Source organism: Copadichromis virginalis, linkage group LG3 (genome assembly GCF_057382275.1).
Source record: "Copadichromis virginalis isolate Kocher_CV1m ecotype Utaka linkage group LG3, C_Virginalis_male_GT1.1, whole genome shotgun sequence".
In the NCBI taxonomy this organism is placed as follows: Eukaryota; Metazoa; Chordata; class Actinopteri; order Cichliformes; family Cichlidae; genus Copadichromis; species Copadichromis virginalis.
Window position 1 is genome coordinate 21,091,532 of NC_140620.1, and position 143,237 is coordinate 21,234,768.

Consider the following 143,237-nt stretch of genomic DNA (forward strand, 5'->3'; position numbering starts at 1 on the left):
GGTTGGAGTGTTAATTGTCACATGTCCTGCCTTCGGGCGGCCACGGCGCCCATTCCGCTTCTGCCCTCTGGTTCGCCGTCCGACCCCCCAGATCTTTCGGCGGTTCCGCGGGTCTATCATGACTTGCGTGGCGTGTTCTGCAAGGATCGGGCACGGTCCCTTCCCCCCCACCGCCCGTATGACTGCGCTATCGATCTCCTTCCGGGGGCTCCGTTGCCATCTAGCCGCCTGTACAGCCTCTCCCAGCCGGAGCGGGTCGCTATGGAGCGTTACATCTCTGAGTCGCTCGCTACGGGCTTGATCCGTCCCTCCTCCTCCCCGGTTGCGGCTGGGTTCTTCTTCGTGGACAAGAAGGACGGTTCGTTGCGCCCGTGTATCGACTTTCGTGGCCTTAACCTGATCACTGTCAAGAACAAGTATCCTTTGCCGCTGCTTTTCTCTGCTTTTGAGCTGCTCCAGGGCATGACTGTTTTTACTAAGCTGGACCTGCGCAACGCCTACCACCTGGTTCGCATCCGGGAGGGGGATGAGTGGAAGACGGCCTTCAATACTCACCAGGGGCACTTTGAGTACCTTGTTATGCCCTTCGGCCTCACCAACGCTCCCGCTGTTTTTCAGACCATGGTGAACGAGGTGCTTCGTGACTTTGTTAATCGCTGTGTCTTTGTGTACTTGGATGATATTCTCATTTTTTCTAAGTCACTCGCGGAGCATCAGGTGCATGTGAGACAGGTCCTGCAACGCCTCTTGGAGAACCGGCTGTTTGTGAAGGGGGAGAAGTGTGTGTTCCACGCGCCTGCGGTGGCTTTCCTGGGCTATATAGTTGAGAACGGAAATCTACGTACCGACCCTGGGAAGGTGCGTGCGGTGGTTGAATGGCCAGTCCCTCCTAATCGCCGCCAACTGCAACGTTTTCTGGGATTCGCTAATTTCTACAGGAGATTCATTCGCGATTTCAGTAAGATCTCTCTCCCTCTCACTAGACTCACCTCTCCGAAGGTTCCTTTTCTGTGGGACCCTGCCGCTCAGCGAGCCTTCGTCCAGCTCAAGGAGAGGTTTTCCTCAGCGCCCATCCTCCGGCAGCCGGACCTCACAAGGCAGTTCGTGGTGGAGGTCGACGCTTCTGACTCCGGGGTGGGGGCGGTTCTCTCACAACAGGAGGACGGTAAGCTTCACCCATGTGCTTTCTTCTCTCGCCGTCTCTCACCTGCAGAAAGCAATTACAACGTCGGGGATCGGGAACTCTTGGCCATAAAACTCGCCTTGGAGGAATGGAGACATTGGCTGGAGGGGGCTGCTCACCCATTCATTGTTTGGACGGATCACAAGAACCTGGAGTACATCCGTTCGGCCAGACGCCTCAGTTCTCGGCAAGCCAGGTGGGCATTGTTCTTCGCTCGCTTTGATTTCACCATCACCTACAGGCCCGGATCTCGCAACGTGAAACCGGATGCCCTGTCCCGGCAGTTTTCCACCACGGAGGAGGAGTCGGTACCCGAACCAGTTCTGCCGGCGGCCTGGGTGGTTGGAGCCGTTTCCTGGGAGATTGAATCCCTCATTCAGGAGGCACAAGAGACTGAACCGGATCCTGGGACCGGCCCAACGGGCCGCCTCTTCGTCCCCTCGGCGGTCCGCTCCCAGGTACTCCAGTGGGCTCACACTGCCCGTTTCTCATGCCACCCCGGGGTCTTCCGTACCCTGTCCTTCCTTCGACGCTACTTCTGGTGGCCCACCATGGCGAGGGACGCCAGGGAGTTTGTGACCGCCTGCCCCGCCTGCGCCCAGAACAAGCGGTCAAACCAACCTCCGTCGGGCCATCTTCTACCTCTCCCTACGCCGGCTCGACCATGGTCACACATCGCGCTGGACTTCATCACTGGACTGCCTCCTTCTGCAGGTTACACCGCCATACTAACTATCATCGACCGTTTCTCTAAGGCCGCACACTTTGTCGCCCTTCCTAAACTCCCTACGGCTCTGGAGACGGCTCGGCTCCTCGCCTCACATGTGTTCAGGCTCCACGGGATCCCCGAGGACATCGTCTCGGACAGGGGACCACAGTTCACTTCCCGAGTATGGAAGGAGTTTTGCACCGCATTGGGGGCCAAGGTCAGCCTCTCTTCCGGTTTCCACCCACAGAGCAACGGACAGTCCGAACGGGCTAACCAGGAGTTGGAAGCTGCCCTCCGGTGTGTTGCCTCCCACAATCAATCGACCTGGAGTGAACAGCTGCCATGGATCGAGTACGCCCACAACAGCCACGCCTCCACCGCCACGGGCAGGTCACCCTTTGAGGCATCCCTGGGCTACCAACCACCCCTGCTCCCAGCTGTCGAAGGTGCGCACTCTGTCCCCTCTGTTCAGGCTCACCTCCGCAGGTGCCGCCGGGCCTGGCGTGCTACTCTGGCCGCTCTACTCCGCACTAAGGAGCGCAACAAAGCCCTCGCTGACCGTCACCGGACACCGGCCCCTGAATACTCCATCGGTCAACAGGTATGGCTGTCTACCCGTTTTGTGCCGTTGCGGACGGAGTCTAAGAAGCTGTCACCTCAGTTCATTGGCCCCTTTCCCATAGACTCCATTGTCAACCCTGTGTCCGTTCGCCTCAAGCTGCCTCGTACCATGCGGATTCACAATGTTTTCCATGTGTCCCAGGTCAAGCCGGTGCTCTCCAGCCCGCTGTGTCCTCCTGCCAGGCCCCCGCCGCCCCCCCCCCGGCTTGTGGGTGGTCAGCTGGTCTATGACATCTCCCGCATCATGGACTCCCGGCACCGCGGCAGGGGTTTTCAGTACCTGGTGGATTGGGAGGGCTACGGGCTATAGGAACGTTCCTGGGTGCCTCGGGCGGCTATTCTGGACAGGAATATGCTTCGGGACTTCCATCGCAGGCATCCAGGTAAGCCTGGTGGGTCGCCGGGAGGCTCCCGTTGAGGGGGGGGTACTGTCATGGTCCCCGTGCCTGCCCAGCCGGCCTCACAAGGCTACACTTGTGTTTTTTTTCTCTTTCTCCCCCTATCTCTCTGCCTGGGCGGAGCTCACAGCTGGCTCCCGCCCTTGGCTCTCACAGCTGTTGGCGATCAGCTGATTATCCGTCTTCTATTTGAGGCTGGGTCACAGATCCTCTCATCGCGGGATGATTGCGCTACTGACGTTAGTCTACCTTTCCAGCTCCCGTGGTCTTACACCTTTATGCCTTCGTGATTTGTGAGTGATGTCTCCCTTTCCCTGTTCCAGCTTATCTTCCCGGACCTGTGACCTCCCCGCGGTACGAACGTGTGTGAGGACGTGAGCGAGCGTGAGAGAGAGAGAGCCTTCCCCTAATCCCCTGGAACCCTGAATTTCCCGTCACTGTATATATTATTGCACGGGTGTGTAAATAAATCGTGTTCTGAGACATCAACCTGCTCTGCGCTTGAGTCCCTGCTTTCAGCTCGTGACACAGAATCAGAATCAGAATCAGAATACTTTATTGATCCCTGGGGGAAATTATTTTTTGTTACAGTGCTCCATTTTAAACCAACATTAAGACAAGACAGACAATACGCTAACTAAGAATAGTACAATATATACATATATATACATACATACATACATAAGTCACTTATAAATAAATAGTTGGAAAAGAAACATGTGTAGCTGTAGCAGTAAACAGTGTGTTAAGTGGATGCGTTGTACAGGGAGATGGCCACAGGCAGGAATGATTTCCTGTGTCGTTCAGTGGTGCTTTTCGGTAATCTCAGTCTCTCACTGAACGAGCTCCTGTGACTGACCAACATGTCATGGAGTGGGTGGGAGGTGTTATCCAACATTGTCTTTATCTTGGACAGCATCCGCCTCTCCGACACCACCTTGAGGGAGTCCAGCTCCATCCCCACAACATTGCTGGCCTTACGGATCAGTTTATTAAGTCTGTTGGCATCTGCGACCCCTTTCAGACCCCTTAGCTAAAAAAAAAGACGTGAAAGCGCATATCACTTTTACTCTCAACAAGCAGCGGGTGCTGTAACGCACACCTAGCGATGTTATTTCTCTCTCCAACAACTTAGGTTACAATGAGATTAGCATGACCAATTATGCAAATTAGGCGATGACGTCATTTAGCGACTTCTAGCGACTTTTAGGACAACCAATAGCGATTTTCCTTACTGAGGAGTTGGCGACACTGGTTGCTGCTCCGTCCATGCGCAGACTCAGGTCAGGAAAAGTCGGGAGAAAGCGCCAGAGTCCAATTTGGGATTACTTTGAATATGACTGTGTTTTGGATAAAGGGACATTTCTAAAGGGAAAAAACTCCCACAAATCTTAAAGTGCACTTGAAAAGCTCACACCAGAAGGCTAACCTAGCTTACCTTGAGAAGGTAAGGGAGCACACTCAACCCTCTTCCCCAGAAAACAGAAGCTAACCCCAGGCAAGGCAGCGTGATGCATCCCGAGACAACAGGACGGGGACATCTACATAACTGTGTGAGTCAATTGCCTTCAAAAAGTTTATCAATTCACTTGAACCAAAATTACGAACACCGGTGCTGCAAGAGTTAATAGTCTCAATACCCAAGGATAAGCAGAAGAGCATGACTGATATGATGGAATGGGGATTTCATTTCACTTAGTTTTTGCAAACACAACTAAAGCTATAACTGAAACTAATCAAAACTAAACTGAAACTAAGGATTTTCAGAGAAAAAATAGAAACTAAACTAAACTAGCAAACAATTGGTAAAAACTAATTACAACTGACAGGAAATTGAAAATCTGAAGTCGAAACTAAATAAAAATAAAACTAATGAAAATTGCAAAACTATTAAAACCCTGGTCCAGACTAAGATGGCCTTGGACATCTTCAGGGCGGAAAAGTGTTGGTGTGACCAAGGTGTGGTTTGGCTTGTTGCATATATGTTTCAAGATGATACAGCTCTGGATGAACCAGTCATGTTTAAGCACTCTAATTAACAGATTGAAAATAGTGACATTAAAGGAAGAGTATGCAGCGCCACCCTGTCAGACGCCAGTGACGGTGGGGCTCAGTGATTAATCAGGTGAGCTCCATTCATGGCTGAATCAAAACATAGATTCCCCTGCTGTGGTCAGTGAGGGGAAAACAGGGGGAAGTGAAATTAAAAGAGGCATGGATAAACGTTTATGTGTGAAGGTTATAAACAGGATAAAAGGGGGTGTTTTACTGTTATTTTAGCATCAGCATTATTATTACATAAGAATCATATAACAAGCATTGCATTAAACATTTATTGAAGCTATTGACATTACATTAACATTTGTTTTACAGTGATTGTTATAACCTCAGGTTAATCTTCTATTTACAGGTGTTAGAATAATCATATAATCTTTCATTGCAGGTGTAACCATGATCATTTTTATACATATTGCAGTTTGTTGCTCATTATAGAGTTGTGCTCAAGTTAATAAGGGTTAAAAGCTACAGTCAACGCGATGTTTGGCTGATCTATGGACTGGAGTGACTTCGAGCATAGAAGGCCGCACGCGCTTACATAACACTGATATCATGCTTTTCTTTGTGCTCTTTTATTCAGTTATATCTTTTGCTAAGTTTTAAGTAGTGGCAGTTGATTAAACAACATTCATTTAATATTACATACCTGATTCCGAGCATTACACACAGATCAACTTAACAATCTGCAAAACCTTGTGGCTGCATTGTTGTGTCTCCATAAGGGACAGTTGGCTCCAGGAGATAAGTGGGAGTCAGTGCCTGTCCTCGAGGAGGAGAGAATCTTCCTTTGCTGTCTCAGAAATAGTCAACAGGTTCATATTGAAGTGAAGTTCATATTATTACAGGTTTTGTTTCTTGGCAATTCTGCGGACGCAGGCTCTGGGCAGAGCCAGGAGTTGAACAGATCTAACATGACAATTAAAATGATTTCATTCTCTAACACAGGATGACAGGACTGGAGCAACGACACTGGATAGGAGAAAGTCTCATACTTTCTAAGATACGAGGTCACTAACCTTTTCTTTTAATTTTCTAGCTCTGTTGATTTGACACATGGGAATGTGTCAAAAAAGGGGGGGAAGTTGAGTTTTAACATCAAACAAGGATTATATGAACATTTTTATGACTTCATTTGTGTTTTAATGACGTAGGTATGGTAAAGCTTAAGCTAATAGAGGTTTCCGGACTTTTTTATAGAATCAGTGAGAAGCATAAATCATTATTTCCATGTTTAAGCGTTAATCATTGAAATGAACTGAATAGCGTTTAGATGATAAAATGCCTGTGTTCATGAGAAGCTGAGTACCACACTGGAGAGGAAACCGTGGGACAGTAGGCGGAAGCAAACACATGAAAACGGGGGGCAAATGTTAGAAATAAAAATGGCTAATTTGTTTTTGATGTCTTTTGTTAAAATGAGTGGTTTTAATAATTTTCAGACACGCCTTGCAAATGTGCTTATAATGAGTTGGCACTTGGTCTTTTGAAGGTCATAAGCTTCGTTCGGCGTGATGGTCCGGACTGATATATTGCAGGTATTGACTTTGAGTGCAGAGGGCTAAATGCAAACACGCTTACACACACATAGGATATGATTAGAATAAGTCCCTGGGACATTCTGAATATTCTAAACCAATTCTGAATCGCCAGAAGATCAGTAGATAACAACATTAGATTATTAGGGCTAGGCAGAGAGGTGTTTTGGTTTTCTGTCTCTTACAGAGAAAGGAACAGACACCAGACGAGGTCACAGATATACGAGGATCCTTCGCAGCAGAGACAGACACAGTGACTGCCGAGACACCAACTGGGTTCAAGTGTCATGGCGCTTGGGCTCCGATTAGTCACCTCAAAAAGATGGATCCCATAAACACAGCAATAACCATGAAGGGGTTGGCGGAAATCCAGGAACACCAGACCAGCGAGGTTCGAGAGGCTCTTGGTCAAAAGGGGGACACGTTCCTGTTCCTTTTTCTGGAGGATACACAGGACCGGAGGATACACAGATTGTTGTTTGAAATCGGGGCAGAATAATCCCCTGATCTGTGCAACGACTGAAGGGTTGTCTAACCCCTGAGGTTGAAGAAAGACGAGCAGATGATCACCCAACTGGACGACACTGGTAGCTGCAGCAATAAAATAGAGGCTAAAAGCTCCTCGGACAGGGGTTCTAGTCTGAATACGTCTGGAGGGTATAGGTAGCACCAAAATAAAGCTGTGGCAGAACTGGGGAGTGTCATCTGTACCTGCTACTGTTGTAATAATAGTTTTTCTTGCATCTGAACTGCGCAAACACAGAGGCCATCTCACATATGGTTCACCCAACAGGGGGACAAAGGACCTGAGCGGTAAGAAGAAATGAACCCGGCCACACTGGAATGCAGGGTGTAGGTGAGCTCTTTATTCTAAAGAGCTCAACAGGGGGAGTGTGGGATTATAATATTATTGTATGCCATGTTAGACCCCTAATTAAAGATTGTGAATTATTATGTAGTTTTGGTTTGCATTATTCTCCTGAATTAGAAGAAGGTGATAACTATTGCATTTGTTAAACTGATTTGCATTGCATTAGACTGCTGATTTATTGTGAATGAATGATATTGTTTTATGATGCATTATACTGCTGAGTTATAAGAAATACTGTTCGCAGAAAGTCATCGCCTTATTTGTCTGATTAGAAGAGAACAGAACATACTGGAGTTTTCTGCCCCATCTCAGCAGGAGCAGATAAACAGGGAGCCAAGGCCGTAGCTTAGGCGCTGTGTGAGAGAAAGAATGTGAATGTTTAGGCTTTTATAATTAGGTGGGGGCCATAAGAGTTTGATCAATGCTCCACCATTTTGAGATCTGATGCTGTCTGCGTACAGTGTCCATCTCCCACGCGTGTGACCATTAAAATCATTGTTTGACTTAACCCGGCCGGACCAGTGTTGTTCTTTTGGCTTTTCCTCTTGTATCCATCCCCAATATTTGAATCCGTAACAGTTGTTTTCACAGGTGTGCTCTATATCTCAACAATGGCTCATATTAAGACGACAGTCTTTCACACAGGTCAAGTGCCTCTATGCACTTCATTAGTTTAAATATTTGCCTATTTTACTTCATCTCATATGTCATTGTACTGAATTTGAGCAACCCTAAGCTTAATGCAGATTACTTTTAACAACTATCCACCTCAATTAAATCTATGGTCTGGAGCACAGGCTGTTGTCGAACAAGCTAAAGAATAAACATTTTGTGTCAGCAAGGGGTGGGGGAAAGCCATTCACCAGAGCATATCTTAAGTGCTGCTGATGTGGGCTGGCCTTCTCCACACGCTCTTCAAGGCTGATGTGTTTTCTGAAAACTTCTAACATTTGAATCTCTTCCATTTATAAGCCTGCGATTAACCGCACGGCTCAGGTCCGCGTGAAACCCGCACAGCCATGGAGCCGTTGCTCTCTTTTATTTTTATTTAAATACTTTGTGCTGCCAGGAGCAAAGTCCAGCATAAACGTCTGTCACCCTCCGACACACTCTTGGTTGCTTAGGAATTCATGATAACAACAACAGCTGCTGACGTCACAGACCACGTGTTCTGCTCCGCACACACTCACACAACAACAACACAAAAAAGGGCTATTGTCCAGCACAATCTGGACCCCGCGGAACTTCTCAATACCCCACAAAGCGGCGGACCCCACAAAGCGGTCTACATTTCTCCCCACTAAGACGGCGAACCAAAAAAGTTCGAACTGCGCAACTCTGCGACTTAATGCTTCTGTACAAAAAAACCCCACTGAGCGGCTTTGTACATCGCCCCACTAAGACGGCGAATTTATCCCCACTAAGCGGCCACGGACAACGCCCCTTTTATGTATATATATATATATATATATATATAATATAATATAATATATGGCCAAGCTTGGCCAAGCTATGGCCAAGCTTGAAACCTGGATCCCCCGTAGCCGGTTACCAAGATTACGTGAAGTACCCTCAGAAGGTCTGCTAGATGATGTTAATGCAGCACTACGGGCAATACCTACAGTGGGGCAAAAAAGTATTTAGTCAGCCACCGATTGTGCAAGTTCCCCCACTTAAAATGATGACAGAGGTCAGTAATTTGCACCAGAGGTACACTTCAACTGTGAGAGACAGAATGTGAAAAAAAATCCATGAATTCACATAGTAGGATTTGTAAAGAATTTATTCGTAAATTAGGGTGGAAAATAAGTATTTGGTCACCTCAAACAAGGAAAATCTCTGGCTCTCACAGACCTGTAACGTCTTCTGTAAGAAGCTTTTCTGTCCCCCACTCGTTACCTGTATGAATGGCACCTGTTTGAACTCATCATCTGTATAAAAGACACCTGTCCACAGCCTCAAACAGTCAGACTCCAAACTCCGCCATGGCCAAGACCAAAGAGCTTTCGAAGGACACCAGGAAAAGTATTGTAGACCTGCACCAGACTGGGAAGAGTGAATCTACAATAGGCAAGCAGCTTGGTGTGAAAAAATCAACTGTGGGAGCAATCATCAGAAAATGGAAGACATACAAGACCACTGATAATCTCCCTCGATCTGGGGCTCCACGCAAGATCTCATCCCGTGGGGTCAAAATGATCATGAGAACGGTGAGCAAAGATCCCAGAACCACACGGGGGGACCTGGTGAATGACCTGCAGAGAGCTGGGACCAAAGTAACAAAGGTCACCATCAGTAACACACTACAACGGCAGGGAATCAAATCCCGCAGTGCCAGACGTGTTCCGCTGCTGAAGCCAGTGCATGTCCAGGCCCGTCTGAAGTTTGCCAGAGAGCACATGGATGATACAGCAGAGGATTGGGAGAATGTCATGTGGTCAGATGAAACCAAAGTAGAACTTTTTGGTATAAACTCAACTCGTCGTGTTTGGAGGAAGAAGAATACTGAGTTGCATCCCAAGAACACCATACCTACTGTGAAGCATGGGGGTGGAAACATCATGCTATGGGGCTGTTTTTCTGCCAAGGGGACAGGTCGACTGATCCGTGTTAAGGACAGAATGAATGGGGCCATGTATCGTGAGATTTTGAGCCAAAACCTCCTTCCATCAGTGAGAACTTTGAAGATGAAACGAGGCTGGGTCTTCCAACATGACAATGATCCAAAACACACCGCCCGGGCAACAAAGGAGTGGCTCCGTAAGAAGCATTTGAAAGTCCTGGAGTGGCCTAGCCAGTCTCCAGACCTCAACCCCATAGAAAATCTGTGGCGGGAGTTGAAAGTCCGTGTTGCTCGGCGACAGCCCCAAAACATCACTGCTCTCGAGAAGATCTGCATGGAGGAATGGGCCAAAATACCAGCTACTGTGTGTGCAAACCTGGTAAAGACCTATAGTAAACGCTTGACCTCTGTTATTGCCAACAAAGGTTATGTTACAAAGTATTGAGTTGTATTTTTGTTATTGACCAAATACTTATTTTCCACCCTGATTTACGAATAAATTCTTTACAAATCCTACCATGTGGGTTCATGGATTTTTTTTTCACATTCTGTCTCTCACAGTTGAAGTGTACCTCTGGTGCAAGTTACTGACCTCTGTCATCATTTTAGGTGGGGGAACTTGCACAATCGGTGGCTGACCAAATACGTTTTTGCCCCACTGTACAACCACGATTACCGACACTAACAAGCTGATTTACAATACGGCAGCAGTGATCAGTGAGATGCTTGGCTACAAGTTGAACAGCCACAAGGGGCAGTACCCTCCATGGAGAAGGAGGCTAGAGGGCAAGATCAAAGTAGCACGGAGGGAGGTTAGCCAACTAACGGAGTTGCAGAAAGGTGCGACAAATAAGGTGCCTAAGAAATACAGCAAGCTGTCCATACCTGAGGCCTTGGAAACTGCCAAGCAAAGACTGACAGCCTTGGCCAGCCGCTTGAGGAGGTACACCAGAGAGATAGAAGGCAGGAGAATAAACCAGCTGTTCTCCACAGAACCAGCAAAGGTGTACTCTCAGTGGCAAGGGAACAATAAGAGAACAGCACCACCAAGGCTGGAGACGGAACAATACTGGAAGAGCATATGGGAGAAGGATGCAACCCATAACGGCAATGCTCAGTGGCTAGAGGATCTGAGGGCAGACCACAGCGACCTCCCTGAACAGGGTCCAGTAACCATCACAGTGGCAGATATCCAAGAAAGGGTCTCCAGTATGAAGAGTTGGACAGCACCAGGGCCCGACATGGTTCACGCCTACTGGCTGAAGAAGCTGACTGCACTCCACGAGCGTCTGGCAGCACAAATGAACCAGCTGCTAGTTAACGAGAGACACCCGGAATGGCTAACTGAAGGCCGGACGGTCCTGATCCCCAAGGACCCCAAGAAGGGACCGGTCCCCTCCAACTACCGACCAATAACCTGCCTCAGTACTACATGGAAGCTCCTGTCAGGCATCATATCGGCTAAGATGAACAGGCACATGGGTCAATACATGAGCGGGACACAGAAAGGAATTGGCAAGAATACCAGAGGCGCAAAACACCAGCTACTGGTAGACAGAACAATCAGCCGAGACTGCAAGACCAGACTGACCAACCTGTGCACTGCCTGGATTGATTACAAGAAGGCCTATGACTCAATGCCCCACAGCTGGATACTGGAATGCCTAGTAGAGCAGGGCGATATGGCCAAAAACATTTATCACGATATATATTTGAAAATTTGCGATAACGATATAACTGACGATATAATTGATGCGAGACAAAATACAACTCCACAACATTACTAGCGCAAAAAGACAACCTTCCATTTATTTTCACTTAAATAAGAAGCTGGTTTTTATGTACATTAAAGCTTTATAAAAATGTAACAGTGCAAATGCTAATTCCTTGCTGAAAGTTTAACCAAAAGGCATTTCCAGTAGAAATGGGCTGACATATCCTGAGCATAACCATATATAATATCCACTGAAGTTAAAAAGAGGTGCTTTGCAACATTAAACTGCAGTGTGCAGTACGTATTTTTTGGACCATAAGGTGCACGGGATTATAAGGCACATTAAGCGAAACAAAGCAGTCAGATAAATCAAACTTTATTAAACTCCTTCTTCTTGCTTCCTCCACTTCTGTACCATTGGTTCATTAATGTTGAATTCTCTAGCAGCTGCTCTATTCCCATGTTGTTGCAGTATATTAATGACTAACCTCGTATTGTGGATGGATTATCTCAGTTGTTCTCCGGACCGAAGTTTGGTCCGTTTACAGCATCCTGCCATGCAATTGCATTTGTCTCTAACCATGAGGAACCTTCACGTTAACTTTTATAAGTGGAAAAGTGTTAGTGTTCGTCCTCCAGCTTCACTGTTTATGTTATGCTAACATAGCTGTGTCGCTAGCGATTACGTAGCACATCATTATATACCAGCTAGCCCAACTTCAGTAACCCTACAAACATCACTGCTGTTTAGTTTCCTGTCTTCATTTATGTTGGAAGTGATAGCAGAGCTGTACGTTTGAATTTTTTCAGAAATCTCTCAGTCAGAACATGCTATATCATGCTTAGGTAACTAGCGAAACTAGCGAGCTAACTTCCGCTAGCTTCCTGCTAACTTCTAACTCCGTTAAATGTAATAAATTTTGTTTTAATGGATGCCTGGAAGTTAAACTTCATAGTTACCCCTGGTAAAGCAGCAATGCTGATCGTTTTATTAAAGATGAAAGAATTTAGACAGTTTTTAACGCTCAGTGATGCTGCAGTGTTCGTTTGACCTGAAGTATACGGAGTTTAGGACCCAGATTACTCCCAGATTTAAGAGCATCTTAGTCCGACAAATACGACAATAACGACGGCCGCTTGCATGTTCTGCAAAAAAATGTGCTTTGTCGTGTATCTGACGGACAAACACCAAAATAGTTCCACATCACTGAAGTTGCACCATTTTTACAAACCAATTCTGGTTCATCTGTTTCACTCAACAATCGGCCATGTGCGTATGAAAACAAAGGCACTGCGCATGCGCGTTTTACTCATATTCTATCGCGATATTTCATTTTCCTATCGTTGCCTAACATTATACCGGTATTACCGTGAACGGTATAATATGGCCCAGCCCTAATGCCTAGAATTGTACAAGATCAATGGGACCCTAAGAGCCTTCATCAGGAACTCAATGGGGATGTGGCGTACAACACTAGAGGCCAACTCCAAGCCCATAGCACAAGTCACCATCAAGTGCGGGATCTACCAAGGAGATGCTCTGTCCCCACTGCTGTTCTGCATAGGCCTGAACCCCCTCAGTGAGATCATTAACAAGACTGGCTACGGATACCGACTACGGAACGGAGCAGTTGTCAGCCACCTCCTGTACATGGATGACATCAAGCTGTATGCCAAGAGTGAACGAGACATCGATTCACTGATCCACACTACCAGGCTATACAGCAATGACATTGGAATGTCGTTCGGACTGGAGAAGTGTAGTCGGATGGTAACAAAGAGAGGGAAGGTAGTCAGAACTGAGGGGATTGAACTACCAGAAGGCAACATTGCAGACATAGAGGACAGTTACAAGTACTTGGGGATCCCGCAGGCGAATGGGAACCATGAAGAGGCCGCTAGAAAAGCTGCAACCACCAAGTACCTGCAGAGGGTCAGGCAAGTCCTGAGGAGTCAGCTGAATGGTAAGAACAAGATCCGGGCCATCAACACGTACGCCCTGCCCGTGATCAGGTACCCTGCTGGGGTAATAGGCTGGCCAAAGGAGGAGATAGAAGCCACTGACATAAAGACAAGAAAGCTCCTTACCATGGATGGAGGGTTTCACCCCAAGTCCAGCACCCTGAGGCTGTACGCTAAGCGGAAGGAAGGGGGCCGGGGACTGGTGAGTGTCAGCACCACAGTCCAGGATGAGACAACGAACATCCAAGAATACATTGGGAAGATGGCCCCAACTGACCGAGTGCTCAGTGAATACCTCAGGCAGCAGAAACCCAAGAAAGAGGAGGGAGACGAGGAACCACCATGGAAGGACAGGCCCCTGCACGGTATGTACCACCGGCAGATAGAGGAGGTGGCTGATATCCAGAAATCCTACCAGTGGCTGGACAAAGCTGGACTGAAAGACAGCACAGAGGCACTAATCATGGCAGCACAAGAACAAGCTCTGAGCACAAGATCCATAGAGGCTGGGGTCTATCACACCAGGCAAGACCCCAGGTGCAGGCTGTGTAAAGATGCCCCAGAGACAATCCAGCACATAACAGCAGGGTGCAAGATGCTAGCAGGCAAGGCATACATGGAACGCCATAACCAAGTGGCCGGCATAGTGTACAGGAACATCTGTGCCGAGTATAACCTGGAAGTCCCGAGGTCAAAATGGGAGATGCCCCCAAGGGTGGTGGAGAATGACCGAGCTAAGATCCTGTGGGACTTCCAGATACAGACGGACAAAATGGTGGTGGCTAACCAACCGGACATAGTGGTGGTAGACAAACAGAAGAAGACGGCCGTAGTGATCGATGTAGCGGTTCCGAATGACAGCAATATCAGGAAGAAGGAACACGAGAAGCTGGAGAAATACCAAGGGCTCAGAGAAGAGCTCGAGAGGATGTGGAGGGTGAAGGTAACGGTGGTCCCCGTGGTAATCGGAGCACTAGGTGCGGTGACTCCCAAGCTAGGCGAGTGGCTCCAGCAGATCCCGGGAACAACATCGGAGATCTCTGTCCAGAAGAGCGCAGTCCTGGGAACAGCTAAGATACTGCGCAGGACCCTCAAGCTCCCAGGCCTCTGGTAGAGGACCCGAGCTTGAAGGATAAAACCGCCCGCAGGGGCGTGCTGGGTGTTATATAAAAACACCCAGCACGCCCCTGCGGGCCTGTCCTTCCATGATGGTTCCTCGTCTCCCTCCTCTTTCTTGGGTTTCTGCTGCCTGAGGTATTTACTGAGCACTCGGTCAGTTGGGGCCATCTTCCCAATGTATTCTTGGATGTTCGTTGTCTCATCCTGGACTATGGTGCTGACACTCACCAGTCCCCGGCCCCCTTCCTTCCGCTTAGCGTACAGCCTCAGGGTGCTGGACTTGGGGTGAAACCCTCCATGCATGGTAAGGAGCTTTCTTGTCTTTATGTCAGTGGCTTCTATCTCCTCCTTTGGCCAGCCTATTACCCCAGCAGGGTACCTGATCACGGGCAGGGCGTACATGTTGATGGCCCGGATCTTGTTCTTACCGTTCAGCTGACTCCTCAGGACTTGCCTGACCCTCTGCAGGTACTTGGTGGTTGCAGCTTTTCTAGCGGCCTCTTCATGGTTCCCATTCGCCTGCGGGATCCCCAGGTACTTGTAACTGTCCTCTATGTCTGCAATGTTGCCTTCTGGTAGTTCAATCCCCTCAGTTCTGACTACCTTCCCTCTCTTTGTTACCATCCGACTGCACTTCTCCAGTCCGAACGACATTCCAATGTCATTGCTGTATAGCCTGGTAGTGTGGATCAGTGAATCGATGTCTCGTTCACTCTTGGCATACAGCTTGATGTCATCCATGTACAGGAGGTGGCTGACAACTGCTCCGTTCCGTAGTCGGTATCCGTAGCCAGTCTTGTTAATGATCTCACTGAGGGGGTTCAGGCCTATGCAGAACAGCAGTGGGGACAGAGCATCTCCTTGGTAGATCCCGCACTTGATGGTGACTTGTGCTATGGGCTTGGAGTTGGCCTCTAGTGTTGTGTGCCACATCCCCATTGAGTTCCTGATGAAAGCTCTTAGGGTCCCATTGATCTTGTACAATTCTAGGCATTCCAGTATCCAGCTGTGGAGCATTGAGTCATAGGCCTTCTTGTAATCAATCCAGGCAGTGCACAGGTTGGTCAGTCTGGTCTTGCAGTCTCGGCTGACTGTTCTGTCTACCAGTAGCTGGTGTTTTGCGCCTCTGGTATTCTTGCCAATTCCTTTCTGTGTCCTGCTCATGTATTGACCCATGTACCTGTTCATCTTAGCCGATATAATGCCTGACAGGAGCTACCATGTGGTACTAAGGCAGGTTATTGGTCGGTAGTTGGAGGGGACCAGTCCCTTCTTGGGGTCCTTGGGGATCAGGACCGTCCGACCTTCGGTTAGCCATTCCGGGTGTCTCTCGTTAACTAGCAGCTGGTTCATTTGTGCTGTGTGACAAAGTGGAGAAGCAGTTGTAATGCTCTCCATTTGTCCCATATGTGTTTACCTTTTTTTTGCACATTGTACACATTATTCTATTTCTATGTATTTGCTATGATTTGCTATTTGTCAAGTAACATTGCTTCACTCACTATCCCGGGTTTGTTTGTGTAAGCGTTTTGTTGCCGGCAAATCAAACATTCTGCAAATTAAGACCAATACTAAGTTATGTTCAGTGTTGGGGAGTAACGGAATACATGTACCGCCATTACGTATTTAAAATACAAAATATGAGTAACTGTATTCCGTTACAGTTACCATTTAAAAAGGTGGTATTCAGAATAAATGGATTACACGGCGGTACTTTCCTGTTTCATTTTGTCGCGGGTCAGGACTGTTTGGGTTTTGTTTGACAGCTACGTTCTATTGTTCCAGGCGGCAGCGTTATGGTTGTCATGGTTACAGGGCGACGCTCTCTCTCTCTGCGACTGTGTGTTTCCTGGGTGAGAGAGCGCCTTTTCGTTGTTGTTGTGCTAAGCTAACAAGCAGAATGCTACAAGCATAGCTCTAAAGAATGTAGCTTCATGGGCAGTGTAGTCCGTGTTGCAGGGAGAATGGACCGCCATACACGTTATGTGTCTGTGAGCGCAAGGAGGGAGAAAAAGGGGAGTGGAAAGGTACGAGTTGTCATCGAGCAAAAACGGGAGCTGGAAGCATGTAAATATAATAATAACCACTTCAGCCAAGAAGAGAGCCTGACGAGCCCAGCTGTAAGTAAGCTGTTAAGACTCGACTGTACACCGTGTTCGTGTTTTCCTCCGAAAACAATAAGTTCCGTTGGAGCAGCCTTTCAGCGCCTCTCTCGGTCTCTCGCAAGAAAAGTTGACCCAGACAACAAAGTAAAGCTAGTTTTCGGCTACGAGCCGACAGGGACCCCGCCGTATTAGTCAGAGGTCCCTTTACTACAGTTCGGAGTCGCGAACCTTCAGTAACAGTAATAAATCACACAGCAATAGTACATTCACGTTGTTGTAAAAAGCATGATAATATATTAAGTAATCCAAAGTATTCAGAATACGTTACTGTCATTGAGTAACGTAACGGAATACGTTACAGAATACATTTTGGGGCATGTATTCTGTAATCTGTAATGGAATACATTTTAAAAGTAACCTTCCCAACACTGGTTATGTTTCTTTATACTTTATTATGTTACAGATTAAGTCATTTGTTCATAAGTCATTTGTTCATACTTACTTTATCTATATACATATACATATATGTGTGTGTGTGTGTGTGTGTGTGTGTGTGTGTGTATATATATATATATATATATAGTGGGGCAAAAAAGTATTTAGTCAGCTACCGATTGTGCAAGTTCCCCCACTTAAAATGATGAGAGAGGTCAGTAATTTGCACCAGAGGTACACTTCAACTGTGAGAGACAGAATGTGAAAAAAAAAAATCCATGAATTCACATGGTAGGATTTGTAAAGAATTTATTCGTAAATCAGGTTGGCAAATAAGTATTTGGCCACCTCAAACATGGAAAATCTCTGGCTCTCACAGACCTGTAACGTCTTCTGTAAGACGCTTTTCTGTCCCCCACTCGTTACCTGTTTGAATGGCACCTGTTTGAACTCATCATCTGTATAAAAGACACCTGTCCACAGCCTCAAACAGTCAGACTCCAAACTCCGCCATGGCCAAGACCAAAGAGCTCTCGAAGGACACCAGGAAATGTATTGTAGACCTGCACCAGACTGGGAAGAGTGAATCTACAATAGGCAAGCAGCTTGGTGTGAAAAAATCAACTGTGGGAGCAATCATCAGAAAATGGAAGACATACAAGACCACTGATAATCTCCCTCGATCTGGGGCTCCACGCAAGATCTCATCCCGTGGGGTCAAAATGATCATGAGAACGGTGAGCAAAGATCCCAGAACCACACGGGGGGACCTGGTGAATGACCTGCAGAGAGCTGGGACCAAAGTAACAAAGGTCACCATCAGTAACACACTACAACGGCAGGGAATCAAATCCCGCAGTGCCAGACGTGTTCCGCTGCTGAAGCCAGTGCATGTCCAGGCCCGTCTGAAGTTTGCCAGAGAGCACATGGATGATACAGCAGAGGATTGGGAGAATGTCATGTGGTCAGATGAAACCAAAGTAGAACTTTTTGGTATAAACTCAACTCGTCGTGTTTGGAGGAAGAAGAATACTGAGTTGCATCCCAAGAACACCATACCTACTGTGAAGCATGGGGGTGGAAACATCATGCTATGGGGCTGTTTTTCTGCCAAGGGGACAGGACGACTGATCCGTGTTAAGGACAGAATGAATGGGGCCATGTATCGTGAGATTTTGAGCCAAAACCTCCTTCCATCAGTGAGAACTTTGAAGATGAAACGAGGCTGGGTCTTCCAACATGACAATGATCCAAAACACACCGCCCGGGCAACAAAGGAGTGGCTCCGTAAGAAGCATTTGAAAGTCCTGGAGTGGCCTAGCCAGTCTCCAGACCTCAACCCCATAGAAAGTCTGTGGCGGGAGTTGAAAGTCCGTGTTGCTCGGCGACAGCCCCAAAACATCACTGCTCTCGAGAAGATCTGCATGGAGGAATGGGCCAAAATACCAGCTACTGTGTGTGCAAACCTGGTAAAGACCTATAGTAAACGTTTGACCTCTGTTATTGCCAACAAAGGTTATGTTACAAAGTATTGAGTTGTATTTTTGTTATTGACCAAATACTTATTTGCCACCCTGATTTACGAATAAATTCTTTACAAATCCTACAATGTGAATTCATGGATTTTTTTTCACATTCTGTCTCTCACAGTTGAAGTGTACCTCTGGTGCAAATTACTGACCTCTGTCATCATTTTAGGTGGGGGAACTTGCACAATCGGTGGCTGACTAAATTCCTTTTTTGCCCCACTGTATATATAGGTGTGTTTGTGTGTATATATTGTGTTATTCTTAGTTAGTGTAGTGTATGTCTTGTTAATGTTAGTTTATAATGGAGCACTGTAACAAAAAATAATTTCCCCTAGGGATCAATAAAGTATTCTGATTCTGATTCTGATTTTCAGTCAGATTAGGGTTATATGTTTGTTTGGGTCTTGACAACGCTTGAGATGGGTTTTTCTTTTTAGTTTTATGTGGATGGGGGTATTTTATTTAAAGAAACTTGGGGGAGCTGTTTTAAAAATTAACCGTGTACATGTGGATGAAGACAAAGGCAACTGCGACCCAAGAGGTGAGCTCTTTTTTTTTTTCAGCATCTAGTCATTGATCTAAAGGATACTTTAGGACACATCACTTATCCTATTTAGCCTATTAACTTTACAACACAGCTGAATCTATAATGCTGACAGAAAGAGGGGATAATTGTAAAATGCCAACATGTTCAGTTGTTACATGTTACCAAGCCAAGAAGAAGGAGACAAAGGAGACACTGATAATTGATACAGACACATAGTATAATATAGTAAACACCAGTATGAAATGTAAAATTTGGTTCTAAATTTCTTTGTCTAATGTGTATAATGACACAAAATCACCAGGCAAAATAGGTACACTCGAATAAGAGGATAACTCTTATTTAACTACATTCAAGTACTGCATAAATAATTTTAAATAGGGCCTAAATTGTAGGTATTTTACAGGAAAGGAGAAACAAATTATACTGTAGGTTACTGTGTCTGATGTGGGCGTGTCTGATCATTACTGCGTTTTCTTTGAAAGTAAAATCTCAGCCCACATAAATATATCAACAACAGTGATCACAAAACGGTGTATAACTGAACACAGTAGTGCAATTTTTAACCAGGTCTTCCCATTAACACCTGACCTGTCCAGAGGGTCAGTCAATGAGCTCGTCAATAGCTTCAATGCTAACATGTTAAATGTAATGGACACTATTGCTCCCATTAAGGTGAAGGTTATCTCTGGAAGGAAAAAGTCTCCATGGAGAAACTCCACACTGGTGAAAAATGAAAAAAGAGAGTGTAGGAAAGCTGAGCGCAGATGGAGAATAACAAACCTCCAGGTTCACTATGACATCTATAAAGAGAAACTTCACAATTATAATTTACAACTGAGGAGCGCAAGGAGGTCCTACTTCTCTGACATCATCACTAAAAACAGCCATAATGCTCGGGTCTTATTTTCTACAGTTGACAGGCTAACAAACCCTCCTGTGTCAGTGGCAGCCGAACTTCATTCGACCATGGCCTGCAATGACTTTGCCAAATTCTTCACTGAAAAAATCCAAAAAATCAGACAAACAATTGGTACATCAACAGCAGATCCAGGATATGTACTGTGTCCACCAAAAAACTGTTTAAACACCATGAAACAGTTTCACCCGATTAACAGCAAAGACCTGGAGGACATCTTAGGTAAACTGAACTCCTCCTCCTGCTGTTTAGATGTCCTGCCAACAAGTTTTTTCAAAAAGGTCTCAAAGACGTTAGAGTCAGACCTGTTACAGATCGTCAACTTTTCTTTATTATCAGGTGTGTTTCCAGAATCACTAAAAACTGCTGTAATAAAACCTATACTAAAAAAGGACAATCTTGACAAGACACAAATGAACAACTACAGGCCGATCTCAAATCTCCCATTTTTAAGTAAGATCATTGAAAAAGCAGTTTCTCAACAGCTCAATTACTTCTTAAAACAGAATAACTGCTATGATGCCTTCCAGTCAGGTTTTAGACAGAACCACAGAACTGAAACCGCTCTGACCAAAGTGTTTAATGACATATGTCTGAATACAGACAGTGGAAAAATGTCAGTCTTAGTTTTACTGGATCTCAGTGCAGCATTTGATACAGTTGACCACAACATATTACTCAAACGACTGGAGAACTGGACAGGTCTTTCAGGAAATGCACTAAACTGGTTCAAGACATACTTAGAAAACAGGAAATACTTTGTATCAATAGGTAACTTCACATCTGAGCAGACAAGTATCACATGTGGAGTTCCCCAAGGTTCCATCTTGGGACCCCTTCTGTTTAACATTTACATGCTCCCACTGGCACAGGTTATAAAGAACAACAAAATAAACTATCATAGCTATGCAGATGACACACAAATATATATCACAATGTCACCAGGAGACCAAGGTCCTGTACAGGCTCTTGGTAAATGCATTGAGGAAATTAATGACTGGTTATGCCACAATTTTCTCCAGCTAAACAAAAACAAAACTGAGGTAATAGTCTTTGGCGCTAAAGAAAAACGATTACAGGTCACCAGAGAACTTCAATCTATACATCTAAAAACCACAAACCAGGCGAGAAATTTGGGTGTAGTGATGGATGCAGACCTAAACTTAGAAAAACACATTAAGACAATAACCAAGTCAGCTTACTATCACCTCAAGAATATTTCAAGGATAAAAGATCTGATGTCTCAACAGGACCTGGAAAAACTAGTCCATGCATTCATCTTTAGTAGGCTTGATTACTGTAACAGCATCTTTACAGGTCTACCTAAAAAATCAGTCAGACAACTACAGCTCATTCAGAACTCTGCTGCTCGAGTCCTCACTAAGACCAAAAAAGTGGACCACATCAGTCCAGCTCTGAGGTCTTTACACTGGCTGCCTGTCCGTCAGAGGATAGACTTTAAAGTTCTGATGCTGGCCTATAAAGCTCTGAATGGTTTAGGACCAAAATACATCAGTGACCTCCTGACCCAGTATGAACCTTCCAGATCCCTCAGGTCATCTGGATCAGGTCTTTTATCAGTTCCCAGAGTCAGAACCAGACACGGAGAAGCTACATTCAGCTTTTGTGCTCCTTATATCTGGAACAAACTCCCAGAAAGCCTCAGATCAGCTGAAACACTCAGTTTATTTAAATCCAGGTTGAAGACTCACCTATTCTCAGCTGCATTTGAATAAAGCACCAAATCCACACTTTTAAGCTTAAATTTCAAAACTTACGTTAACTACTGATTTTATCTACTGTTCTGATTTTATCTGTTTTGATTTTATATACTGTTTTGTTTGTTTGTTTGTTTGTTTGTTTGTTAATTAGTTAGTTTGTTTGTTTGCTTGTTTTAATCAATTTTAAATCATGCTTTTTATTTGTTTTTGTTTCTGTCTCTGTAAAGCACTTTGACTGTTCTGATTTTATCTGTTTAGATTTTATATACTGTTTTGTTTGTTTGTTTGTAGAGCTCTGGGTAGCTCCCCAGCTGGGTCTAGACTGGGGGCCCGTTCTTCGTACCTCGCTAAGTAGGTTAGCTGGATTAGATTGTTGACGATTTCGCGTGATCTTGGATCGTTCGGTTCCCCGAAGCTCATCCGGGACTTGCTGTCATAGCAACAGAGCCGTAAGCGTAAACCTGCTCGGGAGCAGGTTTACTTTATGTAAACAGGATTAGATCGCGGCCACGCAGGTATGTCCGCTTCATTTATACGAAAGCAACAGCGATATTCCACCACTGTTTCACCATAAATAAATAACATCAATGTAACTAAAGATAATGCAGCACTTGATCCTTGTATTGATGTCACACAGATACATACAGGTCATTCCCCAAAAAAGGGAAATGTACTATTAACATTCTATTACATGTATGTGATTATTACAGATGTTATCCATATTTCAGAGTAGTAATTGTAAATTACTTCGTGTAATCAAGATGAGAGACCACGGCTATAAAAGCGAAGGTGGATTTGGGAAGTCTGTCGCAGCCATGTCCTGTCCGTATACGCGACCAACCCATTGCGGAAGGTGCAAGATTGATAAGGAGAGTCTTCAGAATCCAGCGTATATTGCGGGATAGACAGGATCCTTTAGCTCAGCGCGACAGTGTGGTCATTGAGAGATATCGATATTCCCGTGAGGGTATTATTTACTTAACCAACTTGTTGACGAGGGGGTGCAGGACCACCACCTGTCTTTTTTTTGCTCTGCCCTTTTCTTGGTTGCTGTTATGAACAAACAAACAGATTATTTCAGGGTCTCTTTCCAAGAGACTAAAAGCAATATAAGTGATAAATATTACCATTCTGTAGAATATTCTCATACTTCACTTTTACTTGTTCCCATGTTCTAGTGGGTCCTGTTGTGGCTCTAATGTGAAAGAGGATATAATGTAACATAATATAATATAATGTAATATAATATTGGATAATATAGTGTAATATAATACATCTACCCTACCGCCTACTGGTGTTGGCCAGAGGGGCCGATGGCACAATATGGCAGCCTGGCTTCTGTCAGTCTGCCCCAGGGCAGCTGTGGCTACAACCGTAGCTGCCTCCACCAGTGTGTGAATGTGAGAGTGACTGAATAGTGGCATTGTAAAGCGCTTTGGGTGACTTGAAAAGCGCTATATCAATCCACTCCATTATTATTGTTATTATTAGATTACTTACGAGTTTAATTTGTCAGCAACTTTCTGCCAGCCCTCTCTCCTTGCTTTTGCAGCCTTTGCAGTGTTCCCTTGCGTTCTGATTAAACTCTGAAACTCCTGAAATCCCTCACTCAAGAGTTCTTGCTCTGCTGCCGAAAAATACCGAGCGCGCTCCTTCGACATTTTCGCCGACCAATCAGAGGGTTGCCGATCACTGTTTCTGCTATCGATACGTATCCCCTTTTATGACACCCAGTGATCGCACATTACTTCAGCCAGCTGTACTAATCGTCAACAGCAGGTGTGTTCGGGGAACCGGATTAGCGAGCTCACGGTTAGCGCGATGGTTTGGTCTTGGATGTGTCATTTGATCTTGGATGTAGTGAGCGACGTACGAAGAACGGGCCCCGGGTCTAGTGAGTATTTTAAATTCAGGGAATTTAAAATAGAAAGTAGCTCGTCCGCAGAAGGACTGGTAGCTCCCCTTTTGTGGGTTTAGAGCTCTGGGTAGCTCCCCAGCTGGGTCTAGACTGGGTCTAGAGAGTATTTTAAATCCAGGGAATTTAAAATAGAAAGTAGCTCGTCCGCAGAGGGACTGGTAGCTCCCCTTACGATAAGGGTTCGGATCGCGCGAACAGGTGTGAACAACACAACCTGTGCCAGAAACACGACGCTGATGAGCCTCAACTGTCGCTCCAACAACAGTATGCGACACAGGAGCATGCAAAACAGTTTTGAGGCAGCCACCTAAGAACTTCTGGTGGCAGTTTGTTTGTTAATTAGTTAGTTTGTTTGCTTGCTTGTTTTAATCAATTTTAAATCATGCCTTTTATCTGTTTTTGTTTCTAATGTCTCTGTAAAGCACTTTGAATCACCTTGTTGTTGAATTGTGCTATACAAATAAATTTGCCTTGCCTTGCCTGTAATTAATTTTTCAATACAGTGGTCCCTCACTATAACACGTTTCACCTTTCGCTGCCTTGCTGTTTCGCATGAAATTTTGCATGCTTTGTTTTTTTACTGAGCCCCGCAGGGGACATGGGAGAAAAGAAATGAAGATGAACTTTTGCGAGATCTCGCAAAACTTCAAACTGGTGGGTAACAGACATCTCCAAAAACGTTGGAGCACCTTTGCAAATATGTGATGTCTTAATAAAACAAGCAGATATTTGAAGTGTACACAGCTACATTCTCGCCTGAAAAGGCTGGCCCACAAAGGACACATTTGGAGCAGCCTTTGAATTGGGCCAGCCTTCGTCACCTGGGTCGTCAGCTTCAAGCTGGCAGCCTCTGAAGGATGCAGCCTATTTTGCGAGATCTCGCAAAACGTTTGCGAGATCCCGAGTTACTTTTGCGAAATCTCGCAAAAGTTCATCTTCATTTTTGTTCTCCCATGTCCCTTGCAGGGCTCCGTAGTTTTTTCTTTTTCTTCTTCTTTTTTTTTTCAGCACATTGTGTTCTGCATCCTGATTGGCTGTAGACCAGATAAGAGAGAGATAAGATAAGATAAGACTTTATTAATCACTCGGGTGGGTTCCTCTGGGAAATTCGGTTTCCAAAAGCACAGAACCGACAGAAGTTACAGAGCGTGAGCAGAATATTATATATACACATACACACACACACATATATAAATACAGAGACATATATAAATAAAATATATGAAGGGGATAAATAGAATAAATAGGAATACAAATAAAAATACAAGTGAATTGCACATTTAAAGTATGGAGTCTATTGCACCGTTGACTATTAACAAGAGTATTGCACTAAAAGTATTGCACAGTGAAGTGAAGAGGCACTACAGCTTAGTTCTTCCCCCCTCCTTTGTCCTCCTGTTTCCCCTCCCTCTCCCCTCCAGAGAGGAGTTAAACAGTCTGATGGCGTGTGGGACAAAGGAGTTTTTAAGTCTGTTAGTTCTTGTCTTTGGGAGAAGCAACCTGTCACTGAACAGACTCCTCTGGTTGTTTATGGCCGTGTGCAGAGGATGCCCAGCATTGTCCATAATGTCCAGCAGTTTTTTTAGTGTCCTTTTCTCTGCCACTGTCACCAGAGTGTCCAGCTTCATGCCGACCACAGAGCTAGCCTTCCTGATCAGTTTCTCCAGCCTTGATGAGTCCTTCTTTGCTGTGCTGCTCCCCCAGCACACCACAGCATAGAAAAGTACTCCAGCAACCACCGACTGGTAAAACATCCTCAGGAGCTTCCTGCAGATGTTAAAAGACCTCAGCCTCCTGAGGAAGTACAGTCGGCTTTGGGCTTTTTTATACAGGTGCTCTGTGTTGCATGACCAGTCCAGTTTGTTGTCCACCCACAGCCCGAGGTACTTGTACTTGTTGACCACCTCCACCTCCTCCCCCTCTATCTGAACCGGCAGGGAACCTTCTCTGGACCTCCCGAAGTCCACAACCAGTTCCTTAGTCTTTGAGGTGTTGAGTTGCAGGTGGTTTGTGTGACTCCATGCGACAAAGACTTCTGTACTCCTCTTCCTGATCATCCCAGATACGCCCCATGATGGCTGTGTCATCTGCAAACTTCTGAATGTGGCATAATTCAGAGTTGTAGCAGAAGTCAGAGGTGTACAGGGTGACCATTGTCAATCAATCTCGTGCCGTGTCTCCTGTACATTACAGAATGTGTCCAGCTTGTCAAGTTTAAATAAATCTTTGATCGCTACCAGTGTGGCTTTGAAGTGCTGTACTGTGTGTTTGTAAGTTTTCTCGCCAACAAACACAACAATGGCGATGAAACATTTTGCACCGTCAAAGTTACCTGCGGGTGTCTTTGGTTTCATTCTATAATACTGGACTTATTTTTCTACAAAGGTTTGAACTTTGAGAGTGTTTAAACAAGAGAGAAAAGTGTGTAAATGTTCATGCCTGTCTGAGAAAAGTGTATAAAGTGTGTAGTGACGGGTTTTTACAGCCTTAAAACATCTATAATAATTGTATAAAAATAAAGTTGGCTACTTCACAGATTTCACCTATTGCGGGTTAATTTTAGAACATAACTACAAGATAAGTTTGCTTTACTTTATGGGGTGCAGCCCATATTATTGAGTCATTTAACCTGGACTGAATTCATGGTATTTTACCAGACAGGAGACACTCCTTTCCTGTACAGCTCTTTTGGTAGTTCTGTTTAAACAGTGATTGCGAAAGAAAAAAAAAATCCATCCATCAATTCGCTTCCGCTTATCCTTTTCAGGGTCGTGGGGGGCGCTGGAGCCTATCCCAGCTGTCATAGGGCGCAAGGCGGGGTACACCCTGGACAGGTTGCCAGTCTGTCGCAGGGCCAACACACAGGGACAGACAACCATTCACACTCACATTCACTCGCACATTCACACCTAGTGGTAATTTCAAATCAAATCAAATCAAATCAAATCACTTTTATTGTCACATCACATGTGCAGGCACACTGGCACAGCACATGCGAGTGAAATTCTTGTGTGCGAGCCCCACAAGCAACGGAGATGTGCAAACACAACAACACAAACGAGCAAAATACAAGAATGGCCAACCTGAAACTAATAAATATATGTACAATATATAATAGTGTATGCATTTCTGGATGTGTATACTAAATATTTTCCTACGTGTGTGTGTGTGTGTGTGTGTGTGTGTGTGTGTGTGTATACACATTTTTACAAATTAAATAGTAAAAAAAAAAAAAAAAAAAAAATAAATAAATAATAATAATAATAATAATAATAATAAAATATATAAAATATACAGAGTTGAATATGTGCAGAACAAGTGGCATTTATATACAGTGTGGAGTGCATAATGTTGAAGTTCCAGTAGTGAAGCTGAGGTGTCTATGACGTGTTCAGCAGTCTGATGGCCTGATGGAAGAAGCTGTCTCTCAGTCTGCTGGTACGGGACCGGATGCTGCAGAACCTCCTTCCTGATGGAAGCAGTCTGAACAGTTTATGGCTGGGGTGACTGGAGTCCTTGATGATCCTCCCCGCTTTCCTCAGGCAGCGCTTCCTGTAGATGTCTTGGAGGGAGGGAAGCTCACCTCCAATTATCCGTTCAGAGCACCGCACTACTCGCTGGAGAGCTTTGCAGTTGTAGGCGGTGCTGTTGCCATACCAGGTGGTGATGCATCCAGTGAGGATGCTCTCAATGGCACAGCGATAGAAGGTCCTGAGGATGCGGGGGCTCATGCCGAATCTTTTCAGTCTCCTGAGAAAGAAGAGGCGCTGCTGCGCCTTCTTCACTGTTTTGTTTGTGTGTACTGACCACGTAAGATCCTCAGCCAGATGTACTCCAAGGAACCGGAAGCTGCTCACTCTCTCCACAGCAGCGCCGTTGATGGTGATGGGGGTGTGTACTTCTCTGCACCTCCGGAAGTCCACTATCAACTCCTTTGTCTTTGCGACGTTGAGGGTGAGATGGTTGTCTTGACACCAGTGGGTCAGGGCGCTGACCTCCTCCCTGTAAGCCGTCTCATCACCGTTGGTGATAAGACCCACCACTGTAGTGTCGTCCGCAAACTTCACAATGATGTTGGAGCTGTTAGTGGCTGTGCAGTCGTAGGTGTAGAGTGAGTACAGGAGAGGGCTCAGTACACACCCCTGTGGAGCACCAGTGTTCAGTGTGATGGGGGATGAGGTGATGCTGCCCAGTCTGACCACCTGGCGTCTGTCAGACAGGAAGCTAAGGATCCAGCTGCAGAGGGAGCTGCTCAGTCCTAGATCCTGCAGTTTCCTGTCCAGCTTCGAGGGAACGATGGTATTGAATGCTGAGCTGTAATCTACAAACAGCATCCTCACATACGTGTCTCTCTTCTCCAGGTGTGACAGGGCAGTGTGTAGTGTCAGGGCTATGGCATCATCAGTGGACCTGTTGTGGTGGTATGCAAACTGTAGAGGGTCCAGTGAGTCGGGTAGTGCAGAGCAGATGAAGTCCCTGACCAGCTTCTCGAAGCATTTGCTTACGATGGGGGTCAGGGCTACAGGTCGCCAGTCGTTCAATGAGGAGATGGTGGAGGATTTGGGTACAGGGACGATGGTGGCCATTTTGAAGCAGGCTGGGACTACAGACAGAGAGAGGGAAAGGTTGAAGATGTGCGTGAACACTCCAGCCAGCTGAGCCGCGCATGACCTGAGGACGCGGCCGGGAATCCCGTCCGGACCAGTAGCTTTGCGTGCGTTCACCTTCCTGAAGCACTTCCGCACATCCTCCTCAGACACAGTGTGCGCACTGACGTCATCCGCAGTGCGCACACTGTCCGGTCTCATGGTGTTCGCTGTGTCGAATCTAGCGTAGAATACGTTTAGATCCTCACACAGAGAGGCCGTGGTCTGCGGTGTGCTGGTTTTCCCTCTAAAGTCTGTTATCGTGTTTAGTCCCTGCCACATACTCTGAATTTGGATTATCCAATTACCCTATCCCCACAAGCTGCATGTCTTTGGACGGTGGGAGGAAGCCGGAACCCAGAAAGAACCCACGCAAACACGGGGAGAACATGCAAACTCCACACAGAAAGACCCCGGCCTGATGTTGGAATTGAACTCAGGACCTTCTTGCTGTGCGGCAAAGGTGTTAACCACCATGCCACCGTGCTGCCCAAGAAAAAAAAAATCTTAGAATTTCTTAAACATTTCTTGCATTTTTCAACTGTCTTTTTTTCATCAACAACATGAAGTGCAGGTCTTCAGGGCCAGCTTATGTGATAGGAATTCTGTGGCAAGTGCAGGGTATCAAGCAAGTCCAGGTGATCAATCACTGCTCAATCTCATCATAACAACTTTATTCTCTTAAACATTAGATCTTTAAACCATAGTCTAAGTGGATATATCACCTGAAACTTAGATTTGCTCTAAATCTGACCAGGCCTGCTTCAATTCACAACTGAAAAGTGTCTGTAGTATATTTTTGCCTGTACAGTATAGTTATTTATTTATTATTTTATTTTGTAACAATGGAAAAAAGTATTTACTCCTTTTCTGTTAGCTGACACCCATCCTAGAGTAAATAAGTGCAACAGACAGAAGTGGTACCAGCAAGTACAGACAGATTTACACTTTAAAAGATTGAGAGAAACTGTATTGTGATCTAAGGAGCTTGGAAGGAAAAGCGTCTGGACTTCTTTAACCTCCTAGAACCTGGCGTCCACATATGTGAACGTCACATTTTGGGTTGCCTAGACTAAAATATGTAAATCATGTAAATTGATAGAGTGAGTGCACAAAGGGCACCAAATTTTTGCAGAGTTGCCACAGACCTCCAAACTTCATGCGGTCTGCAGATCATGTGGATTTAGTCGTGAACCGTTTACCAAGCAGCGCGACCTGATTTCTGCTTGTCTAGTCTGCCATCTGGTGGAAAAAGGCGGTAAGTGCACGTATGACCGCCTGGGTCCACTTTTTTTCTTCTTTGTTTCTGTCTCAAATAAGCAGCTGCTACAAAGAAACCCCCAAACTGCCCCGCTGCTGTGTTTTATCCATGCCGGCTCCCTTACAGTCCGCCGGGCTTTGAGAAACACGCGCTTTAGGTACGTCCGTTACTTGGCTAGCCGAAGCTGTTAGCTTCCTCAGCAGCTACAACAGACTGCGACGTTTACGGTAGAGGGTGTTTAGAGCCTCGGACGCTGACTTCAGCATTTAGATTAAAAAAAAAGAAGACTATGACGAAGCGGCGACCGGCGACCGCGTTAAACAGCTAACTAGCTTGAGCCCGCTGGTGAAGTGCGGTTATAAAACAAAGGGATTAGCAATGCTGGCCTCGGAGCTGTAGCAACACCTAATAACGGTCGCAGCTAACAGTTTTTACAGTAAACAAATGCTATGATGAAAAGCATTGCATAGAAGTACTAGTATTGTGTTAATCACAGGATAAGTCGCTCTACTTTCCACTCTCCTAATGTGAGCATTGGTGGTATAGAGGTTAGCATAGCTGCCTTCCAAGCAATTGAGCCGGGTTCAATTCCCAGCCAACGCAAAGTCATTTTTTCACTAAAGTGGCAACTTTAGATTCTACTGTTAACAATTGCATATTTAAAAACGTGCTCACCCCAACGGTTTTCATTTGGTGTCTGAAAACTAGCGTCTGAAAACTTTTTGTGGTATGAAAACTAAAGTCATTTAAACACACTGTTAGAATTTAAAGCTACCCGGATTTTCAGGCACTAATGCAGGCACAATCAGCTGTCTATGTCCTGTTAATGGGGACTTTGGCACGACTGTCCTATCCTCTCTTGCTTGCCGTGATCAAAGTCAGTGAGTGTTCATAGCAACGGGAACATAAATTTTATTCTACAAACTTAAACATGAAGAGGAACTCAACCCAACCCAACCACCTGCTGTCCAGGCGACTGCTGACGAAGACCAACCGCCTGCCGGGCTGGGCGGAGCGGGTCTTCCCCATGCACATGGCTCGGGCGGTCTACGCAGTGGCGTGTCTAGAAAATTTTTGTTGGGGGGGCCAGGTAGGGGCACAGATTTGGAGAAGGGTGGCAGATTTAATTGGCAGATAATGTTTAAAAAAAAAATTCTACCAACCCTTAACCATAATTCAATAATCCTATAAACCTAATAACCAAATGCACTTTTTACTCTTATTAGAATGAGATTTTAACCACTACGGTGCAAAGTTTTTAGATACTGTGTTGATAAAGTACAAGAGATACAATCAGTGCTTTGTCAGTGTTTACTCAGCATTCAAGGACATCAATATTTGCATAGTATTTTTACTGACATATAGTGCACATATGTTTTGGGCAAAAACATTTTTGAAAATTAAAATACGAACATTTGTAACAAACAATTGACAAATTAGCCAATGCCAATGCAAAACTTTATCTGCCTGTTAAAAAAAGAAGATAATCTTCTCACAAACTGGTGTTTGATTTTGAAACAGGAAAAAAGTGGGGAAACAAATGAAAAGACTAACATTTGAATAAAACCTGAAAGCAAGTAAATACTTTCTATGCTGCCTTATGGTAAACTTTGGTAATATTGATAAAGAACAACACTGGCTGATGATAAAATACAGTCAGCTGGCATGGTGACACTGCCAGTATTAACCTGCAGGGCTGGACTGGGACAAAAAAATTGGGCATTTTTACTACAGACCGACCCACCAGGTAGTAAAGCCATAAAGACTTTGAATGAAAACAAATGCTGTTGTGACAGTGATGTACAGTCTTGTTGGTATATGTATGATTTCTATACATTTTACGTCAGATAAAAACTTTTGTTGTAAGATTTAGATAATTATTTAATAAAAACTAGGTATTTTAAATGAGAATAAGAAAGAAAAGTATTTCTTTGTGCCCACCTTTCCCTGTTAATGCCCTACCTGGCCCCCTGGCAAAACTTTGCTAGACCCGCCCCTGCACAGTTACCAGCTGTCAGCTACATAAAAAAGGATCCTGGTGTTATTTGTCTCTCAGAAACAGTTCATAACTTCAACTCATTCATGTCACCTAAAAGGTAAACCTGTTTCTCCATCACCTGTTCAGCTCTGATGATTCAGTAAGGACATCTCCTGGTTTCATCTTCATGTTTCCCTCTCACCACATATCTAAACAGACATCATGACCAGCAGCTTTACAGCTGTGGCTCCAGCAAACATCAGCTGATACTAGAAATTAATATTAAATACATTCTAACAACAGCTGATCAAGCTTAAACGTGCTGCTGTTGTTTAGCGCAATATCTGCTGGTTTCCTCTTTCTGGCGCAAAGTGGGCGATAAACAAACAAGAGAGACGATCAGCTGATCATTGATCAGTTTCATGATTGAAGTAGCAACAGGAGAGGGAGGGGGAGAGAATGAGAGAAGAGGCAGCTGTGCAGCATAAAGACAGAATAAATCCAGCTTTGTGTCTTTTTTCCATTCTAGCTAAAGTCCGGGACAAACTGCGTCTCTTCTCAGCTCAATACGAAACGCGTAATATTTTCTCTGAATGAGGGACCATCCCATTTTTTTAAGGAGCCCTTGGCAACTCTACTAACCTTATGAATAAAATAAAGTTCACTATCAGTAACATCATAGCACCCACCCAGCTGTATAAAAACTCCGTCAAACTGGCTAGAACGCAGTATGAGTTATTGCAACTGACAGTAAAAAGTCAGCAACATGAAAATAAACTCCACCTAAACTTGGTTTATATCTGACCCAGATAGACTGCAGGTCATAACTTCTTACCTGAAGTTCAGTTCACCTGACACTCGGACTGGCGGCTGCTTCGGGTCTCTCCTCCTGCCTCCCCTTCCCTCATCCACCTGCTGCCTCTGTGGAAGCCCCGTCATAGCCACCACCAAACAACGGAGTTATTTCTACACATCGACCTGCATCTGGCCAATCCACCACCCCTCATTGTTCATGCCATTACAAAAAAAAATAAAAAATAAGTCACTGGGGATATGCCCGGTATGCCCGATGGCCAGTCCAGCTATGTTAACCTGCAACCAAATCTGCAGCTCCATACAGCAATGTTACGACTTAGATTATCTTATAACTCATAACTCTTATGTTAGCTGCCCTCAGTAGCATACTGTCTGAAATATTCCACAGCTGCAATAATTCTTTAAGTGTTATTTTTTTCCTTGGTATTCTAATTTCACCGAAGTTTACTAAACTCAACAAACTTGATATTACTTACCGGGACATTTATTCTGTCCTCATTTTCTTTCACCGAAAAATTGTTTCCTGCAGTGCCGTCTTTCGTGCTTGGCTCTCCTACCTTTGCTAACGTGATGCGCATAGCGCAGAAGCGATGCTGCATTCACTTACACTCGGATATCTGAGCGTCACCGTGAAAACATAATCGGACATTTGATATTTGATTGAATTTTATTGTTTTGCCTTTGGGGTGGCACCAGGGGTGGCCAGTCTGGTTTGGGGGGTGGCCTGTGCCCCCCCAGGCCACCCCGCTGGACACGCCATTGGGTCTACGTCCTGGAAGATTCTATCGTGGACCCTCAGGCCCACACGCTCATCACCAAGACAGAGCCAATGCAGAGGGGGGGGGGGGGGGGGGGGGGGGCGCGGTATGAAAAGGGGGGGGGGGGGGAGAGAAAAAACAAAACTCTTGGACACTGCTAGCACAGGGCGCCCACAGAAATGCAAAGCAGGAGATGAAGCATCGCTGAATATGTTTCCAAACCAACTTCATTCTAAGCCAAAGACTAGAAAATCTGGTGAAGCATATTTGCCCTTTGGTTTCACCTGCACAAGTGCCAAGGTAGGTCTCCCGTGCAGGATTGGTTTTCCAATTAAGGACGGGAGCAGCACTGTGCTCTCCCAATCACGGACAAACAGTATCCCACAGTTGTTTATGTTTTTAAACCCATTTTGCACAGAGAGGCATTTTTTGAAAAATGCATTGATAGCAATGTTGAATATTATTACACATACAGTAAAATAATCACACCGTGACGCCTCTGCCTTTCTAAATGGAGGGACAGTAACTGCGTTTGTATATGTTAGTGTGTAAAACCTGTAGACAGTAAGATTAACAGTATTTTGTCTCTATCTGCCATTCTGCAATTCATCTCATGTAAACAATAACGTGCGCACAGCGTGACGTGAAAAAAGGCACATACCTTTGACGTTGCGTGACGAACTCTGTATTCCTCATTGTTAAGGAATTTTTATTGTTTTATTTGATTATGCTTCAAATGTTATGTTATACATATTTCACCAGACACAGCTTTCTGTTGAAACAGGAAGCTGACCCTGTGACGCTGACAAGAGATCAGTACAGAAATACATATCCGCAGAAGTTGACTTGCATTATATTATTCTTAGAAATTGACCTGCAACACACATACTCTGTGACACACACACACACAGCTTGCATGCAGACAGACATCAGGACCTGCGTAACAGGAAATGTGATTATATTTGCATATTGACGATGTAACCTATAAAAATAAATGAATACTTCAGTTCGGTGTGATTTGCTCTGAGCTTTTCACCCGTGCAGCACGTTAACCTACACAAGTGTCTCATTGTTGTTTATTCACCTGACTGTTTGTTAACTGTAAATCTCTGACATTTAATTGGTCCTTCGAAGTCGTTAATGGACTGGTATTAATAATAATATTATGCTCCATTTCACAGTGGTATCCTTCCTCAAGTCCCGACGCCGTGACAAACCTGCGTCGAAGTCTCTGCAGAGCGCCCTCCAGGTAGGGTTGAAAGTCCAGGGACGCTAAAATTCGGGTCCTGGCCGACGTTATACAGGCCCACGGCTGTGGGACTTGAAGGGGGACGCCCGACAGACCGGCAACAGCGAAGCCAGGTGATTATTCCACATTTGACACACCTTGCGTAAAATTATCGGTGTTTAGGGTGACACTGTTCCAAGAAAACTCGTCCTACGGGGACTGGCAGTTTTAAGACTCGCTTGTAAGTCGAAACTGGCAGTGTAATAGACACTCGTTTCGCAGTTAAAAAAAGGCTGGAAGTCTAAATTTACTGGAAAGTAAATAAGTGTACGGAAAGTGTCAACTAACATAGGATAGAAATTGCGCGCATAAACTGTTTTTACTGTTTTGTTGGTGGAGTAAGTTGATTTAACAGCACATTAAGGTGGCTGAACTACTCCACTGAATTGTTTACCGTTGATAGCTCACGTACTGGCTGAATGGGAAATTAAAGTTGTGCGTCATCACGTAAAATCGACAACCGCTTTCAAGAATAGCTGAAAGTAGAAGCCTGTTGTTGATAACTTATCTCATTCTTCGTGCCAGTGACAGCTTCACGGGTCTGTCTGTATATTTAACTCAATAAAATACCTTGTAAACAAATCTTCTACAAAACGAAACCAAATGGTTTGCAGTCCCTCTGCAGTAACTATTTTAAGAGGAACCTTACAAACAGAACTAAATAATGAAATATAGTTGGCATGACGATCATTCCCAGATTGTATAAAATAAATAAAAGGAAATCATTCACATGAAAACCTTTTCTATAAAAAGAGAGATGCATAAGGTAGATTAAGGCTGTCTCATTGTTCAGCCAAGGAAAGTGTGTGTAAAGGTAAATGTCTCCAGCCTGGATGACGGGTGGGACTGCAGCCCACCCAGAGCCCTTGATGGATACAAAATAAAATATAAAAATAATAATAATAATAAATTACTTGGTTCAACATGCAACAGAGAGAATGAATGTGACTGAAGGTTGGATCTGAGATGAGGCAAACAGAAGACCAGTCTAAAAAGTAGGCGGAGAAAAAGCAAATTTGTACGGATTGGATGAATTCTAAATTATCTGTTTGCTGAGTAAGATGATCCTAAACTATTAAATTGGCTCAGTAGTAGTATAGTGATTTACACTGATAAAATGTTGTAATATACTGTTGTCATTATATAGAAAGAAAAAGATGATAATATTAATAAAAATATAATATTAATGACAAGAAGTATCCTAGTCAGTATGATGTGAGATGGATAATTGTTATGAAGTAGTCTGCATCAAGCTTAAGGATTGCTCAAACTCAGTATAATGACATATGAGATGAAGAAAATAAAGGCAATATCTAAACCAATTAGGTGCATAGAGGCACTTAACCTGCTTGAAAATCTGTCATTTATCCTAGATAAATATTACTGAGATGTAGAGCACATTTATAATGACAACTAATAAGCCCAACCCTGTAGATAATAGCTAAAGCTACAAGATTGAAAAGCTGATTTAAATATGTGGACACTACTAAGCTAATGAGCAAGTTAAACATTTTTATTTATTTGTTTTAAAGCAGAAGTTGCATAGAGGACAGCACAGGGAGCTGTCTATCAATGAATAGAAAACACACATACACAAATTGTTACATGTGAAATTATTTTTGGAAAGAATCAGAAGTGAGATGATTTTGAATTAAGACATCAGTGTAAAGATGCATGAATTAAACCTGATAATAACATACAGAGGCAATGAAGGAAGCAGCTTACACTCACTGAACATTAACATGCATACGACAAGTAATGAAGACCTGCTTACACTTATACACATAACATGAGTTGGTATTTCTGACCAGAGAGAGGGAAACGGGTAGTTTAAGTACTCAGGATAATAATGAAAATGTCTTAGTTGTGTTTCTTCAGGAGCAAAACAGACCTGGACCAATTCTCCAGGTGCAGCGGTCGGAAGAAACCCATAGGTTAGCAAATTTGGGAAAGAAAACTGACTGCTTAAGGGGTCTGAAACACTGCAAAAGCAACATATGCGAATTCACGTACATGATTTACAAATGCCCAGTTTTAGAGCTGTAAACTGTGAGCAATTCAAAGTTTAAATATATATATAGAGAGATAAAAATAAGAAAACTTTAACTTCAAAGTTGGAATATGTAAGATGTGTGAAATGTGTGAATTCTTTGAAAAACTAGACGGTATCTAGGAATGCCTCAAGTGAAAACGTAATGAACAAAAAAAAAAAAAAGACGAAGAGGCAAAGAGCAATGGAAACACGGACGTGTATAACATAGAACAATTACTTCTGGGCTCTGAACACAAACCCTCTGTTGTCAGATCTAGCAGATCCAGTTGTAGTAAAAACTACCACAACTTACAGGCCAGTTAATCCACAATATCCCTTAAGCACAAAAGCAGAAAAAGGGATCAGACCAGTAATTGCAGATATGGAAAAAGCAGGCATTTTAGTAAAAACAACTGAAACAACCTGTAACACTCCAATTTTCCCAGTGAAAAAAGTAGACACGGGGAAATATCGACTAGTACATGACTTTAGAGCGATAAATGACATAACAGAACAAACCCCACCTGTGGTGGCAAATCCACACACAATTTTAAATCAAGTAACACCAAAGGAACAGTGGTTTTCTGTAATAGACCTATCCGATGCTTTCTTTTCCATACCCCTACACTTTGACTCACAAAAGCTATTTGGATTCGCTGTTGCCAACCAGAAGTATACCTATACAAGGTTGCCTCAGGGATTCCAGAATAGCCCCACTCTTTATGCAGAAGCTCTAAGAAAACCCATGTCATTTTGCACGCTTCCTGCCCCAGGTAAATTCCTGCTATACGTTGATGATATTTTGATTACAGGCTACACACAGACTAATTGCGTAGCAAACACACTGACAGTTTTGCAACATCTAGCGGAGCAAGGCCATAAAGTCTCACAGCATAAATTGCACTTGTGGAGCCAAGAAGTAACGTACCTTGGCCACAGACTGACAGGACAAGGCAGACAGCTGTTAGACAGCAGAAAAGTAGCTGTACAAAACCCCCCCTAAGCCTGTCACCAAACAACAAATGATGAGTTATTTAGGTCTCTGCAACTTTTGCAGATGTTGGATACCTGAATATGCACTGCCCAACCTTTGCAAAACTTGATCTATGGCAAACACTTAGCTCTGAAAGATGAAATAGAATGGACACCAGAGGCAGACAAAGCATTTATTGACTTAAAACTTGCCCTGCAAACAAGCAGTTTTAGCTTTGCCTGACTGTGACAAGCACTCTCCTTCCTGTGGAAGTAGATGGTGCCGAACACAGCTGTATGCTGAAGCTAACTGAAAAAATGAAACCCCGACCAGACATTTTTAGTACACTGCAGCCTACTGTTTTAGAAGCGAAACCTTTAGCTTCCTCTTTTTCAGCACAGAGTGCAGAACTAGCGGCTATCATACGTGCATGCTGCGCAAAGGTCAAGATATAAATATTCACACTGACAGTCAATATGCGTTGCACACCAAAAAAGATAATTCAGAAATTACTAAAGGCAATAACTTCGCAGACCAAGCCGCAAAGAAGGCCGCACAGCAACCAATATGAACTTTAATGTCTGAAACTTCACAGCTAATACCACTTGATGTACTTAGAGATGAATAGGAAGCCGCTCCTATAGCGGAGCAAAAGAAATGGTTAAAGTGTGGAGCACGGCTACAAAATTGCTACACAAGACAGCAGCATTAGTGACAAATAGCTTAAAGCATTTGTCAAGGGGTGGAATGATGAGTATCCTCCCCAAACACTTCTATACTCAAAATTTTGAAGCTTCAGCACAAGAGTTTATCAGAACATGCATGATTTGCCAGAAACATAATGCACAGGGAAACCTCAAGCCTAAAAGAGGCTTTTCCCCAACACCACCGCACCCATTTCACACAATCCACATGGATTTTATTGAACTGAACGAATGTCAAGCATCAAAATACGCTCTAGTAATTGTGGATGTGTTCTCCAAATGGCCAGAAATTTATCCAGTGAAAAGAGCAGATGCAATCTCAGTAGCAAAATGTTTATGCAACCATTTCATTCCTACATACGGCATTCCTTCTCTGATAAGATCAGACAATGGAACACATTTTGTTAATGATGTAATTAGTAAAGTCTCTGAAGCTCTGGGTTTCAGCATCAAACATCACTGCGCATATCATCCACAAAGCGCAGGATTAGTGGAAAGAACTAACGGCACAATAAAACAGAGATTGAGAAAATGTATGGAGGAAACAGGAAGACAATGGCCTGAGTGTTTGGGCCTGGTGAAGATGTGGATGCAACTAACCCAGGGTTCGCAAAAAGCTCACACCCTTTGAAATCGTTCACGGGAGGCTATTTCCGCTGCCTCTCACTAGTGAGCCTATTAATAAGTCTATAAGAGAAACCACCCTAGCAGAGTGGATGACTAAGTTATTTGAGAATAAAGAGATTGTGCTAACAATAAACTGCCGAGCGATATCTCTCCAGTTTCTTGCAGGTTGCAACCAGTTGATTGGATCCACCAAAGCCACTGCAAAAAAGTGAGTGACAACACAAGCATAGACGCCGGTTCCCCCGACTCCTAGGTGTTCTCCTGGTGGAGGAAAGGGCTGTTTGGGTATATCCCGCCCTTTTCTCTTCTCGCCAGTGGTCTACTCACTTGGAGCCCGGGTGTGCCTGGTCATCATGAAGAACCTTGTCCTCATAGTGGCTGGCATTGCGCTCCTAGTGAGCCTACTGATACTCACCTGGAGAGACAAGGACCCACAGCACCACCTGCAGAAGAAATGGTCATATGACAACTTACACCTGAAGGATATGGATAAAGACCACAACCACCCCTGACTGAACAATGCCTGGTACCGGTACGTCTACAACCGAGTACATACAGAAGACAACCACACTGGCTGCTACGTCTGTTCACACCTCCCAACAACAGCAATGCAAGCCACCCTGTATGGAAAATCACCCAGCCTTTCCGAAGCCCTATGTATATTCTACAAAGCCAACAGCGGAACATGTTCCCCCGAAGACATCTTCGCCTTCAAGTTGGAGTTAAAAAGACAAGTCACAAAAACTGACCTGCGACGGTGTAATGGAACACTGATCAACTATAAACCTAATGAGGTAGTATTTTGTGCACCAGAGGTCTCAGACTGGAACTACAGCTGTGATGACCGATACTGGGTAAACCTGAATGCGACCAATGACAAGGGAAAATCTTTCAACGTCAGGAGGGAACCAGGAATACAACATCCAATGTGTTTCACCTTCGCATACGGAAACAGAAAGCTGGGGATGAACCAAAACTGCTCCCAGACTTTCCGGATGCCGCAGGAAAGACAAGGACCAACCAAGACGCAAGAGGAGCACTGATGATGTGCAACCTCATGATCCAATCTGGGGCAGTGATGTGCCAGCGGAGTTCAAGTTGTGGACCACCGGACAGAAAGTCCTGCACTCACTTTTCCCATGGATCGGGAATGGAAAAACCATGCTAAGAATCGAGACTCTTGACTACCGATTTGGACTTTTCCTGAACAGCTCAATATGGATAAACAAGGCTCAGAATGAGGAAATCGACGCGATCAGAATAGTGGTCATGCAACACAGAGTCGCCCTGGACATGATTCTCGCTGAGAGAGGGGGCCTCTGTGTCTTATTCAACACCACTTGCTGCACCTATATTCCAGATAACGTGCATTCTTTGACCATGACCACCGCCCTGGAGAAGTTACGACAACTTAGTAATGCACAGCAACAAGACTATGTCATGAACACAGAGAACTGGCTGACCTGGCTGCTGAGCGGCAGCTGGAGGACCCTCATGATCAAAGGACTTGTCTTGATAGGAGTTCTTCTTTTATTGCTTTGCATGTTCTCTACATGCATTCTACCCTGTATCAGATCGATGATTGACAAAATGGTACAGGCCACAGTAATCACCTATGTTGGACTGCCACAAGAAGATGAACCGGACGAAGAAGATTTAGTATAGGAATACACACACTCACACATACTGAATGATGCTACAATTGAAAGTGTTGAAAGCAAGTGATTGTTGGCTGATAATAAAGTATGATTAAGTGGTGAAATATTTTAACAACAGGAGGGAATGTTAAGGAATTTTTATTGTTTTATTTGATTATGCTTCAAATGTTATGTTATACATATTTCACCAGACACAGCTTTCTGTTGAAACAGGAAGCTGACCCTGTGACGCTGACAAGAGATCAGTACAGAAATACATATCCGCAGAAGTTGACTTGCATTATATTATTCTTAGAAATTGACCTGCAACACACATACTCTGTGACACACACACACACAGCTTGCATGCAGACAGACATCAGGACCTGCGTAACAGGAAATGTGATTATATTTGCATATTGACGATGTAACCTATAAAAATAAACAAATACTTCAGTTCGGTGTGATTTGCTCTGAGTTTTTCACCCGTGCAGCACGTTAACCTACACAAGTGTCTCATTGTTGTTTATTCACCTGACTGTTTGTTAACTGTAAATCTCTGACACTCATCCACACGTAAACGGAAAAAAAGGAGTTTTAAAAAAATCTCAGTTTTCGGTGATTCGAAATGCTGTTTATGTGTGAACGAAACAGCTGCGTTTTCAAAAATACCCATGTAGTTGTGGACGTAGCGTAATAGTTTACTTTCTTACTGCCTGTAATTTATTGCAAGTTACTTGTATTTGCTTAGTTGTTTACTAAATGTTTGAGGTGTGAAAGAAACCGCAATGGAGCAAAATATGGGCGTGTGTGGTTGGAGGATGTGTTTGTGCGTGTGCGTGCGTGTTGTAAAACAAAGGCAGCAAAAAAAAGTTTGGGAACCACTGTAATAGAGGAACCAGCTGACATGGTTTGAGCACCTGAATAGGAGATCTCCTGCACATCTAGACTTTGATGGACTAGGTCAGGGGTTTTGGGCATGTCCAGCTGTGAGGAGACCTGGGACAGAAACAGGACTGGACTGGGAATGCCTTGCTGGAAAGGCTGGAGATAGTTTCCTAAATGAGGCCATTCTCTCCACTTTTGCTCATCTCAGAAAGGACAAGAAAATGGATGAATTTGCAGATTTAAAGAACTGCACTGGACACAGGTATAAATGCTTTTTGACTGGAAAACTACAAGGCCTCTTACAGTCTGGTTGGTTTTAACATTTTCAGTATTTAACTAAGTTGAATATAATACTTTTTCCTGTGCTTGAACATAGTTTGTGTTTGGAGTAAAAACGGGCTTTTTTGTACATTTTCTACCGTCTCTGCCTCTAAGACTGTTGTGGAGCGGTGTCTGTTTGAAGAGAACCATGGTCGGCCATCTTGGACCAAATTGAGGAGGGAGGCCTGGATCTCCACAGCTGTATATGGACTGGGTCGACCCATACAGGTATACACAAACATACAAATGTTTCAGTCCTAAGGAAAATTGGCCACCAAAACCCAAACTCAACCTACTATCACTTAAAGTATAAAGAACACACCAGCTTCTCTTAGTGTATTTCTGATAGAGATTGACAGACCACGTGACCTTCGTGCATTGCTTTGTGGGTACCCGTGGCAACAAAATCAAAACACTGCATCAAGCGCTAGTATTTCCAGCACCGGTAATCATTAATTCTGTGGTTTTAATCCCTACTTGCATTTTATTTACCCCAAAAACAGTTATGTACAAAACGACGGACAACACGGCAGGTCCGTACAAAGACAGACTTGACGAAAAGGCAAAAAAAAAGGACAAGGAAAAAATCAAAGGATTGAAAGGGTCAGACCCATACGAGCATACAGAGTGGAGTAAGGACATTAGCGTGCTGCCCAACTTTCATCACGGACATATTTATTATTGTATGATCCTAAGTGTGAGTGTATGCACTTCATGTTTATTAACTTCAGATCCCTGCAACAAGCCCAGGTCCAGTTTACTTTTGGTGATTTGGACTATTCCATTTCACAGCTGTTGTTACATTTTTTTCCCTTTTTCTTCTGTACAGGCCAACGAAATCTGTTTGTAGTTTCAGGTTGTAGTATTACACAACATTTTCAGATCTAATAGAAAAAAATAAGCGTTTCATAATTCATTCAATTTATTGTCTTTCTTTATAACTGTCATGACTAGTTAGCGAGTTGTTGCTGGGGAAATTCGTTGCTGTTGGGGGAAAACTCTGTAAAAGACCCAGGAGAAATAAAGACACAATGAGACAAAGTTACTTTCTTTATCAAACGTGTACACGGGTGAGCTGCCAAGAACAACTCACACCATGCACAGTGGCTTGGTAATTTTTATAGGAAAGACAGTGAGAACAGGATAAGAAAATACAAAACAAATAAAATAAACAACTCCATATGTGGCGCTAGTCTCGTCAGCAGAGAGCTGGGAGAAGGCTGTGAGAGATAAAACAATCTAAAACAATATGTCCCAAAACAGTATGTCTTTGCTGAGAAAGTCTAAAAAGATAATTCTAAACTAATCTAACAATAGGCAAAGGGCTGACAAAAGGCATCTTTGTACATTTAAAAGAAGGTAAAGAAACATAGAATCATTTTTCCTGTAACATTCCCTCCTGTTTTAACTTATTTTAAATGTATACAACAATTGTCTATGAAGGTTATTTATTAAGTATCTTAGGCAATTTTTTAATTTCCAAAATCTTCAAAATGTCAGCATAGCAGAAATGGCAGTCATTTGGTCTAAAGAATAAAACAAAAGAAAATAATAAAAAGAAAAACATAATAAACAAGAAAAATAACAAAACTAAAACTACAAAAAATAAAGGAAAAAACCTTATATTTTAAAACGAAAACTTACAAAAAATAAAAGAATGAAAAGTAAAATGAAAACTTTATATTTTAAAAATGATGAAAACCTAATATGTAAAATGAAAACTTCAAAAAATACAAGGATGAAACCTTATACTTAAAATGATGCAAACCTTAAATTGAAAACTTTATGTGTAAAATAATGAAAACTTCATATTTAAAATGGAAACTTTATGTTTAAAACTGAAGACTTCAAAAAAATAAAATAAAAGCATGAAAACGTTATATTTAAAATGAAAAACTTTATGTTTAAAAGTCAAGACTTCAAAAAAATAAAAGCATGAAAACTTGCATAACCTACTAATGTTTTAATCAGTGCATGATCACTTGACAAGTCATTTTTAATCACCACGTCATTTATTAGCAGCTAGTACAAGTTCTCCTCTAACAGAATTGCAACGGGATGTTGTTCTTCTTCAGGCACGGCAACATAAGCAGTCATTGTAGTTGTTATCATCTGTGAAATCATTACTCTTAGACATGGCAACACACACAACACTAATATGAGCAGTGCTATCATGATGAGACCTAGAAGGAAAAATGGCTTTGCTACAGCAGCCAGCCATGAACCGCTGAACAGCCAGTCCAGCCAGCTTTGTGCTGTAGCTGCTCCAGGTGTGTGTTCAGTGACATATTTTTGCAGAGCGGTCAAATTCTGCAAAGCTTCATAAATGTCTCCTCCAGTTTCGTATCCATCAGGGATAAAAGTGCAACATGTTTCCCCGATCAGCTTGCAAACTCCTCCTTGTAATGCTGTTAGCAGGTCTAGTGTCAGTCTGTTCTGCAGCACCATCGTTCTGATGGCCTGCTGTTCTCCTGCTAAGGCAGTTCCCAGGGTCTTAGTCAAGTTGATGTGTCGTAGCAGAGCATATCGGTTGATTTCCACATGATCCCGCACCTCGGCAACTCCAATGCCGGGGATCAAGCTCTGTAAGAATTTCACTCCTCCTCCCCAGATGCGAAACTCTCCCGGCACTCCAGTGTCCACAGTAATGCCGAAAGAATTGGGGGAGGCGATGTCCACTTCACGTCTCTGCCGGCTGCTTGGATGATGTGCAACACTTTGCATGAAGAAAACGTGATCTGATAATTCCACCAGGGCGCACAGACCTCCCCAACCTTCAGGGAGTGACAGATAAGCCTTGTTGCCACATAGGAAGTACCAGTCAGCCAAAACTCTGGTTCCTCTGCTGCTGGGTGCCGTCCGTGCACATCCTGTCTGGTACTGAGTCTTTGTTTGTAGTGGCATTCGGTAGCTGTAGTCAGAGCGACAGTTTAGGCCCATCAGCGTCGTGTTACTGGCACAGGTGGCGTTGATTGAACAGGCCATACACTTCCTCTCGTTCCTCGGTGGGCAGAAAGTGTATATGGACTTACATAGGTGAGTAGGCAGCTCCCCCACTGCCCGCGATCCATTGTTCATCACACATACTGGCAGTTGTGATGCGTTCAGTTTGTTCAGTAGAATTACATCAGGCAGTGGGTCTGAGACTTGGGGCCAGGTCAGTAGGTAGGTCTGTCCGGAACAGTTCACATTTGTGAGTGATGATGACCTCCAGGTTGCTTTTGCTGGGATGCTGTAGTTGGCTTTGGACCAAAGAGTACCGTAGCCTGGATGTGTTGCCAGGCCCAACAGACACCAACTGCGATCTTCAGGTATGCTGTACGGCCACAGGCCAGACGTCTGTGAGGATAGGGGCATATGGGTACATGCATAGCAGTCAGTTTTGTTATTCAAGTGAGCTGTAGTGTTCATAAACTGCCACCAGAAGTTAGTGGCGTAGCCATGGGGAAACTTGGTGTACTTTCCTTTGTCATACAGTGTCTGCCTTTTCTCCACATAGCGTGACTTGTTGTCCCTCACGGAAGCAAAGGTGAGGAGCCCGGCCATGGTCAGGGCCGCTGCAGTTGATAAGAGCCACCACCTCATGACGACGGAACACACCCTCCTGTCGCGAGTAGACCCCCCGGCCAGGAAAGCTGACCCCTCCACCGGGCGAGATCACAACAAGCGGGCAAGCCTGCCGTCAGCTGTGTTTAGATGGCTTCACTGACTCGCCTGCAGTGACTCTGATGGACCCAGGATGGTCGTTCCGCAATTTTGCAAGCGGTCGGTGTAGTGAGGAGGACTTGGTATGGCCCCTCCCACCTGGGTGTGCTCCAGTTTTTCCTTTGGAGCACCTTGATCAGAACCCAGTCACCGGGCTTTAGTCTGCAAGACACTGGAGAAACATCATCAGGTTGTTGATTATGTACAATGATCTCTTTGTTTTCTAACAGCTTAGACATCCATTCTGCTAATGTGTTTTCTCTGATTGCTTTGTCTATTGGTTGACTGGTAATAGGCAGTGGAAACGGCCTGCCATGAATGATTTCAAATGGAGTTAGTTTATGGGAGCCTTGTGTTAAGCGCATCCACATCTTCACTAAACCCAAACATTCAGGCCACGGCCTTCCTGTTTCTGCCATGCATTTCCTGAGCCTTTGTTTTATAGTGCCGTTAGTTCTCTCTACAAGGCCTGCGCTCTGAGGGTGATAAGCACAGTGGTGTTTTATGCTGAAACCGAGTGCTTCAGAGACCTTAGTGATGACATCATTTACAAAATGAGTGCCGTTGTCTGATCGTATCAAAGCTGGAATGCCATATGTGGGTATGAAGTGATTGCACAGGCACTTTGCTACTGAAATTGCATCTGCCTTTTTCACTGGATAGATTTCCGGCCACTTTGAGAACACGTCTATAACCACTAGGGCGTATTTTGACCCTTGACATTCGCTTAGTTCAATAAAATCCATATGAATTGTGTGAAAAGGATGAGGCGGAGTTGGAAAACGGCCTCTCCTTGGTCGCAGGTTACCTTGAGCATTATATTTTTGACACGTCATGCACGTTCTGACAAATTGTTTTGCTGAAGTTTCAAAATTTACAGTGTAGAAATGAGAGTTGCCAATACTGGTCAGTCCCCCCGTTGACAAATGCGTACAGCCATGAGTCACTAATGCCGCCATTTTGTGGAGGAATTTTTTGGCAACACTGGCTTGCCATAACACATCATTAAGTCGTTTGTCAGAACTGCACCGTGTTTTAGCCATTTTGCCTGCTCTGCTGTGCTTGCTGCTTTTTGTTCATTTTTCAACACATCCAGTGGAATCTGATGTGTGTTTACTGCCATCAATGTGATGTTTGCCTGTTGTGCCGCCTATTTTGCTGCTCTGTCAGCAAAATTGTTGCCTGTAGTAATGAAAGAGTCAGTAGGCGTTGTAAGAGGTTGGCATGCTGGTTTGCCAGTTGGTGTAATCATTCCTCTGGTTTTCCAGATTTTTTGCAAAATGATGCACAGCAGAGAAAACATACTGGCTGTCTATATAAATGGTTATTTGTTTATCTTTGTGTATTTCACATGCGCAACAATCTCGTGTGAAGTGACCTTCCTCTCCACGGTTCTAGCAGGCGTTGTCTCTATGTTATCTGCTGTTTCTGCGTGGCTGTCTGCAGCCTTAGTGTTTGTGACTTTGCTCGCCTCTCTGTTCCTGATAGCCACCTGTGGATTAGTGTTTTAGTCTATTGTCAACAGTCAGCCTTATTTTGAAGTTACAGAAAGCTTCTTCTTTTTTGTTTGTCTTGGTTTGGGAGAATAGATGCAACACTACATTTTCACTTAAGGCAGTTTTGAATAATTTCTAGTTTTTCAAACAATTCATGGATCTCACACATTTCAAACTTTCAAGTTAGGGTTGTTTCCCATTTATACAAATATATATATTTAACTTTGCATTGCTCACAGCTCATAGCTCACAGCTCTAAACCTAGGCATTTTTCAATCATATGCCTAATCACTATGTGTCACTGTGATTCTCAAGTATTGTCACAAGTTCGTTTAAATTCGTTTCCAAAACCAACAAAATAATCAAACAAAAACAAAAAACATAAACGTGTCAGGACACAAAAGAAAAAGAAAAAAAAATGCTGCCATCCGAACAAGGCAGAAGTCTGCATATGTTGGCTTTTAATAGCATGCAGCTTGTAACATGGTAGACTAATGTGCCTGTGTTAATTCAGCTCCATATTATTGTGTGAAGTTGCACTGGGTTGGGAGTGGTTTTGTGTGTGTCACATTTTTGGTGAGCCAATGGCTGGAATGGGGTTGGACTAATTAGAGGCAGGTGTACTTGATTGCACTGATACACCGGTCTTCTTATAGCCCACACTACAAACACTGCTGTGTTGTTTTGTCTCTCTGTGCAGGTATGTAATGTGATGAAATCAGATATGTTTGGGATGGACGGGTTTTGCCCTATGAATTTTATATTAGGTGTGTCGTTTTGTCTCTCTGTGCAGGCCAGGGCCTATTATATGCCACAGCCTAAAGGCAGCAGGGTTGCAGAGGCTTGAGTGACCACTGACTATATGCTTGCAGGGTGGTGGGTCTCCAAGGACAACTTCTAACCCTGTTAAAGGCAACATGTGGAGTGCAACTTGGCAGTGTGGCATAGCTGGCTCTGGCCTTGGGACTGTGTGTTTTTATACAATTCTTAAGTGGGACACTGGACTGTTTTATCTTTTATCTCTTGATATATTTTTCGTCAATAAATTATCTTTTAGAATTTTATTGACTGACATCTTTTTGCCCATGACTGAGACGGTTGGTCAGACCTAGAGTCTTTCTTTGGGTGTGTTACAGCAGCTTCTGCTCTAAAAGAAACAAATAAATAAAAAGAAAAGAAAATGTGGAACATGCTCATCAGCTTAGCAGTGTCTACATATTTAATTCAGCTTCTCAATCCTGTAGTTTTAGCTGTTGTCTACAGGGTTTTGCTTATTGGTTGTTATTATAGGTGTGCTCTATATCTCAGCAATGTGTCATTCTAGGATGATAGGTTTCAAGCTGGTCAAGTGCCTCTATGCACTTCATTAGTTTAGTTATTCTCCGTATTGTCTTCATCTCACATGTCATTACACTGAGTTTCAGCAAACCTTAAGCTTGATGCAGACTACTGCTTAACAATTATTCACCTCACATCATAACCGATTAAGGTGCCTCTTCATATTAATATTATGTCATTGTTAATATTATCCTCTTTGTCTTATATAACAGCAATAGCATATTATAATATTTTATCAGTGTGTACCATTATACTACTACTGAGCCAATTTGTTAGTTAGGATCATCTTATTCAGGAAACAGATAATTTAGAATTCATCCAATCTGCGGTCACATTTGTTCTCTCTGTTACATGGCGGACCAGGCAGTTCTATTATAATATATTATTTATATTTTATTTTGTATCCATCAAGGGCTTCAGATGACCTGCAGAATCATCCTTTTCCCAAGGTGGAGACAGTTACCTTTTCACACACTGTCCTTGGCTGAACAATGACACAGTCTTAATATACCTTATTTATTTTATTAAAATATTTTCGTGTGAATTATTTGCTTTATATTCATTTTATACATGCTGGGCATGGTCATCATGCCAACTGTTTCATTGTTAATATCACTTTACAGGTTGTTATCCTTGCTATTATTAATTTCAAATACTCTAAAGATAATTTCTACTGTAACTTTCCCTTTGTTCATCTTTATTTCGTACTTTTTATATTTATATCTACTCAGTGGGGTCTGTTTTCAACCCTTTTAAACTACTTCAAACTACTTTGATCTCTAGTTTTCACTTAATAAGGGATTATTAAGTTCTTCTTGATATGGGTGGTGCTGCAGATGCGGCTGCAGGAGTGAGTGATGGTTTACTAAAAGGGTTGTGGGAACTGCACAGTGTCTCGTCTTCTGGTTTTACTAAACTGGCAGTTGAGTTCTGTTCTTCTGACTGTTTATATTTTGTTTTCTTAAATCTCTCAGTTTACAGACACTGTTTTTGTCCGGCGTCTGGACTTTTCTTTTCTCACCACTGCTCGTCAGCAGGAGTGAGTTTTAATTTCACTTGCTTGATTACCCATCTTATTTATGTATTTACTTATTTTTGTTTAAGTAATATATACACAATACAGCTGCTATCACCTTCGCTGGTATTAGAGACGAGAGTGGTTGCTCACACGCCCTTCTACTTTCGGACTATTTCCAAAAGCGGTGTGAACTTTACGAGACGGAACTCGACCGTTCTCTCAACTCACCAGCACGTCAGTGAATAGCAGTAAAAGAAAACACAGTAGGAGCAGCTCAGTCTCTTATTGGACCGTGAAAATTCAGCTTGCTCCATTAATTAAAACAATACACACACACATTCACAGCTTCGACGCGCGCGACCGGAACCCTTATAATAAGGGGAGCTCCCAGAGCTACTTACTCCCTAGACCCAGTCTAGACCCAGCTGGGGGAGCTACCCAGAGCTCCAAAGCTACCAGTCGACGAGCTACGCTACCAGTCGACGAGCTTCCAAAGCTACCAGTCGACGAGCTACTTCCGCTATTTTAAATTCCCTGAATTCAAAATGCGCTTTTACGCAAGATTGTGTCAGTGTGTCTGTATCTACCTGGTCAGTGTCGCCGGGTCTGGTCCACCTCGATCGGGCCCCACCACCGTGGGTCGCTTTCTAAGAACGTTGGCCAAGACTCGAATTTAACGCTCTTGGTCTTTTTCCACACACCTGGTGTGTGGGCTGTCGACAGGCGAACAACGTGGACTGGTCACGGAGATGGGACACGATGGAGGTGATCCGGCTGTCGAAGGACCAAGAAATGTTGGGGGAAAACTCTGTAAAAGACCCAGGAGAAATAAAGACACAATGAGACAAAGTTACTTTCTTTATCAAACGTGTACACGGGTGAGCTGCCAAGAACAACTCACACCATGCACAGTGGCTTGGTAATTTTTATAGGAAAGACAGTGAGAACAGGATAAGAAAATACAAAACAAATAAAATAAACAACTCCATATGTGGCGCTAGTCTCGTCAGCAGAGAGCTGGGAGAAGGCTGTGAGAGATAAAACAATCTAAAACAATATGTCCCAAAACAGTATGTCTTTGCTGAGAAAGTCTAAAAAGATAATTCTAAACTAATCTAACAATAGGCAAAGGGCTGACAAAAGGCATCTTTGTACATTTAAAAGAAGGTAAAGAAACATAGAATCATTTTTCCTGTAACAGTTGCAAAGAGGGTGCTGCACCAAAATTCTGTCTGCGATTGGTTTGGTCTCTTATCAGATTGTCCATTGTCGCCCATAGTTTGCATGGAAGATGCTGACTTGTCTGCAAACACTCAGAAAATTGTGAAGTAATACCTCCTGGCTCTCAAGCCAAGCCAAGATACCAAAACCAACTATGTGACACTTCGTCAGTATCTATATACAGCTAACGTATGGTCAGTGTTTGGGAGTAACGGAATACATGTACCGCCGTTACGTATTTAGAATACAAAATATGAGTAACTGTATTCCGTTACAGTTACCGTTTAAAAAGGTGGTATTCAGAATACAGTTACTTTGTTGAAATAAATGGATTACACTGCGGTACTTTCCTGTTTCATTTTGTCGCGGGTCAGGACTGTTTGGGTTTTGTTTGACAGCTACGTTCTTTCGTTCCAGGCGGCAGCGTTACGGTTGCCATGGTTACAGGGCGACGCTCTCTCTCTCTTTCTGCGACTGTGTGTTTCCTGGGTGAGAGAGCGCCTTTTCGTTGTTGTTGTTGTTGTTGTGCTAAGCTAACAGGCAGAATGCTACAAGCATAGCTCTAAAGAATGTAGCATCATGGGCAGTGTAGTCCGTGTTGCAGGGAGAATGGACTGCCATACACGTTATGTGTCTGTGAGCGCGAGGAGGGAGAAAAAGGCGAGTGGAAAGGTACGAGTTGTCATCGAGCAAAAACGGGAGCTGGAAGCATGTAAATATAATAATAACCACTTCAGCCAAGAAGAGTGCCTGACGAGCCCAGTTGTAAGTAAGCTATTAAGACTCGACTGTACACCGTGTTCGTGTTTTCCTCCGAAAACAATAAGTTCCGTTGGAGCAGTCTTTCAACGCCTCTCTCTGTCTCTCGCAAGAAAAGTTGACCCACACAACAAAGTAAAGCTATTGTTCGGCTACGAGCCGACAGGGACCCCGCCGTATTAGTCAGAGGTCCCTTTACTACAGTTCGGAGTCGCGGACCTTCAGTAATAGTAATAAATCACACAGCAATAGTACATTCACGTTGTTGTAAAAAGCACGATAATATATTAAGTAATCCAAAGTATTCAGAATACGTTACTGTCATTGAGTAACGTAACGGAATACGTTACAGAATACATTTTGGGGCATGTATTCTGTATTCTGTAACGGAATACATTTTAAAAGTAACCTTCCCAACACTGCGTATGGTGCGGGTATTTATCTTTGACTAATTCTTTGTCTTTCTCCGCCAGGAATTCGGTCTCGCCAGGTTTAAAAGTAACCAAGCTAAAGCCATGAGAGGGCTGGAGTACTCTCTCTCCAAGCTACAGAGTAAGTCACAAATACATGCACACACACATTTGTATTTCACCTCTGAGGGCTTCACCAAAACCTGAAGCTTAATTACCACAAGCTATGTGTTTTTGTACAAAAGTCCTGAAACTGTAAAAAGAAATCCAGTTAAAACCAAGAAAACAAACGTCAGCCTATCACAAAACTGCTGTTTTTTTCTTTCTTAAAAAGGGAAATCATCATTTAAAAACTATGGTTTTTATTTTCTCTGATCATCTTTGTCTAATTTAACTTTTAGAGCATTTCATTAAACGTTGGTCTCAATCTAGTATCAGATTGAGACCAACATTTACTGTATTGCACACCTTTGGTGGTGGCTTAGAGTGATGTCAAATTTTTCATTGATTTTTAGATTTGGTCACAGGATTCACATTTTTTTTTATTTATTAAAATATGAATAACAAATGTCATATGAGTCTTCTCTTTTGACTTTTTTATGTAGATGTAGTTTAGATCAGCCTGATTTTCGGTCATTAGAACTTAAACCTTAGATTGCATATAAAAGACGACGGTACACTCCGGGTGTGAGAACTGTGCATTTTCTTTTCTTGTTTTAAACCTTAAACCTATTTTCAGCTCCATTATGCTCATATTCAGTTTATTTTTCACTTCAGGGCTCAGATCAGTGTGACAGTTCCTCATTTTCTACTTTTATTTATCCACAGCTAGTGACCAGGGAGAGTCATCAGAGAAGCAAAAGCCCCTCCCACCACAAGCCACGCCGACCCCCAACCAGAAACCCAAACAGTTTGTCTGAACCTCAGTAGGAACAACAAGCCCACAATACAGATTGACAGACCACGTGACTTTCGCACATTGCATGCCGGGAACTCGTGGCAAAACAATCCAAGTACCGCATCAAATGCAAGTATTTGCAGCACTGCAAAACGTTCATTCTCCGGTTCCAATACCTTCTTGCTTTTTCTTTGCCCCCCAAAAAAGGTATGTACAAAACGAAGGATAACAATGCCGGTCTGTACAAAGACAGACTCGACGAAAAGGCAAAGAAAACCACCAGTGCATACATTCATGAAGTTTAGTAACTTCAGGTCACTGCAACAAGCCCAGGTACAGTTTACTGACAGATGGGTGCAGGACCTTGAAATGCACCGTGTAGAACGAAAGACCATCGTACAAACAAAGGTAAGTTTACCAGTCTCACAAATTGTCTTCATAAATACACATTCGTTAACCGTTTATTAATAGGACCTTTAAGCTCAATGGTAATTAATTAGTAGTGGAAATAATTTCTGGTACGGATTACAGAAATGTAGCAGTGACAATAATATTGTATGCTGTAATCATACTGGGCAATTAGTGATACAAAAAAACAAAAAACCTGTTTTATCTGCTTTACCCGTCGGCTTCCCGTGGCTGTCATGTGACCGGCTATTACAGTTAATAATACAACAGCTTCTTTCCATTTTTTGTGTTTCTTTTTATCGCTGTGTAACTGATTTCAATTGAAAGCCTGTATGCGCTAGTACCTCTTGCCACGAATTCCCAGAATCCTTTGCGGTTTTACCCTTGAATGACGTCACATTTTCAATCTCTATGGCTCGTTTGAAGAGCAGCACTAAAACGGTGGGGCATCCACTCATCCTCAGTTCTGATTGGTGACACATTAGCTGATACTGATTACTTTTCAAAGTCACCAGAGCAATGAACTACAATAATTCCCAGGATTCCTTGGGACTGATTTAATCATCTTATTAAAGTTTTAGTAATTTTTTTTGAAGTTTGCAGTTTGTAATTTGTCAGTTATGTAATTTAAACATGATATTAAGTTAATAATTTAAGTTTATGTTGACTTTTCTTATCTTTGTTTTTATATTTTTATATGGAAATAGTTTTTTGTCTTATTTTGTAGAATTCTCTGAATGATTATTGTCATCTTGGATTTCTTTGGGACCTCCCACAGTAAATGTCTTAAGAGATTTTCTATCAATAGGAACGGGTTTACATCAGATTCAGGTAGTTTAGAATCAGACTGTTGTAGAAATGCATGTTTCATAGTATCCATATGCCAGTTTGAGTAGATGTTTGTTTTCTGGTGGTATGGCTCTGATCTTAAAATTCCAATAGATTTATGTTCTGGATAATTGGCCAACGCATTGAGACCAAGGGGAAGGTCAGAGTTGAGTTTTGTTTTGTCTCATGCTAAAGAGGATATTGTGTTTTAGATGTAGTCTTATCCGTTTTGGCTTTCCCATTTTTCCATTTGGTAGCTCGAAAAAGGGTTGTCAGTAACCTGGTGTATGTTAATATTGCAGCATGCCAAGCTGCATTATGGAAAATCAACCTCTGGGGCTAACAAATAAAGCTAATGTTAAAGCACTGAACACTGCAGTTTCTCTAATATCCACTTCAGACTGGTTCTAAAAGTGACCAAAAGTGAGTCAGTTCCCACAGACGCAAAATGTCAAACTTTACAACAGAAATAAAGATATTTACAGCCTGCTACAAAAATATATTTTAGCCATATAAACTGTCCTGCATGTTGGCTAGAAGAGGGACATCAGTGTTAAAACTTCTGCCCACTCCCTGTGTGTTCTATATAATATCTATTCACACATCTTGACGCTGAAGGTTCTACATGGTTCTTACATGGTAAAGTAAGCACCTGAAAATAAAAGAGAAAAAAATGTGGGCTGCAAATGGTAGTTTCTCATTGCCCGGATAAAAAGAATTTGTTAAACAACCCTCACTGGATTGACCAATGCTTGTAATGGGAAAGCCTAAGTGAAGATATAAGAAGGAGAACTGTAGATTAACATGAGTTGGGAAGGTCTGTTGGAGCCATTTCTAAGCAACTGCAGATTCCAAGATCATCAGTTCAAGCAGTTTCATCTAAGTACAAGTTATTTGGATGTCTCATTGCTAAGGACTGAAAGAAGAGCCAAACTGTCACTATCAGATGAGAGGAAATTGGTCAGGATGTTCAGGGATCCCCCAGGCTCAAGCCTGCCATGAACAGGAAACTTCTGGAACACCAGCATCAACGTCGATAGCAAAGTCAGTTTTAAATTGCCACGGAATGAGAGGGTGCTGACCAAGAAACAAACTCCTACTCCAAAAATAACACCTTCAAACTCCACTGAAATTTGTAGCTGCTCATATGGACAAGCCAAATGCATTCTGCAGAACATCTTTATGATGAGACTAGACGACCGGGGCGGCGGGTTGGGAAGCTCATCTATGTAACCGGAAGGTTGCCGGTTCGATGGACAAGACACTTTACCTACTGCCTACTGGTGTTGGCCAGAGGGGCTGATGGCGTGATATGGCAGTCTCACTTCTGTCAGTCTGCCCCAGGGCAGCTGTGGCTACAACTGTAGCTTGCCTCCACCAGTGTGTGAGTGAATGAATAGTGGAATTGTAAAGCGCTATGAGGGTGTCGAAAAGCGCTATATAAATACAATCCATTATTATTATTATTAGACAAAGGTTGAACTATTTGGCCAAAATGACAGGTGGTGTGTTTGGAGGAGTAGCACTGCAGCGGCCGTCAAGCATGGTGGTAGCGTCATGCTCTGGGGCTGCTTTTACACTATTGCTACTGGTACATTACACAATGTGGATGCAATAATACAGGACTCTCCTTTTTTTTTTACTTGACAACGATCCCAAACACGAACGAAAACTCGATTCAAATGGATAAAGCACATTAGCTCACATTAGCTAAGCCAGGTCTTTGCGAGGAAACTAACCAATTGAAATAAACTCTACCAATTCTGCCATGATGAATGGTCAATTATCCAGCCTGAATTATGCCAGAAGCTTGTTGATGGATACCAAAAGTGTTTGGTTGAGGTCAAACCTTCTGAGACATTTAACCAAATACTAGTGAGGATGTAAGTATATATTTAAGTCTTTATGCATAGTTTTCGACCCTGTGTGAATTAGAGAAAATTCCAAATAAATTCAAACTTGAGCACCCAGCTCTTATTTTTTAAAGTAATTAAAGATGTATGCTATACCATCATTCCACCATCGAAAAAGGTCAGTTCCAATAAATTATTTAAAAAAAACAAATTACCATGACATTCATGATGAGTGTGTATAAACATCTGACCACAACTGTATGTTTAAATGTGGAATGAATGGGTGGTGTCTGTAACACTAATATTAGTGCACATCTTTTCATTTTTCTAAGCCCGTCAGCTTTTCAAAGCCTCTGAATGTATTGCAGGGAATATTCATTAAAGCTGAAAAGACTGGAGTTCAAGCTGAACAGTTTCAGAGCCAAAAAGTAGAAGTAATGAAATTCTGGAAAAACACAGACTGGTTACCACACGCTTTATTTTTCCATCCTTTAGCAGAAATAGTACAAGTATAAAGGAGATGGATAAAAGCAGCATGTCTCTTGTCTCTGCGAACACTGTCACATTAGGTCAGCACTCGGTTGGTCAGTCAGTCCATCAAAGTCACCGTGGAAACCACCTGAGAAGACAACCAGAGTAAACTGTGACTGCTGTTCTTTCTGTCACAGACCTTGGCTCCTTTTCACAAATCATATCCCAGTTCTTCTGTTGGAATCATCTGTGTTTGAGGATGACCTCTGCCCTGATGCTGGACTGTCAGGTGACGTACAGTGGTGTGAAAAAGTGTTTGCCCCCTTCCTAATTTCCTATTTTTTGTGTATTTGTCACTCTTAAGTGTTTCAGATCATCAAACAAATTTAAATATTAGACAAAGATAACATGGCCCTGTATGAAAAAGTATTTGTAATTAAATAGAAATTTTCTAACAAACTGAAGCAAGCTAAGAGATCTCAAAAAGCAAAACAACATACCACGATCCAAAGAAACGGCTGATAAACAAAGTAGGTGACATCTCTCAGTCTGGAAAGGGTTAGAAGGCCATTTGTAAGGTTTTGGGACTTCAGTGAACCACGGTGAGAGCCATTATCCACATATGGACAAAACCTCGAACAGTGATGAACTTTCACAGGCCAGCCTACCAAAATTACTGCAAGAGTGCATCAGCAACTCATCCAGGAGGTCACAAAAGAACGATTCTTGACCTCAAGCTGAGATCACGAACAGATGGCCGTATATTCTCACTTGGGTTCTGCAGGAGGACAATCATCCAAAGCACAACAGCAAGTCCACCTCAATGGCTTAAGAAAAACAAAATGAAAACTTTGGAGTGGCCAAAGTCAAATTCCTGACCTGAATCTGATTGAGATGCTGTAGCATGACCTCAAAAAGGTGGTTTAGGCTTGAAAATCCTCCAATGTGGCTAAATTACAACAATTCTGCAAAAATGAGCGGGCCGAAATTCATTCACAGCACTGTACAAGACAGACTGCCATTTATGGTAAACGCTTCGTTTCAGCTGTTGTTGCTAAGTTTGGCCCGACCAGTTATAAGGTTTAAGGGAGCGATCACTTTTTCACACAGGGCCATGTAGGTTTTTTCCTCTTAAAATTTTAAATTTAAATTCTTTTGATGATCTGAAACATTTAAGTGTGACAAATCTACAAAGGAAATAGCAAATCAGGAAGGGGGGAAACACCTTTTTGAACCACTGTATAAACTAGGACATTTTATTCACTCAACAGCTTATCAGGCAAAGTTGGAAATACAAACCCATCAGTTTAGGTGGGCAGAAAACTTAACTCCAGTAAAAATTGCTAACATATCTGTAATGTCTCTTTCCACCTCCACCAGTGAGGTTTCCTCAGGCATTTTTCCTCTTTCTGAATTTCTTACTTAAACTTCACTGTTCTCTTCAGCAATCACCACATAACATATATGATGGTAAATCACAAAAGCCGATTGTACCTTACCTAATAAGTCCAGGACACGCTGATGAAGGCTGGAGCTTCAGGTTCATATGTCAAACTGGCAGATCTGCGTACCCGAGCAGGTGTGTTACACGTCTGGAAGTTAAAGACAAAGTCCAGGCTTTACAAAACCAAGAGTGATCCATTCATTTAGGACTGAAGCCACTGACAGCAAACATTTCATCTTTTGTGTCAAAACCCTCCAATTATAACATTTTTATTGAATCTGATGATAGTAGTCTCTGAAAGTCGATCAGCATCTATTATATATGGGTCGATTCATCTTTTAAAAATGATGAATTCCGGTGATAACAATGAACAGCATCAGAAACAGCATTTTCAAAAGCTGAAGAACCTTTTAACCCTTTAAGACCTACCATAGAACCAAGGCCGCCAAAGCTTACTTTATATTTTTACATGCTGTAGTGCCATTTTTGGGAGCATTTCAAGTTGCTATACATCAATACAACTGTTATAGCCCAAATTTTAATAATATTTATGCATTAAATCCATATTAACCACATAAATTGCAAAAAAGTGCAATAAACTACAGAAAAATTGAACATCGTTTTTGTTTTGTTTTTTTACATATATTTCTACTTGGAGAAATTTAAGAGGTTTATCCCTCAAAACTTTAAATACAAAAAAGTTGCAAAAATAGTTTACAACCACAGGAAATTTAATTTGAGTGTCTTCATAGTTTTATTTTTGAGATACACCAATTTTTATATACTGCAGAAAAATTGAAAAACAATCCTATAATGCAAATTTGCAAAGAAAACAGCATGTGCATCAAAATAAACTATTTAAAGCAGCGCAATTTGAGTTCTAAGCATCACAGAAACTATTCAGAAAAGCATAAAGTCAAACATGACTTTTAAAAACACCAGTATAGGCTTTTAAGGCCTACAAGTAAAAAACTACATTTTCCGCGAAAATGACGTCACTTCCGGTTTCGGGCAGGTAATGGCGGACATGCGATCGTTCGCGCTGACGTCTATTTCAGTGTAGGAAGTGTTACGAAAAGCTGATCGGATTGGCAAAGTGTCTTACATTTTTGTTCCTGCAAGCACTTTTTATGCAATTTTTGCAAAGCTATATGTGGAAGGAAACCGTGACCTAGCACAAGCTGATGGCATAAGATGTAAGTACAACCCCTCCGGTTTCATATGCAAAACAAAATTATTGTGCTAGCTTACATGGTTCCGGTTCTACAGGGATTTAAAAATAGTTACGCAAAACGGAGCGTTGCTGCTCCGACCGCCTTTAAAGGGTTAATGCTTGATGCACTGCACCCATATCTAACAGCTCGGGCAAATTAGGAAAAAAAAATCTATGGTGTCATGGACAAGAAAGTCTACCACAACATTTTAGTGCATTATGGAGTCTCTTCTGGACCGGAGCTGATTAGTCGTGGGTTCATATACCAACAAGACATTGACCCCAATCATAAGTCAAAGCTGTGCAGACACTATTTGACCAAGAAAAAAGAATGTGACGTTCTGGACCTGATGAAATGGCGAAGCGAAAGGTCAGACTTCAGTTCTGTTGAGCAGATTTGAGATTTAATGTATTCAAAGACAGCTCGTTTTATGCAAACCAATTCTCTGTGGACATCTAGAAGCTATTTGGACATCAATAGCAAAAGACACTATGGATAAGGAACAGTAAATAATGCGCTTCAGTGCTTGAACATTTGCACACTGAAGAGAAATGTCTATGTGCAGAGCAATGTCTCATGAAATCAGAAAAGATGGCCAGATTTGGTATATCTTTCTATGAACATTTGCGTACCGGGATGCAGTTGTTCCCCTGTTTGGGACACAGGTGGAGTTGGCAGTGAAGGAAGATGTCACTAGAGCCCCCAGTGAACCGGAACATGTTGAAGGAGAAGTAAGTGGAGGTTGCCAGTCCGTTTTCCTCCACCTGCACCGTCGGGTCAGCAGGGTTTGCACAGCTGATCATAAGCAGGAAAATAAACTTTGTTCAGGAGTCCATAATAGTGATCAAAAGGAGTTGAATTAATCTCTGAGCAGCAGCGAGCAACCACCACCTCTGAGTTTCTCTCACCCGTTAATGATCAGATCATGTCTTGGACTGCTGGTGGGTGATGCCTTGTCAGTTGCCCAGCAGGAGTCGGTCACCACACTGACCATGCTTCCATCCAAGCCATCGGTCTTCAACACCATCCAGATTTTCTCGTTCAACTGCAATTCACTGTTCCACTCCACAAGTTGTGTGCGGCCGGCATCAGTGTAGGCCTTGATAGTCAGAGTGTAATTCCAAGCTCCAGATGTGATGCGCTGTGCAACGGACCTGCAGAATGCACACATTTACACTGTTGTTAACAACAATCCCAACTAGGGCTGCTCAATTAATCGAATTTTAATCACAATTACGATCTGGGCTTTCAACGATCATTAAAAATGACTGAGCCGATTATTAGCCCCTCCCTCATTTACCCTTAAAGGCTGGTCCGTGAAAATATTGTCGGGCATAAACCGGTCCGTGGCGCAAAAAAGGGTGGAGACCGCTGATTAAGAGGACACGAGGGAAGCTCGGAAAGCTAAGCAGAAGTTATTTGGAGAGGAGAGTGACTGCCGTTGGTTGAAAAGAGAGGTAAAAAAAAAAAGAAGAACAAACTTCAGTGGTGTTGCACACTATTTTATATTATTTTTTAAAGTCATTGTTAACCCTTTAAATCCGGTCAGAGCAGCACGCTCCGTTTTGTGTAACTATTTTTAAATCCCTGAAGAACCCTGAGCCGTGTAAGCTAGCGCAATAAGTTTTTTTTGCATATGAAACCAGAGGAGTTGTACTTACATCTTATGCCATCAGCTTGTCATCGGTCACGGTTTCCTTCCACATAAAGCTTTGCAAAAATTGCATAAAAAGCTCTTGCAGGAACAAAAACATAATATTCCAGAAACACGCTTTGCCGATCCGATCAGCTGTTCGTAACACTTCCCACAGTGAAACAGACGTCAGCGTGAACTATCGCATGTCCGCCATTTCCTGCCCGAAACCGGAAATGACGTCATTTTCGCGGAAATGTAGTTTTTTTTACTTGTAGGCCTTAAAAGCCTACACTGGTGTTTTTATAAGTCATGTTTGACTTTTCTGAATAGTTTCTGGGATGCTTAGAACTCGAATTGCACTGCTGGAAATAGTTTATTTTGATGCACATGCTGTTTTCTTTGCAAATTTGCATCATAGGATTGTTTTTTCGTTTTTCCTGCAGTATATAAAAATTGGTGTATCTCCAAAATAAAACTATGAAGACACTCAAAATAAATTTCCTGTTGTTGTAAACTATTTTTTGCAACTTTTTGTATTTAAAGTTTTGAGGGATAAACCTCTTAAATTTCTCCAAGTAGAAATATATGTAAAAAAAACAAAAATGATTTTCAATTTTTTTGTAGTTTATTGCACTTTTTTGCAATTAATGTAGTTACTATGGACTTAATGCATACATATTATTAAAATATGGGCTATAATAGTTGTATAGCAACTTGAAATGCTCCCACAAATGGCACTACAACATGTAAAAAAATAATATAAGCTCTGGCGGACTTGGTTCTATAGTAGGTCGTAAGGGTTAAATAAATATCGTCAAATAATCGAGATCTCAATTTCAGTGAAAATAATCGTGATTATCATTTTTGCCATAATCGAGCAGCCCTAATCCCAACATCTTAAAATACTTGCACTGTTAGCAATGCCCACATTTTAACAAATATTCAAACAATACCTAGCAGCCACTACAAACCAGTCTCTGATTCTGAAGGTTGCAGTGTGGATGCTTGGCTGACTGTAAACACAGGAGAAGTCGATCTGGACTTGGTCTTTGCGAGTGATGACGTCAGAGTAATTCTGGCTCCTGATGGTGTTCTTATAGATGATGTAGCTGTTGTTGGTCTGCAGGGTCACATAATCAGATACTAAGCAAGTTCTTCATTGTTTCATCTTTAACATCTGATACTGTTTAAGATGTTGACTGACTGGTATAAACTTCAGATGACCAAAAATTTTAGAATTCACAGAGATCAAAGCTTAAACAGCAGGAGATGAAACCCACCGTGACCACCGTCCCACATCTCTTGCTGCTGTTGAAGCTGAAGGTCACCATGTGGGTGAGCTTGTCCACCCGACCCCTGCAGGTCGGGTCGTTGAGCTGTAAAGCAGAGTAATTGATGTCTTTGTCCTCCAGGAGACAACCGACCAGAGTTAGTGAAGCAGAGTTCTCCTTGCAGACCGTTGCATCACCTGAACGTCACAATATCAGTCAGAAAAATCACAGTTAGAAGCTTTCCTACATTATTCAGCCCTGTTGTCATGGTGATGTCACAGCTGTCGTACCCAAAGAGTTGTTTTCTTGGTACTTGGAGGCAAAAATGGCCCGACAAAAGCAGCGAGTGTCACCACTGACCGTCTTCTCACCACAGAACTCGTGATCGCTGCAGGTCCTGTCCTGACAGAAGGCCTCAGAGGCTACAGAGGAACACACTCATCTATTATCCTGAAAACATGGGAGCTCTAAAAATCCACAGTTCAGTTCTTTAACAAAGGAGAGCTTATTAATAGGGGTGGGTTTTGATTAGTGATTTATCGATTAAAATCGATTCTAGCTTGGATAACGTGATATCGATTCATTAAAATCCTGAATCGATTTTTTAATCTAAATTTATTTTGCCCAAAAAGCCAGAATCTCAGGTTAAACCTCACAAAATTTCAACAACCACCAAACAGCTAAAACAGTAAATGAGAGCAGGTACACGGATTCTGCACAAAGACGTAAACACAAAGCGCGGACCCGCGGATCAGGATCAGAATCAGTGAGATGTTGCCTTTCTCACCCGACGGCACGGACTGGGGCTGAAAGCCGACAGCTCGCTGATTCTGATGTTTCGGCGGGTCCACGCTTTTTTGCGCTAGATTCCGAAGCTGCAGGTTTCTCTCTCCAACCAAAATTCACTGAACCAGCAGCAAAAGAAGCAGCAAACTACGCTTCACATTTGATAAACATCGACGTGAATTTCCTCTGACTTTTGCTGTTTTGCTTCCACCACGATACAATCACACTTCATGCACAGCTCTCTCTCTCTCTCTCTCTCTCTCAGTCTACTTCAAGAACAGTTTTGTTGAGCTAGTTAATAGGTATGCCCTCATTGTCATCTGTTGTGATTTTATTTTGAAAGGATGCTTCCTGTTATGCTGCGGAGTATACGCGAGAGTTCAATAAACAAAGTCACCTTTTGGTGTGAATGTTCCCATGAAAGCCGATGCCCCACGTGTGATTATTCCTCCGTCTAGATAATAAGTATCTTCAATATTTGATAAAGTCTCGCAAGTGTCAGCTTTCTTTTTATAGATATAAAAATATAGAAATGTACCGATGCATGATCTGAATTATAATATTTCTGACTGTCTGAGGCCAAATTTCCCCGATTCAAATCAAATCGAATCAGAATTGAATCGATTCTAGAAATCAGTGACAATCTGACGTCTTATTAAGGTCTTATTAACATCTTACAGCAGCCGGTCTTTGATGTCCAGCCATCCAGAGCGTGGTTGTGTTGACTGCAGGCTCTGGCGTAGGCCTTCAGGAACTGACAGTTGAGTCCGCTCACCGCAGGATATTTACACAAAGTGTCGGTGCAGGCGGTTATGTAGGGCTCTGGGTCGATGTCAGTGTTACAGGAGGAGAAGGGCGCCTCCTTCAGGAGATTACAGCTGTACCACAGATAGAGAAACAAAATTGAAGACAATAAAATAATAATCTGTAATCAGTTGTGTTTATCTTCCATCTATGCTACAGTCACATGTGATGTACCATGTAATTTACAAGACAGATCAACACACATGTTTTTTATTACGTCAAAGGGTAAACAGATCCTGCCTTGTGGATCAGTCTGCTCACCGTTCAGTCACACTGGTGCAGTTGATCGTGCTGTCAGCAGGCTCACTGTACTGCATCTCACAGCTAGGGGGCGACAAACAACAAAGTTCAGGCTCCTTTATAAAAACAGAATATCTGCAACATCAGCAGCAGCAGTCAGAGGGACTCTGAGCTTGTGATGCGGTCTTACCTGGTGGAGCTGTACTCAGAGAGCCTCAGGTCACTCAGAGACCTGCTGGAGTTTCCACACAGACCCTCCACAGATGAACCAGCAGGTCCTGCACAGGATCAGGACAGAATGAGTCAGATCAGCATCAATATTCAAACTGGACAAACACAGAAGAATAAATAACAGCACAGTTTACAGTTTACATTACATGAGTTAAACTTTATTTTCTGTACCTTTTAAGACGATCTGTGCGGTGTCGCCATCAAAGAAGACAGAGATGCTGAGTTTGGTGAGTTCGGCAGTGACTCCAGTTTGGTCCTTAGAGAGCTGCACACCGTGAACCAGCTGAGATGAGCTGCTGAGGGTCAGTGTGGAGTCGTCCAGCTGCATCACAGCAGAGACAAAGTGGTGGAAACACTGAGTGAAACATGTCAAACACACAAACAGGCTGATTTCACAGCAACAACCACTGAGTTCAGCAGAGGATGAGGGAGGACTTTGGATCAGACTCCACTCTGACACATGAACTGTGGCTGTAGGTCGCTTACCTGAACTCTCCCACCTTGTTCCAGGTGAATGTCATGCCCGTCCACACGCAGCGTCACACTGTCCAAAAAGCTCACATCTTTACGACGTCTGTCCCTGAAGTTCCCCAGAACAAGGAAATCTGGGAGTAACGGAGTCGAGAACAGAGAGTACGCACAGCGATCCTGGATGGAGTTCATATGGCCGTGGACGTCGATGACAGTGGGGCCGGTCACAGTGCAGGTGGAGGCCAACCTGCAGCTAACAAAGGCAACCAACCACAAACATCACCATGAGTTGCTGCCAAAGAAGGTTACCGCAGGGGACCCTCTATTTCTTAAGTTATTTCACTGTAGAACCTTTTAGTAACAAAATATGAAGAGAAAATATTTACATGCCGTTGCCTTGACAATACTCCAATGGACCACAACCAGAGGTCTGGAGGGTTGCAGTCTCAGAACAGGTGACATTGGAGCAGATTTGTGGGTCAGAGTTGACCACAGTACCAGGTTTATACACAGTACCTGGGAAGAGATAGAGGCTTCACTTTAGTTCAACAGTTTTCCAACTGTAAGTGCAAATAAAACAGTAACAATCAAATCTTTCAGAATTACATAATCCCAAAGTCACGGTAGGAGTTTAAGATTCACTAACCTGAGTGTCTGCATCCACTGATATCTATGGTATAATTATGATACTTGTTAAGAACGTTATTAACCGCTAATGTGTCGATTACGACATCACTGACCCGAGTTTGGAGCTAAACAGAAACAAACACAGCTAATGTTATAATCACAGAGCAGAAAGAACTGACATCAAGCTGAAAACAGACACAAATGTTGGCATTAAATATAAAGTATTTAACATATTACGTCAAAGTGTTATTGTTCATATACACACAGACTCACCGCCACTAAACCAGTGCCATGTGCTTCCAAACTCAGAGCTGCTTCTGTCCCAAAGTTGAATAGGTTTAAGATCATCTGTAAACAGGTTAACAGGAAAGATTCAGTCACTGTGAAGAAGTTTCATCTGAAAGTGTTTAGAAAAGCTCAGGTTCACAACATTAACATTGGGCCTGTTGAGCTGCATTGCTAAAACATTTTGAATTTCATAATGGAGTGTTTCCATATGCTATAAAAACTACAGTCATCACACATGTTTTTAAATCAGGTGATTATATAACCAATCATCAGACCAATCCTTCTGCTAGCAACAAAAATAGCAGAAAAAGTGATTTTTAAACAAACACGATCATAATCCAACATGTTGTCATATACTGAAGTGGTATCCATGCAAGTCTCTGTTTTCATGGTCTGTATTGTCTTAAAGTGCCTCTGTTTTCAATCTTTAATAGTTGCTTTTGATGTTTAGTTTGTTTGGTTATGATTATGCATTACTTTTACCATTCACATGCGTTGGTCCTGTCTCCTGTCTACGCTTAGATGCCTTTGCATCTTTGGTTTTCCTTCACCCTTCAGGTGAAAACTAGCCTGTACGGCTGCATCTTACATACTCATGTTAATTAGTCTACAATGTCCCTTTAAAAAATAAAAAATAAAAAGAAACATTTTTCATTTTATGTTTGTTTTCAGTGTTGATTGAAACTATTAATTTTAGGCACACCCTTCAGGCTTTGTGATACAGAGCAGGACTCACCGTTAAATGGCGGATCGGCATGATTATTTGCACACTGCATCTCAAACTGTTCTGAATTGTTTGTGTTTTATTTCTAATCCAACGTTCAAGAAAAGAATCTGCTTGAACTATAGAAAGAACTGCTCTCCTTTTGTCAGGTGAGCTCCCTATGATGCAGTCGCCTTTATTCCCAGGGTTGTAAAACTTGTCAAAACAGAACGCAATCTCTTCTCTTGTGAAGTTCGCCTGTAAAAATCAGAGACACAACAAATCAAATAGCAAAATATTTTGTGGGTTTTTCTGTCATGTACAGCTGAACTGTTGGTGCTCAGGTTTCAGTCAGAGCTCTCGCTCTTCTTCAGGAAGCTGCATCAGGTGATGGTTACATACTCAGCATCACTGCAGAGGACATTAATAAGACGCTGATCTCTGAACTCTTCACTCAGTCTGCAAACATCATCTCTGCTACAGGTGGAGATTAAACAGCAACAACACATAAAGCTCTGCTAAAACATCAGGCTTCATCCTACTCACATAGAGCTTCCCGTACTTCTGTCCATAATATGTGATGGGACATGAGCTGATGTCCAACACTGAAGACTCACTGACTGACTGTTGCTGAGCACCTGAAGACACAGACACACGTGAGAGGTGTGAGCTGCAGCCTGTTAGCTGTTAGGACAAACAAAGGTTCACATTCACGCGTTTGTAGAAACAAAGTATTCGTACAAGTTGCCAAAATCTTGGAAAAGGAGGGTAGATTACAAGTTAAACTTGGGGAACTTATATGGATGGGTATAGTAGACTTAACGTTTTTATTACTTACTCACTTTACACTCTCATTTGTAATAGCAGAGCATACTCGATGCAGCGATGGACAGCCGGATAGGTCATGATCAGTCTCATAGCTGGTGTAAAACAACTATTCAAATTATTTTGCTAAAGAAATAGGGTTGATGGATATATGGGGACTTATGAAGTCTTATCTATGTTACGGTAGTACATTAACATGTACTCTCACGACAGGCCTAAACACTAAAGTACAGAAATGTTACTATGTTGTAACTTCAGATATTGCATTGTATAGATCAGCTATGCAGTGTTTGGAAAAGAGAATGAGAGCTGTTTTGATCTGAATATGATGAGTTGATAACATTCAGAGTGCCAGTGAGGCTAAAACAAAGTAAAACAAAATGTATGAAATACATGACAGGGACTCACAGATAATCAGGGTGAAGCTGAAAAACCAGTAACAGACAGATATGGACAGGGAAAAAACTCCAAATGCAAAGACTGGAGGTCCACTACGAAGCAGGATTCAAGGCAAGGCAAGGCAAGGCAAGTTTATTTGTATAGCACAATTCAACAACAAGGTGATTCAAAGTGCTTTACAGAGACATTAGAAACAAAAAAAAAATAAAAAGCATGATTTAAAATTGATTAAAACAAGCAAATAAACTAACTAACTAATTAACAAATCAAATCAAATCAAATCACTTTTTATTGTCACATCACATGTGCAGGCACACTGGCACAGCACATGCGAGTGAAATTCTTGTGTGCGAGCCCCACAAGCAACAGAGATGTGCAAACACAACAACACAAACGAGCAAAATACAAGAATGGCCAACCTGAAACTAATAAAACAAACAAACAAACAAACAAACAAACAAACAAACAAAACAGTATATAAAATCAAAACAGATAAAAACAGAACAGTAGATAAAATCAGTAGTTAAATGTAAGTTTTGAAATTTAAGCTTAAAAGTGTGGATTCAATCTTATTTACGCTGGGTTTCCTGTCCTGTGAAAGTGTGACTGGGGCATATCATGATGGTAACTAATACTGCAAACCTAACCTGCACTGGGTAAGAGATCAGCAGGTATGAAATCAGTCACCTATTCTCCAGAAATGAGCTTGGCCATTTCTGGGAGATCCCTCGGACCTCTGTATGGCGAGCAGTGTTGGTCAAGTTACTTGAAAAAAGTAATCAGTAACTAATTACTGATTACCTCCCCAAAAAATAATGCCGTTACTTTACTGATTACTTATTTTCAAAAGTAATTAATTACTTAGTTACTTAGTTACTTTTTAAAACACGATTTACAACCTGAATTGGTGATAAAGCGATAGATCTTTCAGCCCAATTCTACTGTTTCTACATAATCCATCATACAAAATGTAATCAAATGGAAAAGTCTCTTTTTTTAAACTTGTTTTATCAGTTTTAATCTTTTAACTTTATGCATCAAGCAAAACTTAAATTATATGCACCATTCTCTGACTTGAAGAAATTAGTTTAACATTTAAACCTATTTTCTGCACATTCCAGCACATAAAATAAAATATTTTTTTGTGTTTACACTCAGTCTTTCAAATAGATGCAAGTAAAACACAGCAGAAAATAAATAAAGTCAAAGACTAGCGGTCCTGTTGCTCTATTTTCACCTGTGAAGCAGGACTGAGGGTAGGCGGAGGTTTACCCTGGTGCAGGTGAGCCGCAGCGGTCAGTTGAAGAATCTGCGAGTTTCTCTGTGAGTTTCCCATTACGTGGTAGCGCACTCGGTGCTTGCTTGGAAGTTTAGGGGGGTTTTTTTGCTGTAAAAAGAAGTTTTCTTCCCACGCACAACGGACGCTAATGTTTTTGTCACTTTTTATGGAATCAAACTCAAAGTAAGGTCAGTACTTCCACGCTTTAAACGCTGCACGCTCATACTCTCTCCCACAATCGATATATGATCCATTGTTGATCTGCACACAGCTGTTGTCACCAACGTCGCGCTCGCTTACGTCACTGTCATGACACATTCTCGCAAAAAAATCACGGTTTTAGTAAGGCAGTAACGCAGCGTTCCTATACGGGAAAGTAACGGTAATCTAATTACCGTTTTTGCAATAGTAATCCCTTACTTTACTCGTTACTTGAAAAAAGTAATCAGATTACAGTAACGCGTCTGATGGCGGGTAAGGAGGGTCTAAACTTTTTCAATGACATCTAATGTTTTTGTATTTCTCTGAGTATCAGTTAAGAAAAAAAAAAAGATTCTCAACTTTATTTGCTGATTTTCTCCTGGCTGGCTGCAGATATCTTAACACATCTTTTCTGTTTTATAAGCATTAATATATTATTCTAAAAGAGAGCAGATATTTGTATTGGTGACCTTGTTAAACATTTTTCAGTTTTACTAACTGAAGTGCTTGAAGTATAAACTTTTAGTACTATATATTTCTCTACAGTGCCTTTCTCTTCACACACACACTGCTATTTTTGTGTGTAGCGATCCATATTTTCCCCATGGTACAGTTTTATCTTCCTGCATCCAGTAAATATGGAAGCTTGTTTCTGCCACTGAAAAAAATGCTGTCAGTTATCTGCAAGTTACACTTTTGGTTTATTGTCTTTAAATTTCAATTTAGTAACTCAAGTTTAGGATCAGGACTAGGGGTTATAATTTGTCTGAGTCTTATTAGTTCAAAATGCCACGAAAATAACTCAATATTAACAAAAAACAGGACTTGAAATGTTCAGTTATTACGTGAAAAGTTTAAGATGAGTGAGTTAAATTGAATGTGAACAGAAAACAGGAAATAATTTCTTCCACATAGACCCAAAACTATATTTACTGTGTTTGGACCTTTAAGGACACAAACATGTTAAATGTGAGCAAAATGTTAGTAAAGCTCAGTGTTTTCAATGCAAAAAAGACCATAGCATTGTCAAACGCGCCAAACCTTCCACGAGAAAAACATAGAAACTAAAAGACAAGACAGGGGGTTTGAAAGAGTTCAGGGAGTCGTGTTGAATGTAATTAATGAACCATCAGATTGATGGATGGGCAGATGACAGAGATCTACATCCCTTGAACTCTTTAAAAATGCTTGTTTGTTTGTATGATTGTTTATTCTAAAATAAAGATATGAAAGCAAGGATCCCAGGAAAATCTGTCCATGTTTGTCAGATTATCAGCACTTCAAATGGCCTTCACTGTCCCTCCTCACTTCAGGTCATTTGGTCTTTGTTCCTCAGTCTCTGATTATCAGTTCCTGAATACTAATCACCAAATACTCAAGTCTAGTAAGGATACTTTTAAAGTAGCTGCGGTGCATGCTTACCTGCCAGTACAATGAATGCAGACAGGAAGAGCAGTGGGCACAGCATGTTGGAGGGAACCAATCGCCTGACAAAGACCTGAAAGAAAAAAAAACACAGTTGGACGTCTGTGATTGGACAGAAAGTAGCACAAACATCAAATGGTAACACTTGGAGTTATTACTGTACATCATCTGTAAGGTTAGGAAAATCCCAGCATGCAGAATGTTTGAAATTATGACTCTGATGATGTCACAGAAACAGACTAACTGAACAATCATCACTGTGCGAGTTAAACATCTCCATGCTCCTTCAGCTGTCAGTGAAATTTGTCTCCTTGCATCAACACTTGGCACATTTCCTCTCTGAATCTAAGTTTATTTTCTCATTAAACACCAAACTTCAAAGAAGAGAAACATAACAATATGAATAAAAGACTGGAGGAATGCGTATCATGAGCAAAAAAAACAAAGAAAACCCTGAATTTATCCTTTAAAAGGAGGACTCAGCATTTAAAAGTTCTAAAAGTCAGTGTGCGAGTTTTGCCCACTCCTTCGTCTGTCTGTTATTTATCCTGTTAAAGCCACAGAGATGCCCGTCAGTGACTCTTTATTGTTCTACTCGTGCAGCTCGTCTTACCTTCTGGAGCTCTGTTGGAGGATGAGGAGGGTGGAGGCTGCTGCTAAGGAGGCTGTCTGGTGATGGTGTCTCTGTGAGCCGTCCGTCTCTCTTTATTTGGATCCTTCCTGCTGTCCACACCCAGGTAGAGAGGAGGGCTGGAGGAGCTACCTGATGGGAACCTCCCACTGATGAATCAGCCTCTTACAGAGAGACACCTGAAATAAGCCCCCGAGAGCTTCAGGTGTTTTTTGAAACCTTTCAGCATATAACATTTATGTCTTCTTAAATGGAATAAAATTAGAAATAATTCCTTATGAATTTTGATTGCTGAGATTTTTCTAGTGACCAACATCTTGTCCCGGTCCCGTTCGTAATCTCAGCTTTCTAATCACCACGTGGCTGCAAACACAAGTGCACACGGGCAAGAAAGTCGTCAAGGCCACCAAGATACAGAGACGGCAGAGATGGAGGAGAGTCCCAAGGCTGGAACGTTTGAGGCCAGAGATATCGTATCAAACAAAAATTCCTTTAGTTCACTCCTTGTGCTGACAGATTAACAAAAGATTAATACACTAATCAATTTTTGTCAGAAGCACGTCGCATATGCCAGCAACACAACTCTAAATAGCTACAGAGAGACTGATTAAGCAGTAAGAGTGAGTTACCCAGAATTAAACACAGATCGGCCACAACTGTTATAGGTAAAAATGGAATAATGTCACTCTTTCACTGGCTAATATGATCACTTCACTGTAGGTCATTAGTCGCTCAATGAACATTTCATTAAACAGAGCAGGAATGTTTAAAACAGCGTGTTCAAACATCCTAGTTTTATTTTGAATGCTCACATTACTTCTTACTTTGCAAAAACACAAAACTAGCAGGGTCAGAATTATTAGCATCACTGATGCTAACAGTCAGCTGTGTGTGGTCTCTGTTGGATAACAGCCTGAACCGAGTAACCCCAGCCTATTCTTCTTTTGCAAAATTCTCAAGCACCTCCAGATTTGACGATCATCTTTTATGGAGCTCGGTCTTCAGTTCCCTCCACAGATGTTCAGCAGGCTTCAGGTCAGGACTTTGTGCAGGCCAGTCAGTAATGCTCATTGTGAGCTGGTTTTTCATCGCCTCCTGAAGGAGCCACGTCTGTTTTGTTTTGCGGTTATGTTGGAAGACAAAGTGAAGACCCAAGCACAGTTTTGCTGCTGACTGCTTGATGTTTTCCTTCAGGGTTGTCACATTTTCTTTCTTCATGTTTCCTTCCACTATGAAGCATCCTCACCGTGTTTCACTGTGGGGACGAGGTTCGCTAGGAGTTGGTTGTTCTGGGGTCTTTAGACACGTCTCTCACTAGTTTTCTGTCCAGTCTTTGAGATCTATTCCTTCCAGTCTCTGCCAGGCTTGTTCTGTACTGTCTGGCTGTCTTTGAATGTATCGATGATCCTTCTCACTCCACTTCTTGACACCTGGAAAATTTTTGTTAATGTTGTATTTTTAGCTCCAGCTTTCTGAGCCTCAGCAAGTCTTTTTCTCAAGTCTAAACTGATTTCTTTTGGTTTTGACATAATTTATCTGTGTAAGTTGAAAGATAATCCTCAGTTTTAACTTATTTCACAAGTTTTGTGGATTTAAAGTTAAACTAGATCATTTGCACAGCTGTGGCTTAATAAAAAAGTATTTTTTTCAGGACGGGTTTGATTACAATTTTGTTGTTCTTGACAATAAGATTCTGAAACAGAAATAATTTAGGCTTACTTAAGAAAACTAGTATGTTTACACATGCCATGTTGAAGTTTGAAAAGTTTTAACCCAAATTTTAAATTTTAGCGGATGAATGGAGGGAACATAACAGGATGTAAAATATTGGTCATTACATTTAAAGATGTTAGAAGGATCGTTGTGCTTAGTCTTTGGACTCACTGACCCATTGATCCAATCCTTTGTGAGCAGGTTTTCTGATGTTTGACAAAAATCTCTAGTAAGTGTCATTAGCATCAGCTTCATGTCAGAATTATTGGGTGTAACAGATAGAAAAGCTCCCACAGTCCCTTTATCAGCCCTCTGAAATATCAAAAGATGCATTTGAGTACACAGCATGTTTACAGGTAATCGTGTCAGTGTTACGTAGTTGTTATCAGTCCTTAACACACTCATCTGAAAAACCCCATTATACGTCATGTTGCTTTGACTCGGTGTAGACACAGATACAGGATGTGGAACAGTTTGGATAATAAGGACTTTAGTGTACATTTTGTTCCCACTGGGATTTTATTACAGCTAACAACAATACGCACTTTACATTCTGAAAGCCTTCCTTTACTCTGACATTTGGGCTCTGAATCAAGAACCGTTAAGTTTGTACATGCTTCTCTGATGGTGAACATCTGTCGGCGTATGCTTATGTACTCGGGCTAACAAACTGCACCACAGAAAGTACACTATGTGTACTTTCAAAATGCATTTCTTGCAAAAATTTAATTTTTGTCATATGTACATCATCTTCATCACAGTCTCACTTTTTCAATCACATGACATTTTACTATGGTATTCTGGTTGTGCTTTTGTGCAAGAACACGTATTTTAAACTGGCCAGACTGCATCAAGATGGGATTTTAGTGGAGCCGAGTGTAAAATGAGGATCTTTCAGTGCAATGATGTCATTTTGCATGCACTGAAAGTTTTCGTGTCACCCTCACTGCACCTCATCTTTGGGATGACTGTGTATTCACACTGTTAGAGTCCAGTTAATGCCATCATATTACAACAACTTTAATCTACATCTGCTTCTGCTCAGACGGTACCTTTTTAGGGACCAGGAACCAGTGGGGTAGAGAGGAGGGCTGGAGGAGCTACCTGATGGGAACCTCCCACTGATGAATCAGCCTCTTACAGAGAGACACCTGAAATAAGCCCCCGAGAGCTTCAGGTGTTTTTTGAAACCTTTCAGCATATAACATTTATGTCTTCTTAAATGGAATAAAATTAGAAATAATTCCTTATGAATTTTGATTGCTGAGATTTTTCTAGTGACCAACATCTTGTCCCGGTCCCGTTCGTAATCTCAGCTTTCTAATCACCACGTGGCTGCAAACACAAGTGCACACGGGCAAGAAAGTCGTCAAGGCCACCAAGATACAGAGACGGCAGAGATGGAGGAGAGTCCCAAGGCTGGAACGTTTGAGGCCAGAGATATCGTATCAAACAAAAATTCCTTTAGTTCACTCCTTGTGCTGACAGATAAACAAAAGATTAATACACTAATCAATTTTTGTCAGAAGCACGTCGCATATGCCAGCAACACAACTCTAAATAGCTACAGAGAGACTGATTAAGCAGTAAGAGTGAGTTACCCAGAATTAAACACAGATCGGCCACAACTGTTATAGGTAAAAATGGAATAATGTCACTCTTTCACTGGCTAATATGATCACTTCACTGTAGGTCATTAGTCGCTCAATGAACATTTCATTAAACAGAGCAGGAATGTTTAAAACAGCGTGTTCAAACATCCTAGTTTTATTTTGAATGCTCACATTACTTCTTACTTTGCAAAAACACAAAACTAGCAGGGTCAGAATTATTAGCATCACTGATGCTAACAGTCAGCTGTGTGTGGTCTCTGTTGGATAACAGCCTGAACCGAGTAACCCCAGCCTATTCTTCTTTTGCAAAATTCTCAAGCACCTCCAGATTTGACGATCATCTTTTATGGAGCTCGGTCTTCAGTTCCCTCCACAGATGTTCAGCAGGCTTCAGGTCAGGACTTTGTGCAGGCCAGTCAGTAATGCTCATTGTGAGCTGGTTTTTCATCGCCTCCTGAAGGAGCCACGTCTGTTTTGTTTTGCGGTTATGTTGGAAGACAAAGTGAAGACCCAAGCACAGTTTTGCTGCTGACTGCTTGATGTTTTCCTTCAGGGTTGTCACATTTTCTTTCTTCATGTTTCCTTCCACTATGAAGCATCCTCACCGTGTTTCACTGTGGGGACGAGGTTCGCTAGGAGTTGGTTGTTCTGGGGTCTTTAGACACGTCTCTCACTAGTTTTCTGTCCAGTCTTTGAGATCTATTCCTTCCAGTCTCTGCCAGGCTTGTTCTGTACTGTCTGGCTGTCTTTGAATGTATCGATGATCCTTCTCACTCCACTTCTTGACACCTGGAAAATTTTTGTTAATGTTGTATTTTTAGCTCCAGCTTTCTGAGCCTCAGCAAGTCTTTTTCTCAAGTCTAAACTGATTTCTTTTGGTTTTGACATAATTTATCTGTGTAAGTTGAAAGATAATCCTCAGTTTTAACTTATTTCACAAGTTTTGTGGATTTAAAGTTAAACTAGATCATTTGCACAGCTGTGGCTTAATAAAAAAGTATTTTTTTCAGGACGGGTTTGATTACAATTTTGTTGTTCTTGACAATAAGATTCTGAAACAGAAATAATTTAGGCTTACTTAAGAAAACTAGTATGTTTACACATGCCATGTTGAAGTTTGAAAAGTTTTAACCCAAATTTTAAATTTTAGCGGATGAATGGAGGGAACATAACAGGATGTAAAATATTGGTCATTACATTTAAAGATGTTAGAAGGATCGTTGTGCTTAGTCTTTGGACTCACTGACCCATTGATCCAATCCTTTGTGAGCAGGTTTTCTGATGTTTGACAAAAATCTCTAGTAAGTGTCATTAGCATCAGCTTCATGTCAGAATTATTGGGTGTAACAGATAGAAAAGCTCCCACAGTCCCTTTATCAGCCCTCTGAAATATCAAAAGATGCATTTGAGTACACAGCATGTTTACAGGTAATCGTGTCAGTGTTACGTAGTTGTTATCAGTCCTTAACACACTCATCTGAAAAACCCCATTATACGTCATGTTGCTTTGACTCGGTGTAGACACAGATACAGGATGTGGAACAGTTTGGATAATAAGGACTTTAGTGTACATTTTGTTCCCACTGGGATTTTATTACAGCTAACAACAATACGCACTTTACATTCTGAAAGCCTTCCTTTACTCTGACATTTGGGCTCTGAATCAAGAACCGTTAAGTTTGTACATGCTTCTCTGATGGTGAACATCTGTCGGCGTATGCTTATGTACTCGGGCTAACAAACTGCACCACAGAAAGTACACTATGTGTACTTTCAAAATGCATTTCTTGCAAAAATTTAATTTTTGTCATATGTACATCATCTTCATCACAGTCTCACTTTTTCAATCACATGACATTTTACTATGGTATTCTGGTTGTGCTTTTGTGCAAGAACACGTATTTTAAACTGGCCAGACTGCATCGAGATGGGATTTTAGTGGAGCCGAGTGTAAAATGAGGATCTTTCAGTGCAATGATGTCATTTTGCATGCACTGAAAGTTTTCGTGTCACCCTCACTGCACCTCATCTTTGGGATGACTGTGTATTCACACTGTTAGAGTCCAGTTAATGCCATCATATTACAACAACTTTAATCTACATCTGCTTCTGCTCAGACGGTACCTTTTTAGGGACCAGGAACCAGTGGGGAATGTAGACAATTTAACTTTTAACAATTTTACTTGAGTGAACTATGTGAAAACCTCCTTTATTTATGAAGAGTCAACAAAATATTTGCAAAAACACAAAACTAGTTACAGTATCATCATGCAAGGACACAAAGACTATTTTTAGGTATTTTGAGATGAGACATCTAGAATGTCAAGGCTTGGGAGGAGCAGATATAAGGGCGCATTTCACATTTGATTTTGAGGAAATCAACATACTTTGGGTAAACCATGTGGAGCGATTCTCACAGAATCATAAACACAAAAAACTTGCTGTGCTACAAATTGAAAGACATCACCACTGTCGTGAAGGTAAATGCTACTAATTAGTGAACTAAATGACACATTCAGAATACTTTATTAATCCCTGAGGAAATTATGTGGTTACACATAATTAATGTTAATTAATGCAAATCAAATTAATTTGATTTACATTAAAATTAATGTCAATGTCAATGAAAAGGTGACAGGCATGTTTTCTGGAGTGCATCTTGCCAAAACACCTAGTGTGACAGACCTCATTCCAAAAGGTTGGACAGGATGTGAGATTGAACATTACACGACTTTTTATTTATGTCTGTTCCCAGAGGCCATTGTTGAGTTGTGGGCAGTACACCATCGACAGCTGGAGTGCATCTAGGATCCACCATACATGGAAATTTTTAGGTGTAGGCTGAATTCCAGTGTTTTCTGACAGGATGTCAGGTAAAAGGTGTATTGTGTATATTTGTCTGTAACAAGTTAAGCATGTGATCGTGTTATCATTGTCATTAATTTGATGATTATGTTTAGGTCCCCACCGTGCAGCACAGCTTTATCGCTGCAGTGTGAAGCTCTGACAGGAGCTCGGTGCTGTATTTGGTTGTCAGGGATGAAACACAGGGTTGTCTCTGCGAATGCTTCAACTCTAACTGTTTGGAAAAACTGTTGAATCTAAACTTTGATTGTGTCCTCTGTTTTATGTTATTTGAATTTTCTTTTAGATGTACATAACTTTAATCATCAGCTGTAGTTTTTAAATGTACTTTAGAAATAAACTTGACAGATAATTATGACATTTTTGGTTTATTTTGAGTTGGTGTGCTTGTGCTTTCCTTGTGCCATTGTTGATAATTTAGTTCAGCTGGGTCTCGTTCTACATGGCTGTCTGCACTTCCCTGAATTTCCCTCTGTGTATACTTCAGTTGCCACATTCTGTATATACTAGAGATGGCACGATACCACTTTATATGTCCGATACTGATATGAATCCGATATAGTGTATTTTTTAATCATTAAAAATGTTTTTTGAATATCTTGCTGCATTTTGTATAAGTTCATTCTCAAGTTTAAAAAACAAAACACTAAAGCTATTCTGTTATGCCTGTATGCAAAAAACACACTGCACTCAAAATATTTCATAGTTCAGCAATACTGATCAATCTAATAAACTTAAATCCTCCATCCTCTCTATTCTGGTATTTTAAAGAGTACTTGGCAAAAACATTAAACAGCCAACTGAAATAAATTTTTCTAATGTTTAAAGTGTCAGGAGGCTTTTAAGAAACTGAGTGGAAGGACTTGCTTCTAGGAGGACTTTGAGTCACCAAATACATTTCTCACTTCAAAAATGATGTGTTCAATTTATTTCTAGAAGCTCAAAATCATCTGCAAGTATTAAGGCCTTTATTTTACCTCAGATACACAGCTAGAAGCTGCTCCTGTTCCCTGTCAGTCAGTTCCCTAAAATTACTTCTCTGCCTCCACAGATGTCTTCCCAACTCTGCTAACCAAACCTCAAACTGCCCCACTGACATCCTGAAAAATGCACGAAAGCGGTCATGGTACAGATTTAAACTCCTGGATCAAATCTCACCGGCGTTCTTCTTGTGAGAAAGTGAACCCAAAAACTCATCCCAAAAAATTCTGAAATTCTTGTAGTCTTTTTGCATAAAGCTTAGTTTTTGTTTTGTTTTTAATGCTCTGAAATAATCTGGGGTGCATAGTATTGTGTACATGTGTGGTCAACTTCTAAATTCTGCCTAACAAGATTTAAAATAATTCAGTGCTTGCCTCATCTCCTACAACATTAGTTTCCTGTTTGCTATGGTCACCAGAGATGGGCAGTAACGCGCTACTTATAACGCGTTACTGTAATCTGATTACTTTTTTCAAGTAACGAGTAAAGTAAGGGATTACTATTGCAAAATCGGTAATTAGATTACCGTTACTTTCCCGTAGGAACGCTGCGTTACTGCGTTACTAAAACCGTGATTTTTTTGCGAGAATGTCTCACGACAGTGACGTAAGCGAGTGCGCCGCTAGTGACAACAGCTGTGTGCAGATCAACAATGGATCATATATCGATTGTGGGAGAGAGTATGAGCGTGCAGCGTTTAAAGCTTGGAAGTACTGACCTTATTTTGTGTTTGATTCCATAAAAAGTGACAAAAACATTAGTGTCCGTTGTGCGTGGGAAGAAAACTTTTTACAGCGAAAAAAACCCCTAAACTTCCAAGCAAGCACCGAGTGCGCAACGACGTAATGGGAAACTCACAGAGAAACTCGCGGATTCTTCAACTGACCGCTGCGGCTCACCTGCACCAGGGTAAACCTCCGCCTACCCCCAGTCCTGCTTTACAGGTGAAAATAGAGCAACAGGACCGCTGAGTCTTTGACTTTATTTATTTTCTGCTGTGTTTTACTTGCATCTATTTGAAAGAGTGAGTGTAAACACAAAAAATATTTTATTTTATGTGCTAGAATGTGTAGAAAATAGGTTTAAATGTTAAACTAATTTATTCAAGTCAGAGAATGTTGCATATAATTAAATTTTTGCTTGATGCATAAAGTTAAAAGATTAAAACTGATAAAACAAGTTAAAAAAAAAGAGACTTTTCCATTTGATTACATTTTGTATGATGGATTATGCAGAAAAAGTAGAATTGGGCTGAAAGCTTTATCACCTCTTCAGGTTGTAAATCGTGTTTTTAAGAAGTAACTAAGTAACTAAGTAATTAATTACTTTTGAAAATAAGTAATCAGTAAAGTAACGGGATTAGTTTTTTGGGGGAGTAATCAGTAATTAGTTACTGATTACTTTTTTCAAGTAACTTGACCAACACTGGTTGCGAGTGATGACGTCAGAAGAGTAATTCTGGCTCCTGATGGTGTTCTTATAGATGACGTAGCTGTTGTTGGTCTGCAGGGTCACATAATCAGATACTAAGCAAGTTCTTCATTGTTTCATCTTTAACATCTGATACTGTTTAAGATGTTGACTGACTGGTATAAACTTCAGATGACCAAAAATTTTAGAATTCACAGAGATCAAAGCTTAAACAGCAGGAGATGAAACCCACCGTGACCACCGTCCCACATCTGTTGCTGCTGTTGAAGCTGAAGGTCACCATGTGGGTGAGCTCGTCCACCTGACCCCTGCAGGTCGGGTAGTTGAGCTGTAAAGCAGAGTAATTGATGTGTTTGTCCTCCAGGAGACAACCGACCAGAGTGACTGAAGCAGAGTCCTGCATGCAGACCGTTGCATCACCTGAACGTCACAATATCAGTCAGAAAAATCACAATTAGAAGCTTTCCTCCATTATTCAGCCCTGTTGTCATGGTGATGTCACAACTGTCGTACCCAAAGAGTTGATTTCTTGGTACTTGGAGGCAAAAATGGCCCGACAGAAGCAGCGGGTGTCACCACCGACCGTCTTCTCACCACAGAACTCGTGATCGCTGCAGGTCCTGTCCTGACAGAAAGCCTCAGAGGCTACAGAGGAACACACTGATGTATTATCCTGAAAACGTGGGAGCTCTAAAAATCCACAGTTCAGGTCTTTAACAAAGGAGAGCTTATTAATGTCTTATTAAGGTCTTACAGCAGCCGGTCTTTGATGTCCAGCCATCCTGAGCGTGGTTGTGTAGACTGCAGGCTCTGGCGTAGGCCTTCAGGAACTGACAGTTGAGTCCGTCCACTGCAGGATATTTACACAAAGTGTTGGTGCAGGCGGTTATGTAGGGCTCTGGGTCAATGTCACTGTTACAGGAGGAGAAGGGCGCCTCCTTCAGGAGATTACAGCTGTACCACAGACAGAAGAAGAAGTTGAAGATAATAAAATGATAATCTGTAATCAGATGTGTTTATCTTCTATCTGTGCTGCAGTTACATGTGATGTACCACAGAGATCAAGGTACAACACAGATGTTTCCTGCCTTGTGGATCAGTCTGCTCACTGTTCAGTCACACTGGTGCAGTCGATCGTGGTGTCAGCAGGCTCACTGTACTGCATCTCACAGCTAGGGGGCGACAAACAACAAAGTTCAGGCTCATTCATACAAACAGAATATCTGCAACATCAGCAGCAGCAGCAGTCAGAGGGACTCTGAGCTTGTGATGAGGTCTTACCTGGTGGAGCTGTACTCAGAGAGCCTCAGGTCACTCAGAGACCTGCTGGAGTTTCCACACAGACCCTCCACAGATGAACCAGCAGGTCCTGCACAGGATCAGGACAGAATGAGTCAGATCAGCATCAATATTCAAACTGGACAAACACAGAAGAATAAATAACAGCACAGTTTACAGTTTACGTTACATGAATTAAACTTTATCTTCTGTACCTTCTAAGAGGATCTGTGCGGTGTAGCCGTCAAAGAAGACAGAAATGTTGAGGTTGGAGAGCAACAGCTTGGCAGTGACTCCAGTTTGGTCCTGAGAGAGCTGCACACCATGAACCAGCTGAGGCAAACTTTCAAGGGTCAACATGAAGTTGTCCAGCTGCATCACAGCAGAGATAAAGTGGAGGAAACACTGAGTGAAACATGTCAAACACACAAACAGGCTGATTTCACAGCAACAGCTCTGAAAGAACTGCTTCTAACAGCCCTGAGAAGAACGATGCGAGGAAACACAGCAGTTTCTTTGCATAACCTAAACTTGCACCACTGACCAACAATCGACCGAATTGTTATGACCATTAATTAATTGCCATGAGCACCATTGAGAATCGGAGAATGGCTGCAACAATGTACATGGCAATATGGTTAAAGATGTACCCTTAGCTTGCCTGACGCAGCTTACCCAAACTCTCCCGCCTTGTTCCAGGTGAATATGAACACCTGGCCCATCTAGACGCAGTATCACGCTGTCCAAAAAGCTCACATCTTCACGACGGCGGTCTCTGAAATTTGCCACGAGGTACAGGTTTGGGATTGACGGAATAGAAACCAGAGAGTAAGCACACCGATCCTTGATGAAGTTGAGTTGGCCGTGGACGTTGATGACAGTTGGGCCAGTCACAGTACAGGTGGTGTCCACTACACAGCTGATGGAAGCAAAGAAGAAAACAATCAACCACTAACCTCATAAGCCGCTGATGAGGAAGAGACCAAATACACAAAATAAAAAAAATTAATTAAATTACATTAAAAAAAAATCCCTTAATGCATCAGATCTTTCTTTTAAATATAAATGGGGTTATATTCACGTGTTGTTTCCTTGACAACGCTCCAGTGGACCACAGCCAATGGTTTCAAGGACTGCAGTTTCAGAGCAGGTGAGTTTGGAGCAGGTTTCTGGATCAGCGCTCACCACAGTGTCAGGTTCATATGCAATACCTGAGAAGTGATGGACGGTTTACTTTAGTTTAAAAACCAACAAGAGCAAGCAGAAAGGCACAGCACTCCCTGTAACATCCCAGAGTCAAAGTAATGAGCCTGAGATTCACCAACCTAAGTGTCTGCATCCACTGATATCTTGTATTGTATTCTTGTACACTGTAGTCACCTTGATACCACTGATGTAAACTTCCAAGTCCTAAGCAGAACCGCACAAAACTCATGTTACACAGCAAAATCTCCAGTGTTAAATTAACACTGGAGAGTGTCTATATGGGTGCACACCTCTGAGTGTTAAATACAACACTGTTGAGTGTTAAATTAACACTTTGACAGTGTTATATGTTTAAAAGTAACCTAGTCAGTTTTGAAGATTAACAATGGCTAACACTGAGCAGTGCTGATTTTCTAACACTGGAAAATAACTCAAAATGTTAGAAATATTTTGCATTATTCTCCTGAATTAGAAGAAGGTGATAACTATTGCATTTGTTAAACTGATTTGCATTACATTAGACTGCTGATTTATTGTGAATGAATGATATTGTTTTATGATGCATTATACTGCTGAGTTATAAGAAATACTGTTCGCAGAAAGTCATCGCCTTATTTGTCTGATTAGAAGAGAACAGAATATACTGGAGTTTTCTGCCCCATCTCAGCAGGAGGCCGTAGCTTAGGCGCTGTGTGAGAGAAAGAATGTGAATCTCTCAGGCCTGAGAGATTGAACTTTAAAGCGCTATAAAATATTCTTACTGAAAACAGTCGCAAAGTATTTTTCTCCATGATTATAATGGGCTTGGGAGAAAGATGGGACATTGATCACATGAGAAGTCCTGAGCCTAAAAGGATTGCAGCGAGTCAATCCAGTCCAAAAAAACCACAAGGAACTGTTTTCCTTTAAAATGATGACGTCATCTTGCTGGTGATGGAGGCTCGAATAGGTTGCGCGTGAGACTCCATTATCAGCAATATCTGGTATGAATGTGTGTGGATGTATGCATGTGACTGGACTGTGATGGACTGACGACTAAAAGTTTTAACTGACTTGATACTGAGACAAAAACGGTACCGACTTTAGGATTAGTAAATGTCCACAAACAATTCACCCAGCCTGTAAAAGAAGGGTGGATGTTTTGTCTTGCTTCGTTTTGTTTTTGCAGGAAAAGAAGGATGACAGAGACTAAAGGGGGAGGCTGTAGCTTCACATGAGTGTGAAATGCAGACTTAACCCTTTGGTTGCTAATTTTGAGTTACTGATGTTTGCATTAAGAAAATTGTGTTTTAGTAGCTCTGTTTTAATTAATGTATCACATTATATTGTTGGGAATGTTAAATGCTAAAGTGAAGAAAAGGTTTGATTTCACTCATGACTGAACGTGTTATTATTAACCATAGCAGGCCACTGTAAAGAGTCAATTAACTTTTATAGAGGAAAAAAAAAAAGCCAAAAAACCCTCTATTGAGGTCTGTGAATAACAGGGGAATGATAGACTTGTCACACTCAAAATGGAGATATGTAATAATAAACACTGGTCCCCGTCTTTTAGGTCCCTTCATTGAAATAGTCAATAATTCAGAAAAGTACAGATATAACCGACAGGGGCATGTGCTGAGGGGTGGTGCTGCACAAGAACAAGAGCAAAATAAAGAAAAATATTGTGTTTAGCTTTGAGAAATTCAAATTAAAACGTACCATTACACTCAGAGGATCAATATGAAATTCGATATATGCTAATTTTGTGTGTGAGTACATGACTGGTGACTGATCTGTCCTGAGCTTTTGTTTTTACAGCACCCACTTGACCACACCAACAGTTTCTCGCCACCAAAAGGGGGTACTTGCAAAGAATAGGGAGGAATATCATCAAAACTGGGAAAGGTAAGCCCCGAAGGGGATGATAACACCATAACTTTCACTTATGGTCAAATTCTCAAAATTTGACCCCAAACTTGAAAAATTCTTCAAACATTTAGAGACAGAGTGGATAAACATAATGTCGCAAACCACATAAGGATGGAGCATTGGAATTGATAAGATGGTGAAATAACACGCAGGAAAAATATTGACCATGTTGATTATGTTTATTCCAGTGTACAGAGATTGGCTAATCTGACCAGGAAATGTTATAAAATGGATTGTCGGAACAGTCAGCATTAAAGTCACCATTGACAGTCCAGACCAAGGTTATTATCGTTAACAAAAACTAACGAAATAACGAAAACTAGAAGTGAAAAAACATTTTCGTTAACAGAAATAAAAATAAAAACAAAAAAGGAAAACTAACTAAAACTGTAATGAGTGTTCACAAAACTAACTAAAATTAACTGAATTTATAGCAAAATGTGTTTCGTTTTCATTGATGTGTGTGTGTCATACGATAGTCAAGGGTGAAGATGAAGTTTAGTTTCCAGATTTTTTCTTGCTGTCTCATTATGCCAGCAGGTGGCAGTACGTTAGTCGTGTCATCTGTGTTGCTGCCAGTGTTGCCAACTTAGCAACTTTGTCGCTATATTTAGCGAGTTTTCAGACCCCTTAGCTAAAAAAAAGACGTGAAAGCGTGTATCACTTTTACTCTCAACAAGCAGCGGATGCTGTAACGCAGTCAGTTCTTGTTTTACTGTTTTACTCTTATGCTGTTTTGTGGATCACAAGGTTTAAAACTAGTTATAAACACACACACAAAGTAACTCCACAAGAGTGCCTATTTCGGGTCACTTTTGCCGGTCCAAGCCCAGGTAAAGGAGCAGGGTTGGAATTGTGTCAAAAAAACAAAAAAACAATAATTGCTAAAAGAAATTTAATTTATAGTTCTAAATAGACTCTAAATGCATTTAGGACGTTTTTTACTCACTTTATGTCTCTTCCACGATGTTATTTCTCTCTCCAACAACTTAGGTTACAATGAGATTAGCATGACCAATTATGCAAATTAGGCGATGACGTCATTTAGCGACTTCTAGCGACTTTTAGGACAACCAATAGCGATTTTCCTTATTGAGGAGTTGGCGACACTGGTTGCTGCTCCGTCCACGCGCAGACTCAGGTCAGGAAAAGTCGGGAGAAAGCGCCAGAGTCCAATTTGGGATTACTTTGAATATGACTGTGTTTTGGATAAAGGGACATTTCTAAAGGGAAAAAAACTCCCACAAATCTTAAAGTGCACTTGAAAAGCTCACACCAGAAGGCTAACCTAGCTTACCTTGAGAAGGTAAGGGAGCACACTCAACCCTCTTCCCCAGAAAACAGAAGCTAACCCCAGGCAAGACAGCGTGATGCATCCCGAGACAACAGGATGGGGACATCTACATAACTGTGTGAGTCAATTGCCTTCAAAAAGTTTATCAATTCACTTGAACCAAAATTACGACCATCCTGGTGCTGCAAGAGTTAATAGTCTCAATACCCAAGGATAAGCAGAAGAGCATGACTGATATGATGGAACGGGGATTTCATTACACTTAGTTATTGCAAACACAACTAAAGCTATAACTGAAACTAATCAAAACTAAACTGAAACTAAGGATTTTCAGGAGAAAAAATAGAAACTAAACTAAACTAGCAAACAATTGGTAAAAACTAATTACAACTGACAGGAAATTGAAAATCTGAAGTCGAAACTAAATAAAAATAAAACTAATGAAAATTGCAAAACTATTAAAACCCTGGTCCAGACTAAGATGGCCTTGGACATCTTCAGGGCGGAAAAGTGTTGGTGTGACCAAGGTGTGGTTTGGCTTGTTGCATATATGTTTCAAGATGATACAGCTCTGGATGAACCAGTCATGTTTAAGCACTCTAATTAACAGATTGAAAATAGTGACATTAAAGGAAGAGTATGCAGTGCCACCCTGTCAGACGCCAGTGACGGTGGGGCTCAGTGATTAATCAGGTGAGCTGCATTCATGGCTGAATCAAAACATAGATTCCCCTGCTGTGGTCAGTGAGGGGAAAACAGGGGGAAGTGAAATTAAAAGAGGCATGGATAAACGTTTATGTGTGAAGGTTATAAACGGGATAAAAGGGGGTGTTTTACTGTTATTTTAGCGTCCGCATTATTATTACATAAGAATCATATAACAAGCATTGCATTAAACATTTTTTTAAGCTATTGACATTACATTAACATTTGTTTTACAGTGATTGTTATAACCTCAGGTTAATCTTCTATTTACAGGTGTTAGAATAATCATATAATCTTTCATTGCAGGTGTAACCATGATCATTTTTATACATATTGCAGTTTGTTGCTCATTATAGAGTTGTGCTGAAGTTAATAAGGGTTAAAAGCTACAGTCAGCGCGATGTTTGGCTGATCTATGGACTGGAGTGACTTCGAGCATAGAAGGCCGCACGCGCTTACATAACACTGATATCATGCTTTTCTTTGTGCTCTTTTATTCAGTTATATCTTTTGCTAAGTTTTAAGTAGTGGCAGTTGATTAAACAACATTCATTTAATATTACATACCTGATTCCGAGCATTACACACAGATCAACTTAACAATCTGCAAAACCTTGTGGCTGCATTGTTGTGTCTCCATAAGGGACAGTTGGCTCCAGGAGATAAGTGGGAGTCAGTGCCTGTCCTCGAGGAGGAGAGAATCTTCCTTTGCTGTCTCAGAAATAGTCAACAGGTTCATATTGAAGTGAAGTTCATATTATTACAGGTTTTGTTTCTTGGCAATTCTGCGGACGCAGGCTCTGGGCAGAGCCAGGAGTTGAACAGATCTAACATGACAATTAAAATGATTTCATTCCCTAACACAGGATGACAGGACTGGAGCAACGACACTGGATAGGAGAAAGTCTCATACTTTCTGAGATACGAGGTCACTAACCTTTTCTTTTAATTTTCTAGCTCCGTTGATTTGACACATGGGAATGTGTCAAAAAAGGGGGGAAGTTGAGTTTTAACATCAAACAAGGATTATATGAACATTTTTATGACTTCATTTGTGTTTTAATGACGTAGGTATGGTAAAGCTTAAGCTAATAGAGGTTTCCGGACTTTTTTATAGAATCAGTGAGAAGCATAAATCATTATTTCCATGTTTAAGCGTTAATCATTGAAATGAACTGAATAGCGTTTAGATGATAAAATGCCTGTGTTCATGAGAAGCTGAGTACCACACTGGAGAGGAAACCGTGGGACAGTAGGCGGAAGCAAACACATGAAAACGGGGGGCAAATGTTAGAATTAAAAATGGCTAATTTGTTTTTGATGTCTTTTGTTAAAATGAGTGGTTTTAATAATTTTCAGACACGCCTTGCAAATGTGCTTATAATGAGTTGGCATTTGGTCTTTTGAAGGTCATAAGCTTCGTTCGGCGTGATGGTCCGGACTGATATATTGCAGGTATTGACTTTGAGTGCAGAGGGCTAAATGCAAACACGCTTACACACACATAGGATATGATTAGAATAAGTCCCTGGGACATTCTGAATATTCTAAACCAATTCTGAATTGCCAGAAGATCAGTAGATAACAACATTAGATTATTAGGGCTAGGCAGAGAGGTGTTTTGGTTTTCTGTCTCTTACAGAGAAAAGAACAGACACCAGACGAGGTCACAGATATACGAGGATCCTTCGCAGCAGAGACAGACACAGTGACTGCCGAGACACCAACTGGGTTCAAGTGTCATGGCGCTTGGGCTCCGATTAGTCACCTCAAAAGGATGGATCCCATAAACACAGCAATAACCATGAAGGGGTTGGCGGAAATCCAGGAACACCTGACCAGCGAGGTTCGAGAGGCTCTTGGTCAAAAGGGGGACACGTTCCTGTTCCTTTTTCTGGAGGATACACAGGACCGGAGGATACACAGATCGTTGTTTGAAATCGGGGCAGAATAATCCCCTGATCTGTGCAACGACTGAAGGGTTGTCTAACCCCTGAGGTTGAAGAAAGACGAGCAGATGATCACCCAACTGGACGACACTGGTAGCTGCAGCAATAAAATAGAGGCTAAAAGCTCCTCGGACAGGGGTTCTAGTCTGAATACGTCTGGAGGGTATAGGTAGCACCAAAATAAAGCTGTGGCAGAACTGGGGAGTGTCATCTGTACCTACTACTGTTGTAATAATAGTTTTTCTTGCATCTGAACTGCGCAAACACAGAGGCCATCTCACATATGGTTCACCCAACAGGGGGACAAAGGACCTGAGCGGTAAGAAGAAATGAACCCGGCCACACTGGATTGCAGGGTGTAGGTGAGCTCTTTATTCTAAAGAGCTCAACAGGGGGAGTGTGGGATTATAATATTATTGTATGCCATGTTAGACCCCTAATTAAAGATTGTGAATTATTATGTAGTTTTGGTTTGCATTATTCTCCTGAATTAGAAGAAGGTGAAAACTATTGCATTTGTTAAACTGATTTGCATTGCATTAGACTGCTGATTTATTGTGAATGAATGATATTGTTTTATGATGCATTATACTGCTGAGTTATAAGAAATACTGTTCGCAGAAAGTCATCGCCTTATTTGTCTGATTAGAAGAGAACAGAACATACTGCAGTTTTCTGCCCCATCTCAGCAGGAGCAGATAAACAGGGAGCCAAGGCCGTAGCTTAGGCGCTGTGTGAGAGAAAGAATGTGAATGTTTAGGCTTTTATAATTAGGTGGGGGCCACTAGAGGCTATAAGAGTTTGATCAATGCTCCACCATTTTGAGATCTGATGCTGTCTGCGTACAGTGTCCATCTCCCACGCGTGTGACCATTAAAATCATTGTTTGACTTAACCCGGCCGGACCAGTGTTTTTCTTTTGGCTTTTCCTCTTGTATCCATCCCCAATATTTGAATCCGTAACAGTTGTTTTCACAGGTGTGCTCTATATCTCAACAATGGCTCATATTAAGACGACAGTCTTTCACACAGGTCAAGTGCCTCTATGCACTTCATTAGTTTAAATATTTGCCTATTTTACTTCATCTCATATGTCATTGTACTGAATTTGAGCAACCCTAAGCTTAATGCAGATTACTTTTAACAACTATCCACCTCAATTAAATCTATGGTCTGGAGCACAGGCTGTTGTCGAACAAGCTAAAGAATAAACATTTTGTGTCAGCAAGGGGTGGGGGAAAGCCATTCACCAGAGCATATCTTAAGTGCTGCTGATGTGGGCTGGCCTTCTCCACACGCTCTTCAAGGCTGATGTGTTTTCTGAAAACTTCTAACATTTGAATCTCTTCCATTTATAAGCCTGCGATTAACCGCACGGCTCAGGTCCGCGTGAAACCCGCGCAGCCATGGAGCCGTCGCTCTCTTTTATTTTTATTTAAATACTTTGTGCTGCCAGGAGCAAAGTCCAGCATAAACGTCTGTCACCCTCTGACACACTCTTGGTTGCTTAGGATTTCATGATAACAACAACAGCTGCTGACGTCACAGACCACGTGTTCTGCTCCTTACACACTCACACAACAACAACAACAACACAAAAAAGGGCTATTGTCCAGCACAATCTGGACCCCGCGGAACTTCTCAATACCCCACAAAGCGGCGGACCCCACAAAGCGGTCTACATTTCTCCCCACTAAGACGGCGAACCAAAAAAGTTCGAACTGCGCAACTCTGCGACTTAATGCTTCTGTACAAAAAAACCCCACTGAGCGGCTTTGTACATCGCCCCACTAAGACTGCGAATTTATCCCCACTAAGCGGCCACGGACAACGCCCCACTGAGCGGCGAAGACGTACAGTTATAGAGTTGGACTCTAAACTTACTCGGTGTTGCTTAGCGTGTAGTATAGCCTCGGATCCCGCCGATCGCCATTCATCAAGGAGAGAAAACAGACAGCTCATCCACTGGCCTGATGACAAACTCTCACGTCTCGGGACTTTACTACAGGAACTTCCTGGCTGACGTCAGTCTTTCAGCGTGTCTCTTCTCCCCTTGGTGAATGTCGACTCCAGGGCTCCGGCTCTCAAAGGACTAATTAATGATAGGTTTGTAGCTTGAACCTATTCGCTGGAACGTTGAAGACAATATAATTACACAGCAAGCAAGACACGAAGTAGGCAAAGTTCTTCTTGTTACTCATGCATGAGGGAGACCTGCCTGGAGCCAAGTGTCGTTCCACCACTTGACCTCCGTCAGACTCCCAGCCAGGTTCCCCATAGCACTCCTTTTATTGTGGTTACATGAATATGCATAGGGTCATAACATACGACGGACGTCTACATACAAACAAAGAGTACCGTGTGTGTGTGTGTGTGTGTGTGTGTGTGTGTGTGTGGGTGTGTGTGTGATAAGTGATAAGTTAACAGCGATGCAGGTGGATGCTTCTCTGGTGTCCTGGATTGTTGATTACCTGACAGGAAGACCACAATATGTACGTCTCCCACAGTGTGTGTCTGACAAGGTAATCAACAGCATAGTGGCACCACAGTGGACTGTCCTCTCCCCCTTCCTCTTCACCCTCTACACCACAGACTTCAGTCCCTGCACAGAGACCTGCCGTCTTCAGAAGTTTTCTGATGACTCTGCGGTGGTTGGATGCATCAGCAGGGATGATGAAACAGAGTACCGGGCTGTGGTCGACTCCTTTGTCACGTGGTGTGAGCAGAATCATCTGCAGCTCAACATGGCAAAGACCAAGGAACTGATCGTGGACTTCAGGAAGACCAGGAAACACTTGACCCCTGTTTCAATCCAGGGGGTCAGTGTTGACATTGTGGAGGACTATAAATACCTTGGAGTACACATTGACAATAAACTGGACTGGGCTAAAAACACCACAGCACTTTACAGGAAGGGCCAGAGTCGTCTCTATTTTTTGAGGTCCTTCAACATCTGCCAGAAAATGCTCAGGATTTTCTACAAGTCTGTTGTGGCCAGTGCGATCCTCTATGCTGTTGCATGCTGGGGGAGCAGGCTGAGAGTCGCAGATGCCAACAGACTTAATAAACTGATCTGTAAGGCCAGTAATGTTGTGGGGATGGAGCTGGACTCCCTCAAGGTGGTGTCGGAGAGGAGGATGTTGTCCAAGATAAAGACAATGTTGGATAACACCTCCCACCCACTCCATGACATGCTGGTCAGTCACAGGAGCTCGTTCAGTGAGAGACTGAGATTACTGAAAAGCACCACTGAACGACACAGGAAATCATTCCTGCCTGTGGCCATCTCCCAGTACAACGCATCCACTTAACACACTGTTTACTGCTACAGCTACACAGCAAATTCAAAAGTGTTAAATGTTTTGGTGTTAATAGTCTTCTTGCAAAAGTAGAGTTGATTTTACTCTAAGTAGAGTCACATTATTTTAATGTAACTCTGAGGTGTAAAATGATAGTAGTTAAAATCGAGTGTTAAAAATGAGTGTTTCTCTGTCAAATCTGGAGGTGTTACAATGGAAACATTAACTCTTGACCTCTTAACTCTGAACTCCTACAGGGGCTATGACAGCAATAGAGTAAATTCACAGTCATTTTTTCAAAGATTGTTTCAATTATTATCATGAGCTTTTACTTCTGTGGCTCTTTGGAGCAGGGGCGGAGCGTGGGGGTGGCTTACTGGGCTTAAGCCCGGGTTGTTTTGTCAGAAGCCCGGGGTCTTTTGGAGTGTAATTTTTTCATAGTTAGATGTCTGGCTGACAACTGTATAAAACAAAAAGTACACACAATATTCGAAGCACATAGTGCACACTGTGGGAATTTACGACTGTGCGTGAATCCCCCCTGATATTGGTATGATCCGAGCTCAGGCACTAAGCGACTGAGCGAGGGGGCGGGGCAGCTGCTGCCCGTCAGTGCGCTGTTGGAGAGACGGAGCCAGCCATACTAAGGAGAGCTTAAGTTTGACCAGGTACCAAAGAAAATCATTCATACCGTACAAATAATGTAAATATGATGGTGCATCACGAAAGATTGATATCAAACTGATCACTTGACCAATATTACGTTACTTGCTCTTCAAGTGAATCAACAAATGGCGAAATGAAAAGCCGAACAAATGCTATTTTTTTTAGAGAGTCTTAGCTTACGTGTGTTTATTTCATATTTTCAGTTCTTACCCTCCCCGACTAAATCGGTTTCAGTAATGCACTGAAATATAAGAATGGACATTAGAGGGTTCTTTCAAAGAAAAAACTCAGGTAAATGTTATTTTATATATTATGCTTTGTATGTTGTTCAGTATATTTCTATGCAAAACAAGAGGGATTTCAGTACACAGCAGGATATTCACATTTGTAACCAGATATTTACATACACTTTAGGGAGAAAACATAAAACATTTTTACTGTACAAGATCAATTTAGAGTAAACTTTTGTTTTAGATAAATATTGAAATATATTTTGAATTTGTTAAATGTCAGAATAAAGAGAGACAGAGCTTCTATTTTTTATCACTTTCATTAAATTTAGGAGTACATATACACTACGTTTATTGTTAATTAATAAGAAAACTCCAGAGGATTCCATTCTGAGCTGAAGAAGCTTCTGATAGGTTAGTAGAGTCCATGTGAGTAAATTGGTGGCACAGCTGTGGATGCATATAAGGCAAAACACAGAGCCTGTTTCTTTGACATGGGAAAATCAAGAGATGTCAACCAAAACACCAGGAAAAGAACTGTGGAGCTCCATAAGTGTGGCTCAGTTTTGAATACAATTTGGTGCCATTTGCAATTAAGAAATACAGATAGTTTCTCTCTTTACTCTTAAAGTTAACAAATATGTTTTTTATATTTATCAATCTAAAAAAATAAACATTTAGTCTGATTTGATCTTACAATTAAAAAAGTGTTTGTGTTTTGATCTGAAGAGTACATAAATATGTGGTTTCAACTGTATATTTGATGATTGTCAGCACAAAGAGGGAGAGAGAGGAACAGAGAGGGAGATGGAGAATGAGGACAGAACAGAGATGAACAAGAGCAGGTGAGACACACATGTTACTCAAATGGTTGTTTACCAAAAGTATCACTGTATCATAGGTACTCATGTATCTCGTACCTAGTGTTTCTTTTTAGGTTTGCTATTTTTCAAATTCTATATTTATTAAGTTATGCAGGCTTGTTTGCACAACAAGGCTAAATAATTATATAAACTTTTCTCAATCTAAATAGTGGACTTTGGTAGAATTAAAAAAATAAGTGTAGTGCAGGTCTATGATGATTTTTAGTGCTACTATCATCTAGTTCTGATTCTGGTTCTGTCTTGGTTAAGTCCTCAGTAGTCCTGATTTTGAACTCTTGTAGTCCTGTTTTAATTCCGGATCAGTTCTGGGTCTGGTTGAATTGGGGTTTAGTCCCTGTGTCTTGATACAGCCCCGATTTTGTTCTGCCTTGCTGCTTAATTAAAAAACTAGTTTAAGGTGTCCTGCACATGTGATATATATTTTTCCCTATATGAAGTCATTCTTTTTTGAACAAAACTCAAAACAGAGCCTATTAATCTTTCAGTCATTTCTACACCCCCCCCCCCCCCCCCCCTCAAAAAAAAAAAAAAAAAAAAAAATCCCACATGCATACTACCCTTTAGGGCTAAGCCCCGGGTGTTTCAAATGTCTGGCTCCGCCTCTGCTTTGGAGTTGAGACGAAGCTGTGTGAAAGGCATTAGCCATGTTGCTCGGTGATAGCATAATATTCTGTTTTAGCTAGCTGAAAGGTATTGTTTGCGGCAAATACCACAGCCTTGAAAAAAGCTTGCATGTGAATTTTCAGTCAAACTTTTGGTCAAATACACCTAAAACAATGTCTAGAATGTGAAATGTTGGTATAATGGTGCTACTTGAAGCCTGAAAACGATCGCCCATAAAAAAAAACAAAAAACGAGCAAACAGCAGTAGCAGACGTCCTGACTGGATTCTACGTTAGCATTTAGATCCCTCCAGAGTTTTGTGCACACGGTTTAGGTAAAAATTAAAAAGGTTGAGGTTTTACATTTAGTTCAGTATTACCTGTTGCCTGTGTCTTTGTCTTTTGGGAAAATACTTTACACAAGTAATGGCTCAAAGAGGATTCCTTTTTTTTTTTTTTTTTTAACTGTGCTGCAATTGTTTACTGGATTATTTGTGCCATTAATTAGTGTCAACTAATTTTTATTCAATCTCCACACAGGATATGCTTGTGAAGATGGAATATGGGGGAGAGCAGAAGTGCGTTGAAGTTCCACAAAGGGATGAATGAAGGACATGCATATTGTATTGAAGAAATAAGTGATGAGAATGCTGTTATTTGCATTTACCATGTCAGACCTTTTGATAAACAAAATTCTAATGAAAGTGAGAACATGTATACTGTTACATCTTTCAGAAAATGTTTTGAAATTGTGGTGCACAGTTCAGAATAAATGTTTTTCAAAAACCATTGCATCTTTTTAGTAAATGTTTATTTCCAAAAGAAATTTCTAGAAGTTCAGAACAGTAAAATTCCCGCTTTTTAGAATGAATTAGAAGATAACTCTTAAGTAGTTAAACTAAAATACTCTTTGAGAGTTAATATATAAACTCTTAACACTAAGTGTTAAATTATCAACTCCAGACAGATTTGGTGTTTAACACTAAATCAGAGTTAATGTACCAACTCTCCAAAAAGAGTTAAATTAACACTCTCTGGTGTGGACCCATATAGACACTTTAATAGTGTTGAAATCAAATCCGACAGTGTTAATTTGGACATGCTGGATTTGCTGTGTACACATGTTTCTTTTTCAGCTATTTATTGATAAGTGACTTTTATGTACATATATATATATATATATATATATATATATATATATATATATATATATATATATATATATATATGTGTGTGTGTGTGTGTGTGTGTGTGTGTGTGTGTATATATTGTGCTATTCTTAGTTAGTGTAGTGTATGTCTTGTTAATGTTAGTTTATAATGGAGCACTGTAACAAAAAATAATTTCCCCTAGGGATCAATAAAGTATTCTGATTCTGATTCTGATTTTCAGTCAGATTAGGGTTATATGTTTGTTTGGGTCTTGACAACGCTTGAGATGGGTTTTTCTTTTTAGTTTTATGTGGATGGGGGTATTTTATTTAAAGAAACTTGGGGGAGCTGTTTTAAAAATTAACCGTGTACTTGTGGATGAAGACAAAGGCAACTGCGACCCAAGAGGTGAGCTCTTTTTTTTTTTCAGCATCTAGTCATTGATCTGAAGGATACTTTAGGACACATCACTTATCCTATTTAGCCTATTAACTTTACAACACAGCTGAATCTATAATGCTGACAGAAAGAGGGGATAATTGTAAAATGCCAACATGTTCAGTTGTTACATGTTACCAAGCCAAGAAGAAGGAGACAAAGGAGACACTGATACTTGATACAGACACATAGTATAATATAGTAAACACCAGTATGAAATGTAAAATTTGGTTCTAAATTTCTTTGTCTAATGTGTATAATGACACAAAATCACCAGGCAAAATAGGTACACTCGAATAAGAGGATAACTCTTATTTAACTACATTCAAGTACTGCATAAATAATTTTAAATAGGGCCTAAATTGTAGGTATTTTACAGGAAAGGAGAAACAAATTATACTGTAATTAATTTTTCAATACAGTGGTCCCTCACTATAACACGTTTCACCTTTCGCTGCCTTGCTGTTTCGCATGAAATTTTGCATGCTTTGTTTTTTACTGAGCCCCGCAGGGGACATGGGAGAAAAGAAATGAAGATGAACTTTTGCGAGATCTCGCAAAACTTCAAACTGGTGGGTAACAGACATCTCCAAAAACGTTGGAGCACCTTTGCAAATATATGATGTCTTGATAAAACAAGCAGATATTTGAAGTGTACACAGCTAGATTCTCGCCTGAAAAGGCTGGCCCACAAAGGACACATTTGGAGCAGCCTTTGAATTGGGCCAGCCTTCGTCGCCTGGGTCGTCAGCTTCAAGCTGGCAGCCTCTGAAGGATGCAGCCTATTTTGCGAGATCTCGCAAAACGTTTGCGAGATCCCGAGTTACTTTTGCGAAATCTCGCAAAAGTTCATCTTCATTTTTGTTCTCCCATGTCCCTTGCAGGGCTCCGTAGTTTTTTCTTTTTCTTCTTCTTTTTTTTTTTTCAGCACATTGTGTTCTGCATCCTGATTGGCTGTAGACCAGATAAGAGAGAGATAAGATAAGATAAGAAAAAAAAAAAAAAAAAAAAAAGAAGTTACAGAGCGTGAGCAGAATATTATATATATATACACACACACACACACACATATATAAATACAGAGATATATAAATAAAATATACAAAGGGGATAAATAGAATAAATAGGAATAAAAATAAAAATACAAGTGAATTGCACATTTAAAGTATTGAGGTCTATTGCACCGTTGACTATTAACAAGAGTATTGCACAAAGGTATTGCACAGTGAAGTGAAGAGGCGCTACAGCTTAGTTGTTCCCCCCTCCTTTGTCCTCCTGTTTCCCCTCCCTCTCCCCTCCAGAGAGGCGTTAAACAGTCTGATGGCGTGTGGGACAAAGGAGTTTTTAAGTCTGTTGGTTCTTGTCTTTGGGAGAAGCAACCTGTCACTGAACAGACTCCTCTGGTTGTTTATGGCCGTGTGCAGAGGATGCCCAGCATTGTCCAGCAGTTTTTTTAGTGTCCTTTTCTCTGCCACTGTCACCAGAGTGTCCAGCTTCATGCCGACCACAGAGCTAGCCTTCCTGATCAGTTTCTCCAGCCTGGATGAGTCCTTCTTTGCTGTGCTGCTCCCCCAGCACACCACAGCATAGAAAAGTACTCCAGCAACCACTGACTGGTAAAACATCCTCAGGAGCTTCCTGCAGATGTTAAAAGACCTCAGCCTCCTGAGGAAGTACAGTCGGCTTTGGGTGTTTTTATACAGGTGCTCTGTGTTGCATGACCAGTCCAGTTTGTTGTCCACCCACAGCCCGAGGTACTTGTACTTGTTGACCACCTCCACCTCCTCCCCCTCTATCTGAACCGGCAGGGGACCTTCTCTGGACCTCCCGAAGTCCACAACCAGTTCCTTACGGTGTGTTCACACCGAACGCGATGGACGCGAATAAAACGCCCCAAACGCCCCTAAATTGACACGTGTACATTCGCGTCTCAACGCGTGTCCAAGAAAAATCCATCGCGCGTCAAAATATCATATTTTGACGCGTGTGAACCGGAAATGTGGGAGGAATGTGGGAGGAAGTTGTGCCAGACCGGTATCTTTGCAAGATGGCAGCTTTCGAGCTAGCGCTTGAAGAGAGAGTCTCCCTTCTCTATTTACTGTGGAGAGCAGAGCAGCAGCGTAAAAGACGTCCTCGCCGTACCTGGGTCCATCAGGTCCTCCAGAGGCGTGAGCAGTTTGGTGAGTTTCACCATTTGCTCCAGGAGCTGCGCCTGGATGACGGCCGATTCCAGCGCTATCACCGTCGGCCAGTTTGAGAACCTGCTTTCCCTCGTCGGTTCCAGCATCGCCCGCCTAGACACCAACTACAGGCGCTCAATCCCACCTGCAGAGCGCCTGTCCGTCTGCCTGAGGTTAGTAAAAGTATTTAATACGGTAGTCCTTTATTGATACCTGTGCTAATATGCTAAACCATCCATTTATACACTGCTATCATGGATGTGCTATGCTAACAGTGAATGCTGTCGGTGTTTACCGATAATATTCCTAGTGATACTCAGACGGTCTCATCAAGTCCCGATTTAATTCGATTTATGCTGTTATCAGTGTTTGAATGATAGCATGGCTGTGGTGTCATAGGTATGCTCTCGGTGTTTGCTGATATCAAACTGGTATTAGGACCAATGTGGGTTAATCTTTGTAGTGATACTCACTCCTTTTTTTTATTTAGACCTGGTTTAATTCTGGGATAGTTGAATATTTGTATATAATCACCGCAGACTGTTTTGGATTATATCTAAAATATATCATGTAATTATCCTTATAATTACAAAATGTTTTATGTAAGATTTATGTTTTGTAATTTGGAATTTTGGAATTTCAATAATGTATTTTGTAACTGCAGTACACATAATACTCATTTTAAACAATTTTGTCCAGGTTCCTTGCCACTGGGGACTCCTTCAGGACCATCACGTTCAGAGGCTGTCCTGGTGAGGGAGAAGTTCATGGCTCACTTCTCGGCAGAGGGAGCCGTGTCTTGGCAACCAAAGGAGTAGCCTGTTTGAAGTCTGAGTGACTTCCCCACAACGGCTCTTTTAAGAGCCACCCACAAACCTCTAAAGAGTGTTCCTGTCTTTTTAAATTTTTCTTAATAAATGGAGCTCTACGCCAAAATAAACTAACCTCTTTTTACTCTGCAACTTGTTTTCACTATGTTCCTGTATACAGTGTGGTGCAAAAGTTTGGGCAACCTTATTAATAGTCATTATTTTCCTGTATGAATTGCTGTTACAGTAAAAAATGTCACTTACATATATCATATAGGAGACACACACATTGATATACACTACATATTTATATTATTTCTCTTTTTTTGTGTTGCCAATTTATGCACCTGCTTGATTTGGTTTAAACAGTTATTGCACACTTTCTGTAAATCCAGTGAACTGCATTTCACTTCTCAAATATCACTGTGTGTCTCCTATATGATGTATTTAACTGACAATTTTTATTGTGACAACCAACGATTTGTACAGGAAAATAATTACTTTTCACAATGTTGCCCAAACTTATGCATCCCACTGTATTAGTATGTTTTGTTATTAGTGTAATATGAAATAAATTCTACTTTTGTCAAGTCGGGTGCCAATATTTGCTGTGTAGTAGAACAAAGACATTTGTCATTATAAATGTTTATTTGATAAAATATATAAATTCAGTAACAAAAGGACATAAATAACATAAATATATGAAATCTAACTATTTACAGACAGACAGGAATAAAAAGGACCCAGCTTGGAGTGGAAGAGCCTCAGGGAGAAGGAGGATAAACATAAGAACATTGTTTCTGCTCTGGAGAGCTGCTGCCTCATCAGAAAACTACTGATCACTAGAAAAATTTGCATTTCCTGCGAAAATGCAGTGTGGATGCTTTAAAGCTGAAGCTGTATGCAAAAAGTAGCTGAAAAAGCTGAAAAGTTGCAGAAATTGTAAAAACTTTGCAGAAGCAAAGGAACTTTGCTAAAATGGAATAACTTAGCAGAACTGCAATATCTTAGAGGAAACATAATACTTGGCAGAAATACAATAGCATAGCAGAACTTAGCAGAAATATTGTAACTTACCAGAAACATAACTTCTCAAAAATACAAGAATTTAGGATAAATAGTATAAGATAACAGAAAGAATATATTTAGACAAAAATACTTAAGCATTACAGAAACACTATGATTTAGAAAAATAGTACAACATAGCAGAAATACTGTGATTTACCAGAGACACTGTGATGAACTATGAATATTGTAATTTTAAATTAAGACTATGTTTTAGCACAAATATTATAATTTGGCAGAAATACTATGATAAAGCACAAATACTCTGGTTTAGCACAAATATTATAACATAGCAGAAATACAATTATATAGCAGAAATGCTATATTTAGAAAGAAAAATATAATATAGTAGAAATAGTATGATTGAGCAGAAATACTACAATATAGCATAATAACAATGATTTAGCAGAAATACTATGATTGAGCAGAAGTACTAAGATGTAGTAAAAGTACTTTGATTTAACAGAAATACAATTATGGAGGAGTAATACTTTAAAATGGGAGAAATATTGATACACACACACACATACACAGAGCCTAAAGGGAAGAGTATTTGTGCCATGGAGTGTTAAGAATGTGAGGTCCATATTAGAAAAGCTGGTAAAATCATAAAAGTTTGCAGAATTGTAATAAATGATGAATATGAATTACTGGTCTGTGACAGTGTATTAATTTGTAGGGAAAAAAACATGTTGACCAAGGTGGAATCGAACCCACGATCTTTGGCTTGCAGACCCGTGTCATTACCAACTGCGCCACTGGGAAAGAGAGGAGCTGTTTTGAAAAACAGGGTGATGAGCAGTCAGAATTAGATCCCGGTGAGAGGCGAAATATGCCGTTTTTTGGAGTTACAAAACGTTGTGTAACTCAAAAACTAGGTGGACTAGAGGCATAATTCTTGTACTGGGTGAATCAGCGGACTTTGGTGTACTTTGACTGCGATTTTCATTGCTCTTTGTACAACCGTCGCTGAGATATGACGAGAGAGGAAACGGAAGACCTCAGACATGATTGGCTGGCTGGGAAGCCGTGCAGGCCCTGATATGTGATATGTGTCTGAGTCCGCACAGAGGATTGGCTGCCTGGCAGAAATATATAGAAATAGTATGATTAAGCATAAATACTACATTTAGCAGAAATACTATATTAAGCACAAATCCTATAAAAAGCAGAAATAGTATATTAAGCACAAATCCTATAAAAAGCAGAAATACTATATTAAGCACAAATCCTATTAAAAGCAGAAATAGTATATTAAGCACAAATCTTATAAAATAGCAGAAATAGTATGATTTAGCACAATAGTAATAAGTTAAACAGAAAAATTGGAAAAGCAAAATGGACAGCTGAAAAAATGCTGAACATGCTGAGGGTCCCTCAAATATACTTGTTAAATGAAAAAAATCAGCAAAAAAAATATATAACAGCCACACAATCAGAAATATGTACACATAAGGAAACACACATGCACAGAGAGACACACACACAAGATCCAATTCAGTCAACCAGTCTAAATATATTGAATTTGAATCTTAGAATGAGATCATCCCATTAAAAGGCCTTCTCTCTCTCTCTCTCTCTCTCTCTCTCTCTGTCACACACACACACACACACACACACACACACACACACACTCACTCACACAGGGAGAGAGAAGTAAGTTTCTAGCTCAGTCAGCCATGGAGCTGCTGAATTTGAATCCACCAATCAGAGAGCCTGTGCACTTTTTCCCGCCAAAACAGGTGCATCTATTTACACACGCAGCACAGAGAGACACAGGATTATCCGGTTGTTCAGTCTGACGTCACTAGCCGTGTCTGGGTCTAAACTCCGCTGCAGGTCCATATATCAAACGATCACTATGGCATTACTGTGAGTTGAAAAACTGTCTAAAGTCTTTCATCTTTAATAAAATGATCAGCGCTCTGCTCTACCAGGTGTAACAATTGAGTTTAACATCCAGGCATCCATGAAAACGGAATTTATGACATTTAACGGAGTTAGAAGTTAGCAGGGAGTTAGCTCGCTAGCTTCTATCTAAATACAATATAGCATGTCCTGACTGCGGGGTTTTGGAAACAAATTAAAACGTACAGCTCTGTTATCACTTCCAACATAAATGAAGACAGAAAGCTAAACAGCAGTGACGTTTGTAGGGTTACTGAAGTTTGGCTAGCTGGTATATAATGATGTGCTACGTGACCGCTAGCGACACAGCTATGTTAGCATAATATAAACAAGCTAACTTTTTTTCCACTTGATAAAAGTTACCGTGAGTGTTCTCGGTGGTCAGGAACAAATGTAATTGCATGGCAGGATGCTGTAAACGGACCAAACTTCAGCCAGGAGAACAACTGAGATAATCCATCCACAATACGAGGTTAGTCATTCATATACTGCTGCATGGGCTGGGCTGTAGTTACATCCTAAGGTTTTAAAAACTGAGCTTAAATAAATGATTAGCGGTAATAAAAGCCGAGGGAGGTCAACAGTGATCGCTGACTGTTTTAGGAGCTTTTTGAGATCAAATAGAAGAAAATACATAACATTAAACATGTTAACAACACAAATGCCATATTAAACGCAGACTACTTTAGACCCAGAAGTAGGATTCGTCGCGTCATCACTGAACAACCGGATTGCAGTCTATTTCTCATAATGACGACTCCCCTCAAACAAATGACCATAATTTCCTAACCGTAGGGGCTAGAGCGGTCATTCTTACACCGTTTTGTTCAGAAGAGATGGGGGAATCTTCAAGTGTTGACAATTTATCATTAAAATATGAATTTTTAGAGATATATGACATGGATGACTTGTTGACTTAGAAGCCACGAATTCCCCAATATGCAAATTTGAATGCCTCAGACCACATATATGATTGGCTGGCTGGGAAGCCGTGCAGGCCCTGATTTGTGGATTTGAATTCCTCAGCCCTCAGATATGATTGGCTGGCTTAGAAGCCATGAAGGCCCCAATATGCAAATTTGAATGCCTCAGGACACATATATGATTGGCTGGGAAGCCGTGCAGGCCCTGATTTGAAAATTTGAATGTCTCAGTCCTCACAGAGGATTGGCTGCCTGGGGACCTGGCAGAAATATATAGAAATACTATGATTAAGCATAAATACTACATTTAGTAGAAATACTATGTTTTAGCACAAATACTATAAAAAGCAGAAATACTATAATTTAGCAGAAATACTATATTAAGCACAAATCCTATAAAAAGCAGAAATAGTATGATTAAGCATAAACACTACATTTAGTAGAAATACTATGTTTTAGCACAAATACTATAAAAAGCAGAAATACTATAATTTAGCAGAAATACTATATTAAGCACAAATCCTATAAAAAGCAGAAATAGTATGATTAAGCATAAACACTACATTTAGTAGAAATACTATGTTTGAGCAAAAATCCTATAAAAAGCAGAAATACTATATTAGGCACAAATCCTATAAAAAGCAGAAATAGTATGATTAAGCATAAATACTACATTTAGTAGAAATACTATGTTTTAGCACAAATAGTATAAAAAGCATAAATACTGTAATTTAGCAGAAATACTATATTAGGCACAAATTCTATGAAAAGCAGAAATAGTATGATTAAGCATAAATACTACATTTAGTAGAAATACTATGTTTTAGCACAAATCCTATAAAAAGCAGAAATACTGTACTATGATTTAGTAGAAAAACTATAAATAATCAGAAATACTATATTTGGCAGAAATACTATATTTTGCACAAATCTTATAAAATAGCAGAAATAGTATGATTTAGCACAATAGTAATAAGTTAAACAGAAAAATTGGAAAAGCAAAATGGACAGCTGAAAAAATGCTGAACATGCTGAGGGTCCCTCAAATATACTTGTTAAATGAAAAAATCAGCAAAAAAATGCACAGGGAGAGAGAAGTAAGTTTCTAGGTCAGCCTGGGAGCTGCTGAATTTGAATCCACCAATCAGAGAGCCTGTGTACTTTTTCCCGCCAAAACAGGTGCATCTATTTACACACGCAGCACAGAGAGGCACAGGATTATTGCAGCCTATTTCTCATAGTGACGACTCCCCTCAAACAAATGACCATAATTTCCTAACCGTAGGGGCTAGAGCGGTCATTCTTACGGTGTGTTCACACCGAACGCGATGGACGCGAATAAAACGCCCCTAATTTGACGCGTGTACATTCGCGTCTCAACGCGTGTCCAAGAAAAATCCATCGCGCGTCAAAATATGATATTTTGACGCGCGTGAACCGGAAATGTGGGAGGAATGTGGGAGGGAGTTGTGCCAGACCTGGTTTTGCAAGATGGCAGCTATCGAGCTAGCGCTTGAAGAGAGAGTCTCCCTTCTCTATGTACTGTGGAGAGCAGAGCAGCAGCGTAAAAGACGTTCTCGCCATACCTGGGTCCATCAGGTCCTCCAGAGGCATGAGCAGTTTGGTGAGTTTCACCACTTGCTCCAGGAGCTGCGCCTGGATGACGGCCGATTCCAGCGCTATCACCGTCGGCCAGTTTGAGGACCTGCTTTCCCTCGTCGGTCCCAGCATTGCCCGCCTAGACACCAACTACAGACGCTCAATCCCACCTGCAGAGCGCCTGTCCGTCTGCCTGAGGTTAGTAAAACTATTTAATACGGTAGTCCTTTATTGATATCTGTGCTAATATGCTAATCCATCCAGTTATACACTGCTAACATGGATGTGCTATGCTAACAGTGAATGCTGTCGGTGTTTACTGAAAGCAAACTGTGGTACAGAGACGACTCTTTATAATATTTCTAGTGATACTCAGAAGGTCTCATCAAGTCCCGATTTAATTCGATTTATGCTGTTATCAGTGTTTGAATGATAGCATGGCTGTGGTGTCACATCAATGTATGCGCTCGGTGTTTGCTGATATCAAACTGTAGCATTAGGACCACTGAGTTAACCTTTGTAGTGATACTCACTCCTTTTTATTTAGACCTGGTTTAATTCTGGGATAGTTGAATATTTGTATATAATCCCTGCAGCTGTCAGACTCTATAGCAGGGGTCACAGCCTTTATTAAAACAGAGTTAGATAAAACTGTGAACAGTTTGGTTCATCTCTAGTTACATGGTTCTATCTTGATAAGCTGTCTTATCACAGATTAATTTTTCAAAAATATTAATGATTTAAGCAAGGAAAGGGCTACATGTCAACACACAACTCTTTATTTCTATTAATGTTTTACTTCATTCCTACCTGATTGACATGTTTAGGAATTATGAGTGATTGGCTCACTGTAGTTGTGAAAGTTGCTACCAATCAAATTATATGTTAAAGTTAAAACAAAACACAACTGTTTTAGATATTATCTAATATACATTTTGTAATTATCCTTATAATTACAAAAGGTTTTATGTAAGATTCATGTTTTGTGATTTAAATCTGACATCACAAAAGTATTTTGGAATTTGAATAATGTATTTTGTAACTGCAGCACACATAATACTAATTTTGAACAATTTTGTCCAGGTTCCTTGTCACCGGGGACTCCTTCAGGACCATCGCGTTCAGTTTCAGAGTCGGTGTGTCCACGGTGAGCCAGATCACCCCCCAGGCAGCGACGTCCATCTGGGACTGTCTAGTGGACGACTTCATGGCTGTGCCTTCACCTGGAGACTGGCGGTCCATCACAGAGGGATTCCAGGAGCGCTGGAACTTTCCTCTGTGCTGTGCAGCTCTGGATGGGAAGCACATCCAGACAAAGGCACCCCATATATCATATAGGAGACACACATTGATATACACTAAATATTCATTTCATTTCTTTTTTGTGGTGCCCAAATTGATGCACCTGCTTGATTTTGTTTAAACAATTATTGCACACTTTCTGTAAATCCAGTAAACTTCTTTTCACTTCTCAAATATCACTGTGTGTGTCTCCTGTATGATATTTAACTGACATTTTTTATTGTAACAACCAACGATTTATACAGGAAAATAATGTCTATTAACAAGGTTGCCCAAACTTCTGCATCCCACTGTATCAGTATATTTTGTCATTAGTATAATATGAAATAAAGTCTACATGTGTCAAGTCGTGTGCCAACATTTGCTGTGTAGTAGAACTGAGACATTAGTCATTATAAACATTTATTTAAAATAATATTAAAAGTCTCAAACAGAAAAACATTAAACATAAATATATAAAATATAAGAATTTACAGAGAGACAGGAATAAAAAGGACCAGCTGCTCTCCAGAGCAGGAACAAGGCTGAAGAGGAAATGCTCCATTGGAGACTGGTGTGGCCTCTTCAGGGACTCCAGGATGGCCAGCTCCACCGCCGATGGACCGTCCTGGGACCCGTCCCTCATCTGCCTCGGAGCCGTCCTCCTCTGTGGGCCTGTAAAACAGCACAAAACACAAAGAAATGAGAAGGCTGCTACTAGATTTTAATTTCAACATTGAAAAAAAAAAAAACAATAACAGGATATAATCAGATTGGTTGTAGATATTTAGTAAAGGTGATCACAAGGGAATCCCACCGACTAAAAAGGTATCAGTGCTTGCTGTACATATCTGTGGGTGCAGCAGCAGGAGCTCAGGGACTGGGGATGCTCTGCTGCAGAATCAGTTGGTTCTATCAATACAGTATTAAATGTTAACAGGTTCGATATAATAATCGTAGAGTAGACAGTGGTCCCTCATTTATTGCAGGGGTTCTCAGAATAACTAGCCCCTGGTCACAGTTCTCACAATTGATTCTCAAAGTGCAAACCTTTGTAGATTGCAAAACGTAAAAGTATTATTATGCCGCGGTTTGTCTTCATCTGCCCGCCACTTTCGTGCGCCTTTTTCCCTCACGGTGCAGGTGTCTATTTCCGAATGAGGCTCATAGTTATGGGTGTTTTTGTGCTGTTTTTTCTATTGGACGCGATGGTTATCAAAACCAAACGTGATAAATTTGGCAAGCGCAGGAGATTTGTCAATCAGGCTGCAGAATGCAATGCTGTACTGTGCAATAAAAAATCAGCGAAAAAGCAAAGCAGTGACGGATGAACAGCGGGACCACTGTGTGCTGTTTATTAATAAACAATAAAATATATTCCTAAATGATAACATGCATAAAAGCAGAACGGTATTTGTACGTCAGTGGGAAAATAGCGGTGGCTTGCTAGCTTTTGTGCGGCTTCCCCGGGTCAGTGAAAACTTTCAAAAGAGAAATGAATGAACTTACCAGGTTGCCCGATCTCTTCACATATCTTCCTCCAAGCTCGGTCCTTTTTATTCCTGTCTCGGTACTGAAAGCAGCTGGTGTTGTACAGCTCCGAGTTGTTTGCTACCGCATTGATTAGCCTTCCCCTCCATTGAAGTATGAAAGGCTTTGGCTGGATCTGCCCCTTTGACCTAGGTAACAGCCACGTCACCAGGCTCCTGATTGGTTGTCGCGGCGCGATTTGACGCTGGAGTTCAGATTTTTCCAACTCGAGCGGTAGACGCGAAACGCGCGTATGCACAAAGTGCAACACAAAAACTCACGCGCGTGGTTTTATTCGCGCGTCAAAAGCGCCAGACGCGCTACACTGACGCGCGTTTCACGCGTTTTGGCGTTTTCGCGACGCAAATCTGCTTCCGAATTTTCGCGGGACCCGCAATCGCGCGTCATCGCGCCTTTCCATTGACTTTACATGTAAACCTGACGCTCTATTCGCGTCCATCGCGTTCGGTGTGAACACACCGTTACACCGTTTTGTTCAGAAGAGATGGGGGAATCTTCCAGTGTTGACAATTTATCATTAAAATGTGAATTATTAAAGATATTTGACTTCTAATGCACCATAACTGAGTAGAGCGAAGCAAAAACTGGCTTGACTTGCCCTCAAACAACGCTTTGTAACTCGAAATCTATTTGGAGTATCGATATCATTCTTTCACCGTAAGAGACAGCAGGCTTTGGTGAACAGTCATGGAAATTTTCAGGTCTCTATGGAAATCCAACAAAAAGTTATGCCGAGAGAAAAAAGTGGTTCATTTCCAGAGTTTGAAATCTGAAGAAATCTGAGCGACGGACGAATTTCCTACCCTCAAACAAGTCCAACTCATTTCAGAACGGTAATACGTGAGAAAGAAATTCTTGAATTGTGAGCGTCACGAGTGTCTGAAGATATACCGGGACAAGCCTCATGTCTTAACTTTGCTTCGTTAAGGAGATATGACGATTCGAATATGCCTCTCATTACAGAAATGCAGCGGTGATTTTGAACAAACTCTCCATTCACTTTATATGGAGAGTTTTCCGACATTGTGTTGGTCTGAGGAGATTTGCGAAAGTTCTATGAATACCACAACAATGATAGTGACATTTTCGGAAACCCAGCAAAAATACCTACGTTTTGATGTATAATTTGTGGAAGTTGAGTGAAGATTGAGCAAGTAGCAAGAAGTAGTTCGGACATGAAGAGAAGACTGCAAAACCTTCAGTGGCACACTGGAAGCCAAGTGCATAGCAACCATAACAACGCATGTATTTTGTGAAAAATCACAATTTTGCAACTGAAAACTTTAAGAGGCATAAAGGTAAAATGGTAAAAGATTTGAAAAAGCTGAATCATACCTGAATAGCCCCATAATTTGAGAACATTTTAAAGTTTGAATGGTTGTTCTACGTGAAAATATGAGGAAGTAGTTAAGTTTCAGAAACAAGCAAATTTTAGCAGAATTGCAGAAGTTTCCCATTCATTTCAATGGGACTAATTAAGCTTAATATTTTAAAAAGTATAATAGTGAAAAATACCAAAAGACATAGCAGGAATTAGCAGAAATAGCAGAATATTTTAAAATTTGAACGGTGAAAATTGGCTGAAAATTGTGGAAGTAGTTAAGTGCCAAAAAGTGTGCGGAAGTCCCAAGAGGAACTCAATAGTGTGGATGCTTAAAGCATCCACACAATTAGGGTCCAATGTTTCCAAATTTAGCACAGCTGTGCTGTTTTCATAAACTGATTTATAAATTTGGAATTTCACGAATTCTCGTGTCTGAGGCGGCATGCTCTCCAGAGCAGGAACAAGGCTGAGGAGGAAATGTTCAGTTGCAGACGGACGTGGCCTCTTTAGGGTCTCCAGGATAGCCAGCTCCACCGCCGATGGACCGTCCTGGGACCCTTCCCTCGCCCGCCTTCGAGCTGTCCTCCTCTGTGGGCCTGTAAAACACAGAACAAAACACCACAAAGAAATGAGAAGGCTGCTACTAGATTTTCATTTTCAAAATTGAAGAAAACCAGGATATGAACAGATTGGTTGTAGATATTTAGTAAAGGTGATCACAAGGGGATTCAAGCAAGTAAAAAGCTATCAGTGCTTGATGTTCATACCTGTGGGTGCAGCAGCAGGAGTGGAGGGACCAGGGACTGGGGAGTCAGGAGAAGCAACATGGGAGGACTCTGCTGCATGATTACTTGACTCTATCAAGACAATATTAAATGTTAACAGGTTGAAGACAATAGTCATAGAGAATATTATATTATTATATACTTATTATTATATACAGTGGTCTCTCATTTATTGCAGCACATGAACAGTAGTCACAGTTCTCACAAGTTGATTCTCAAAGTGCAAACCTTTGTCGATTTTAAAACGTATTATGCCGCGCTTTTTCTCCGTCTGCGGCGCCACTTTTGTGCGCCTTTTTCCCTCCCCGGTGCAGGTTTTATATTTCCGAATGAGGGTCATAGTTAAGAGTGTTTTTGTGCTGTTTTTTTCTATTGGACATGATGGATATCAAAACCAAACATGATAAGTTTGGCAAGCGCAGGAGACACGACACGGAGGAGATTTGTCATTTGGGCTGCAGAATGCAATGCTGTACGGTGCAATAAAAACAAAATCAGCGAAAAGGCGAGGCAGTGACGGATGAACAGCGGGACTACTGTATACTGTTTATTAATAAACAAAATATATTCCTGTATGACAACACGCATTAATTAACTGCCTACATTAATTCATTGTAAACATACCTTCTGACTGACACTCCCCTGCTGACACTCCCCTGCTGCCTCTTCGGGCTGTCCCTGGTCCTCGGGGGAGAAGTTCTCCACGGTCCGCACCATATTACCGCTAGTCTCCCGCGGGGTGAGGAAGGGGTCCAGAAACCCCATGACCGCGAAGAACTTCCATCTCCTCCCCGATCCTGCTGCCGACCCACTCCTCTTCTCCTTCTCTGCCCTCTTCTCCTTATTATAGGTGTCCCTGAGGCTCTTCCACTTTCTCCTGCAGATGTCCTCTGAATAAACGCATTATCTGGTTAGCGGAAAGGTATTTGTACAACAGTGGGAAAATCGCGGGACAGTAGGCAGGCTTGCTAGCTTGCTAGCTTTTGCGCGGCTTCATCGGGTCAGTCTGAAAATTAAAAAGAAGAAGGAATGAACTTACCAGGTTGCCCGATCTCCTCACTTATGTGTCTCCAAGCTAGGTCCTTTTTATTCCTGTCTCGGTAAAAATAGTAGCTGGCATCATACAGCTCAGGGTGGTTAGCCACAGCGCTGATTAGCTTTTCCTCCATACTGAATGAAGAATGAAGGGCTTTGGCTGGATCTGCCCCTTTGACCTAGGTCAGAGCCACGTCACCAGGCTCCTGATTGGTTGTCGCGGCGCGATTTGACGCTCGAGTTCAGCTTTTTCCAACTCGAGCGGTAGACGCGAAACGCGCGTATGCACAAAATGCAACACAAAAACTGACGCGCGTGGTTTTATTCGCGCGTCAAACGCGCCAGACGCGCTACACTGACGCGCGTTTCACGCGTTTTGGCGTTTTCGCGACGCAAATCTGCTTCCGAATTTTCGCGGGACCCGCAATCGCGCGTCATCGCGCCTTTCCATTGACTTTACATGTAAACCTGACGCTCTATTCGCGTCCATCGCGTTCGGTGTGAACACACCGTTAGTCTTTGAGGTGTTGAGTTGCAGGTGGTTTGTGTGACTCCACGCGACAAGGTTCCTCACCAGACTTCTCTACTCCTCTTCCTGATCATCCCAGATACACCCCATGATGGCTGTGTCATCTGCAAACTTCTGAATGTGGCATAATTCAGAGTTGTAGCAGAAGTCAGAGGTGTACAGGGTGACCATTGTCAATCAATCTCGTGCCGTGTCTCCAGTACATTACAGAATGTGTCCAGCTTGTCAAGTTTAAATAAATCTTTGATCGCTACCAGTGTGGCTTTGAAGTGCTGTAGTGTGTGTTTGTAAGTTTTCTCGCCAACAAACACAACAATGGCGATGAAACATTTTGCACCGTCAAAGTCACCTGCGGGTTTCTTTGGTTTCATTCTATAATACTGGACTTATTTTTCTACAAAGGTTTGAACTTTGAGAGTGTTTAAACAAGAGAGAAAAGTGTGAAAATGTTCATGCCTGTCTGAGAAAAGTGTATAAAGTGTGTTGTGAGGGGTTCTATAGCCTTAAAACATCTATAATAATTGTATAAAAATAAAGTTGGCTACTTCGCAGATTTCACCTATTGCGGGTTAATTTTAGAACATAACTATCCCGATAAACGAGGGACCACTGTACTAAGTAATTTATTGAGAATTTTTCAGAAAAACAATATTTCCCCATTGGATAAGCAGAAGAGAATGGATGAACGGATAATATTTCACCATTTTACTAGGGTGACCAACCGTCCTCTTTTTTGCAGTTGTTGACTTGTAAAAGCCTATCGTTTAAATATGTTAAAGTTTTCTTTAAGCAATTGTATTATTAAAGTTTTTCTTGACTAAGCCAAATCTTCTCTTTTTTGGAAATCAAATGGAAATCAAAATATGGTCACCCTAATTTTACAAGATAAGTTTGCTTTACTTTATGGGGTGCAGCCCATATTATTGAGTCATTTAACCTGGACTGAATTCATGGTATTTTACCAGACAGGAGACACTCCTTTCCTGTACAGCTCTTTTGGTAGTTATGTTTAAACAGTGATTGCGAAAGAAAAAAAATATCCATCCATCCGCTTATCCTTTTCAGGGTCACGGGGGGCGCTGGAGCCTATCCCAGCTGTCATAGGGCGCAAGGCGGGGTACACCCTGGACAGGTCGCCAGTCTGTCGCAGGGCCAACACACAGGGACAGACAACCATTCACTCACACATTCACACCTAGTGGTAATTTGGATTATCCAATTAACCTATCCCCACAAGCTGCATGTCTTTGGACGGTGGGAGGAAGCCGGAACCCAGAGAGAACCCACGCAAACACGGGGAGAACATGCAAACTCCACACAGAAAGACCCCGGCCTGATGTTGGAATTGAACACAGGACCTTCTTGCTGTGCGGCAACAGTGCTAACCACCGTGCCACCGTGCTGCCCAAGAAAAAAAAAATCTTAGAATTTCTTAAACATTTCTTGCATTTTTCAACTGTCTTTTTTTCATCAACAACATGAAGTGCAGGTCTTCAGGGCCAGCTTATGTGATAGGAATTCCGTGGAAAGTGCAGGGTATCAAGCAAGTCCAGGGGATCAATCACTGCTCAATCTCATCATAACAACTTTATTCTCTTAAACATTAGATCTTTAAACCATAGTCTAAGTGGATATATCACCTGAAACTTAGATTTGCTCTAAATCTGACCAGGCCTGCTTCAATTCACAACTGAAAAGTGTCTGTAGTATATTTTTGCCTGTACAGTATAGTTATTTATTTATTATTTTATTTTGTAACAATGGAAAAAAGTATTTACTCCTTTTCTGTTAGCTGACACCCATCCTAGAGTAAATAAGTGCAACAGACAGAAGTGGTACCAGCAAGTACAGACAGATTTACACTTTAAAAGATTGAGAGAAACTGTATTGTGATCTAAGGAGCTTGGAAGGAAAAGCATCTGGACTTCTTTAACCTCCTAGAACCTGGCGTCCACATATGTGAACGTCACATTTTGGGTTGCCTAGACTAAAATATGTAAATCATGTAAATTGACAGAGTGAGTGCACAGAGGGCACCAAATTTTTGCAGAGTTGCCACAGACCTCCAAACTTCATGCGGTCTGCAGATCATGTGGATTTAGTCGTGAACCGTTTACCAAGCAGCGCGACCTGATTTCTGCTTGTCTAGTCTGCCATCTGGTGGAAAAAGGCGGTAAGTGCACGTATGACCGCCTGGGTCCACTTTTTTTCTTCTTTGTTTCTGTCTCAAATAAGCAGCTGCTACAAAGAAACCCCCGAACTGCCTCGCTTCTGTGTTTTATCCATGCCGGCTCCCTTACAGTCCGCCGGGCTTTGAGAAACACGCGCTTTATGTACGTCCGTTACTTGGCTAGCCGAAGCTGTTAGCTTCCTCAGCAGCTACAACAGACTGCGACGTTTACGGTAGAGGGTGTTTGTACTAGCAACCTCGGACGCTGACTTCAGCATTTAGATAAAAAAAAAAGAAGACGATGACGAAGCGGCGACCGCGTTAAACAGCTAACTAGCTTGAGCCCGCTGGTGAAGTGCGGTTATAAAACAAAGGGATTAGCAATGCTGGCCTCGGAGCTGTAGCAACACCTAATAACGGTCGCAGCTAACAGTTTTTACAGTAAACAAATGCTATGACGAAAAGCATTGCATAGAAGTACTAGTATTGTGTTAATCACAGGATAAGTTGCTCTACTTTCCCCTCTGCTGATGTGAGCGTTGGTGGTATAGTGGTTAGCATAGCTGCTTTCCAAGCAATTGAGCCGGGTTCAATTCCCGGCCAACGCAAAGTCATTTCTTCACTAAAGTGGCAACTTTAGATTCTACTGTTAACAATTGCATATTTAGAAATGTGCTCACCCCAACGGTTTTCATTTGGTGTCTGAAAACTAGCGTCTGAAAACTTTTTGTGGTATGAAAACTAAAGTCATTTAAACACACTGTTAGAATTTAAAGCTACCCGGATTTTCAGGCACTAATGCAGGCACAATCAGCTGTCTATGTCCTGTTAATGGGGACTTTGGCACGACTGTCCTATCCTCTCTTGCTTGCCGTGATCAAATTCAGTGAGTGTTCATACCAACGGGACAGGAATTTTATTCTACAAACTTAAACATGAAGAGGAACTCATGACACTAAATACAAAATATATTTAAAAAATATATAACTTGTCTCTTATGTTGTTCCTGCAGCTGCTGAATGAGCTCTGTTAGTACATGCCGACATGGGGAGGTATTTCCACAGCGAGGTGGACATTAAGAGCCCGTGGCATCAGGTGCTGGCTGCCTTCTGGCAGCGCTACCCAAACCCATACAGGTAATTAATCAGAATCAGAATCAGAAAGGGTTTTATTGCCAAATGTTGAGCAGGTTTACAACATTAGGAAATTGCTGCGGTGCTTCAGTGCAAACATACTGTCATAAATTGCGCTTAAATAGACATGAAAAAGTAAAAGTAAGAATAAGAATTAAAAGTGCTACGTAGAAAGATATATGCATGAGATATACATGAGCTATATACATGAGAATAAGAATTAAAAGTGCTACGTAGAAAGAGTGCAGGTGGTGATCAGTGCCAAACATGGAATGATGCAGTGAACACAGCGTAGGGTCATGTGTTAGTGGTGGGAACAGTCGTACGTTTATTGTTCATGTGTCCAACAGCAGAGGGGAAGAAACTGTTCTTATGGCGAGAGGTTCTGGTGCGAATGGACCGGAGCCTCCTGCCTGAGGGGAGCAGGTCAAACAGACTGTGTCCAGGGTGAGAAGGGTCAGCTGAGATCCGAGCTGCACGCCGCAGTGTCCTGGAGGTGTACAGGTCCTGCAAAGATGGGAGTCTGCAGCCAATCACCTTCTCAGCAGAGCGCACAACACGCTGCAGTCTCTGTTTGTCCCTGATAGTGGCTCCAGCGTACCACACGGTGATGGAGGAGGTGAGGATGGACTCGATGATTGCGGTGTAGAATTGCATCATCGTCCGTGTTGGCAGGTTGAATTTCTTCAGCTGCCTCAGGAAGTACATCCTCTGCTGGGCTTTCTTGATGACGGAGGTGATGGTGGGCTCCCACTTCAGGTCCTGGGTAATGGTGGTACCCAGGAAGCGGAATGAGTCCATGAATGATTGTTTCAGTGAATATGCAAAGTCATTTCTCATCAATGAATCTGATATTTTTCCCTTATAAAACAGTGAAAAATGTCACCTTATTATCTAGTACAATAAAAGAAAAAAAAACACATTAGTCCATTTTCTCCAGACAATGGACAAAGTGGACCAAACTGTCGTGCTTTTATCTTGACTGCATCAACCCTGGGTGTTGTTTGGAGAACTTCAGTTTTTTAAACAATAAAAGACATTTTAAAAAAACAGAATGTGTGAGTGTTCTCAAAAAAAATAGATCTGTTTTGGTGTACCAGCACCCATGTACTCACGGAAGATGTCCTATACCGCGAGGTCACCTCCAGCAACCACCTGCTGTCCAGGCGACTGCTGACGAAGACCAACCGCCTGCCGGGCTGGGCGGAGCGGGTCTTCCCCATGCACATGGCTCGGGCGGTCTACGTCCTGGAAGATTCTATCGTGGACCCTCAGGCCCACACGCTCATCACCAAGACCTGGAACCTGAACCACAACACGCTGATGGTGAGATGTGCTCTGATTAGATCACTGTGGTTAATTAACCCCCCCACCCCCACCCCATGACAGATAGGATAGAGTTCAGATTGATGGTCTTATTGTCATCAAGCGATTTCTCCCACTTTGAATGGGGCAGTTTGCAGTTTGAGATAACCAATCAGAAAATGGCCACGAGCTGTGAATAGCATGAAAGCATGAGATCATGGTCATAGATGTAATAGAGCAGACCTTCCCAAAGTGTGGAGCCATTGCAGGGGGGGCGCGGTATGAAAAGGGAGGGAGAGAGAAAACAAAACTCTTGGACACTGCTAGCACAGGGCGCCCACAGAAATGCAAAGCAGGAGATGAAGCATCGCTGAATATGTTTCCAAACCAACTTCATTCTAAGCCAAAGACTAGAAAATCTGGCGAAGCATATCTGCCCTTTGGTTTCACCTGCACAAGTGCCAAGTGCACAAGTCTCCCCTGCAGGATTGGTTTTCCCTGCGTTGGGAGCAGCACTGTGCTCTCCCTATCACGGACAAACAGTATCCCACAGTTGTTTATGTTTTTAAACCCATTTTGCACAGAGAGGCATTTTTTGAAAAATGCATTGATAGCAATGTTGAATATTATTACACATACAGTAAAATAATCACACCGTGACGCCTCTGCCTTTCTAAATGGAGGGACAGTAACTGCGTTTGTATATGTTAGTGTGTAAAACCTGTAGACAGTAAGATTAACAGTATTTTGTCTCTATCTGCCATTCTGCAATTCATCTCATGTAAACAATAACGTGCGCACAGCGTGACGTGAAAAAAGGCACATACCTTTGACGTTGCGTGACGAACTCTGTATTCCTCGTCCACACGTAAACGGAAAAAAATGAGTTTTTAAAAAAATCTCCGTTTTCGGTGATTCGAAATGCTGTTTATGTGTCAACGAAACAGCTGCGTTTTCAAAAATACCCGTGTAGGTGTGAACGTAGTGTAATAGTTTACTTTCTTACTGCCTGTAATTTATTGCAAGTTACTTGTATTTGCTTAACCCTCCTGCCATCCTTTAAAAAACTCACACCCATCACCCTAGGGACCATTCTCAGCCACGCCATAAAAAGACCATATATCCATATTTTATTCCACTTTAAATTAGCCAACCTTGTAAAACTACTTCTCCCTGAAATATTCATGTAAAGTTTTAATTATATTTTTGTTGTTTTAACCCTTCAAATCCCAGTGTTATTACATGAGCGCCCTGTGTTATAAGCCCCAAAAACCAAAAAACGAAACTAAATATTTCCACAAAAAACCAGTTGAAGTAATATGTGATTGTCATTATAAGTAGGCCTTTAGATGGACCAAAGATTGGCACCAACATACATTTTGACCTGCCATTATTTTTTTTGCATTTTTTTTGCAATTTAAAAATTAAAACTTCAAGGCCCTGAGTCTTCATTGACATCCAAGAAAAGAAGAAAAAATAAAATCATATGATGATAATTTGGGGTTGAAAAATAGCGTTTATAATGGAAGTCAATGGGCAGAAAATGGTCCCCAGGGTGATGGGTGTGGGGATTTCTGCTGCTCAGCCATTTTAGGCTGATTTAAGGAATTCACACTGGAATATTAACATTGACAGGTAAAAACTATCCTGTGGCAAGTTTGGTTATATTCCACTGAACACAGTGGAAATGGCAGCCATTTAACACATAGCAGTGGCACAAAAAGGTCCCAAGAAGGCAGGAAGGTTAATTGTTTACTAAATGTTTGAGGTGTGAAAGAAACCACAATGGAGCAAAATATGGGCGTGTGTGGTTGGAGGATGTGTTTGTGCGTGTGTGTGCGTGTTGTAAAACAAAGGCAGCAAAAAAAGTTTGGGAACCACTGTAATAGAGGAACCAGCTGACATGGTTTGAGCACCTGAATAGGAGATCTCCTGCACATCTAGACTTTGATGGACTAGGTCAGGGGTTTTGGGCATGTCCAGCTGTGAGGAGACCTGTGACAGAAACAGGACTGGACTGGGAATGCCTTGCTGGAAAGGCTGGAGATAGTTGCCTAAATGAGGCCATTCTCTCCACTTTTGCTCATCTCAGAAAGGACAAGAAAATGGATGAATTTGCGGATTTAAAGAACTGCACTGGACACAGGTATAAATGCTTTTTGACTGGAAAACTACAAGGCCTCTTACAGTCTGGTTGGTTTTAACATTTTCAGTATTTAACTAAGTTCAAATCAAATCACTTTTATTGTCACATCACATGTGCAGGTACATTGGTACAGCACATGTGAGTGAAATTCTTGTGTGCGAGCTTCATAAGCAACAGAGTTGTGCAAAATACAATAATGTAAACAGGCAAAATACAAGAATGGCTGATCTGAAACTAATAAATATATGTACAATATATAATAGTATATGCATTTCTGGATGTGTATACTAAATATTTTTCTACGTGTGTGTGTGTGTACACATATTTTACAAATTAAATAGAGTAAACAATAAATAAAATATATAAAAATATACAGAGTTGAGACATGTGCAAAACAGTGGCATTGCTGTACAGTATGTAGTGCATAATGTTGAAGTTCCAGTAGTGGAGGTGAGGTGTCTATGAAGTGTTCAGCAGTCTGATGGCCTGATGGAAGAAGCTGTCTCTCAGTCTGCTGGTACGGGACCGGATGCTGCAGAACCTCCTTCCTGATGGAAGTAGTCTGAACAGTTTATGGCTGGGGTGACTGGAGTCCTTGATGATCCTCCCCGCTTTCCTCAGGCAGCGCTTCCTGTAGATGTCTTGGAGGGAGGGAAGCTCACCTCCAATTATCCGTTCAGAGCACCGCACTACTCGCTGGAGAGCTTTGCAGTTGTAGGCGGTGCTGTTGCCATACCAGGTGGTGATGCATCCAGTGAGGATGCTCTCAATGGCACAGTGATAGAAGGTCCTGAGGATGCGGGGGCTCATGCCGAATCTTTTCAGTCTCCTGAGAAAGAAGAGGCGCTGCTGCGCCTTCTTCACTGTTTTGTTTGTGTGTACTGACCACGTAAGATCCTCAGCCAGATGTACACCAAGGAACCGGAAGCTGCTCACTCTCTCCACAGCAGCGCCGTTGATGGTGATGGGGGTGTGTACTTCTCTGCACCTCCGGAAGTCCACTATCAACTCCTTTGTCTTTGCGACGTTGAGGGTGAGATGGTTGTCTTGACACCAGTGGTCAGGGCGCTGACCTCCTCCCTGTAAGCCATCTCATCACCATTGGTGATAAGAACCACCACTGTAGTGTCGTCCGCAAACTTCACAATGATGTTGGAGTTGTTAGTGGCTGTGCAGTCGTAGGTGTAGAGTGAGTACAGGAGAGGGCTCAGTACACACCCCTGTGGAGCACCAGTGTTCAGTGTGATGGGGGATGAGGTGATGCTGCCCAGTCTGACCACTTGGCGTCTGTCAGACAGGAAGCTAAGGATCCAGCTGCAGAGGGAGCTGCTCAGTCCTAGATCCTGCAGTTTCCTGTCCAGCTTCGAGGGAACGATGGTATTGAATGCTGAGCTGTAATCTACAAACAGCATTCTCACATACGTGTCTCTCTTCTCCAGGTGTGACAGGGCAGTATGTAGTGTCAGGGCTATGGCATCATCAGTGGACCTGTTGTGGCAGTATGCGAACTGTAGAGGGTCCAGTGAGTCGGGTAGTGCAGAGCAGATGAAGTCCCTGACCAGCTTCTCGAAGCATTTGCTTACGATGGGGGTCAGGGCTACAGGTCGCCAGTCGTTCAATGAGGAGATGGTGGAGGATTTGGGTACAGGGACGATGGTGGCCATTTTGAAGCAGGCTGGGACTACAGACAGAGAGAGGGAAAGGTTGAAGATGTGCGTGAACACTCCAGCCAGCTGAGCCGCGCATGACTTGAGGACGCGGCCGGGAATCTCGTCCGGACCTGTAGCTTTGCGTGCGTTCACCTTCCTGAAGCACTTCCGCACATCCTCCTCAGACACAGTGTGCGCACTGACGTCATCCGCGGTGCGCACCCTGTCCGGTCTCATGGTGTTCGCTGTGTCGAATCTAGCGTAGAATACGTTTAGATCCTCACACAGAGAGGCCGTGGTCTGCGGTGTGCTGGGTTTCCCTCTAAAGTCTGCGATCGTGTTTAGTCCCTGCCACATACTCCGAGGGTTGTCAAACTGTTGCTCCACCCTGTCCCTGTACTCACGTTTGGCTGCTTTGATCGTCTTCCGGAGTTGGTAATGTGCGTGTTTGTAGTCCGATGTGTTCGCGGAGGCAAAGGCGGTGCTCCGTGCCGCGCGAACATCTCCGTTAATCCAGGGTTTTTGATTTGGGATGGATTTAACTGTTCTGGATGGGACGACATCTTCCACGCATTTCCTGATAAATCCACAGACTGAGTCTGTGTACTCATCAATGTCCCTAGCAGCCACGTGAAACATTTCCCAGTCCGCGTGATCAAAACAGTCCCGCAGCGTAGACTCCGATTGGTCCGTCCAACAGTGCACCGCCCTCCGGGTTGAATATAATACTTTTTCCTGTGCTTGAACAGTTTGTGTTTGGAGTAAAAACGGGCTTTTTTGTACATTTTCTACCGTCTCTGCCTCTAAGACTGTTGTGGAGCGGTGTCTGTTTGAAGAGAACCATGGTCAGCCATCTTGGACCAAATTGAGGAGGGAGGCCTGGATCTCCACAGCTGTATATGGACTGGGTCGACCCATACAGGTATACACAAACATACAAATGTTTCAGTCCTAGGGAAAATTGGCCACCAAAACCCAAACTCAACCTACTATCACTTAAAGTATAAAGAACACACCAGCTTCTCTTAGTGTATTTCTGATAGAGATTGACAGACCACGTGACCTTCGTGCATTGCTTTGTGGGTACCCGTGGCAACAAAATCAAAACACTGCATCAAGCGCTAGTATTTCCAGCACCGGTAATCATTAATTCTGTGGTTTTAATCCCTAATTGCATTTTATTTACCCCAAAAACAGTTATGTACAAAACGACGGACAACACGGCAGGTCCGTACAAAGACAGACTTGACGAAAAGGCAAAAAAAAAGGACAAGGAAAAAATCAAAGGATTGAAAGGGTCAGACCCATACGAGCATACAGAGTGGAGTAAGGACGTTAGCGTGCTGCCCAACTTTCATCACGGACATATTTATTATTGTATGGTCCTAAGTGTGAGTGTATGCACTTCACGTTTATTAACTTCAGATCCCTGCAACAAGCCCAGGTCCAGTTTACTTTTGGTGATTTGGACTATTCCATTTCACAGCTGTTGTTACATTTTTTTTCCCTTTTTCTTCTGTACAGGCCAACGAAATCTGTTTGTAGTTTCAGGTTGTAGTATTACACAACATTTTCAGATCTAATAGAAAAAAAATAAGTGTTTCATAATTCATTCAATTTATTGTCTTTCTTTATAACTGGCATTATTGTTTCATTCTATTATAGAATCATACAAGAAAGAGGCAAAATTGTATTCCATTATGCTTTATTAGCTGCTTCAATAAAAAACAAATCAACAATGCAAAAAACAACAACAAAAAAACAACAACAACAACATTGGAAACCAGCATAGTAGAAAACAGTTATTCATCACTTGATTGCTTGAAAACAACACTTGGGCACATATATGCGGGATTTTCGTGGCTGTTTTGATCTCGCTCTCTCTTAACCGATCAAATCTGGCTGTGGTAGCAGCTTTAAACTCAGTATGATCCAGGTTGATAGAGGGTGCTCAGTCTGGATCACATTCCAGCATTTTGCATTGGTTTTCCTACAAAACATAACAAACATTAGCCCGCAAAGCCACAGTGAACAAAGCAGCATAGCGCAATGAATTCTATTCAAATCAATATAAGACTTACTTGTAACCTACATCACCAATTATGTTATGATAAATTACGTAATAACTACAACAGAAGACTTACTGTTGTGGAAATGCTTGGAGCAGACTAACATGTGAGCTGGAGTGTTCTGAAACGTTATATTTGGTCTTCAAATTGCTCCAATCCAGGCCATACGTCAGCTCTTGTTACTTCGGAAACATGGCTTGAACAATTTCTCTTCCATGACGTAATCCCATAAACAATCTCTTTACCCGTCGGCTTCCCGTGGCTGTCATGCGACCAGCTATTGCAGTTAATAATACAACAGCTTCTCGCCATTTTTTGTGTTTCTTTTTATCCCTGTGTGACTGTTTTCATGTGAAAGCATGCGTGCGCTAGTACCTCTTGCCACGAATTCCCAGAATCCTTTGTGGTTTTACCCCAGAATGACATCACATTTTCAATCTCTATAAAAGATCCCCAGTAATGGCTGGAGGTGTGGTCAACACGAACTTGATAACGGCTGCTTAGTTTGCCTTAATGTTCTGCATGTTTGCGATTATAATTTTATTCCATTATTTTTGCAGTTGGGTTGTTATGCTTGTTACATAGCTTCATGTTGGCTTAGCTAATATCTCGGTTACTCCTTGGCAATGCAGGTCATAAATAAAACCCCTGACTAGTTAGCGAGTTGTTGCTGGGGAAATTCGTTGCAAAGAGGGTGCTGCACCAAAATTCTGTCTGCGATTGGTTTGGTCTCTTATCAGATTGTCCATTGTCGCCCATAGTTTGCATGGAAGATGCTGACTTGTCTGCAAACACTCAGAACATTGTGAAGTAATACCTCCTGGCTCTCAAGCCAAGCCAAGATACCAATACCAACTATGTGACACTTCGTCAGTATCTATATACAGCTAACGTATGGTGCGGGTATTTATCTTTGACTAATTCTTTGTCTTTCTCCGCCAGGAATTCGGTCTCGCCAGGTTTAAAAGTAACCAAGCTAAAGCCATGAGAGGGCTGGAGTACTCTCTCTCCAAGCTACAGAGTAAGTCACAAATACATGCACACACAAATCTGTATTTCACCTCTGAGGGCTTCACCAAAACCTGAAGCTTAATTACCACAAGCTATGTGTTTTTGTACAAAAGTCCTGAAACTGTAAAAAGAAATCCAGTTAAAACCAAGAAAACAAACGTCAGCCTATCACAAAACCGCTGTTTTTTTCTTTCTTAAAAAGGGAAATCATCATTTAAAAACTATGGTTTTTATTTTCTCTGATCATCTTTGTCTAATTTAACTTTTAGAGCATTTCATTAAACGTTGGTCTCAATCTAGTATCAGATTGAGACCAACATTTACTGTATTGCACACCTTTGGTGGTGGCTTAGAGTGATGTCAAATTTTTCATTGATTTTTAGATTTGGTCACAGGATTCACATTTTTTTTTTATTTATTAAAATATGAATAACAAATGTCATATGAGTCTTCTCTTTTGACTTTTTTATGTAGATGTAGTTTAGATCAGCCTGATTTTCGGTCATTAGAACTTAAACCTTAGATTGCATATAAAAGACGACGGTACACTCCGGGTATGAGAACTGTGCATTTTCTTTTCTTGTTTTAAACCTTAAACCTATTTTCAGCTCCATTATGCTCATATTCAGTTTATTTTTCACTTCAGGGCTCAGATCAGTGTGACAGTTCCTCATTTTCTACTTTTATTTATCCACAGCTAGTGACCAGGGAGAGTCATCAGAGAAGCAAAAGCCCCTCCCACCACAAGCCACGCCGACCCCCAACCAGAAACCCAAACAGTTTGTCTGAACCTCAGTAGGAACAACAAGCCCACAATACAGATTGACAGACCACGTGACTTTTGCGCATTGCATGCCGGGAACTCGTGGCAAAACAATCCAAGTACCGCATCAAATGCAAGTATTTGCAGCACTGCAAAACGTTCATTCTCCGGTTCCAATACCTTCTTGCTTTTTCTTTGCCCCCCAAAAAAGGTATGTACAAAACGAAGGATAACAATGCTGGTCTGTACAAAGACAGACTCGACGAAAAGGCAAAGAAAAGATACGTGGAAAAAAATCAAAGGAGTGAAAGGGTTAGACCCTTACGAGCACACAGAGTGGACAAAAGACGTTAGCGTGCTGCCCAACTTTCACCACCACCAGTGCATACATTCATGAAGTTTAGTAACTTCAGGTCACTGCAACAAGCCCAGGTACAGTTTACCGACGGATGGGTACAGGACCTTGAAATGCACCGTGTAGAACGAAAGACCATCGTACAAACAAAGGTAAGTTTACCAGTCTCACAAATTGTCTTCATAAATACACATTCGTTAACCGTTTATTAATAGGACCTTTAAGCTCAATGGTAATTAATTAGTAGTGGAAATAATTTCTGGTACGGATTACAGAAATGTAGCAGTGACAATAATATTGTATGCTGTAATCGTACTGGGCAATTAGTGATACAAAAAACCAAAAAACCTGTTTTATCTGCTTTACCCGTCGGCTTCCCGTGGCTGTCATGTGACCGGCTATTGCAGTTAATAATACAACAGCTTCTTTCCATTTTTTGTGTTTCTTTTTATCGCTGTGTAACTGATTTCAATTGAAAGCCTGCGTGCGTTAGTACCTCTTGCCACGAATTCCCAGAATCCTTTGCGGTTTTACCCTTAAATGACGTCACATTTTCAATCTCTATGGCTCGTTTGAAGAGCAGCACTAAAACGGTGGGGCATCCACTCATCCTCAGTTCTGATTGGTGACACATTAGCTGATACTGATTACTTTTCAAAGTCACCAATCAGAGCAATGAACTACAATAATTCCCAGGATTCCTTGGGACTGATTTAATCATCTTATTAAAGTTTTAGTAATTTTTTTTTTAAGTTTGCAGTTTGTAATTTGTCAGTTATGTAATGTAAACATGATATTAAGTTAATAATTTAAGTTTACGTTGACTTTTCTTATCTTTGTTTTTATATTTTTATATGGAAATAGTGTTTTGTCTTATTTTGTAGAATTCTCTGAATGATTATTGTCATCTTGGATTTCTTTGGGACCTCCCACAGTAAATGTCTTAAGAGATTTTCTATCAATAGGAACGGGTTTACATCAGATTCAGGTAGTTTAGAATCAGACTGTTGTAGAAATGCATGTTTCATAGTATCCATATGCCAGTTTGAGTAGATGTTTGTTTTCTGGTGGTATGGCTCTGATCTTAAAATTCCAATAGATTTATGTTCTGGATAATTGGCCAACCCATTGAGACCAAGGGGAAGGTCAGAGTTGAGTTTTGTTTTGTCTCATGCTAAAGAGGATATTGTGTTTTAGATGTAGTCTTATCCGTTTTGGCTTGAAAAAGGGTTGTCAGTAACCTGGTGTATGTTAATATTGCAGCATGCCAAGCTGCATTATGCAAAATCAACCTCTGGGGCTAACAAATAAAGCTAATGTTAAAGCACTGAACACTGCAGTTTCTCTAATATCCACTTCAGACTGGTTCTAAAAGTGACCAAAAGTGAGTCAGTTCCCACAGACGCAAAATGTCAAACTTTACAACAGAAATAAAGATATTTACAGCCTGCTACAAAAAGATATTTTGGCCATATAAACTGTCCTGCATGTTGGCTAGAAGAGGGACATCAGTGTTAAAACTTCTGCCCACTCCCTGTGTGTTCTATATAATATCTATTCACACATCTTGACGCTGAAGGTTCTACATGGTTCTTACATGGTAAAGTAAGCACCTGAAAATAAAAGAGAAAAAACTTGTGGGTTTCTCTTTGCCCGGATAAAAAGAATTTGTTAAACAGCCCTTACTGGATTGACCAATGCTTGTAATGGGAAAGCCTGAGTGAAGATATAAGAAGGAGAACTGTAGATTAACATGAGTTGGGAAGGTCTGTTGGAGCCATTTCTAAGCAACTGCAGATTCCAAGATTATCAGTTCAAGCAGTTTCATCTAAGTACAAGTTATTTGGATGTCTCATTGCTAAGGACTGAAAGAAGAGCCAAACTGTCACTATCAGATGAGAGGAAATTGGTCAGGATGCTCAGGGATCCCCCAGGCTCAAGCCTGCCATGAACAGGAAACTTCTGGAACACCAGCATCAACGTCGATAGCAACGTCAGTTTTAAATTGCCACGGAATGAGAGGGTGCTGACCAAGAAACAAACTCCTACTCCAAAAATAACACCTTCAAACTCCACTGAAATTTGTAGCTGCCCATATGGACAAGCCAAATGCATTCTGCAGAACATCTTTATGATGAGACTAGACGACCGGGGCGGCGGGTTGGGAAGCTCATCTATGTAACCGGAAGGTTGCCGGTTCGATGGACAAGACACTTTACCTACTGCCTACTGGTGTTGGCCAGAGGGGCTGATGGCGTGATATGGCAGTCTCACTTCTGTCAGTCTGCCCCAGGGCAGCTGTGGCTACAACTGTAGCTTGCCTCCACCAGTGTGTGAGTGAATGAATAGTGGAATTGTAAAGCGCTATGAGGGTGTCGAAAAGCGCTATATAAATACAATCCATTATTATTATTATTAGACAAAGGTTGAACTATTTGGCCAAAATGACAGGTGGTGTGTTTGGAGGAGTAGCACTGCAGCGGCCGTCAAGCATGGTGGTAGCGTCATGCTCTGGGGCTGTTTTTACACTATTGCTACTGGTACATTACACAATGTGGATGCAATAATACAGGACTCTCCTTTTTTTTTTTTACTTGACAACGATCCCAAACACAAACGAAAACTCGATTCAAATGGAAGCACATTCAAAGCACATTAGCTCACATTAGCTAAGCCAGGTCTTTGCGAGGAAACTAACCAATTGAAATAAACTCTACCAATTCTGCCATGATGAATGGTCAGTTATCCAGCCTGAATTATGCCAGAAGCTTGTTGATGGATACCAAAAGTGTTTGGTTGAGGTCAAACCTTCTGAGACATTTAACCAAATACTAGTGAGGATGTAAGTATATATTTAAGTCTTTATGCATAGTTTTCGACCCTGTGTGAATTAGAGAAAATTCCAAATAAATTCAAACTTGAGCACCCAGCTCTTATTTTTTAAAGTAATTAAAGATGTATGCTATACCATCATTCCACCATCGAAAAAGGCCAGTTCCAATAACTTATTTAAAAAAACCAAATTACCATGACATTCATGATGAGTGTGTATAAACATCTGACCACAACTGTATGTTTAAATGTGGAATGAATGGGTGGTGTCTGTAACACTAATATTAGTGCACATCTTTTCATTTTTCTAAGCCCGTCAGCTTTTCAAAGCCTCTGAATGTATTGCAGGAAATATTCATTAAAGCTGAAAAGACTGGAGTTCAAGCTGAACAGTTTCAGAGCCAAAAAGTAGAAGTAATGAAATTCTGGAAAAACACAGACTGGTTACCACACGCTTTATTTTTCCATCCTTTAGCAGAAATAGTACAAGTATAAAGGAGATGGATAAAAGCAGCATGTCTCTTGTCTCTGCGAACACTGTCACATTAGGTCAGCACTCGGTTGGTCAGTCAGTCCATCAAAGTCACCGTGGAAACCACCTGAGAAGACAACCAGAGTAAACTGTGACTGCTGTTCTTTCTGTCACAGACCTTGGCTCCTTTTCACAAATCATATCCCAGTTCTTCTGTTGGAATCATCTGTGTTTGAGGATGACCTCTGCCCTGATGCTGGACTGTCAGGTGACGTACAGTGGTGTGAAAAAGTGTTTGCCCCCTTCCTAATTTCCTATTTTTTGTGTATTTGTCACTCTTAAGTGTTTCAGATCATCAAAAAATTTAAATATTAGACAAAGATAACATGGCCCTGTATGAAAAAGTATTTGTAATTAAATAGAAATTTTCTAACAAACTGAAGCAAGCTAAGAGATCTCAAAAAGCAAAACAACATACCACAATCCAAAGAAACGGCTGATAAACAAAGTAGGTGACATCTCTCAGTCTGGAAAGGGTTAGAAGGCCATTTGTAAGGTTTTGGGACTTCAGTGAACCACGGTGAGAGCCATTATCCACATATGGACAAAACCTCGAACAGTGATGAACTTTCACAGGCCAGCCTACCAAAATTACTGCAAGAGTGCATCAGCAACTCATCCAGGAGGTCACAAAAGAACGATTCTTGACCTCAAGCTGAGATCACGAACAGATGGCCGTATATTCTCACTTGGGTTCTGCAGGAGGACAATCATCCAAAGCACAACAGCAAGTCCACCTCAATGGCTTAAGAAAAACAAAATGAAAACTTTGGAGTGGCCAAAGTCAAATTCCTGACCTGAATCTGATTGAGATGCTGTAGCATGACCTCAAAAAGGTGGTTTAGGCTTGAAAATCCTCCAATGTGGCTAAATTACAACAATTCTGCAAAAATGAGCGGGCCGAAATTCATTCACAGCACTGTACAAGACAGACTGCCATTTATGGTAAACGCTTCGTTTCAGCTGTTGTTGCTAAGTTTGGCCCGACCAGTTATAAGGTTTAAGGGAGCGATCACTTTTTCACACAGGGCCATGTAGGTTTTTTCCTCTTAAAATTTTAAATTTAAATTCTTTTGATGATCTGAAACATTTAAGTGTGACAAATCTACAAAGGAAATAGCAAATCAGGAAGGGGGGAAACACCTTTTTGAACCACTGTATAAACTAGGACATTTTATTCACTCAACAGCTTATCAGGCAAAGTTGGAAATACAAACCCATCAGTTTAGGTGGGCAGAAAACTTAACTCCAGTAAAAATTGCTAACATATCTGTAATGTCTCTTTCCACCTCCACCAGTGAGGTTTCCTCAGGCATTTTTCCTCTTTCTGAATTTCTTACTTAAACTTCACTGTTCTCTTCAGCAATCACCACATAACATATATGATGGTAAATCACAAAAGCCGATTGTACCTTACCTAATAAGTCCAGGACACGCTGATGAAGGCTGGAGCTTCAGGTTCATATGTCAAACTGGCAGATCTGCGTACCCGAGCAGGTGTGTTACACGTCTGGAAGTTAAAGACAAAGTCCAGGCTTTACAAAACCAAGAGTGATCCATTCATTTAGGACTGAAGCCACTGACAGCAAACATTTCATCTTTTGTGTCAAAACCCTCCAATTATAACATTTTTATTGAATCTGATGATAGTAGTCTCTGAAAGTCGATCAGCATCTATTATATATGGGTCGATTCATCTTTTAAAAATGATGAATTCCGGTGATAACAATGAACAGCATCAGAAACAGCATTTTCAAAAGCTGAAGAACCTTTTAACCCTTTAAGACCTATCATAGAACCAAGGCCGCCAAAGCTTACTTTATATTTTTACATGCTGTAGTGCCATTTTTGGGAGCATTTCAAGTTGCTATACATCAATACAACTGTTATAGCCCAAATTTTAATAATATTTATGCATTAAATCCATATTAACCACATAAATTGCAAAAAAGTGCAATAAACTACAGAAAAATTGAACATCGTTTTTGTTTTGTTTTTTTACATATATTTCTACTTGGAGAAATTTAAGAGGTTTATCCCTCAAAACTTTAAATACAAAAAAGTTGCAAAAATAGTTTACAACCACAGGAAATTTAATTTGAGTGTCTTCATAGTTTTATTTTTGAGATACACCAATTTTTATATACTGCAGAAAAATTGAAAAACAATCCTATAATGCAAATTTGCAAAGAAAACAGCATGTGCATCAAAATAAACTATTTAAAGCAGCGCAATTTGAGTTCTAAGCATCACAGAAACTATTCAGAAAAGCATAAAGTCAAACATGACTTTTAAAAACACCAGTATAGGCTTTTAAGGCCTACAAGTAAAAAACTACATTTTCCGCGAAAATGACGTCACTTCCGGTTTCGGGCAGGTAATGGCGGACATGCGATTGTTCGCGCTGACGTCTATTTCAATGTAGGAAGTGTTACGAACAGCTGATCGGATTGGCAAAGTGTGTTTCTGGAATATTACATTTTTGTTCCTGCAAGCACTTTTTATGCAATTTTTGCAAAGCTATATGTGGAAGGAAACCGTGACCTAGCACAAGCTGATGGCATAAGATGTAAGTACAACCCCTCCGGTTTCATATGCGAAACAAAATTATTGTGCTAGCTTACATGGTTCCGGTTCTACAGGGATTTAAGAATAGTTACGCAAAACGGAGCGTTGCTGCTCCGACCGCCTTTAAAGGGTTAATGCTTGATGCACTGCACCCATATCTAACAGCTCGGGCAAATTAGGAAAAAAATCTATGGTGTCATGGACAAGAAAGTCTACCACAACATTTTAGTGCATTATGGAGTCTCTTCTGGACCGGAGCTGATTAGTCGTGGGTTCATATTAGAGCTGGGCGATAGAACGATAACGATATGTATCGCGATATAACTTTTACTCGATAGAGAAATTAAGCTATCGCGATAGACCTCGCCGCTCTTGTCCTCTTAAAAAAAAATAAATACAAAAAAAAAAAAATAAAGGTCAGCCAATCCAAATTAAGTAGCGCAGAGCCGAACCAATCACAGCCGCAGCGTCACGTCGCGTGACTTGTTACGTACAGCACAAGTGCCAAGCCGCACGTGTGTTTGTTTGGGAAGCAGCCAGCGGGTAATGGAGCCAGCGCGTAATGGAGGAAATGAGTGTGCCGACTAGAAAAATCAACCGAGCGTGACCGAAGAGAAAACAGATGATGGTTCCAATGCCGGAGAGATTGTCGAACGGAAGAGCCAAAGAAGTTCCGTAGGGTGAAGGTATTTCGGCTATTTCAAGTCTGACAAAAAACAGAGTAGCGTGCACTGTAAATTGTGCCGAAAGCAAGTCTGGAAATACAATAAACTGGTGCATGCGTCACACTGTGCGCCACGTTATTGTTTCAGTGAAATGAATTTCTACAATACTGTTACTGTTAATTCTACTCTGCAGTGTTTAAATGCTTACATATACACAGTTACTGTCCGTCCACACATACGACTCGGGTCTGCTTCTATGCCCCAGCTTTGTTTACTTTTTCCCACCGAGGCTTCTAGACTTCTGATTGGCCAACATTTCTGCACGGTTAGGAATCTAGCACCACCTGCTGCTTTGGCATGTTCATAGCAGCGTTTTCCTTCATTTCTCCCTTTATGTGTGGACGGGATTATTTTTTAAAACGAAAACGGAAAATCTCCGTTTTCAAAAATACCCGTGTACGTGTGGATGTAGCCTCAGTCTCTGACTGGAAGCGCTAATTCGTCATTCGGCTTTTGTCAGACTAAAGTAACTGTTAAAACTGTTTGAAAAGCTCAGCTATACAACAAGGAGAGATTGAGAATTTCCTTTTAGTTCTCAGTTTATTTGATATTGACAAAAGTTAGTCAGTTTTGTCTGTTCTTCTGTAAAACAAACTAAGATTTATTTTTAGAATTAACATTTTGTTTCTAAGTGGAATTGACAATTTAGTCTGTTTTGTTTGTTCTATTTTGAAACTTAAACGCTTTAGCGGCTGCCTTTTGTGTAGTTTGCAATATTTGCCTTTATTTATCTGAAAAAGTCTCATGTTCCTTAAGTACATCTACCCTGTTGAACTTATTATGGGAAATAAATATTTAAATAAAAACAAGCTGCTGATTATTTCACATTTTACTTGTGAGCAACGGCACATTTAAATCTTACAAATAGTTATTTGGCTTATATCGTGATAGATATCGTTATCGCCTGAAATGAAAAAAACATATCGTGATTAGAGATGGCACGATACCACTTTTTTATGTCCGATACCGATATCATAAATTTGGATATCTGCCGATACCGATATGAATCCGATATAGTGTTTTTTAATCAACAAAACTGTTTTTAAATATCTTGCTGCATTTTGTATAAGTTCATACTCAAGTTTAAAACAACAACTACACTAAAGCTATTCTGTTATACCTGTATGCAAAAAAAAATATTTCATAGTTCAGCAATACTGATCAATCTAATAAACTTAAACCTACACCATCCTCGCTATTCTGGTATTTTAAAGAGTACTTAGCATAAATATTAAGCAACCTAACTAATAGGGTTCCAACTCCCAGCAACAACAAAAATAAATAAATAAAAAATAGGGAACCACCCCCCACGCTCCACCTCATGATGCTTAATCGACGTAATCAACCTTAATTTGATGCAGTGTGAAAAAAAATGCACAGAAATCAATTATTTTTCAAGAAATATTAAATAGATTCAACATCTTTCTTCAACAGAATTGCAGACTGCACAGATGGTACCTTCCCAAAGGAAAAAGTACTATAGCTTACTAGGGTATATATATTAGACTTAATAGTTACTATATACAATAATGGACTTCTATTCATTTTGCATCAAATTAAAACTTTGGGTGTCAGATAATTATTTATTAAAAGCTAGACATTTTAAATGAGAATAAGAAAGAAAAGTATGTCTTTGTGCCCCCTTTTCCCTGTTAATGCCCTATCGGCCCCCCTGGCTAAACTTTGCTAGATCCGCCCCTGCACAGTTACCAGCCGTCAGCTACGTAGAAAAAGATCCTGGAGTAGAAAGTAATATTAAATACATTCTAACAACAGCTGATCAAGCTTAAACGTGCTGCTGTTGTTCAGCCGCTGGTTTCCTCTTTCTGGTGCAAAGTGGGCCAAAAGCAAACTAGAGACACGGACTCGCGACAGAAAAGCCGATCAGCTGATCGTTAAGCAGTTTCATGATTGAAGTAGCAGCAAGAAGAGGCAGTCGTTTGTTAAGCTTAACGCAGGAATGCTTTACAAACATTCAGAGATGGACTTACACACTTGCTTTACTTCTCTCGGGATAACTTTGTCGGAGATGAAATGCCGGGTTGCTAGCGAAGCTCCAAATGCTATCCAGACCACCGACAGGTCCCGCATGCCACAGCCGCTCTATCACGTGATGCATACTGCTCCGACGTGCTAACGTTCTGAGGTGAGTTACGGCGTGTTGCAAGTTTTGTGAGGTGCTTTCGTGATATTTAATGGATCGGATTACATTTTTTATTTTTCTCCGATATCCGATCCAGTAATTTTGGTCAGTATCGGACCGATACCGATACGTAATATCGGATCGGTCCATCTCTAATCGTGATATGAAAAAATCTCATATCGCCCAGCTCTAGTTCATATACCAACAAGACATTGACCCCAATAATAAGTCAAAGCTGTGCAGACACTATTTGACCAAGAAAAAAGAATGTGAAGTTCTGGACCTGATGAAATGGCGAAGCGAAAGGTCAGACTTCAGTTCTGTTGAGCAGATTTGAGATTTAATGTATTCAAAGACAGCTCATTTTATGCAAACCAATTCTCTGTGGACATCTAGAAGCTATTTGGACATCAATAGCAAAAGACACTATGGATAAGGAACAGTAAATAATGCGCTTCAGTGCTTGAACATTTGCACACTGAAGAGAAATGTCTATGTGCAGAGCAATGTCTCATGAAATCAGAAAAGATGGCCAGATTTGGTATATCTTTCTATGAACATTTGCGTACCGGGATGCAGTTGTTCCCCTGTTTGGGACACAGGTGGAGTTGGCAGTGAAGGAAGATGTCACTAGAGCCCCCAGTGAACCGGAACATGTTGAAGGAGAAGTAAGTGGAGGTTGCCAGTCCGTTTTCCTCCACCTGCACCGTCGGGTCAGCAGGGTTTGCACAGCTGTTCATAAGCAGGAAAATAAACTTTGTTCAGGAGTCCATGAGAGTGATCAAAAGGAGTTGAATTAATCTCTGAGCAGCAGCGAGCAACCACCACCTCTGAGTTTCTCTCACCCGTTAATGATCAGATCATGTCTTGGACTGCTGGTGGGTGATGCCTTGTCAGTTGCCCAGCAGGAGTCGGTCACCACACTGACCATGCTTCCATCCAAGCCATCGGTCTTCAACACCATCCAGATTTTCTCGTTCAACTGCAATTCACTGTTCCACTCCACAAGTTGTGTGCGGCCGGCATCAGTGTAGGCCTTGATAGTCAGAGTGTAATTCCAAGCTCCAGATGTGATGCACTGTGCAACGGACCTGCAGAATGCACACATTTACACTGTTGTTAACAACAATCCCAACTAGGGCTGCTCAATTAATCGAATTTTAATCACGATTACGATCTGGGCTTTCAACGATCATTAAAAATGACTGAGCCGATTATTAGCCCCTCCCTCATTTACCCTTAAAGGCCGGTCCGTGAAAATATTGTCGGGCATAAACCGGTCCGTGGCGCAAAAAAGGGTGGAGACCGCTGATTAAGAGGACCCGAGGGAAGCTCGGAAAGCTAAGCAGAAGTTATTTGGAGAGGAGAGTGACTGCCGTTGGTTGAAAAGAGAGGTTAAAAAAAACTTCAGTGGTATTGCACACTATTTTATATTATTTTTTAAAGTCATTGTTTACCCTTTAAATCCGGTCAGAGCAGCACGCTCCGTTTTGTGTAACTATTTTTAAATCCCTGAAGAACCCTGAGCCGTGTAAGCTAGCGCAATAAGTTTTTTTTGCATATGAAACCAGAGGAGTTGTACTTACATCTTATTCCATCAGCTTGTCCTCGGTCACGGTTTCCTTCCACATAAAGCTTTGCAAAAATTGCATAAAAAGCGCTTGCAGGAACAAAAACATAATATTCCAGAAACACGCTTTGCCGATCCGATCAGCTGTTCGTAACACTTCCCACAGTGAAACAGACGTCAGCGGGAACTATCGCATGTCCGCCATTTCCTGCCCGAAACCGGAAATGACGTCATTTTCGCGGAAAATGTAGTTTTTTACTTGTAGGGCTTAAAAGCCTATACTGGTCATGTTTGACTTTTCTGAATAGTTTCTGGGATGCTTAGAACTCGAATTGCACTGCTGGAAATAGTTTATTTTGATGCACATGCTAGGATTGTTTTTTCGTTTTTCCTGCAGTATATAAAAATTGGTGTATCTCCAAAATAAAACTATGAAGACACTCAAAATAAATTTCCTGTTGTTGTAAACTATTTTTTGCAACTTTTTTGTATTTAAAGTTTTGAGGGATAAACCTCTTAAATTTCTCCAAGTAGAAATATATGTAAAAAAAACAAAAATGATTTTCAATTTTTTTTTGTAGTTTATTGCACTTTTTTGCAATTAATGTAGTTACTATGGACTTAATGCATACATATTATTAAAATATGGGCTATAATAGTTGTATAGCAACTTGAAATGCTCCCACAAATGGCACTACAACATGTAAAAAAATAATATAAGCTCTGGCGGACTTGGTTCTATAGTAGGTCGTAAGGGTTAAATAAATATCGTCAAATAATCGAGATCTCAATTTCAGTGAAAATAATCGTGATTATCATTTTTGCCATAATCGAGCAGCCCTAATCCCAACATCTTAAAATACTTGCACTGTTAGCAATGCCCACATTTTAACAAATATTCAAACAATACCTAGCAGCCACTACAAACCAGTCTCTGATTCTGAAGGTTGCAGTGTTGATGTTCGGCTGACTGTAAACACAGGAGAAGTCGATCTGGACTTGGTCTTTGCGAGTGATGACGTCAGAGTAATTCTGGCTCCTGATGGTGTTCTTATAGATGATGTAGCTGTTGTTGGTCTGCAGGGTCACATAATCAGATACTAAGCAAGTTCTTCATTGTTTCATCTTTAACATCTGATACTGTTTAAGATGTTGACTGACTGGTATAAACTTCAGATGACCAAAAATTTTAGAATTCACAGAGATCAAAGCTTAAACAGCAGGAGATGAAACCCACCGTGACCACCGTCCCACATCTGTTGCTGCTGTTGAAGCTGAAGGTCACCATGTGGGTGAGCTTGTCCACCCGACCCCTGCAGGTCGGGTCGTTGAGCTGTAAAGCAGAGTAATTGATGTCTTTGTCCTCCAGGAGACAACCGACCAGAGTTAGTGAAGCAGAGTTCTCCTTGCAGACCGTTGCATCACCTGAACGTCACAATATCAGTCAGAAAAATCACAGTTAGAAGCTTTCCTACATTATTCAGCCCTGTTGTCATGGTGATGTCACAGCTGTCGTACCCAAAGAGTTGTTTGCTTGGTACTTGGAGGCAAAAATGGCCCGACAAAAGCAGCGAGTGTCACCACTGACCGTCTTCTCACCACAGAACTCGTGATCGCTGCAGGTCCTGTCCTGACAGAAGGCCTCAGAGGCTACAGAGGAACACACTCATCTATTATCCTGAAAACATGGGAGCTCTAAAAATCCACAGTTCAGTTCTTTAACAAAGGAGAGCTTATTAATAGGGGTGGGTTTTGATTAGTGATTTATCGATTAAAATCGATTCTAGCTTGGATAACGTGATATCGATTCATTAAAATCCTGAATCGATTTTTTAATCTAAATTTATTTTGCCCAAAAAGCCAGAATCTCAGGTTAAACCTCACAAAATTTCAACAACCACCAAACAGCTAAAACAGTAAATGAGAGCAGGTACACGGATTCTGCACAAAGACGTAAACACAAAGCGCGGACCCGCGGATCAGGATCAGGATCAGTGAGATGTTGCCTTTCTCACCCGACGGCACGGACTGGGGCTGAAAGCCGACAGCTCGCTGATTCTGATGTTTCGGCGGGTCCACGCTTTTTTGCGCTAGATTCCGAAGCTGCAGGTTTCTCTCTCCAACCAAAATTCACTGAACCAGCAGCAAAAGAAGCAGCAAACTACGCTTCACATTTGATAAACATCGACGTGAATTCCCTCTTACTTTTGCTGTTTTGCTTCCACCACGATACAATCACACTTCATGCACAGCTCTCTCTCTCTCTCTCTCTCTCTCTCTCTCTCTCTCTCTCTCAGTCTACTTCAAGAACAGTTTTGTTGAGCTAGTTAATAGGTATGCCCTCATTGTCATCTGTTGTGATTTTATTTTGAAAGGATGCTTCCTGTTATGCTGCGGAGTATACGCGAGAGTTCAATAAACAAAGTCACCTTTTGGTGTGAATGTTCCGATAAAAGCCGATGCCCCACGTGTGATTATTCCTCCGTCTAGATAATAAGTATCTTCAATATTTGATAAAGTCTCGCAAGTGTCAGCTTTCTTTTTATAGATATAAAAATATAGAAATGTACCGATGCATGATCTGAATTATAATATTTCTGACTGTCTGAGGCCAAATTTCCCCGATTCAATTCAAATCGAATCAGAATTGAATCGATTCTAGAAATCAGTGACAATCTGACGTCTTATTAAGGTCTTATTAACATCTTACAGCAGCCGGTCTTTGATGTCCAGCCATCCAGAGCGTGGTTGTGTTGACTGCAGGCTCTGGCGTAGGCCTTCAGGAACTGACAGTTGAGTCCGTCCACTGCAGGATATTTACACAAAGTGTCGGTGCAGGCGGTTATGTAGGGCTCTGGGTCGATGTCAGTGTTACAGGAGGAGAAGGGCGCCTCCTTCAGGAGATTACAGCTGTACCACAGATAGAGAAACAAAATTGAAGACAATAAAATAATAATCTGTAATCAGTTGTGTTTATCTTCCATCTATGCTACAGTCACATGTGATGTACCATGTAATTTACAAGACAGATCAACACACATGTTTTTTATTACGTCAAAGGGTAAACAGATCCTGCCTTGTGGATCAGTCTGCTCACCGTTCAGTCACACTGGTGCAGTCGATCGTGCTGTCAGCAGTCTCACTGTACTGCATCTCACAGCTAGGGGGCGACAAACAACAAAGTTCAGGCTCATTCATACAAACAGAATATCTGCAACATCAGCAGCAGCAGTCAGAGGGACTCTGAGCTTGTGATGAGGTCTTACCTGGTGGAGCTGTACTCAGAGAGTCTCAGGTCACTCAGAGAGCTGCTGGAGTTTCCACACAGACCCTCCACAGATGAACCAGCAGGTCCTGCACAGGATCAGGACAGAATGAGTCAGATCAGCATCAATATTCAAACTGGAGGAACACAGCAGCTCAATAAATAACAGCACAGTTTACAGTTTACATTACATGATTTAAACTTTATTTTCTGTACCTTCTAAGAGGATCTGTGCGGTGTTGCCATCAAAGAAGACAGAGATGTTGAGGTTGGTGAGTTCGGCAGTGACTCCAGTTTGGTCCTTAGAGAGCTGCACACCATGAACCAACTGAGGTGAGCTGCTGAGGGTCAGTGTGGAGTCGTCCAGCTGCATCACAGCAGAGACAAAGTGGTGGAAACACTGAGTGAAACATGTCAAACACACAAACAGGCTGATTTCACAGCAACAACCACTGAGTTCAGCAGCTCTGAAAGAACTGCTTCTAACAGCCCTGAGAAGAACGATGAGAGGAGACACAGCAGAGGATGAGGGAGGACTTTGGATCAGACTCCACTCTGACACATGAACTGTGGCTGTAGGTCGCTTACCTGAACTCTCCCACCTTGTTCCAGGTGAATGTCATGCCCGTCCACACGCAGCGTCACACTGTCCAAAAAGCTCACATCTTTACGACGTCTGTCCCTGAAGTTCCCCAGAACAAGGAAGTCTGGGAGTGACGGAGTCGAGAACAGAGAGTATGCACAGCGATCCTGGATGGAGTTCATATGGCCGTGGACGTCGATGACAGTGGGGCCGGTCACAGTGCAGGTGGAGTCTAACATGGTGTCCAACACACAGCTAACAAAGGCAACCAACCACAAACATCACCATGAGTTGCTGCCAAAGAAGGTTACCCCAGGGGACCCTCTATTTCTTAAGTTATTTCACTGTAGAACCTTTTAGTAACAAAATATGAAGAGAAAATATTTACATGCCGTTGCCTTGACAATGCTCCAATGGACCACAACCAGAGGTCTGGAGGGTTGCAGTCTCAGAACAGGTGACACTGGAGCAGATTTGTGGGTCAGAGTTGACCACAGTACCAGGTTTATACACAGTATCTGGGAAGAGAGGCTTCACTTTAGTTCAACAGTTTTCCAACTGTAAGTGCAAATAAAACAGTAACAATCAAATCTTTCAGAATTACATAATCCCAAAGTCACGGTAGGAGTTTAAGATTCACTAACCTGAGTGTCTGCATCCACTGATATCTATGGTATGATTTTGAGACTTGTAAACAATGTTATTAACCTCTACTTTGTTGATTACGACATCACTGACCTGAGTATAGAACTAAACAGAAACAAACACAGCTAATGTTATAATCACAGAACAGAAAGAACTGACATCAAGCTGAAAACAGACACAAATGTTGGCATTAAATATAAAGTATTTAACATATTACGTCAAAGTGTTATTGTTCATATACACACAGACTCACCGCCACTAAACCAGTGCCATGTGCTTCCAAACTCAGAGCTGCTTCTGTCCCAAAGTTGAATAGGTGTAAGCTAATCTGTAAACAGGTTAACAGGAAAGATTCAGTCACTGTGAAGAAGTTTCATCTGAAAGTGTTTAGAAAAGCTCAGGTTCACAACATTAACATTGGGCCTGTTGAGCTGCATTGCTAAAACATTTTGAATTTCATAATGGAGTGTTTCCATATGCTATAAAAACTACAGTCATCACACATGTTTTTAAATCAGGTGATTATATAACCAATCATCAGACCAATCCTTCTGCTAGCAACAAAAATAGCAGAAAAAGTGATTTTTAAACAAACACGATCATAATCCAACATGTTGTCATATACTGAAGTGGTATCCATGCAAGTCTCTGTTTTCATGGTCTGTATTGTCTTAAAGTGCTTCTGTTTTCAATCTTTAATAGTTGCTTTTGATGTTTAGTTTGTTTGGTTATGATTATGCATTACTTTTACCATTCACATGCGTTGGTCCTGTCTCCTGTCTACGCTTAGATGCCTTTGCATCTTTGGTTTTCCTTCACCCTTCAGGTGAAAACTAGCCTGTACGGCTGCATCTGACATACTCATGTTAATTAGTCTACAATGTCCCTTTAAAAAATAAAAAAAACATTTTTCATTTTATGTTTGTTTTCAGTGTTGATTGAAACTATTCATTTTAGGCACACCCTTCAGGCTTTGTGATGCAGAGCAGGACTCACCTTTGAACTGCTGATCTGCATGGTTATTTGCACACTGCATCTCAAACTGTTCTGAATTGTTTGTGTTTTATTTTTAACCCAACGTTCAAGAACAGACTCTGCTTGAACTATATTAAAAGCTGCTCTCCTTTTGTCAGGTGAGCTCCCCACGATGCAGTCGCCTTCATTCCTAGGGTCGTAAAACTTGTCAAAACACATCACAATGTCTCGTCTTGTGAAGGTCACCTGTAAAAATCAGAGACACAACAAATCAAATAGCAAAATATTTTGTGGGTTTTTCTGTCATGTACAGCTGAACTGTTGGTGCTCAGGTTTCAGTCAGAGCTCTCGCTCTTCTTCAGGAAGCTGCATCAGGTGATGGTTACATACTCAGCATCACTGCAGAGGACATTAATAAGACGCTGATTTCTGAACTCTTCACTCAGTCTGCAAACATCATCTCTGCTACAGGTGGAGATTAAACAGCAACAACACATAAAGCTCTGCTAAAACATCAGGCTTCATCCTACTCACATAGAGCTTCTCGTACTTCTGTCCATAATATGTGATGGGACATGAGCTGATGTCCACCACTGAAGCTTGAGTGACTGACTGTTGCTGAGCACCTGAAGACACAGACACACGTGAGAGGTGTGAGCTGCAGCTTGTTAGCTGTTAGGACAAACAAAGGTTCACATTCACGCGTTTGTAGAAACAAAGTATTCGTACAAGTTGCCAAAATCTTGGAAAAGGAGGGTAGATTACAAGTTAAACTTGGGGAACTTATATGGATGGGTATAGTAGACTTAACTTTTTTATTACTTACTCACTTTACACTCTCATTTGTAATAGCAGAGCATACTCGATGCAGCGATGGACAGCCGGATAGGTCATGATCAGTCTCATAGCTGGTGTAAAACAACTATTCAAATTATTTTGCTAAAGAAATAGGGTTGATGGATATATGGGGACTTATGAAGTCTTATCTATGTTACGGTAGTACATTAACATGTACTCTCACGACAGGCCTAAACACTAAAGTACAGAAAGGTTACTATGTTGTAACTTCAGATATTGCATCGTATAGATCAGCTATGCAGTGTTTGGAAAAGAGAATGAGAGCTGTTTTGATCTGAATATGTTGAGTTGATAACATTCAGAGTGCCAGTGAGGCTAAAACAAAGTAAAACAAAATGTATGAAATACATGACAGGGACTCACAGATAATCAGGGTGAAGCTGAAAAACCAGTAACAGACAGATATGGACAGGGAAAAAACTCCAAATGCAAAGACTGGAGGTCCACTACGAAGCAGGATTCAAGGCAAGGCAAGGCAAGGCAAGTTTATTTGTATAGCACAATTCAACAACAAGGTGATTCAAAGTGCTTTACAGAGACATTAGAAACAAAAAAAAAATAAAAAGCATGATTTAAAATTGATTAAAACAAGCAAATAAACTAACTAACTAATTAACAAATCAAATCAAATCAAATCACTTTTTATTGTCACATCACATGTGCAGGCACACTGGCACAGCACATGCGAGTGAAATTCTTGTGTGCGAGCCCCACAAGCAACAGAGATGTGCAAACACAACAACACAAACGAGCAAAATACAAGAATGGCCAACCTGAAACTAATAAAACAAACAAACAAACAAACAAACAAACAAAACAGTATATAAAATCAAAACAGATAAAAACAGAACAGTAGATAAAATCAGTAGTTAAATGTAAGTTTTGAAATTTAAGCTTAAAAGTGTGGATTCAATCTTATTTACGCTGGGTTTCCTGTCCTGTGAAAGTGTGACTGGGGCATATCATGATGGTAACTAATACTGCAAACCTAACCTGCACTGGGTAAGAGATCAGTCACCTATTCTCCAGAAATGAGCTTGGCCATTTCTGGGAGATCCCTCGGACCTCTGTATGGCGAGCAGTGTTGGTCAAGTTACTTGAAAAAAGTAATCAGTAACTACTGATTACCTCCCCAAAAAATAATGCCGTTACTTTACTGATTACTTATTTTCAAAAGTAATTAATTACTTAGTTACTTAGTTACTTTTTAAAAACACGATTTACAACCTGAAGAGGTGATAAAGTGATAGATCTTTCAGCCCAATTCTACTTTTTCTGCATAATCCATCATACAAAATGTAATCAAATGGAAAAGTCTCTTTTTAAAGCTTGTTTTATTAGTTTTAATCTTTTAACTTTTTGCATCAAGCAAAACTTAAATTATATGCAACATTCTCTGACTTGAATAAATTAGTTTAACATTTAAACCTATTTTCTGCACATTCCAGCACATAAAATAAAATATTATTTTGTGTTTACACTCACTCTTTCAAATAGATGCAAGTAAAACACAGCAGAAAATAAATAAAATCAAAGACTCAGCGGTCCTTTTGCTCTATTTTCACCTGTGAAGCAGGAGTAGGGTAGGCGGATGCTTGCCCTGGTGCAGGTGTGCCGCGGTCAGTTGAAGAATCCGCGAGTTTCTCTGTGAGATTCCCATTATGTGGTAGCTACTCGGTGCTTGCTTGGAAGTTTAGGGGGTTTTTTTCGCTGTAAAAAGAAGTTTTCTTCCCACGCACGATGGACGCTAATGTTTTTGTCACTTTTTATGGAATCAAACTCAAAGTAATGTTTTTGTATTTCTCTGAGTATCAGTTAAGAAAAAAAAAAGATTCTCAACTTTATTTGCTGATTTTCTCCTGGCTGGCTGCAGATATCTTAACACATCTTTTCTGTTTTATAAGCATTAATATATTATTCTAAAAGAGAGCAGATATTTGTATTGGTGACCTTGTTAAACATTTTTCAGTTTTACTAACTGAAGTGCTTGAAGTATAAACTTTTAGTACTATATATTTCTCTACAGTGCCTTTCTCTTCACACACACACTGCTATTTTTGTGTGTAGCGATCCATATTTTCCCCATGGTACAGTTTTATCTTCCTGCATCCAGTAAATATGGAAGCTTGTTTCTGCCACTGAAAAAAATGCTGTCAGTTATCTGCAAGTTACACTTTTGGTTTATTGTCTTTAAATTTCAATTTAGTAACTCAAGTTTAGGATCAGGACTAGGGGTTATAATTTGTCTGAGTCTTATTAGTTCAAAATGCCACGAAAATAACTCAATATTAACAAAAAACAGGACTTGAAATGTTCAGTTATTACGTGAAAAGTTTAAGATGAGTGAGTTAAATTGAATGTGAACAGAAAACAGGAAATAATTTCTTCCACATAGAACCAAAACTATATTTAGTGTGTCTGGACCCTGAAGGACACAAACATGTTAAATGTGAGCAAAATGTTAGTAGAGCTCAGTGTTTTCAATGCAAAAAAGACCATAGCATTGTCAAACGCGCCAAACCTTCCACGAGAAAATCATAGAAACTAAAAGACAAGACAGGGCGTTTGAAAGAGTTCAGGGAGTCGTGTTGAATGTAATTAATGAACCATCAGATTGATGGATGGGCGGATGACAGAGATCTACATCCCTTGAACTCTTTAAAAATGCTTGTTTGTTTGTATGATTGTTTATTCTAAAATAAAGATATGAAAGCAAGGATCCCAGGAAAATCTGTCCATGTTTGTCAGATTATCAGCACTTCAAATGGCCTTCACTGTCCCTCCTCACTTCAGGTCATTTGGTCTTTGTTCCTCAGTCTCTGATTATCAGTTCCTGAATACTAATCACCAAATACTCAAGTCTAGTAAGGATTAGGGATGGGTATCGTTTAGGTTTTATCCGATACCGGTGCCAAATCGGTACTTTTGAAACGGTGCCGGTGCTCAAACGGTGCTCAAACCGGTGCTTAAAGAATGGAGAACACAAAATTGGTCCAAAAACCTCTCATGTTCAGCTGTTTTTTGTAAAAAGACAACAATGTTAGCCTTTTCTGCAGCTATGGGGCATGTATGGTATCACTCTTGGCTGGAAGCAGTGCTTAAACAATGGAAAAAACACCAACTTTGTCCAAAAACCTCTTGTACCTTTTTAAGGTAATGTTCTTTCTGTCTGTTATGAACCAAATAGGGCCAGGCAATGACATGAGTGAGGTTTCCCACTTTTTCTTTGGTCATTTTAGCCTTTTTGGCCAGGGTGAAGGGAGTATCTGCCATCAAACAAGAAGACAGCCGCATGTAGCTATGATGATGTTTGCTAGTTCACCTTACATGCATTAATGTAATAACGTGGTTAGCCTACTCAACGTAAACTACACACGAACAACATTAAGCTACTCACGCAGAGAAGAACGGCTGCTGCTGCATCATCATCCTCATCATTTCTGCTACACTGGCAGGGCTAGGGGCCAGGACTCTCCTCTCGGCTGCTGCTGCCATCAAATACGGCGCATTTCTCGGCTTTTAAAAAAACGCTATGCGTCGCCAGGTGTTTCATCAGATTCGAGGTGTTGCCTCCTTTGCACAGTATCACAGTATCAGCTTAAAGCACTTGTTGCTGCTGAGTTTGCATATTTTGCTGTGAAGTACAGCCAGACTTTTGAACGCTTCACCTTGGACATTTTTAATCTGTAGCTCTGCTCTAAAAGAACGTACGTACCTGGACCCGCCTACTATCCTCGGAAACGTAAAATGATTGGCTAGAATCTAAAGTGTATCACAGCTCAGGAAAAAAAAGCACCGAAATAAAGCACCGAAATGTGCGCTGCTTTTTGGTCTGGTTACTACCGTTTATGTCAGAACCGGTGCACCGGTACCCATCCCTAGTAAGGATACTTTTAAAGTAGCTGCGGTGCATGCTTACCTGCCAGTACAATGAATGCAGACAGGAAGAGCAGTGGGCACAGCATGTTGGAGGGAACCAATCGCCTGACAAAGACCTGAAAGAAAAAAAAACACAGTTGGAC

The 143,237-nt window shown here is 41.6% G+C and overlaps 7 protein-coding genes, 2 long non-coding RNA genes, 1 other non-coding gene and 1 pseudogene across 11 annotated transcripts in view; 6 read left to right on the plus strand and 5 right to left on the minus strand.

Annotated features, from left to right (window-relative positions):
- Positions 1-30,742: 30,742 nt before the first annotated feature.
- LOC146713369 (PRELI domain-containing protein 1, mitochondrial-like) lies at positions 30,743-52,868 on the plus strand. Its single transcript, XM_085437953.1, has 6 exons — positions 30,743-30,855; positions 33,368-33,430; positions 36,487-36,517; positions 41,948-42,061; positions 51,844-51,922; positions 52,609-52,868. Exons 1-6 carry the CDS (start codon positions 30,743-30,745, stop codon positions 52,698-52,700), a joined length of 492 nt encoding a protein of 163 aa, XP_085294079.1. The 3' UTR covers positions 52,701-52,868.
- On the plus strand, positions 39,341-40,652 carry LOC146713370 (uncharacterized; annotated as a pseudogene).
- Positions 43,809-48,647, minus strand: LOC146713371 (uncharacterized). Its single transcript, XM_085447325.1, has one exon. It carries the CDS (start codon positions 45,416-45,418, stop codon positions 43,856-43,858), a length of 1,563 nt encoding a protein of 520 aa, XP_085303451.1. The 5' UTR covers positions 45,419-48,647; the 3' UTR covers positions 43,809-43,855.
- Positions 52,869-56,227: 3,359 nt separating the features above from the next.
- On the minus strand, positions 56,228-70,776 carry LOC146713372 (alpha-tectorin-like). Of its 2 annotated transcripts, XM_085447402.1 has the most exons (19): positions 70,696-70,776; positions 70,080-70,155; positions 66,500-66,591; positions 65,987-66,211; positions 65,236-65,310; positions 64,982-65,087; positions 64,722-64,851; positions 64,351-64,588; positions 64,036-64,186; positions 63,824-63,911; positions 63,655-63,717; positions 63,268-63,467; positions 62,094-62,225; positions 61,813-62,000; positions 61,504-61,652; positions 59,805-60,050; positions 59,529-59,691; positions 57,738-57,830; positions 56,228-56,386 (listed from the first exon to the last, which is right to left on the minus strand). In XM_085447402.1, the coding sequence occupies exons 2-18, from the start codon at positions 70,123-70,125 to the stop codon at positions 57,738-57,740; spliced, it is 2,385 nt and encodes a 794-aa protein (XP_085303528.1). In that variant the 5' UTR covers positions 70,126-70,155; positions 70,696-70,776; the 3' UTR covers positions 56,228-56,386. The 2 variants fall into 2 exon arrangements, with proteins under 2 accessions (XP_085303528.1, XP_085303535.1); XM_085447409.1 differs by lacking the exon at positions 62,094-62,225.
- A 5,544-nt stretch (positions 70,777-76,320) lies between these two features.
- On the plus strand, positions 76,321-77,487 carry LOC146713373 (uncharacterized). Its single transcript, XR_014919274.1, has 3 exons — positions 76,321-76,519; positions 76,795-76,912; positions 77,000-77,487. It is a non-coding gene; the product is annotated as an uncharacterized LOC146713373 (long non-coding RNA).
- Positions 77,488-79,256: 1,769 nt separating this feature from the next.
- Positions 79,257-80,972, minus strand: LOC146713374 (alpha-tectorin-like). Its single transcript, XM_085437965.1, has 7 exons — positions 80,810-80,972; positions 80,598-80,685; positions 80,426-80,488; positions 80,071-80,270; positions 79,830-79,961; positions 79,549-79,736; positions 79,257-79,388 (listed from the first exon to the last, which is right to left on the minus strand). Exons 1-7 carry the CDS (start codon positions 80,970-80,972, stop codon positions 79,272-79,274), a joined length of 951 nt encoding a protein of 316 aa, XP_085294091.1. The 3' UTR covers positions 79,257-79,271.
- Positions 80,973-103,129: 22,157 nt separating this feature from the next.
- On the plus strand, positions 103,130-106,159 carry LOC146713375 (uncharacterized). The gene is made up of 2 exons (XR_014917823.1): positions 103,130-103,611; positions 104,497-106,159. It is a non-coding gene; the product is annotated as an uncharacterized LOC146713375 (long non-coding RNA).
- Positions 106,160-106,544: 385 nt separating this feature from the next.
- On the minus strand, positions 106,545-109,523 carry LOC146713376 (uncharacterized). Its single transcript, XM_085437977.1, has 5 exons — positions 109,394-109,523; positions 108,993-109,244; positions 108,337-108,426; positions 107,914-108,165; positions 106,545-106,549 (listed from the first exon to the last, which is right to left on the minus strand). The coding sequence occupies exons 1-5, from the start codon at positions 109,521-109,523 to the stop codon at positions 106,545-106,547; spliced, it is 729 nt and encodes a 242-aa protein (XP_085294103.1).
- A 3,101-nt stretch (positions 109,524-112,624) lies between these two features.
- trnag-ucc (transfer RNA glycine (anticodon UCC)) lies at positions 112,625-112,696 on the plus strand. Its single transcript has one exon. It is a non-coding gene; the product is annotated as a tRNA-Gly (tRNA).
- A 410-nt stretch (positions 112,697-113,106) lies between these two features.
- On the plus strand, positions 113,107-122,205 carry LOC146713378 (PRELI domain-containing protein 1, mitochondrial-like). The gene is made up of 5 exons (XM_085447346.1): positions 113,107-113,224; positions 114,322-114,547; positions 119,130-119,243; positions 121,333-121,411; positions 122,099-122,205. The coding sequence occupies exons 1-5, from the start codon at positions 113,133-113,135 to the stop codon at positions 122,188-122,190; spliced, it is 603 nt and encodes a 200-aa protein (XP_085303472.1). The 5' UTR covers positions 113,107-113,132; the 3' UTR covers positions 122,191-122,205.
- Positions 122,206-125,791: 3,586 nt separating this feature from the next.
- Positions 125,792-143,237, minus strand: part of LOC146713379 (alpha-tectorin-like) — an 18,042-nt gene continuing 596 nt past the window's right edge. Inside the window, exons 2-19 of the mRNA XM_085447360.1 lie at positions 143,135-143,210; positions 138,892-138,983; positions 138,379-138,603; positions 137,636-137,710; positions 137,382-137,487; positions 137,126-137,255; positions 136,743-136,992; positions 136,371-136,521; positions 136,156-136,243; positions 135,987-136,049; positions 135,600-135,799; positions 134,408-134,539; positions 134,127-134,314; positions 133,818-133,966; positions 132,165-132,410; positions 131,889-132,051; positions 127,301-127,393; positions 125,792-125,950 (exon numbers count right to left, since the gene is read on the minus strand). Coding sequence (XP_085303486.1) covers positions 127,301-127,393; positions 131,889-132,051; positions 132,165-132,410; positions 133,818-133,966; positions 134,127-134,314; positions 134,408-134,539; positions 135,600-135,799; positions 135,987-136,049; positions 136,156-136,243; positions 136,371-136,521; positions 136,743-136,992; positions 137,126-137,255; positions 137,382-137,487; positions 137,636-137,710; positions 138,379-138,603; positions 138,892-138,983; positions 143,135-143,180 — 2,397 coding nt within the window. The 5' untranslated portion in view covers positions 143,181-143,210 and the 3' untranslated portion in view covers positions 125,792-125,950. The remainder of the gene's footprint in view (positions 125,951-127,300; positions 127,394-131,888; positions 132,052-132,164; positions 132,411-133,817; positions 133,967-134,126; positions 134,315-134,407; positions 134,540-135,599; positions 135,800-135,986; positions 136,050-136,155; positions 136,244-136,370; positions 136,522-136,742; positions 136,993-137,125; positions 137,256-137,381; positions 137,488-137,635; positions 137,711-138,378; positions 138,604-138,891; positions 138,984-143,134; positions 143,211-143,237) is intronic.

What these genes read in the sequence shown, in the direction of transcription:
- LOC146713369 (XM_085437953.1), top strand. Translation starts at nt 30,743, where the DNA reads ATGAAGAGGAACTCAACCCAACCCAACCACCTGCTGTCCAGGCGACTG. An exon ending in CCCATGCACATGGCTCGGGC is followed by an intron (nt 30,856 to 33,367) that starts GGTCTACGCAGT and finishes GACACGCCATTG; the next exon opens with GGTCTACGTCCTGGAAGATT. An exon ending in ATAATGAAAATGTCTTAGTT is followed by an intron (nt 36,518 to 41,947) that starts GTGTTTCTTCAG and finishes TCTGCCTCTAAG; the next exon opens with ACTGTTGTGGAGCGGTGTCT.
- LOC146713371 (XM_085447325.1), bottom strand. Translation starts at nt 45,418, where the DNA reads ATGAGGTGGTGGCTCTTATCAACTGCAGCGGCCCTGACCATGGCCGGG.
- LOC146713372 (XM_085447402.1), bottom strand. Translation starts at nt 70,125, where the DNA reads ATGCTGTGCCCACTGCTCTTCCTGTCTGCATTCATTGTACTGGCAG. An exon ending in AGAAGTACGGGAAGCTCTAT is followed by an intron (nt 66,212 to 66,499) that starts GTGAGTAGGATG and finishes TGATTTTTACAG; the next exon opens with GCGAACTTCACAAGAGAAGA. An exon ending in TATTGTCAAGGCAACGGCAT is followed by an intron (nt 64,589 to 64,721) that starts GTAAATATTTTC and finishes TGCCTTTGTTAG; the next exon opens with CTGCAGGTTGGCCTCCACCT.
- LOC146713374 (XM_085437965.1), bottom strand. Translation starts at nt 80,972, where the DNA reads ATGCAGCTGGACAACTTCATGTTGACCCTTGAAAGTTTGCCTCAGCTG. An exon ending in CGCACAGATCCTCTTAGAAG is followed by an intron (nt 80,686 to 80,809) that starts GTACAGAAGATA and finishes GATCCTGTGCAG; the next exon opens with GACCTGCTGGTTCATCTGTG. An exon ending in TCTGAGTACAGCTCCACCAG is followed by an intron (nt 80,489 to 80,597) that starts GTAAGACCTCAT and finishes GTCGCCCCCTAG; the next exon opens with CTGTGAGATGCAGTACAGTG.
- LOC146713376 (XM_085437977.1), bottom strand. Translation starts at nt 109,523, where the DNA reads ATGGAGGAAAAGCTAATCAGCGCTGTGGCTAACCACCCTGAGCTGTAT. An exon ending in TGAGGAGATCGGGCAACCTG is followed by an intron (nt 109,245 to 109,393) that starts GTAAGTTCATTC and finishes GCGTTTATTCAG; the next exon opens with AGGACATCTGCAGGAGAAAG. An exon ending in TCCTGCTGCTGCACCCACAG is followed by an intron (nt 108,166 to 108,336) that starts GTATGAACATCA and finishes TGTGTTTTACAG; the next exon opens with GCCCACAGAGGAGGACAGCT.
- LOC146713378 (XM_085447346.1), top strand. Translation starts at nt 113,133, where the DNA reads ATGGGGAGGTATTTCCACAGCGAGGTGGACATTAAGAGCCCGTGGCAT. An exon ending in CGCTACCCAAACCCATACAG is followed by an intron (nt 113,225 to 114,321) that starts GTAATTAATCAG and finishes TTGGTGTACCAG; the next exon opens with CACCCATGTACTCACGGAAG. An exon ending in GACTGGGTCGACCCATACAG is followed by an intron (nt 119,244 to 121,332) that starts GTATACACAAAC and finishes TTTCTCCGCCAG; the next exon opens with GAATTCGGTCTCGCCAGGTT.